The sequence below is a fragment of the Pinus tabuliformis genome, chromosome 8, assembly GCF_031772625.1.
Source record: "Pinus tabuliformis cultivar Carrire ecotype Pingquan chromosome 8, CPIR1, whole genome shotgun sequence".
In the NCBI taxonomy this organism is placed as follows: Eukaryota; Viridiplantae; Streptophyta; class Pinopsida; order Pinales; family Pinaceae; genus Pinus; species Pinus tabuliformis.
Window position 1 is genome coordinate 470,610,642 of NC_142294.1, and position 144,179 is coordinate 470,754,820.

Here is a 144,179-nt window from a genome sequence, read left to right on the forward strand (position 1 = left end):
CCACTTTACATTACATTGATTACAACAAGTATGGCCCATAGTAGTGATGTGGCCAAGGAAACTCATGACACAACTCGACATGACAGTGCTGACATGTACTGGCTGACTATGGTGTCTGTGTCAAGTTTTTGTGTTTCTAAGTGATGATATGATCTCGGTGTAACATTTCTTCACCTCCGCATGGAAAAGTGTGTGGGGTCTTCGATGGTCTTGGTATTTTCTAGATGGTTCATATGAATGTGTCCCCTTTGCTCACTTTCTAGATGTGCTTCATGTGTTTGTTCGACTACGGGCAAGTCTTCTAGCATGTGCCTCTTTTCCATCTCGTTCGTTGTCGTGCCATGTTTCATCAATGTACCTATTCCTGCAATCACTCAGGACAAGATGACATCAAATACAAAAAATCTCCTATTCTACCATGATGTATTGTTTTCCATTTCGGTGCAGGTGACTGGGAAAGGGACAAGGCACTGAGGTTGTGGGAGCACAGCATAGGCCGGGATGTAGGGTTCTGGAGCATTGTTGGGAAAAAATACACAGATGTCACTAGGAGGCATATTTTTGCAATCTGAGATAGTTGTGATAGCTGCGAGGAAAAACCCATCTAGGAGGCAGAACTGCGCATTTTCTGAGAGGAGGGTTAGGCGGGGCTACGGGGAGCTGCTGGGCCAATCTGTGCATTTTTTCAAGGGAGCACTAGGCAGGTCATCCAAGTGGGATATATGCAATTTCTTTGGGGAGGACAGTACGGGCAGCCAAAGGCACTGGCAGAAAAATCTACGCAAATTTCCAGAGGAGCACAAAGTCAAGTTGTGGGAGCTGCTAGTCAAATTTGTGCAATTAAGAGAGACAGTTTGGGCCCAGACAATTCTACGCAGTTTCTGAGCTAGTTGCAGAGCGAGGAAGAAGGGTTGGATAGGACAGCTCTGTGCAATTTCTGAGTTGGTTGTAGAGTGAGAAGGAAGGACAGGACATGATATCTCTGCGCAATTCCTGAGCTGGTTGCAGAGCGAGCAAGAAGGGCTAGCAGGGTAGGACAGCTCTGTGAAATTCCTGGGTTGGTTGTAGAGTGGGAAAGAAGGGCTGGTAGGACATCTCTATGCAATTTTTTATCTCAGTACATCCCACGGTCACAACTCAAGTTCTTTCTCCAGATGACCAATAGGAAGCTTGATGGGAGGTCTTGCGAGAAGCGAAGAGTGGATCGGCTTCTGGGACAACTTCTATGTAGTTCTGGGAGTCAGTGAGATGGATCATTTCCATAATTGCACAGAGCAGGTTGCCCAGAGGAGAGACTCAAGCTCTACGCAATTCTGAGCAGCAGTGCAATGTCACTGAGATTGAATATGATTGACAGAGGGTTGTCTGGTCGGTAGATTTTCAGGAAAATTGACCAAGTGTGGAATCAAGTGTACTTGTGTGGACAAGACAATGTGATCACACATTTAGCATGAATCGACGACAAGACACCTCAAACCAACAATGCAACATGTGCTTAGTGAGACTAACTTGAAGGTTGAGAGCGACAAGTGCGACAGTTGAAATATGTCTTCGAACGACCATGACGACACTTGTGTGATAGTGTTTACAAATTTGTGTGTGAGTGCGACCGATGTCGACAAAGCGAAAACAACTCATACACACAAATACAAACCTTCAAAATTTCCAGAACAAACTCGCAAACATGACATAGCTATCAACACTCCAAAATATGATTGGTGATCAATCAAGCGAAGAGGGTGTGAAAACTTCACAAGATCTCATGGGATGAGCTCAAGTGTCTGTGACCATCAAGGTAAAAACCAAGGAAGGCTTTGAAGTTTGGATACAAGCCAAAAATTTTAAGGGTGTTACAGCGACTACAATAATCATGTAACAAAATCCTTGAATTATGCCTCCCTTGTGTACTAGCCAACTACCATGGTCGAAAAAACTAACTAATCAAATATGCTACGCACTATCAATTCAACTGCTCAGTTGACTCTCCTAATCACTATCAATATTCCATTGACAACCCATAAAATATCCATGTATGTGATGGACATGCAATTACATCACTAAGAAGGAAGGTTATTTAAAAGTGTTAATATAGCATTGAATGCAAACCAATTGTGCATTAAAATAATCTGATGCACAGGGTTAAGGATTACCTTAAAATAGGGAATCTTGTGGATCTATCTCATTATTTACCAATGTTATCATTTAATTTGAAGAAGGTTTTTCCAAAGAAGCGAGAAGATATAAAGATATGTTGAACGTATATTATCATTGATGTCAACGATGGTGTTGTGATTGATGTCAAAGGAGGTTGTAATGATCGATTAGCATAGGGTTGAGCAAGGTGTTGGAATGAAATATTAGTGCTTCCACAACAAGCCCACATGGAACAAAATTTGGTGTTTTCATGGCATGTCTGCACAGGCACGAAATGATGAAGTTTACACAGTCAATGGTGGAGTAAGGTGTTGGAATGAAACTTGGTGTATTCATGGCATGCCCAAGAATGGAACATAATTTGAAATTTTCAAGATGTTTGATCTTGTTATAAATCAACAACCCTATTTGTAGCAAGGTCATACATGAACGGAGGTTATGGTGCATTTATGCACTTGATGGGTCTAACAGCCGAGAAAGCTTCAATCCAATGGTCCAAATTAATATTTTGTTCACATATGTGCAGTGGTTAAAATAGATATGTTCACTCAATGAATTTAATCCATGATTACATTATGTCTTAAACATTTTTTAAGCTAAGTTAAAGCATATCAAATGGAGATTAATAGGGCTTAAGCATACCAAGGTACCAGGCATCAAACATCATGTTGCCAAAATATTGAGACCGATATCCAATATGACATGTCAGTAGTATGATGTGGCAAGGAGGTGATGTGGCACTTCCACATGGATGACAAGTGGAAAATATGATGGCATGGTAGCAGTAGTGAGTGACATGTGGCAAGAAGAAATGGGTTTTTGGCTAGCCAACTGGAGAATTGGAATGTGACATGTGGCAGGTACATGTTAGCACTTAGACACATAGCAGGCACTAATTAGTTTCAGTAGATGACATGGCAGGTGAAGTGGCAGGTGATTTGGTAAATGAAATGGTAATGATGGCCCCCCATACCGAGACATTGGGCATCAAGTGTATAGCATAAAGGAAAGGGTAGTATCTGGTATGACTTGGCAAGTATGTTTTGGTCTAGATGACATGGAAAAAGTACCATATGGTAGATAGTGATTAGTCCATGATGGATTGATGTTGCAAACCAAGAGGTCTCAGGATTCACACCATGATTGTGCTTGGAAAGTTTTCATATGTATTTAGATTTGGCCAAAAAAGTTGAAAATCAAGGTTATGGGCCAAAAACCAAATATTCAAGGGGTCATTCCTTATGGGCCCTATACCAAAGTACTGAGATATCAAAATGGATCAACACTACAATAATTTGGTATGGATTTTCCTGGTGCAATAGGAAAATTGTTGGCAGTTGTTGAAACCATAGAAAGGTCTGATAATAGACAAAAAAAAGAGTATTGGAGTATTGAAGTGGAAAAAAAGCCAAATCAATCTATTATGGTTTGTTTTGGTGTGATGGGGATAATTTCGTCAATTATTTGAAAATTCCATTTGATAAAGTTCTACCTACTAGGATGCTTGCACTTGGAGCATACTAAAGCAATATGTTAGGACTAATATCACAACATGCAATCATGGGTGCTTAAAAATATAGCACTCAGAGCTAAAGGGTTCAAATGGTATTTTGTGTGGAGACAAGGTTCTAACAATCATAGTCCCAAGTGGAGGATAAGGTCACAACCCATAGTCTTGGGTGCTCAAGGGTGTAGCACTCAAAGCTAAAGGGTTCAAAGACTCTCCGGCATCTGGTATAAAAGCACTCAATCGCATTTTTGGGTTACGAGGTGCTAAGGTTTAGCAACAAAGGGATACGAGCATTTGGCATAAATCCAATATAGTGTGCTTTGGGTGTGATAAGCCCATGGTCACAAACATGGGCATATGCGGCATATGTGAAGGGTGAGAGTAGTATAGGGTTGAATGGAAGGGAGCTATCGAATCAACTTCTCCATAAAGGTAACGTCAAAGTGAGCTCAACCCCATGATTAAAGAAAGGAACATAGCATTTTATTGTGTAAGAGGAGTATCTTGACCATGTCAATTCACACTACCATGGGTCAATACCATGGATCGATACCCATGGTAAAGGAGGCCATAACCAATAAAAGCAGGATTAAACAATTGAAATTAGTTGTTGAAATTTTTCATATGTGAGAGTAAGTTGTTAAACCAATGATACTGAGAGAGTGCCAATGGACCAAGTGAAAGGCAGTAAACCAATTTTAGCAAAGAAAACCTGAAAAGATTAAATTGTAGATTAGAGTATGGTGATAGTGCAGATTGCACAGAGACATATACCAAAACAAATATGATTGTAGACACGAATTGTAGTATAATGTTAAGTAGAGTTACATCAAAAGTTGAGATTTGAAAAGAGACTAGATCATAAGTGAAATGTGCAAACCTGAACCATATTGAGTCTACTTGAAATTCACAATATAAAATAGTGAGGGAATTGATGTCTTCTTTGGGTGGGTTCCTATAAATTAGGGGATTGGTATCTCCTTCAGGTTGATGTCTATAAACCAAGGGATGGGTGTATCTTTCTGATTAGTTCTAGTTAATTAATGGAATATGGTTTTCCGTGTAAAATTTTGAGTCTCTTGATTTATGTGTGTGCATTGTTTATTTATGGTGTCTTTATATGGCTTATTATAAAGAGCTTAAAAAACAATTATGATTATTAAAAATTGTATAATATGGTTTCACCTCCCCCTGTCTTAGTGTTATTTTCTCTACAACATTTGGTATTAGAGATAGGTTTCCTTTAGAAACAGTCTAATAACTGGAATGAAGATCCTACAAAAAAATGGCCATCCAACAAGGTTCTTCTTCAAACAAGCCTTTATTATTCAATGGGAATAATTATACCTTCTGGAATATTTGGATGAGGAATTATCTAATGTGTCTTGGTACAAATGTTTGGAAAATTGTGGTAGAAGGTTACCAAGCTCCCTCAACACCCCCAACTAATGAAGCTAGCAAGAAGAATAGTTAGAATAATGCAAACGTTATGAATGATATTTTGTGTGGTCTTGAATAATCAAAATTTGGTAAGTTTATACAGTGTGAATCAAATAAAGCCATGTGGGACAAGCTTTTAAATAGATATGGAGGAGACATTAAGGTAAATGATGCAAAAATTCAAGATCACATAATACAATTTCAAGGTTTAAAAATGAAAGAAGATGAGAATATAGCAAGTTTCTTTCTTAGATTATATGAGATTGTAAATGTCATCAAAGTACTCGGTGACAAACTTAATAAACTACAACTATACAAAAGGTGTTTAGATCTCTTCCTTCTAGACTTGATGCAAAGGTCTCTACCATAAAATAACTATAGGACTTAGATAAACTAACTATGGATGGACTTCTTGGAATTTTAACTAATTTTGAGATGAGAACAAGGAAAGAAAAGCGTAATCTAAAGGAGGCAACAATTAAATCCACAAACAAGTCAAAACAACATAGAGATCATGAGTGTTCGAGTCATGAGTAAAACAAGAGGAAGCTAACTTCATAAGGATCAAGAAAACACAAAGGTAAGTTGTTGTTCAAATGTGTCAATTGTGGAAGAATATGTCACTTTGTTGATAAATGTCCATATGCCAAGAAATACAACAAAAATTATAAGAAAGGAGATGAAGGAATGAAGAAATATAAGAAAAATTATAAAGGAAAATATTTCAAAAGGAAGAACTTATATTGTAAGGAAGATAGCAGCTCCACAGAAGATGAAGAGGAGTGTGAATCTAATGCAAGTTTGGATGAAGATATTCTTATGGCCCTTGAATATTAGAAGTCTAATCAAGCGATATCTGATCCAAAAGATGAAGATAATAAAGAAGAATTCAATATTGAAGGATAACTCCTTAGTGCCTTAGATGAAATTTATAAACTAAGGAGAAAGAACCAAAAAATAAAAGTAAAATAAATATATACACACACACACACACAAGCATATGAGGAGAAAGGGCATACTACAAATGAATAATCATTCTTCTAAAGATAGAATTAGAAGAGGAAAAGAGGATAAAATACATTATTATGATCCAGATAAAAGAAAAGGAGAAGAATTATGAAAGGCTTGAAGTATAGGTAGTTTCACTAAGAAAATATCTAAAGAAATATAAAGCTCAAATGGATATGAACTTAAGATTTGTAAATGGACCTTAAACTCTTAATAGTATTCTCAGTAATCAAAGATCATTGGAAATCTGGTGACAATTCTGGGCTACAAAGAAAATCATGAAAAATTCAAAGGAGAATTGATTCTAATACAATAAGAACATAGGAACTCAACAAGTACACTAATGTGCTAAAATGGTCAAGCACACTAAACAAAGTAAGGAAAGATGCCATAAGTTATAAAAACAAAAAACAAAAAGTATCTTCACAAATAACAATATAGCAAGTAGCAGAAGCCTGAAATTTATCAAGCCAACAACCAAAACAAGTCACATGGAGAAATCCCATCAAGAAAAATATTCACACCTAGCCACCCATATATCTTATTTGGCTATTATTTTTCGTGTCCCAAATTTGGTCATAAGGTTACAAATTATAGAGAGTATAGGTATATCATAAATGAAAATGTTAGATTTGGTCAGTTTTTAATGCCTATATTCCATAAATCCCTATGTTCATAACGTTGGTAAGAACAATGTGTTTTCTCCTCTTTTGAATGAATTTGAATTCTATGTATGCAACAACTTTGGACATAATGCAAGTGAGTGTATAAGCAAGATGATATTAAGGTATTATAAGCTAGATAGGGAAGAATAACTCACCAAGGTATGCAAAAATAAGCCTACGTATGTAGAAGAGTGTGGATTTACACTCTATGCTCAAAATCAAGGAAACCAATGGCACATTGATAGAAGTTGTCCAAAGCACATGAAAAGAGACAAGACCATGTTTATTTATTTGAATAAAGACAAAAGAAGTAGTGTTACTTTTGGTAACAATGCACCAGCAAAGTTAATGGGAAAAGGAACAATGGTTTTAGAAAACGGAAATACCAAAGCTCGAAATGTATTATATGTAGATTGTCTTAAGAATAATATCTTAAATTTTAGTCATATGTGTGAGAAAGGACATGAATTTATATTTAGGTTGGATGTTTTTGAAGTAAAGAAGGCAGATTCAAGGTCTATGCTCAAAATCAAGGAAACCAATCGCACATTGATAGCAGTTGTCCAAAGCACATGACAAGAGACAAGACCATGTTTATTTATTTGAATAAAGACAAAAGAAATAGTGTTACTTTTGGTAACAATGCGCCAACAAAGATAATGGGAAAAGGAACAATGGTTTTAGAAAAGGGAAATACCAAAGCTCGAAATGTATTATATGTAGATTGTCTTAAGAATAATATCTTAAATTTTAGTCATATGTGTGAGAAAGGACATGAATTTATATTTAGGTTGGATGTTTTTGAAGTAAAGAAGGCAGATTCCAGGAAAACAATAATGAAGGCAATGAAGACTTCGAGCAATGTATATGTGCTAGAAGGTGGAAAAGAAAGTTTAGGACATATCAGTTTTAATCATCTAGTAAAGCTCAGAAAAAGGAGGTAATGAGAAATATGCCCAAAATCTCAAATCCACATGACATCATTTGTAAGTCATGTCAATTCGGAAAGTGAATAGAAGTGCAGTTCAAAGAAAAGGAGCATTTTAAATCAAGGCATAGTAACTCGTTCATATAGATATTTTTGGACCCACAAAAAAGTAGTATCCATGAGTTGAAAGGTATTTCACGCTCTTAATTGATGATCTCACAAGGACTTGGGTTGGTATTCTTAAAGAAAAATTTGAATCATTTGAGAAATTTAAAATATTCAAGGCCCAACTAGAAAATGAGATGGGTCTGAAGATCATTAAATGTTTCATATCATATCAAGGGGGGCGGGGGGGGATTTACCTCATATGAATTCAATAATTTCTGTGAGAAGTAAAGAATTAGGAGGAATTTCTTGATTGCAAGAACTCCACAACAAAATAGTGTTGTTGAGAGAATGAACAAAACAGTTTAAGGAATGGCAATGGCAATGCCTAATGAATCAAAGGTGACACATACCTTTTGGGGAGAACTTATCCAAACAACAACATTCTAAATAAGTTTCATCTAAGAGAAAAAAATAATAAGACTCCTTATGAGCTATGGTATGGCAGACCACCCTCAATAAAACATTTCAAGATCTTTGGGATAAAATGTTATATTAAAAGAAATGAAGATGAACTAAGAAAGTTTGATTCAAGAGTAGATGAATGAATATTATTTGGATATTCTTCTAGAAGCAAAGGCTATAGATTATACAACAAAAGGCCGAATAAGATTGTTAAATGCATCAATGTAAATATTGATGAGACATCAATACATAAAGAAAGACAACATACCCAAGATGATTCAACCATCCATCAACCTCAAGATGAAGAAGAAGATGGCAGCGAGTACATGAGGAACAAGTAGAAGAAGAAAACATTGTTGATCAATAAGATCTTAAAATTCCTTCAAGATATGTTCTAAAATATCATCCTGAAAGTCAAATTCCAGGAAATGAAGAGGTAGGTATCCAAACAAGAATAAAATTTATAGGTTGTCCTAGCAATGCCAATTTTGTTTTGGTTTCCACAATATAACCCAATAATTTTGATCAAGCTAGTCAATACGAATGTTAGGTTAAAGACATGGATAAAGAATTAGAACAAATTGACAAAAATAAAACTTGGGAGTTGGTTCCAAGACCAAAGGACAAAAATGTGATTGGAACCAAGTGGGTTTTCAAGAATAAATTGAATCAGGATGGTCAAGTTATCAGAGGCAAAGAAATATTAGTATAAAAAGGATATGCTCAAGTGGAATATGCGAACTTTCAAGATAATTTTTCTCTAGCTTCTATACTTGAGGAAATCATAAAGTTCCTGGCTCATTCATGCCATATAAAATAAGGTTTATCAAACGGATATCAAATCATCCTTTCTCAATGGAGATCTATAAGAAGAAGTATATGTTGAATAGCTTGAAGGTTTTTAATTGACTAATAAAACAAATCATGTATGCATGTTGAATAAGAAACTTTATGGGTTAAAACAAGCTCTCGGAGCATGGTATTAGAAACTTGAAAATACCTACATCAAACAAAAAGGGGAACAGTTGATAGTAACTTTTATATTAAATAGGACAATGATAACTTGCTACTTATTTTGGTGTATGTAGATGACATCATATTTGAGAGTAATGCTAATAAGTTAAGTCAACAATTTGAAACTAATAAATATGCAAAAGGAATTTGAAATTTCCATGCTTCGGGAACTGTCATTCTTCCTAGGGTTCTAGGTTCAGCAAACATAGAAAGGTATCTTTATTTCTCAAACCAAATATCTCAGAGAAATTTTGAGGAAATTTGGCATGGAGGAACGTAAACTATTAGTACACACATGGTAATAGGTTGTAAACTCATCCATTAGAGTAAATTTCAGCCTAAAAGTGGCCTCCTAAGGAAAAATTTTAAATTATAGTTAAAATAATAAAACAAGAGTTATGAATTTTGGAGGGAAAAGAAGAAAACTATTTTTTCATTTTATTTTTATCTTATCTCCTTATAAGTTTACTCAAATTTCAAGTGTAGACACTCGTTGGATAAGGAATTAAATTCTACATCCAACGAGTACCCATTATGTATACTTCTAAGAAGACCCACATTGATTAAAACTAAAAATACACTAAAAAGTGCATTGAACATTTTTTTTAATGTATCTTCAAATTTTATCAATGTGGGTCTTCTCAGAAGTATGCATAATGGGTACTTATTGGATGTAGAATTTAATTTTGCGTCCATTGAGTGTATTTACTTGAAATTTGAGTAAACTTATAGGGAGAGAATCCAAAAATACAATTAAAAAAAAATAGTTTTCTTCTTTTCCCTCCAAAATATTTACATGTATCTCTTTTTAAATTTAAATGATTTTGATTGATTTACATATCATGACATGAAAATTACATGAAAAATTCATGGGCACTTTTAGGCTAAAATTTCCTCTAATGATGAGCGATGAATCTCTAGAGGTAAACCAGCCCATGTATCATTCTACGATTGGCATCCTACTTTATCTCACAACTTCAAGACCAGACATAATGAAGATAGTAGGTTTGGTAGGACGACTCTAATCAAACCCAAAGGAAACACATATGTAGGAAGTGAAGAGAATAGTTAAATATTTAGAAGGAACATTGGATTTTGGTTTATGGTACCACAAAGATACATATTTCACACTGAAATCCAATATTGATGCTAATTGGGAAGGGAACGTTGAAGTAAAGCACCAATGGTGGAGTATTCTTCATAGCTAGTTGTCTTGTGTCCTATCTTAGCAATAAAGAAACGTCTATTTCATTATCTATTGTTGAAGCAGAGTATATTGCAACAACATCATGTTGTGCCTATATTCTATGGATGATACAAAATCTCAAGTATATTCAAGTATATTGTGCTCAACCAATACCTATTTTATGTGAAAACACTAGTACAATTAATATATCTCAAAATCTAGTTATGAACTCCAAAATAAAGCACATTCCTATCAAATATACTTTGTGTAATGGATCAGATTGTTAAATTGGAATATGTGTCTACTAAGGAGAAATTTATAGATATCTCTACCAAGCCTCTTCTTTAAAAAAGTTCTGAACATATTAGATAGAGGTTAGGAGTGATCTTAAAGGTATTTAATAAAAATAAAAGCTTAAAATATGAGAAACAGACATGGTGGAAAAGGCCTGTAGCCTTAATGTATTGTGTTAACAAAGAATGGTAATGATATTGATTTAAATAAATCAAAATTATATCTCAAGATAGTGCTTCTATCTTGGACACATAATCACTTTGGTTGAGTAAATATCTCAACCACATACCAATCTAGGAGCCTAACTAGTTGGAGAGAGTCTCTTAACCAACTAGACCTAAACAAACTCCCAAGTTTGAGGAACAATCTCATTCTAGAATAGACAAGTAGGAATTATTCCAAAATTAATAATTTAGTACTTTGGACTTATTGATTTTTTTATGAGAGTGTGAGTCTAACATTCCCCCCTCAATCATAAGTCCAAATTAAGAACCTGGTACCATCTCCAAGTCTTCATGCTGAAACTGCTGAGTTGATTCTCAATGAAGAACTGCCTGAAAAACCACCAAAATTGGATGCTTAAAAACTCCAATATGAAGAGAGCACACCAAAAGAAGTAAATCAGTTGCAAGTCTGATAAAACTCTGAAAATGTTTGGCAACTCAATCAAATTCCAAGCTGAAATGAAAAAGGATCCATTTGTCCTTTGCTTGGTCCAATGACCATCCAAGTGAACAAAAGAATGTCCATAAATGCTCTCAATTAACATCCCAATCCCTTTCCCACTGGAAAATGTCAATGCCCACTGGCATATTTGATGATGCCCACTAGGATACTTGATGATGCCCACTGGAAGATTTGATGAATACCACTAGCATATTTGATGACATCCATTGGAATATTTGTTGATGCCCACTGGCAGATTTGTTGAGTTTTTCGAAACTTTTAGTCTGACAACCATCTTCGATTCCATTATCATTTCCCCCTTTTGTCAAATGAAAGGAGAGAAAATCATCTGCATTTTACTTTTGAACTCCCCCCCTTAAGGTGTAGGAGAGTTTCTCTTTTTAATTCTTCAAGAAACTTTATCTTTACCTCTGTCTTAGGTAGATTATAGGACTTATGCAACTTCTTTAATTCTAGATTCCATTTCCAAGGGTTTATTCATCCATAATTAACTGTTATTTAGTCTTCTTATGCATTCGACATTTCTCTAATAGATTATTCATCTTCCCACAATGAAGACAAGGATGGAGGTTGAAACATTTACTCTCCATATGACCATTTCTCTTACAATGGTTACACATAATAAGATTTTGGGTATTTTCTAGAAAACCTGCACTTACAAATTGAACTGATTTTGATAAATTAGGAACATAAAAATTGTTTTCTTTGATGTACCCCAAACCATGTCGATCTTTGTTGAAAGAAATTTCTTCCCAAGGTCTAATCACCTTATTGGAAAGACTATTTTCTTGTTGTTCTTCACACTTTCTATTGTTTATGATATTTTGAGTTTGGTTCATTAAGTCATTTGTATCACAATCAGCATCAATAATTTCTATTAACAATTCATTTGTATCACATGTTGCATCAAACTTTTCAATTAGATCTTGAGTAATAGTTGCATCAATTTCATTTAGTAGCACAACTTTCTCGATGAGATCATTTGTGTCACAACTTTGATCAACCTGGTGGATTAGATCATTTGTGTCACAACTTTCATCGACATGTTGAATGAGGTCATTTGTTTCACAAATTGCATTTGTTGTTTAGATGAGGTGTTTTGTGTCACACATTGCATCTATCTTTTCTGTACATCTTGCATCAAGTAGATCTTTTTTTGCCTCAATTTATCTGGAGTGCATTAATGAGTTGTTCTTTCATAGCTAGCTCATTTTGAAGATCATTTGTTGCTTCTAATGTGGTAGTCATTTGATTAATTATGTCTTTATTTTGCTTTAACTTCCACTCAAGTACTTAGATTTTTTTGTGCAATTCTGTAGAAATTTTGAATAATATGACACATATTCACAGAGATTATCCTGATCATACAATTATAAGCGGAACATGTATAATACATAATCTCCTCTACGTTGATCATCAATTTACAGAAGCAGAAACATCCACAGGCACACATAGAAGCATCAATCAAAACTCATAAACACAGTATGTATCCCGGGGAAAGAATCTCGCTAAAAACCCCATACTATCTGTATATTATATTGATTGAATCATGTAACAATACAAAGCATAATACTTCTCACAAGTATCTCCACCTATTACACACAATACAGCTCAGATTTGATCTCCAAATCTCTCCCGCTGCTTGCCTGCCTCCACTTCTCAAACCTGCTCGAGAACTGATGAGAATAGCTTCCCAAACTCGATTTTACACTGCAAAATAGTCACCCACACTATGTTGGACGTGAGCAACAGCTATAATATCATGAAGATACGTGAGAAAACTCATTGGCATACTCAATCCTTTGATTGTGCAAATCATCATGCACAGTTATAGTCACAACTGATAGCAATCTGATCCTCTAACACCTGTCCCTGCTGAACTGAACATGCACTGACATGCAACTGAGTTAACTGATGTATTCTATAGTTGCATTATGAGTTAATAACTTGTGAATTAATTAATAACTAATTCACCCAACTCATCTTTAGTCTATTGATCAGTTAGACTAAATACAACCAGTTTAACAAAGCTAAACTGAACACAACTCCATCAACTGTACCTCCAGTCCACTAAACTCAACTCACTTGAGTTCTAACTGAAGTCATGCATGCAACAACTCAACTGACTCATAAGAAAAACGAATTTCCTTCTGACAGCTGCATGTGCCACTTCCGTAGCTCAAACTGAAGTGCTCCAAGAGAATAAGATTAAGTTTATAGTCCAAATATTATTGTGAGATAATAATATTTGACTTTTCTATTTTTGACTTTGATCACTCACACTGTGATCACTCACACTGTAATCACTCACACTGTGATCACTCACACTTTCATCAAAAATAGAAGTCCATCTATTTTTCCCAACTTGATCAATCATCCATAGACATGATCCATATGTCTAAAAATAGACATAGTCTAAAAATAGACTTGCGCCAAAAATAGCCTGCGGGCCCACTTAGTGAAGGCGACTCTTTTCACTAAGCTCCATCATCTTGTTTCACTCTCAACAAGCATTTCTTGTTGCACACTTTTCAACACTCCCTCTCAACAAGAAAGGCTTCCTCTCAAACCCGATCCTGTAACTCTGGAATGTTCTCCATGCAACACATTTGGCCGGTCCACTTGCTCTGTCATCAAAGTCTCTGACTGCTATTGCCTCTGTCAACTGAAACTCTGCATCTCTATGCTCTTCAGTATCTGACTGCTCTAGCCTCTGTCACTTTGATCTCTGACTGCATCCGTGCTGCTGCTGGTTCTATCTCCCAGCATTGCATCCGCACTGCACCTCCCAACTGACCTCCCTGTTGGGATAGAAACATCCTCTGATGCTGAAGCTCTACCTGCTGCTGACAAGTGTTCCCTCTCTGACATCTGTGCTACTGCAACATCTCCATGCATCTCGCACCATTGCACACCTCTCTGTGCCACCTAACACTGTGCAAAACACTTGTGCCTCTCGCATTGCTACAGCCTGCTAGCTATGCGCTGTCCTGGGATTCCCTGCACTGTCACTCTCTCTGCCGCTCCATCCGCATCTGTCTCTACCCAATCAGTCAGTTCCTGCTACTACACATCGGGGCTCCCGTAGCAAGGTCTCATCCAAGAGGTTGGGTACCTCAAGGATCTTGCCCCTCCTCCTTGGGACAATCAATCCACATCACCCCACCTCCTACCTGGAGGTATGGATGCATGCGATCCCTCAGCCCACCTGGCTTGAAGTTTCCCCCTACTGGAGGTCTCTGGATGAGTAGATGTCTCTACTCGATCTCCTCTCAGCTTCCCTTGTTGTGGCTGCTCCACAACCTCCTGAAGCTGCTGCACCAATCGTGGCTCCTCCACAATCGTCTGAGACTTCTTCTGGCTCTGCATGTTGAGAGGTAATATACGCTCCCTCTCAACCACCAAGTCTCCATCAGTTGCCTTGCTGCTCAAGGCTTTGCATGCATCTTGAACCTCAAGAGCATACAGGTTCTTGACCCGTGAACCAATCTGCTTCACCTGTCTAGTGATGATGTGTCTAAGGAAAACCTTTCCCTTAGTAAAGACCACATCATATCCTCTGTCTTCCAACATCGCGATCGACACCAAGTTTCTCTTCAGTCCTAGTACATACTTGACATCGGTCAAGGTAAGGCGAGCTCCATGCTCCCTCTGAAAAATAACCGTGCCTACACCTGAGACACTATACTTCTCATCATTACCCATCCCTATGAGTATCTGGAAATCTTTCTCCTCCAAAGTACTGAACAAACTTTTGTCACCGGTCATGTGGAAAGAAGCTCCACTGTCAAGAAACCAACCACTTCCCATCATGGATGAAACCATGCATGCGAAGAGTGTGAAGTCCAACTCAAACTGTGAAGCAAGTGAGGCTGCCTCACCTTCAGATCCTTCCCCGGATCCCTTCTTGGACTTCTTCTTTGGGCAATTAGTAGCATAATGACCCAACTCATGACAACAAAAGCATCTCACCTTCACCTTGTCAACCTTCTTCCGATCATTGGAAGAACTGGATTCGGAAAGAGAAACCTTCCCCTTCCCCTTCTTCGCCTTACTCGCTAAGGCACAGTTCTCCTCATCCTGCATGGATGAAGAACCGTCTCTGGTGCTCCGTCTAATCTCCTCCTGCATCAAATCCAACCATGGTCGTTCCCAATTTGGCAGTTTCTCCCTTCCATTCACCGAGTCCTGGTAGCTATGCCAACTCTTAGGAAGGTCAAGGAGTCCTACACTCACCATCCTCATCATCAACAGTAACCCCCACACTTCCCAGCTCATCTCGACACTGAGTGAACCTCGTGAGATACTGGGGCATACTATCTCCATTCTTGAACTGAATGTTTCTGAGTTTTATCTCTTGCTTTGGAATTAAATTCGAATTCCACCAGCACAAAACTCAACTGCTTCTGATCTAGAATTCGTGAGAACAAAATATTTCTCGTACAGAGATTGACTGTATGGGCTTTTACCGGATATTTCACCTTCCAAAGGAAGGATGAATCCAGAGGCTACCTGGCCCGATTACAGACTCTGCCTGAAGAAATAGAATGTAAACACTTCCTGAATAGTAGATCTGATGATCAATCCTCGCTTGATATCCTGTAAAAATCTCTTCTACAAATCAAGCAGCTCTGATACCATGTAGAAACCTTTTCTACAATTAACCTGGCCCTGATACCATGTAGAAATTTTGAATAATATGACACATATTCACAGAGATTATCCTGATCATACAATTATAAGCGGAACATGTATAATACATAATCTCCTCTACGTTGATCATCAATTTACAGAAGCAGAAACATCCACAGGCACACATAGAAGCATCAATCAAAACTCATAAACACAGTATGTATCCCGGGGAAAGCATCTCGCTAAAAACCCCACACTATCTGTATATTATATTGATTGAATCATGTAACAATACAAAGCATAATACTTCTCACAAGTATCTCCACCTGTTACACACAATACAGCTCAGATTTGATCTCCAAATCTCTCCCGCTGCTTGCCTGCCTCCACTGCTCAAACCTGCTCGAGAACTGATGAGAATAGCTTCCCAAACTCGATTTTACACTGCAAAATAGTCACCCACACTATGTTGGACGTGAGAAACAGCTATAATATCATGAAGATACGTGAGCAAACTCATTGGCATACTCAATCCTTTGATTGTGCAAATCATCATGCACAGCTATAGTCACAACTGATAGCAATCTGATCCTCTAACACCTGTCCCTGCTGAACTGAACATGCACTGACATGAAACTGAGTTAACTGATGTATTCTATAGTTGCATTATGATTTAATAACTTGTGAATTAATTAATAACTAATTCACCCAACTCATCTTTAGTCTATTGATCAGTTAGACTAAATACAACCAGTTTAACAAAGCTAAACTGAACACAACTCCATCAACTGTACCTCCAGTCCACTAAACTCAACTCACTTGAGTTCTAACTGAAGTCATGCATGCAACAACTCAACTGACTCATAAGAAAAACGAATTTCCTTCTGACAGCTGCATGTGCCACTTCCGTAGCTCAAACTGAAGTGCTCCAAGAGAATAAGATTAAGTTTATAGTCCAAATATTATTGTGAGATAATAATATTTGACTTTTCTATTTTTGACTTTGATCACTCACACTGTGATCACTCACACTTTAATCACTCACACTGTGATCACTCACACTTTCATCAAAAATAGAAGTCCATCTATTTTTCCCAACTTGATCAATCATCCATAGACATGATCCATATGTCTAAAAATAGACTTGCGCCAAAAATAGCCTGCGGGCCCACTTAGTGAAGGCGACTCTTTTCACTAAGCTCCATCATCTTGTTGCACTCTCAACAAGCATTTCTTGTTGCACACTTTTCAACAAATTCATGATTACACTCTTTCAAATTTTTAATTTCTATTTATGCCTTTAACACGCTCGCTTGTACTCACTCACTTGTTTATGTTACATTAGGGTGTCGAGTACCACCGATAATGCACCCCAAATTTTGATTACAATCTTGAATTTAATGATTCAACTCACCCTCTCTCAAAGTAAAATATTACTTTGGATTATAACAATGAGATTCCCTTAAAAGAAAATTCGCTTATCACTCAATATTACAAATCACTCCAAAATTACAAAAAAAAATACACTTATCTCTCCCAGAACAATTTAATAAAACACTTTATGCACCATTCAATTTTGAGAGGTCAAACCTTGAATTTGGCGTTGATAAAGGGTTTCCACTGTATTCTTTGAACCCACTAGCGCGAAAAATGTTGATCCATCGTTCCTTATACATTCGATGTTGGCTCCCCATGTTAGTCTTTCCATATGCTAGTATTCCCACGTTGAAGGCTTCTTAACAAAACCTTACTTTTTTATGTACATAAATTTAAAATAAATTATGTAATGGAAAGCCTCAATCCCAATGACTAACCATAACACAACCTATTTATAATGAAAAAGTGAAGCACCATCCCGAATTACTAAGCCAGCAAATTTACCATCAAAGAAGTGACCTAATCGCGCAAAGACCATCTCAGGCTTGCACGGCAAAATGAATAGATGTCTTTTAATGCATAGGAAAATGATCTCACATGCAGACGCACCAAATGTTACAGTTGTTGGTGCACCAAATAATAAGACACACACCTACCTGTATCCACACACTCAAAGCAAAACACAAGTAGTTTTTTTTTTAGCCTTTTGCCAACTTTCCTATATCTATATATATATATATTTGCCGCAAAAATACCAAACCAGAAATGAACTCTACTTGTTCGTTGCATGCCCAATTTTGTGGATCCAGTTACAATTTCAGTTATTCGTTATGTGAATTTGTCCGAGTCCAGAGTTGGCCACCTGTACATCTGGTTCGTTGTTCTTATTTCTGTTATTGTTGTCGTTTCTATTTAAGCCTTTTTTTTGGTTGACCTCTTAGGGTTGAGGTTGGGATCAGGTTTGGGTTGGTGTTGAGATCAACAATGACCACGTTGATATTATCGTTCCTTCGAATTGTTGTGAGACAACTCCTATCTCAGGCCACTCGCTAATCTATTCAAAATTGATGTCTTGCAGTCACTTCAAATGGGAAACACAAAGAAGCCAGCAGCCCGAGAAGACAACTTACTTCGGATCTGATACTAAAAAATCACTCAAACTCATGTGTTGAAGAAGATTCGATCGGGACAAGATCTCATTTGAAGTGTTATCGGCATGCAGGCTGAAATCAAGGGCCTTCGATCAAACGTAAGCTGCCACAATGATTCAACACCACCTCCTGAGAGAGACAACTCAAGAGATTCAGATTTGAATAACAAAATGAACTTGTATGAAAACGGAAACAGCGGTAGCCCTACTCCTCACGAAGCTCCAATCATCGCCTACCCTTATGTAAACGTGAGCAAGGTTAACAATCAAATGTTTCCTGTCAGAATTTGCTCACTGCTTTGGACATCCATATTGCAAGAATTGAGGGTTTAGGTTGCTTCAAATTGAGAATTGGAGCCTCTTGTTCATATGTTTATCGTGCCAAGACCTATGACATATTTGGTAGCGGTCCACCATAGTCTCGCGTGTTTGAAAGACGAAGAAGACAAAGCATGAATTCACACATAAAACACGAGTTGCTACTTTTCTATTGATCACACAAAACATGATTCTTACAATGAACCCAATGAAGGGTATTTAAGCTTTTCGAACTAGCTACTTGCCTAAAATATCTTGATATGCAACCACATGCAACTACACACTAAAAGTCATCTATCACTTAACTCGACTTGACTCAGCACTCAAACACTCAATCACTCAATTAACTGACTCTCTACGTTTAGCCAACTCCACATGTAGGAGTAATTACTATTTTTAACACTCCCCCTTAATTACGACTGTATGACTCAACATAACTCAACATGACTTAACTATCACACAAACATGCCTGCTAGTCTATGTCTCACCTAGGCTTACAATGACTCAAGAATTTTACAATTTTGCATTTTCTTTTTCTCTGCTTCCAGATTCTATATCCTCGAAATTACTACATTCTCAATTGACATTTCTTGTTGTAAGATTTATTCACTTGTTGTTGCTGCAATTTTTCTTTGACTTGTTTTGAACTTGTTCTGAAAAATAATTGGATCTTGTCTTCTACAGCTGCCTCTTCAAATATTCGTTCAATCATGAACTGCTGCCAAAATATTGCATCTTCAAACTGTCTTATTTTCTCTGCTTCTTGTGTTTCATATGCCTGACTTTATTTCTATCATATTCCTTGATATAAAAATCTTATCTCTTCTTGACTCCATTGCAAAAAATGGTTTCAATGCATTCATTTTTGTCTTCAAAAACATCCATATCATTATTTTCACTTTCATCATCAAGTACTGTTGTTTTTTTCCTGTAATTCTCTTCAGCAAGAGCTTCCTTCTCTACATATGCCTTCTTTTCAACTGCATGGAGGTTGTCTTCCACTGTTATGTTGTTAGTGGATATTCTCATCAAAAACTCTTCAATCACTTTATCCTATTCTTGATCATCAATTGTTGCTAGATGACATATTGCTTCATGAGCAGTTCCAACTGCTTCATATCTTGTTGCTACAATGGCAGCTTCACCGTCAATGTTTCATTAAACATTGTGCTTACCATATTTCCACAATCAATCCTTGTTTCAAAAAAAAACACACATATCATCAATATAATGTTCATCCACACTATGGTGGGATATCCGAGCATGCATGTGCTCATTGACAATTTCAACTTCACCAAATCCATCAGCTGCGGCTGGATTCACCAATTCACATATAACTTTGCAATCATCATCCACATGTGTCTCATCACAGTGGGATTCACCATCATCTGCATCATCCACGTTACAATGGATTCCTTGAGCATTTATATGCTCTTGCTCTACTTCACACACAGAGGCTAATGGTTCTCTCTCTGCAATCTTTGCTGCATCTTCTTCACTCATATGCATGCTTTCATAATGGGTTTCAATTTTATGGTTTTGACAACCATCATCTGCTTTTGAGTGGGATTCTCCAAGCTCTGTTTTCTTCTCAGAGTCTTGCTCATCTACTCTCAGATCTGCGGCTGACTTCTTTGCTTGTGACATAACCTGTTGTTGCATGTCACTCTCCTTTGTGCCAAACTCTACTTCCAAGCTCTTCCATGCTTCCTTGAAAGTTGTAGCTTTTTCTACCTTGCAAAAACACTTCTCATCCAATGCCTGTTTTATAAAATTCAATGCTAAAGATTCATACTCAACTAACTCTTTAGCTATAAGAAAAGTTAACATCTTGATAACTCAATGATCAAAATATTCACCTATAAACATAAGAGGTGGTCGCAGATCAAAGCTACACCAATCACCCTCGATTTCTTCTTTGTCTTCTGCTGGATTTCTTAGTTCCTCGTCTATGGCCTGAACCTCTCTAACCATGGCACTGATATTTTCTCCTCCTTTTCGATTTTTTTTCTTAATATGATTCAGTTGCACTTTGTGACCCATGACTGCGGGTATTCCTCTGTTTTATAATTGCTTTGTTGATTGCATGAGACTGTCTTCCATATCGCCCCCGAAAGAAAATATGATTTTCAATATGCGCCCCCGTAAGCCACAATCTTCACCAAAAAAAATTGTCATGCTTGACAAAAACCAAATAATTTTGTAGCCTAAGAGACTTTACGAAGCCCTAAACTCTCTTACCAAAAACCCTTTTATCAAATAATTTATGACTCCTTACCATTAAAAATAAATAAAAAAAATCTTATCAATAAAAAAACCAAATCCACAAAAACAATCTCTGCTCAAATAAAATGTGTGACACCCTTGTTTTTTTTAATAATATATAATTAAAAAAACTAAAAAAAAATTGTCTCCAAAATTACCACACACTTTAAGATATCAACACCATTTACCCAAAAATAAATTATGTTGCGCGCTTTGTTCCAACCATTTACCGTTTTGCACGGCCGAATAGTAATCAAAACTCTTTTCCAATAAACGCAAAGGGTTGCCATGTATTAAAAAAGAATTTTAATATAACTTCGAAAATCAATCCAACGTGACTCTTAAACCTTTGACTTCACTTTTGAAAACAATAGGCTGATTTTAATTACTTTTTTAAGCTAACATTGGTTTACGCGTCTTTCTCGTTCACGATGACGACTTTGCTAAAAAGAGTGTCGACTCGAGATTACGGCTCGGCGGTGGCGAAAAAATACTTTCGACTTCCTCACACTGCTCTGCACGTCTTGCTCATTCACGACGACGACATTTCTGAACAGAGTGCCGACTCAAGATTACGGATCAGGGACGGCGAAAAAATACTTTCGACTTCCTCACACTGCTCTGCAAGCTGCGACTGCAGGTTCTCTCACTCTTCTACCTCTATAACTTGGGGATGCGGCGATGGTTGTTGACTACAGCTATGCCGGTTCACAGATCTTCCAAATCATAAATTTTTCTCTTTAGTTATTTTTGGCTTTGATACCAATTTGTTGGAAAGGCGGAGGAAACAAAGCATGAATTCACACATAAAACATGAGTTGTTGCTCTTCTATTGATCACAAAAAACATGATTCTTACAATGAACCCGGTGAAGGGTATTTAAGCTTTTCCAACTAGCTACTTGCCTAAAATATCTTGACATGAAACCACATGCAACTACACACTAAAAGTCATCAATCACTCAGGTAACTGACTCTCTATGTTTAGCCAACTCATGTAGGAGTAATTACTATTTCTAACATCGCATAGCTTAACACGTCTGCATCTCCATGGAAATTGTCCAATCTGATCCAATCTAGCTCAGATCTCAATGTCATTCTACAAAAATTGTCAAAAATGGATGCACATATCTGGTAAATAACTATGTCCAGGTTGACTACAGGCCACACATTCTCCATATGCATTAGAATTACCAATTTCTATGACAAATTTAATTCACTTTCCGAGCCACAAGCCAGATCCATGCAAATCAACACAACAGATCCAGGTGAATCGGAACTCCACACAGTTGATTCCAATTGGCACTCCTCTGATATCTAATTGAATTGATCCTCCAGTTGCGCAACCTTATTAACAGTGACCACAAAAGGACTACGCTCCATGCGCTCATGCAGTGACTCCAACTCGTTGCCTCCTTCTATAGGTTTGTATGAAGAACCATCTGGCTAGCGAGAATTAAACACGTTCTCTTCACCAACAGCAGAAAACTCCCACTCTTATACCAATTAAAGGGATTTAATAAAAATAAAATTGAAAATATGAGAAAGAGACATGGCGGAAAAGGCATGTAGCCTTAATGTATTGTGTTAACAAAGAATGATAATGATACATTTAAATACATCAAGATTATGTCTCAAGATAGTGCATTTATCTTGGACACACAATCACTTTAGTTGAGTAAATATCTCAACCACATACAAATCTAGGAGCATAACTAATTGGAGAGAATCTCTCAACCAACTAGACCTAAACGAACTCCCAAGTTTGAGGAACAATCTCATTCTAGAATAGACAAGTAGGAATAATTCCAAGTTTAATAATTTATTATTTTAGACATACTGATTGTTTTATGAGAGTGTGAGGCTAACATATTTCTCCTTCCCTTTCTCGGTAAAGGGAGAAATGCACAAGTACATTCCACCACATCATGCCTTTGTCACAAGGTGCACTGCAAAAGACAAAAAAAATATTCATATTCGTGAGCCCTGGTATTGCACCAAGAATGTTGCAATTCCCGAGGGCTCCTCAACTCAAAATATCAACCCAAGGTTCGTACAAACTTCGAGGTGACAATGCTATATGCACAACCCTCTGAAAATAACTTAGATGTAGCTTAAAATCCAGCTTATAATTATCAAAAAGTTCAGGTCTAATACATCACATAAAATTTTAAACTAACAATGTCAAGCTTGAAGCTCAAGAGCTACACCTCGCTGAAAAAAAAACTTGAGTCGTAATGATATATTCTTATTGTTTATTTATACAAAAGGCCAGTTGAATAATCTCCCTTGAAAGTAGGAGTGGTTCCCTCCTTAATCTCGAAATTGGTGGATCTTGTCCCTCTTGATCTTCACTTGGACTAGGAGTCACTCGGCTGCCAATGAACTCAAACTGGTGAGAGAGGATATTTTGATCCCAAGATGAGTTTAGGCAGTTAATGAGGTGGATAAACCCCCTATATTCTCTCCTAATTGTCTCCATCAAGCCCCTGCATAGCAATAGCCTCAAAAATGCTTTATTTTCTTGCAATTAATTCATATTAGACCACATACTATGACAAACACCTTTTAATCCTCTTACTAAGCATGATATAACAAAAAATGTGAACTAATGTAATATAAGGATAGTTTTAAGGTTGGAGGATGGCATATCGATATTCAAAATGTAGCTATTGATGGGACTCGTCATCACCCCCCGTTGAAGGTGTTTCTCATCCTCTGAGCAACTCAGTCATCCATGTGCAACTCATTCATGGCCCTCGTAGCCTCCCTGACATCCTAAGGCTCCTCAAATGGTGTGCCCTCTTGGGGGTAAAAACTTGCATTCCTCTCTATCTTTGTCCACTCCTTCTACTCTCCTGCTTCATCTCTTCCTTCTTGTAAGCCTAGTAGCAAGGGTGGACTGAGATTGAGTCCTATCCACCTGATTTTCATCCTCTACATGATCCTCTTGTATAATGGTGTTCTCTCCAAGGCATTCCTTAGCCTTTCAGGAGAGTGATATTCTTTTATCTGTAGACTGTGGGGTAAGGCATGCCATCTCCTCTGGAAAGCTTGCAGACTTTATGTTCCCAACATCCTGAATGTGTCTTCAAAGTGTAGAATGGATTGCTCCTGGGTAGCAATGTATTTGGGTGCTAAAGCAGCATCATTGGAGATGAGGCCATGATTTCTAATGACAGCCTTTGGGCTCACTAGCTCTGCCCTGATATACAATGGTTCATTTTCCTCCTTTTCCATTACCCTTTTCACCTCCTCAGCTCTTGTCTCCTCATGAGTCATCCAGGATGCTAAAGCCATCAGTTTCATATCTCCCAATCTTGAATTGGGATCCCAAAAATTAATATTTGTTAAAGTGATTTTGTGCATGTAAAATTCAACCAATTTTTCTCTATCTTCCATGTTAGTTTGGTTGTAAACTTCAATGAACTTCCGGTAATGCTGAAAAGGCAGGGATCCATATTGTGCCAAAGTTTTGATTTGGAATTGCAACCACTGTTCTTTGAGAAAGATGCCATAAGGCTTTGATGGTTTTTTACATTGCAGTGCTTCCATGGAGAGACTTCCCATGGTGGCAAGTTGTGTTTCTTTCTCCTGCAGCCTCTCTCTCAACCTCATGTTTTCTTCCTGTAGTTGCTCCTTCATCATAGACTCTCTCATTCTTAAATCACTTAATATTTTCCCATTTCAATGACCTTTTCTTCCATGAGGCCTACATCCTCTACCTTCTTATAATTAGCAATTTCCATCCACCTATGGGTTCTACTTCTCTCTCTCCAACTCATAAAGGAGTGGGATTGAAAAATTTTCAAGGATAATCCTTCCTCCTTCAATGAATTTGTAGTAGAAGCTCAAGCTAGGTTGTGGGATAGGTTCTTGGAGCTCTTGTAGGTCTTTTCCAATAGTATTTGAGGTGGTGGCCTCCTCTTGTGAATCTTTCTTGTGCTCTTGTAGCTTCCCCTATCTTTCCTGTAGCAAACTCTGCCCCTCCTGTAACAAACCCTATCTCTCCTATAGAAAACCCTGATCCTCCTGTAGCTTCTCTTTTTCTTCTTCCTCAAAGGCAGATTGTGTCCTTGAATTCTTGAAGGTGATAGACCTAGTGGTAGGCCTACTCACAGGTGTTATGGGTGACTTGGTTTTGGTTTTAGATGGAGTGACCTCCTCAATTTTTCCTTCGTTTGGTCCTCTTTCTTCCTTTTTGCTTGGTGACTCATCAATAACTATAGGAACCCTTGTAGGAGTTTCTGGCTTGGTCTTGATTGCTTCCTCTTGGGCTTGATAGGAGTTCCCAATGTAGCTAAGGTTGTAACTACTTCTTTTTTAGTGTCTTCTTCTCCTTGGGGTGGATAAGTCTCCTCAGGGCTTATTCTTTCTTATCCTTTCTTCTCCTCCTCTTCTCCTTTCATCTCTACTTCTCCTTCCTATGTCTCTGCTGCATCTTTTTCCTTTGTTTTTCTTCTTTCTTCTAATGTTCTTTTTTACTCTTCCTCCTCTATATTTGCTCCTTCTTCTTCCTCTATTTTTCCTTCTCTTCCTCTAATACTAGAGGTTGGAGTCTCTCCTGGTGTGAGGGATTGTGTTTCTATGAAAGTCTCCCTATCCATGTCCACAAATTTGTTCCATATGATAGGGGTTCTCAAATGGTTCAGAACATCCACCACTATCAACTTAATGAGGCCATGGTGATCTAAATGTTGGTGTTTTCCTTCCCTTACCTTCTGACTCATCTCCATGATTGACTGCAGAAGGAAATGAGGGACACTAAGTCTTTGAGAAAGGGGTAATTTTGCCTTGAATCTCAACTCCTGGAGCAGCTTGAAGTGGTAGGAACAAACCACACTTAATATTCCTTCACAAGTTATATATTTAAATATATGGTAATCTACCTCATCCCAAGGGTAAGGCGGACTTTCTCTTCTCACTCCATTCTTGTCTTCTACATGATTCTCTTTTGAAAGGAAGAAGTTTTTCCTAGTTGTGACACTTACTTGTCTTCTTTGCTCCATGTAATTCCTAAAAGCAAGGTGGTCACTTTGACGATGGTTTCAGGACTGAGATAGATGACCAACCCTCTGAAAATAGTTGTGGAACTGTCTTCCTCTTGAGAGTGTAATTCCATGGCAAATTCATGGGCAATATCATCATCATACCCCTTTAGCAGCTCAAAGAAACCCAACCATTGGTGGTTTCTGAAGATGTCAACTACAGGAGGGTGTTGGTGAATTCTTTTGGTGTCTAAGGGTTCCCTTTTGTTAAATCCTCCCCCCATATCTTCTCTATTACTCCTTGATTCTTTGTAGGTGTGGAATTCAAAAAAAAATCAAAAAGTCTTAGTGGTGAAACAATGGCACAAAAAGTGGTGAAACAGTGGCACAGTGCTTGGTAATAGTGAGGAAGAAGGGTGCTCGAATTGATATCAACCAAACTATTTCCTCTTATATTAACCATGGAAAACTTCCAAAAGGACCCCTTACTAATCAATTGACTTCTATAGGCTCTTAATTTCAATAAGACTGCTCATGAAATTGGGTGTAGGAACAAAGAAGAAGGGTATCACTTACTTCTTATCAGAGAAATTATGGGTGTGCATGAAGGTTATGAGACAATGTCAAGCCATTATGACTCTTTTTTCTCCTCCCAACTCCTCATGTAGCTCCTCTCGGATCTCCCGTAGCAATTGTATGCCTACCTATAACTTTCTCCTGTAGCACTTTGCAACCAAGGTTTGAAACTCATCAGTGGCACTCTAGGCTACTCGATGCACTAGCTCATCCTTCCTCTAACTGTTTTTGGAGTGAGTGATGGTGAAAAATGAAGTCTATCCAACACATAATATCCTCTTTTGGTTAAAATATTAGATCACTCTAGTGACTTCGTATTAACACGAGTTTCCTCTGTTGGGTTGTGTTATATTCTTTCCACGACTAGCTCACGTAGTTAACCGCGGGGTTAGAAGGGGGGCGGAGCCCCCCTTCGTTGCGTTGATTGTGTAGCGGGGGAAGTGACAGGGGGTTTGAGGGGTGTAGGTAACCCCACTCTATGGGGTTTGGGGCAACGCCCCGAAAAATTTTGGTTTTGGACCCTATGTTAGGTTGGGCAGACCTACCTATGGTTTTGTGCATGATTTTCGCACATGGTTTTGGACGCAATGGTTTTCGTTCCATGGTTTTGGACGCGATGGTTTTCAATCCATGGTATTGGATGCTTCGGCATGTATAAATATGTATTGTAACATTAAAAAGAACATAATTAAAATTCAATCTGGTAGTCCAGGTTTTTGGATCTAGGGGAGTAATCTCTGTGTGTATGTGTTTTATGTGTTATTCTTCGCATTGTTTATTTTCTGTGTTTTAGAATTCGTATGCGGGTAATTTCTGTACGGGGTTAAAACCTACATTTGGTATCAGAGTTGTTTTGGCTTCAAGGGGACGCCTTTGTTGCTGAGGGGTTTCGCTCTGGCCTGTGGTAGACCCTATTCAGTGGGAGATCTGCGAGATCGATTCTGGTGGTGAAAGAAGATGGCGAGCAGTGGAAAGATAAAGATCGATAAATTTAATGGTCAGAGTTTTGAGTTGTGGAAACTCAAGATGGAGGATCTGTTGGTGGTTAAAGATCAATGAATCACGGTAGATCCGGGTACTAAACCAACAGGAATGTCCGATGAAGAATGGAAGAAGTTGGATCGGAAGGCAAAGAGCACAATATGATTGTGTCTCAAATTCAGTATTGTTGAATGTATCAGCGGAAGCTAAGGCTAAGTCTTTGTGGAACAAGTTAGGGACTTTGTACCAATCTAAGTCTTTGGTGAATAAATTGTTCCTATGGAAAAAGTCGTATAACCTGAGGATGAAAGATGGAGACTCGATGACAGAACATCTGAACACATTTAATATTGTGGTAAGACAGTTATTATCTGTTGATATTAAAATTCAGATGAAGATAAGTGCATTAGTTTGTTGTGTTCTCTACCAGATTCGTGGGATAGTATGGTTATTGCAATAGGTGGCAATGCAACTACCTTAGAGTTTGATGAAATAGTCTCATCCTTGCTGACGGAGGAGATGAGATGGAAAAATATGGCGAGCCAAAATGGTGATGCCTTTTTTGTACAAGGACGGTCCCAGAACAAAAACAAAAATAAGTCATCAAGTGGGAGATCTAAATCTCCAAGAAAACCTGTAAAGGTGGTGTGCTGGAAATGCGGAAAGGAAGGGCACTACAAAATGGACTGTAAATCTAAAGCTCCTGATAAAGGAAAGGGATCTGATTATGCTCCTTCTGCAGAGGCGAAAACCACCTCAGATGAAGGTGGGGATGTGTAGTTGGCTTCTTCAAGTACACATGTAGATCATGAGGCATGGTTGATTGACTCAGGTGCATCCTTTCACTTCACTCCCCATAGAGAGTGGTTCTGCGAGTATGAGAAATATGATGGTGGTGATGTCTTCTTGGGTGATGACAGGAAGGCTAGAATCGTTGGTCGCGGAAAAGTAAAGTTAAAGTTGCAAGGTGGAAGGGTTAGAACACTTCCAGGTGTTCTGCATATTCCTGCATTAGCCAGAAATCTTATTTCTGTAAGCAAGTTGGATGATGCAGGTGTAAAAACAGTGTTCGAGAAGGATACCTGCAAAATGGTTCAGGGAGCACTGGTATTGATGCGGGGAGTTCAGATTGGAACTCTGTACAAGTTGTAAGGTAGCACTGTTATTGATGGGTGCAACAATTCTGTGGTTCTTAAAAGTGGAGCAGAAAATCTAGCGGTCTCTGGAGGGAAGACCATGTTGTGGCATCAAAGGCTTGGACATACTGGAGAGAAGGGCCTTCGAATGCTTCATGGTAAAGGTATGGTAGAAGGTATGAGTAATAGCTCTCTGGACTTTGATTTCCGTGAAAATTGTGTATATGGGAAGCAGAATCGGGTGAGTTTCCCCTCAGGTGGTAAGAGGGCGAAACATATATTAGAGCTTGTGCACTGTGATGTGTTTGGACCTGTGAAAGTTCCATCACTGGGTAATTTTGTGTACTATGTATCATTTATAGATGACTTCTCAAGGAAAAAATGGATATATTTCCTTAAGAAGAAATCTGAAGTCTTTGACAAGTTTAAAGAATTTAAGGCTCTGGTGGAAAACCAGACAGAGAAGAAGATAAAGGTGCTGAGGACAGATAACGGTGGAGAGTTTTGCAGTAAGGAATTTGAAGAATTCTGTAAGAAGTGTGGTATAGCATGGCAGAAGACTACTCCATATACACCTCAGCAAAATGGAGTTGTAGAAAGAATGAACAAGACGTTGATGGAAAGGGCAAGAAGCATGCTCAGTGGTGTCGAGTTAGGATAGGAATTCTAGGTAGAGGCGGTGGAGACAGCGTGTTACCTGGTCAACAGATCACCTTCATCAACGTTGGAGGATAAGACTCCACAAGAGGTATGGACTGGTAAGAAACCCTCTCTTTCACATCTGAGGGTATTTGGATGTGATGCATATGTACATTTTCCAAAGGAGAAACGAACCAAGTTGGATAGTAAATCTGAAAAGTGCATCTTTATTGGGTATAAGGATGGTTTAAAGGGTTATAAGCTTTGGAACCTAGTAACAAGGAAGGTTGTGTACAGTCGAGATGTGGTGTTCAGAGAGGTGAAAGATGTTATTAAACATGAAGTCCAACCAAAGGAACCTGAGAAGATAGAGTTTGAGCTAAAGGAGGAAGAATCAGACTCTACAGTAGAGGAATCTGAAGATGAAGAGCCACAAACTCCGGGTGTGAGAAGATCAGTTCGAGAAAGAAGGCAGTCGGAAAGGTATAGTCCATTTGCTTTCTATTCAAATTTTGCTTTATCTGTTACTGATGATGATCCCAGAACTGTGAAGGAAGCAGTAGATTCAGAGGATGGAAAACTCTAGAAAGAGGCCATGGTTGATGAAATGGCATCTTTGCACAAAAATGAGGCTTGGGATCTGGTGGAGTTGCCAGCTGGAAAGAAACCCATTGGCAGCAAATGGGTGTTCAAAAAGAAGACAAATGCAGAAGGAAAGGTGGAGAAATACAAAGCTCGGTTGGTGGCAAAAGGTTATTCCCAGGTGCCGAGAATTGATTTTGGTGATATTTTTTCTCTTGTTGCCAAGGTAGTTTCTATTAGATTACTTTTATCTATTGTTGCTGATTTTGATTTTGAGGTAGAACAGATTGATGTGGAGACAACATTTCTTCACGGGGATCTGGAAGAGGAGATCTACATGAAGCAACCTAAAGGTTTTGCAGTGAAGGGTAAGAAAGAAATGGTATGCAAGTTAAAGAAGTCTCTATATGGGTTAAAGCAGTCACCAAGGATGTGGTATCAGAAATTTGATACATTTATACGGGGACTTGGCTTCACTAGAAGCAAAGCAGATCACTGTGTGCATTTTAAATTAATTGGTGACCGTGTTATTTATATGGTCCTGTATGTGGATGATATGTTGTTGGTTGGAAATGACAAAGAAATTATCTAGGATTTGAAGACCCATTTATCCTCCAAATTTGACATGAAAGATCTTGGTGCTGCAAACTATATTTTGGGCATGGAAATTAAAAGAGATTGGGCAAAGAAGAATCTCTGGTTAAACCAGAGGAAGTATGTCAAGACAATATTGCAAAGGTTTAATATGCGGGATAGTAAACTAGTGAAGGTTCTTATTCCTGTAGGTGTAAAGTTATCTGCTAAACAGTGTCCCAAGACACAAGAAGAGGAAGACATGTCCTGTGTTCCATATGCAAGTGCAGTCGGTAATCTGATGTATGCAATGGTCTGTCCTAGACCAAAAATTGCACATGCAGTGGTAGTATTGAGCAGGTTTATGTCAAAACTAGGGAAGGAGCACTGGACAGCACTGAAGCAGGTTTTTAGGTATTTGCGTGGCACTAGTGATTATGGTTTGTGCTACCAGGGAAGACCAGGATGGGACAGAGTGTTGGATATATGTGGCTTTGTTGATGCAGACTGGGTTGGAGATCTGGATCATAGAAGATCTACAAGTGGGTATTTGTTTAACCTATTTGGAGGTGCAGTCATTGGGATGAGTAAGAAATAATCTGTAGTGGCACTATCAACTACAAAGGCAAAATACATGGCAGCTACTCATGCAAGCAAGGAAGCAGTTTGGTTGCAGAGATTGTATTCAAGTATGGGGTTAGTACAGGAAGCTATAAGGATAGACTATGATAGCCAAAGTGCAATTTTCTTGGCAAAGAACCCTGCATATCATTCAAAGACAAAGCACATTGATGTTTAGTATCACTTTGTGAGGGATATGATAGAAGACAAAAAGGTGTTGTTGGTAAAGGTGGAAACTTTGAAGAATACTGCAGATGCATTGACAAAATTTGTGAGCTCTGATAAGTTCTTTTGGTGTAGAGAAACAATGGGTGTTGCAGGGCTGGATAAATGACTAAGATCTCTTGTGGCCCTCTATGGAAAGAAAACAACAAGTGGGAGAATGTTGGGTTGTGTTATATTCTTTCTACGACTAGCCCACGCAGTTAACCAGGGGGTTAGAAGGGGGGCGGAGCCCCCCCTTCATTGCGCTGATTGCATAGCGGGGGAAGCCACGGGGGGTTTGAGGGGTGTAAGTAACCCCACTCTATGGGGTCTGGGGCAGCACCCCGAAAAATTTTGGTTTTGAACCCTATGTTAGGTTGGGCAGACCTACCTATGGTTTTGTGCATGATTTTCACACATGGTTTTGGACGCAATGGTTTTCGGTCCATGGTTTTGGACACGATGGTTTTCAGTCCATGGTATTGGATGCTTCGACATGTATAAATATGTATTATAACATTGAAAGGAACATAATGAAAAATAAATCTAGTAGTCCCGGTTTTGGGATCCAGGGGAAAGTCTCTGTGTATATGTGTTTTATGTGTTATTCTATCACATTGTTTATTTCTGTGTTTTAGAATTTGTATGCAGGTAATTTATGTATGGGATTAAAACCTACATCCTCTTTTGGACCGTTGTCCCCACTAATTGTAATCATTTCTCCCTCCTCGTGATTATCACCCAACTCTTCGAGGACACCACTTCATTTTGAGTTTGAATTTCCATGTTGCATGTGTGACTTAACTCACACTTGAGTTTACTATTCGAGGGTGGACAAGTTCACTGGCCACCTCCAACCTATTAAAACACCTTTTCTTGCTTAAAACACATTTTTTTCACTTTTATGTAGAGGGATGAGGTTAGGGTTGCAATACCTTAGCCTACATGTGGATTGAACTGTTGCAGAGGTTTGCATGCTAGAATTGGACCATATATCATTATGATCAAGGGATTTGACCTATTTAACTTATTTCATGTGCATGTCTTCATTCTTGATGATACCTTAACTTATGGTTTTGTTATGTGTTTGTAGGTGCCTCTTCTAATATCCAAGTTGTTGCTACTGGTGGAAATCCTCCCTGAGAATGAGGTGTCTCTTCATAGTTGCAAACAAATCTTCATCATCCCTTCTAGTAGTGGAAAAAAAATCCAATGATTGTTGTTTGGTTGCATATGCTACTACAATAGGAGCTTATTCCTGTATAAATATTTTGTTCTCCCCTTGAAGTCTTCAGTTTGGATGAGGGAGATGAGCGAGATGATGATAATCTATGAGGATAGGTTTAGAGTGATGGAGGAGTAGTGTAAACACTGTAGAGATAGAAAATAGTAGCTTCTATGTTTTTTTCTTAAGGTGGGACATTTTGTAGAATTTGAGCAATTTTTTGTGAAATGAGTGATGGGTGATATATGGATGATGGAAAAGTCATAGGAGGTCCTTATTTATCATTTCTCATAGTTATGATGGTATTTTATATTTTTTTCCTCCTTGGATATCCCTCCTGTAGCTCCATAGGCTCCTCCTGTAACAATACAAGTCCTTCCTCTAGCATCACAGAGAGAAGGTGAAATTTGGATTTCTTGATGATGAGATGGTGGAGAGAGATAGTAATATGAATGGAGAGGATGGATATGAGGTGTATGGATGGAGGAATGGATGATAGCTTGTAGGTCTTGTCCTGTATCCATGAAATCTACCATTGTGTACAATTCCGCAAAACAAAAGAAAGGTTAGCAAATATGATATAAGCTTCTTCCTTGTTATCTTTTTCTTTTCTCTTTTTTTTATCTTTTTCTTGAGACACACAGGCTGCCTTAGAGGAGGTTTTCAGCCTGCATGTCTAACCTAGGTGCCTCAATGGAGGTTTTCACCTAGGGATCTCTATTATTTTTTTCCTCCTTTTTTTTTTGCTCCTGTCTACCTCAGAGAGGTTTTCCACCCTGGAGTTGGCCTTAGATGCCTCATACGGGTTTTCATCCAGGCCTTTTATTTTTATTTTTTATTTTTCAAATTTATAAGAATGTTGTGGACTGGAAGCTATGAAACTTCCAATCACATTTAATTCTTTGCTGACTAAACAGATAAATTCCTCCTTGGAAAAAGGTCTTCTATATAACTTCAACCTATAATCATTTACAAGCAAGGGAATGCCTTCCTCATCAATGGTTTTGATCTGGACAGATCCATTTTTATGACACTTTTCCACTACGTATGGACCCAACCATATTTTCATTAGCTTCCCTTTGAAATATTTGAACCTAGAATCATATAATAGGGCCCAATCCCCTTCTTGAAAAGTATTTTCCTTGATATGTTTGTCATGTCAGACCTTCCTTTGCAACTGTATGACTTCAGTGTGTAAGAGATATTTCATTTTGAACTCATGTAATTCATTCTATTGGAGCATCCTTTCTTGTTGTGATGTGGTGACATCTAAGTCCAACTGAGTTTCCATTCTCAAAGTGTTATATTCAAACTCAATAGAAAGCATAGATTTCTTCCCATAAACCAAATCATATGGAGTGAATCCAGTGGTGGTTTTCCAAGTGGTATTGTAGGCCCAAGTGGCCTCTACTAGTCTCTCTTCCCAAATTTCCTGTTGTTGCTAACAACCTTGGTGAGGATGCTCTCCAATGCTCTGTTTGTGACCTATGCTTGGCCATTTTCTTGAGGATGATAGGTAGTGGATGTCTTGTGCTTGATATGGTTCTGCCTCGTGATATCTTTAATCAAATTGGATGTGAATTTTTCTCCTTGATTAGTGACTACCTCCCTTGCATATCCAAACTTGTAGAATATTTTTTCTCTTAAAAATTTTGCCACTTTTTTCTCAGTTGATGCTTTGAATACCTTTGTCTCAGCCCACTTTGTAAAGTAACCAGTGCACACAATGATGTACTTTTTTTGTCCTAATGGTGGATCAATTGGCCCAATGAAATCCACGTCCCACTTGTCAAATGGCCCTAAGGCCACTTGAGGTTGTAGGGTCATTTCATCCCTTGGTGTGGGTTTACCCATCCTTTGTCACTGATCACATCTAGTGGTATATTTCCTTGCATCTTGATGTAAAGTGGGCCAATAGTAACCAGCCTGTAAAACTTTAAATGTTTTCCTTTTTGCAACAAAATGACCTCCACAAGGACCATCATGAAATGTTGAGAGGATGTCAAAGACCTCCTCTTGTATTACACATCTCCTCAAGATTTGATCTGGTCCCAATCTTAAAAGGTTGCCCCCAATCCAAGTGAAATGATATTTTTTCCTTACAATCTCATTTTTCTCCGTGGATGATATATTAGGAGGGAACCTCCCAACGACCAAGTAGTTTTCTATGTCATCAAACCAAGGAGAAAGCACCAAGATGGAAACGAGGTGCTTATCTGGAAGTTGATCATCCACCATCTCTTCATTTCCTACAGGCAAGGTTAACTTGGACAAAAAATATGCAACCACGTTTTCTTTCCGTGGTTTGTCAATAATAGTCGAATAAAATTTTTGTAGTAATAACAACCATCTAATTATCCTAGCATTAACATGAGGCTTGTTCATCAAATATTTAATGGTTGCATGATCAGTATGAACAAAAGTTTGGTACCCAATGATATAGTGCCTAAATTTTTTTAAATAATGTATTATAGCTAAGATCTATTTTTCAATGACAATGTAATTTAGCTCAAATTTAGACAAATTCCTACTAGTGAAGTAAACATCATAAGGAAAATTATCCTCTAATTGTCCCAAGGCTCCCCCCATGGCTTTATCTGACGAATCAGTATGGCTATGGAAAGGAAATGCCGAATTGGGACCTCTTAGGATGGGTGTAGTGCTCAACTTTTCTTTCAACACATCAAGGACCTCTTGACAACTGCTAGTCCAATAGAAATATGAATCTTTGGCTAGTAAACCAAACAAAGGTGAAGCCACTTTACTAATGTCTTGGCTGAATCTCCTATAATACCCAACTAGTCCCAAGAATCTCCTTTCATCTCTTTTATTCCGAGGGGTAGGGACTCTTTTGATGATGGAAATTTTGTTTGGGTCTACATGTATCCCTTCCTTGGATATGGAATGGCCAATGGCAATCCCCTCATTCATCAAGAACTCGCATTTCTCAGGGATTAGAGAGAGATTCATTTCAATTCATTTATTCAAAACCTTGCATATATTGGAGAGAGCTTCATGGAAGTCACATCCATAAGGAGTGAAATCATCCATGCATATTTCAATAGAGTCATGAATCAATTCAGAAAAATTACTCAAAACTACCCTTTGGAAAGTAGCGGAGGCATTGCACAAACCAATTGGAAGAACTCTATAATAAAAGGTACCCCAAGGACATGTGAATGTGGTACTATCTTGGTCTCGACGATGATCTGGATTTGATTGTATCCACTAAATCCATCCAGGAAGGAGAATAATTTCTTCCTTGCAAAGCCATCTAGGACTTAGTCAATGAAGGGCAAGGGAAAATGGTCCTTCTTTGTAGCCTTGTTGAGTTCATGGTAATCCACATAGATTATCCACTTCCCATTCTTCTTAGGAACTAACACAAGAGGTGACACCCACTCACTATCTGAAATGGGGTATATGAACCCTACATCCAGTGCTTTTTGCAAATTTTCTTTCACAGTGTCCTTAAGATATGGGTTCATCCTCCTCTGTGGTTGGCACACAAGTTTGCATCCCTCCTTAATGTAAATATGGTGAGTATGAATATATGGATGCATACCTTTCATTTCATTATAGTCCCAAGAAAAAGCGTCCAAGTGTTGCATCATAACTTTGCACAATTGTTCATCATGTTTGGCCAAGAGAGAAGGGTTGATCTTCAAGGTTCTGGATGGGCCAAACTCTAGAATCTTGACATGGTTTGAACTTGAGTAAATAGGGAATAAGTTAGCCCAAGTATTTCTCCCGGATTATTTCATCAATTGGTATGGGAGTGGGAGGTTGATTTTGAAGGATATGGTCAATGAAATCATCTTCATCAGGTTGCCCCCCTCCTACAATAATGTCTAGAGTGCAGATTGGGTGGGGGTGGTGTGATACATTTCATATTCTTGCTCCTATTATAACCACAAGGGTAAGTCATGCTCAATAGAAGGCTGAGCCGAAGGATACAGTACCAAATGTTTAGACAAATGTCCATTCTTAATGGTCATGTTCCCAATCCTACAATTAATGTAAACATCAGCAGTGGCTAACCATGGCCTTCCCAAGATGAGAGGATAGCCATTAAACTTGGTTTTTGGATGGAGAACCAGAAAATCAGTAGGGTACTCCCAAGATTTAATGGAGACCATAACATCTTCAACAACTCCCTCAAGAGCTATTGTGGATCTATCTGCAAGTTGCAGCATTGTGGTGGTCTTTCTCAAAACCCTTAGAGGTTTAGATTTAGCATGGTTTCCTTAGTCAGCACATTGATTATAGCCCTGAGATCAATCAGCGTGTTAGGGACTATAAGGCCATCAATGTGCACTTCTACTATAGATCTTTCAGGGTCTAGATATTTCGAGAAGATCACCCTCCCAAGCATCAAATCAGATAATTTCCCAATAACATTTATGGTCGAGGTGCCTCTTTTTCTTCTCCTAAGATTTTTGAAACATTTCTCCTTGATGAGCTTATTATAGATGGAAAAATATTTAATAGCTTGGAGAAGAGGTATTTTAACACACAAATTTTTCAATTCTCCCAGAATTTCAACCTCTTCTAGGGTGTGTTGGCTAGGGTGGATCAACTTCTAAGGAAATGGAGGTTGATTCACTTGAGGAACACTTTCTTCCTTATCTTCTTCAATCTCTTAAGGTGGAGAAGGTGGGTGGTTATCCGGAAGCACTCTCCCATACCGAAGGTTGATCTTCTGGATTTCCACAGCATAAGCAGGATAAGATGTCTCTCCACTGTAGACCTATTGTGCTTGCTTTTTGTTCAGGTTCGGAGTTTGTTGAGTAGGAATTTGAGGTTGCTTAGGTGGATTACGATGAATGATTTTTGGTTGAGGTTGGGGTGGAGGTATTAAAGCAGGAGGTTGATTAACTTGAGGCCTCCACCCTTGTGATGGGTTGGCCCATTGAGAAGATGGGGGTGGATATGGTTGAAAAGGATGGTTGATAGGTTGAGGAGGATATGGAATAGCAAAAGGCCAAGAAGGACATGCGGACCAAGATGGATGAGTGGAAGAGTACCAAGTTTGCAAGGGTGCATTCTGATTTGGATTATAATAAGAGTAGTGTGCACCTTGCATGCCTTGTTGATATGGTCGAGGTCCTTGAGGCCTTCTTTGATTGATGAAACAAAGTTTCTCTAACCCTCCCTCTACCTCTTGATATACAGCTTTTAGTCTTAGAAAAGAAGGGCATTTGTATGTTGCATGATTTTCTTCACATACTAGGAAGACCTCTATGGCATTCAATGGGCACTCATTCCTAGGATGTATTTTGGTGCATCTATGGCAGAAAATATCTAGTGACCTTTATGCTTCCTCCTGCTTTCTTTTGATTTGCATGGTATCCATTTGTAGTGCAAAGTTATGCAGCATTTCACTCTTGAAATCCTCCAACATGTTATGTAAATCATTCTTAATGGATGTTGTGGAGGGACGGGAACTGAACAAGCCTTGATTAGCCCTTCCCTTCTTCCTGGCATGCCTAGATTGATTCTTGAACAAAATTTTAATTTCATCATAAGATAACTAATAGGTATCTCCTCCAGACTGCATGCTGAGATTTTCCAACATATCTTCCCTAATCCCTCAGAGAAGAACTAGTTTGAGTGATTCAGGATCAAGGGTGCAGTTGGCCCTCCTATAACTAAGTTGAAATCTCTCCTCATAGTCTTCTAGGGATTCATTAGGTCCAAGAGTCATCCTAAATATTTATTCCTTGGTTTCTTTGGACCTACAGTAGTCCTTGTACTTGCTATTGAAGGCTTGTTGCATTTGGGCCCAGGTAGTGATGCTACCCCCAAGCAAACCCATAAACCAGCGCAAGGTTGCATCTTTAAGGGTAGAGGGGAATAACTTCAGCTTCTGCTCATCAGAGGCATAGTCATAGGTCCTACAAACAACAGCAAATTCAAACATGAAGGTATCAAGATCCTTAGAGGTTAATCCATGGAAGTGTGGAAGGGAAGTAGGGCTTATGTTCTTCATTCTAGCCTCTCCATTGGTCTCTCTGATAGGGAAAACCTCATTGTCCCTGTTTTTAGCCATAGTTTGGGTAGGTGAAGTGGGTTCTTCTTCTTCCCCAATAGGTTCTTCAAAAATTTTAGGTTGCTCACCTAGAGGGTCTTCTAACTCCCCTATAGTCAAAGAGGGAAGCTCACAGTCACCGAAGAAGAGTGAAGGTTGATTGTTTGAGGGTGTGGGGGTTTTTGGTAAGAATTTTCCCTGATTATCCCTACTCCTACGAGGCATGAAAGATTTTTTTTTTTTTTTCAAAAATTGTATGTAAAACAAAAAAACAATGCTTAAGCAAAAACAACATCTACTTAGACACCTCCCCGACAACGGCACCAAAAATTGGTGAGCCCTGGTATTGCACCAAGAATGTTGCAACTCCCAAGGGCTCCTCAACTCAAATTATCAACCCAGGGGTTCGTACAAACTTCGAGGTGATAGTGTTATATGCACAACAGATATGATTCCACTCATGCCACCCTCAGTTATGACATTAGATCAAAAGTGCTCAGAGACCCTTCCTCCTACTAAATTAGAATGAAATCTTGTTGATAAAGGTACAATTGGAAATTTCTTCTAGCTATGAAAATAGAAATTCCATTGACTCAACTTGTAAATTCTAACTAATCAATTCATGAAAGGACAAAGGCTAATCTACTTGTAGAAAGAAATCTATGTTATCTTGCAGAATTCATCAAATTACCACATCTACTTGTAGAAAGGAAGTTAATTTATCTTGCATAATTCATCAAACTACCAATCAGAATTGCATGTACCATCTACCTAGTTCACACTTTCTTATAAATCAGTAACCTACTTGCATGATAAAGAAACTAACTCTACTATGTTTTTGCAATGAAGAAAAGGAAGGGTTGGAGTGGCCTAGGAGCTTTCCCTGATCATAAAATCACAGTTGGGGTCATTATGCATCTATACTAAGTCAAAGTTGCAGTGGGGATAAAAACTGATGAAGGAAAATGCTGCTATAGGTTTGCTACAGGCTATTGCTATAGGAGGCCTATAATGTTACAGGAAGGCATGTAATGCTACAGGAGGGCATACGAGTGATTTTTGAAGGTGAAAATGTTGTCTTGAGGACATGGAGAGGTGGATGGAAGTTGAAGCAAATGGAGGGAGGTTTGTTTGAGCCCCTAGCCAAGCTCAGGACCTCTCGGAGGCATGCCTTGCACTAGGAAGTGTGCTCTCAGTGTATTAGGCATAATGGCTTATAAAACAGGGTTTTGGGACATAACTTAGGAGTGGAAGGAGAAGATGAAGGAACTTAAGATGGAAGTGGTGAAGGTGACCTTCCTTCAAAATCAACCATACCTACAATCAATCAAATACATGCACCCATTTATCATTGAAAAACTGAAATATGATACAAAAGATGAGTTGAATTTAAATAACATATAATTTATGAAATACCATTGATCTAATCACTAAACTGCCTTCTAAGCTACAGAAAGAAAATGTAAAATAGGACAACTAACACTAATATATTTCGAAGAAATCATAAACAAAATCTTTTTGGACTGTGATTGTGAATCCTTCCACTGATTCTCACACAGGAGAGGTGATGTAGAGGGTGCAACCACGGGATTTTATGGATTAATATCTACTCAAATGCAAGAAACTATGAACTTCTTGGAATCAAGAAGAAACATAAGTACAATAAGAGGGACCAAAGCCTCTCGTTTGGGCCCAAACCCAAGGGTCTCAGCCCTCTAAAACTAAATCAGATGCAACTTAAAATTCAACTTCTCATTATCAAAAAGTGCAGTTCTAATACATTACATAGTAGTTTAAGTTTAACAATGTCAATCTTGAAGCTCAATAGCTACACCTAGCTAAACAAAAACTTTGAATCCTAATGAGCTCTTCTTCTAGTTTATTTATACAAAAGGGTAGTTGAAGCATCTCCCTTGAAAGTAGGAGTGGTTCCCTCCTTAATCTCGAAAATGGTGGATCTTGTCCCTCTTGATCTTCACTTGGACTAGGATTCACTCGGCTGCCAATGAACTCGAACTGGTGAGAGAGGATATTGTGATCCCAAGCCGAGTTTAGGGAGTTAAGGAGGTGGAAAAACCCCCTAGATTCTCTCCTAGTTGTCTCCATCAAGCCCCTACATAGTAATAGCCTCAAAAATGCTTCATTTTCCTATAATTAAACCACATTAGGCCACATACTATGACAAACACCTTTTACTCCTCTTACTAAGCATAATATAACAAAAAAATGTGAATAATGTAAGATAAGGATAGTTTTAAGGTTGGAGGATGGCATATTGATATTCAAAATGTACCTATTAATGGGACTCATCACATATACAACATGATAATATGGGGAGTTTTCCATTAGTGGAAACAGTATATCGACAAAGATTTTGCTACCATAGAGAGTTATGTTGTCACCAGGAGAGGTAAAAGAACTAATATCAACATAGGGGGAGTATCATGGATTCATCGGAGAAATCATGCACATAGAGAGAGTGGCCAGTTGATGTTACAAAATCATAAGTCTAGGGGAAACAATCCCAAAAAGAAGTAGCCAGTTGCAACCAGAATTCATCCTTTTCCATTGATGTCAAAGGGGGAGAAAGAAGCAGACATAATGTGAATCTTTGTCAATAAGAAGCCTTAAGGGAGAAATAAAAGCCATCCAGTTGTTAGGGGGGTTCTCAACAAAAGTACATTAATATTGGATTATTTCTAGTGATGTTGCCATCAATGTCGAAGGGGGAGACCATTGCACATATTTTGTCATTGATGTCCAAGGATATTCTGATGATCGAGAAGTAGAGGGATAAGTAGGTTGTTGAAATGAAATCTTGGTGCTTCCATGCCTGGATTGAACGCAATTTGGTGTTTACATGGCATGTCCGCACAAGCACAGAACAATGAAGTTTGTGTAGTTAGAGATTGAACTAAGTATTGGAACGAAACTTGGTGTTTTCATGGCATGCTTGGGCATGGAATGAAATTTAGTGTTTTCATTGTGTTTTATCTTGTGATAAATCATTGGCCCTTATTTATACCTAGCTCACACATGTGCAAAGGTTATGGTGCATTTTTGCACCTGATGGATCTAACTGTTGAGAAAGCTTCAATAAAATGGTCCAAATCGATATCATTTTCACACATGCGTGGGAATTTCAGTAGAGGTGTGCACTTGATGAAGCTAATATATAATTATATTGTGTCTTAAACCTTTTTTACATTAAGTTAAAGGATACCAGATGGATATTAGCATAGCTTAAGCATATTGGGGTACCAAGCACCAAACATCATGTTGTCCAAACATCGAGACCGATATCTGGTATGACATGGAAGAAATATAATGTTGCAAGGAGGTGACGTGGCACTTCCACATGGATGACAGATGGTATATCGAATGATGTGGTAGTAGCAGAAAGTGACACATGATAGGAAAAATGGAGATTTTGGCTAGTCAATTGGAGGATGGGAGGGTGACATGTGGAAACTATATGTCATCACTCAAACATGTGGAAATCACTAATTGGTTGTAGTAGATGACATGGCAGGTGAAATGGTAGCTAACTTGGCAGATAAAGTGGCAATGGTGAGCCCCCATATTAGGGTATCAAGCACCAAGCGTGTAGCTTAAAGGAAAGGCCAATATTCAGTATGACATGGTAGAGATGTCATTGTACATATGACATGGAAAAAGGACCACATGGTAGATAGTGATTGGTCCATAGTGGATTGATGTGGAAAACCCACGGGTCTGAGGATTCGCACCAGGATCATGTTTGGTAAGGTTTTCCTATGTATTTAGATTTGGATAAGAAATTTGAAAATCAAGGTTATGAACCAAAATCCAAAGAGCCAAGGGCTCAATCCATTTGTTCCCTATACCAAAGTACTAGGATATCGAAATGGATCAACGCTATAGAATTCTGGTTTGGATTGTCCCGATGCGACGAGAAGATTGTTGGCAGTTGCAGAAACCATGGAAAGTTCCAACAGTCAACAGAAAAAGGAGTATCAAGGTATCGAGGTATCGAAGTGGACAACAAACCAAATCATTATGGTATGGTGCGTTCAAGTGTGATGGAAAAAATGTTGTCAATTTTTTAAAAATTCCATTTGATAACGTTCTTTCTACTAGGACATTGGCAATTGGAGTATACCAAAGTGGTATTTTAGGACCAAAAGCACAACATGTGGTCATGGGTGCTTAATGGTCTAGCACTTAGAGATAAAGATTTCAAACGGTATTTGGTATGGAGACAAGTTTTTAGCATTCATAGTTACAAGTAGAGGACAATGTCACATATCATTTCCTTAGGTGCTCAATGGTCTAGAACTTAGAGCTAAAGGGTTGAAAGAGTCTCCAGTATCTTATATATAAGCACTCAGTCACAACATTGGGTTATGAGGTGCTCATGTTTAGTACCCAAGGGTTATGAGCCTTTGGCACAGCTCTAGTATAATGTGTTCTCGATGTGATAGGATCATAGCCACGGACATGGGCATATGTGAAGGGCGTGAGCAGTACAGGGTTAGATAGAAGGGAGATATAGAATCAACTACTCCATACATGTAACATAAAAGTAAGCTTGCGCCATGAAAAAAGAAAGGAACAAAGCAGATTGGTGTGCAAGAGGAGCAGGTTTACCCATTCAATTCCAATTACCATTTGTCAATACCATAGATCAATACCCATGGTAAAGGAGGCTATAATCTATAAATGCATGGTTAAACAATTTAAATTAGCTACTAAAATTAGTCATATGTGAGAGTGAGTTGCTAAACCAACAAAACTTAAAAAGCGACAATGGACGAGTGGAAGGGAGTAAACAAATTTGAGCAAAGAGAGCCTGTACATATTAAATTGTATAGTGATAGTGTATATTGTGCAGAGATGGAAACCAGAACACATTTGATTACATATATGAGTTGCAATATAATGTTAAGCATAATTACATCAAAAGTTAAGAGATGAAAAGAAACCAGATCATAAGTGAAATGTGCAGAGTTGAAGCATATTGAGTGTACTTTAATTTCAAATTATAAAAATAGTGAGGGGATTGGTGCCTCCTTCAAGTGGGTGCTTGTAAACCAAGGGGACTGGTGTCTCCTTTAGGTTGGTTCCTGTAGATCAAGGGATGGGTGTCTCCTTATGGTTGGAGCCAGTAAAGTAATGTAAACATAGGTTTGTGCCTACATTCATATATAAAGAAGAAGTTGTTATGTGGTTTTCTCCCATATGGGTTTCCACATAAAGCTCTGAGTCTCCTAATCTATGTGTTTGCATTTTTTATTTATGGTGTCTTTGTATGGCTTATTAGAAATAGCTTAAATATTGTTAAAAAATGTATAATATTGATTCAACCCACACCCCTCTTAGTATTATTTTGTCTTCAGCAAGAAATCCTTGACCTATATTATAAGGCAACTAGGACAAAAGTAAATGTTTATAAGTCCTTAAACATTTTCAATGGGATTGAAGAAGGCTTGGAAAGAGAATGTGCTCCAATTATTTCATTTCCTAATCAATTCTTTGATAATGACCTCAAATGTTTAGGTATTCTTCTTAAACCTAATCAACATTATAGAGTAAAGGGATGGATTTGGCTATTTGAGAAAACTTAGGGGAGAGTGACAACTTGGTGCTACAAATGGTTATCCAAAGGGGGACGATTGACTTAGGTAAACTCAATGTTAGGAGGGATTCCAATGCATTGGCATTCTCTAGCATTACAAAAGGAATGTTGGAGAAAAACAAAAGGAAATGTTAGTAGTTGTCCAAAGAAAAAAGGAAAGGATAGCATTGGTAAGATGGGCAAAAATGTGTTTCACTTAACGAGGATGGAGGATAATGTTTAAAGAAGAAAAAATATACATGTGTGGTCAAGCATTAGAAACAAATGATTTATGGAGAGTGATGAAAAAAGTTCTTTGGGGAAAAGTGATTATAGAGAATAGTATATCCCATAGAACAATAGAGGATTGGATTAGAAGAAAAGAATCTTGTTGATCTGGAACATAAGAGTTAGGATTGGATTAGAAGAAAAGAAGCTCGTTGGTCTAGAACATAAGAGTTAGGATTGGAAAAGATCATCCAATGATGTGCACTAATAACTACAAATTATTTAAATATTTAAAGCCTAAATTATTAAGAAATTAATTTCTTAACCTAGTAGATGCAACAAATAAAGAAACAAGTTTGTTTTCGAACCAAGGATGGAAATCAGAGACTCAACTGGATTTGCAGGGTCAGATAGCAGAGCAGTGGTAGCAATATATTACTAATGTAAAGAGAAATTCAATCATAGTTAGTGTAGTGGAAAATGAGATCGTTTAGTCTAAAAATAAATCTTGAAGAGTATACACAATGAAACTAAGATATGGAGCCACAACGATGAATTCAAAAAAACAATGGTAGAAATTTGTGTGGAAGATAAAATTTCCACCACAAACTAGAATTTTATTTTGGTTGGAACTATCCAATAAAGTTTTGATGTGGAAAAAGTATGAGAAGAGGACATGACATGGCAGAAAATAGTGCACACTATATAAAAAAGGTGAATCAATAAATCATTTGCTAATGTGTTGTCCTTGTGGTTCCCTCATATGTGAAACTAGTAGCATATCCACCCTTTTCCTGGTGTGGTTTTCCAATTTTATTAAGTATCCATGCCCATATATTTTAGGGACATGATTCATGTCTATCTTTATTCTCCTTTGATTACATGATGGTCTCACCTTCACATTAGTTATGGATTATTATATGGTTATGACCTATTTGGACCACACATGCAATGGAACACCTCATTTCTAGTGCCACATGTGCCATTGTTTGTTGGAGTGCCTCATTACTTGTGCCACACATGCTATTTAGTTTCCATTCTCTTGTAGAGCACACTCACCTCATTGACTAGTATTCTCACATTATGGAATTAGTTGAGGTGGTTTGCATACATTTGGGAGGGTGCACTTGTTCGTGAGCCTTTCTTGACATGTGTGACCTATTCCAGGTGGTCACGACATTTTACGGAGGGCCCACCCCTAAACCATTTCACTCACTTATAGTGGTTTTAGACCATGGTTTTGGAAGTCTCCCACATTATGAGTAGTTGTATTGTATAGCATACATTTTTTATTGTATTTTTCTCTAAAGTTTTTTTTCGAGAGTTTCTATTACTAGGCTAGAATCTTAGAGATTTAATATTTTTTAATTCATGAGGTTGTTAGGCTCTATTCCTATATAAATATCCCCTCATTCACTAGTAATATTTGTGAAGAATAATACAAAAAAACTCGTCTCGTGTTTTTTCAAGTTATGTGCATTTGAAATTTCTTTTGAGGGTTGTTTTATTACCTAGGGTGACTAGGAGTGTTTGTTTGTAACGGGTTTCTTGGATGAAAAAGCTAGAAAAGGGCCACAAAAATAGCATATTGCTACAACTAGGGGAACTTTCAAGGTAACTTTTCATTCATACCTTAGTCTTTAGTTGACTATTTTGTAGATTTAGGACATTGTATCTAGAAAATTCATTAATTTCTAATTCTTGTTCTAGAATAGGAGTAGAGACTATCTTGTTGCCACTTAGAAGACGTTTTATTTTAGAACCATTCTCTCCTATAGGAACTTGAAGCATCCAAGTATCTCCATTTGAGGAATTACATGGCATACCTCAAGGTTGTTTGTAACTCTAAATTTGATATGACGACAAAACCTCATGCAAAGCCAATTGTGACTTCATAGCACAAGTGGAAATCAGACATTGGTTTTCTCCATCATTTCCCAACCATAAAAAATCATTTGAAAATATATTTTTCCTTTTGCATCGTTTAAGCAACCTAGGGTTTGGTTAAAGAAAATTATTTTGATATAGATTGCAATTTTTCAAATTAATTAGGTAAAGAAACTTCTAAATCTAATTGTTCAATTGAATTTTCTTTGCAAATATTTTTCCTTGATCAAATCTTAAAGATATATGCTAAAAAATATCTTTAAGTTTAAAAAAAAAACATTATTAAGGAGAAATTTGACTAAATCTAGTGAATTTTAATCACATGATTTACTAAATCTAGGTGGTTTACACCTGGTCCAGGGTGGTGCGCATTATGTAAGGAAAATGCCAAATCAACAGGACATGTGTTTATCCAATGCCCTTTCTTTAAACAAGTCTGGGAAGTGTGGATATCTGCCATAGGCCTAAATTGCAATTGGGAGGGTTCATGCCTAGAGGAATTTTGGAGCGTGGCACTCCAACCCGACCACTCGTTTGTTCAAATTTCTTTCGTTGCTCATAATATGGGGGGTTTGGTTGGCTCAAAAAAGAGCCATATTTCAAGAAAAACAATCTGCTCCAGGGCAGGTGGCGGTTGAATCACTAGTAGCACACTTCTCACATGACAAAGAGGCAGCCCCACCTAGAATAATTGTAGAAGAAAATCTTGATCACTCAAGATCATGGGCCTTATTTGATAGGGCTTCCAGAGACAATGACGGAGGAGTGGGGGAGGCTTTGTTCTCTACACTTTTTCCAAGCACAATTAGGCTTTGGCCCACGATCAAATAACCAAGCAGAACTTTGTGCAAAAGGAAAAGGTTGCAACCATCTACAATTTTTTGGGGACTCAATTTTAGTAATTCACTGGTTAAACAAAACACAAGCATGTAGGAACTTAATGCTTGCTCCCATTTTGGAAGAAATTTTTTGGCTCAAAGACTCTTTTAATGGTTTCTCATGTTCTAACATATACATGAAGAGGAACCGGCTACCCTATCAACTATCAAAAGTCGGTTTGGAGATGGCCCAATGCTTATGGTGGATAGAGGAATAAAGGGAAGGTAGCACTTATGTTTTTTTTATCACGGACCCTATAAAGATCAAAATTTCCAAGAAGAAAATCATTAATTTTCAGCTAAAGAGTTTTCTTTTAATAGTTTGCTTTCTAAGATACTAGTCTACTAGACACTGTAACACAACAGAGTCAAAACAACTATTTTTTTCACCAATTTTTTTATGTAACCTTTAAATATTTATGTATATAGCTCTTACTGAGAAAATGCTGGAAAATAGGAAACTATTAAAGCACACTGATCTGAAATCACCCGTAAATGACCTCAGAGAAATAATGAAGGTATTACAGACTCAAGTGCTGGGGTGTGCCTATGTTATTTTATGCAACAAATCAATAAGATTGTGAAATACACAGACACTAAAATAGTAAGCAAACACATAAACACAACAAATTTAATAAGGAGTTCACCCAATCCTCCTAGGCTACGTCTCCTGGTCCAGCCTTCAGTGGTGGCCTTTCTATTGTGTCTTAAAGCAGAGTTTTTACAATAAGGAGCTCAATTTGAGTCTCACTTTAACAGATGATGATCAGTAGGATTGTACTTGGATTCCCCAAGTCTCTAGAGTACACAGACTCCCCTTACTGAATCTCGACCTCAACTGGTCTCAGTGGTATGAGTCCAATTTGGTACTCAATACCTGACAGGTATACACAGAGGAGTTGCTTGAACCTCTCAAGCCTTCTCTAGAGTTCACAGACTCTCGAACTCTCTCTGTCTCTGTCTGCTCGATGCTACCTTTGCTCTGCAGGTCAGCTCGGCTTCTCTGTTCTCTGCAATTCACTTCTTTCTTGCCTTTCGGCTTTCTGCTTCTCTTTCTCTGCTCTCTTTACTCTTTGTTTGTTCGTGGCTTAAAGCCAATCTGCTCCCTGATTGTTCGTTTCCGCTTCCCGGCTCTCTGGATCTCCTGCCTCTGTCCGCTTGAATTCCATGCTCTACATCATCATCATTGTGTAACGCTTCATAGAGAGGTGGCCACTTGTTTTCTCACGAACTGAGTGTCAGTTCTCTTTGAACGGTCGTTATTTCCGTTGCTCCAAGATTGCCCACGAAACTGATTCCTCTACCAACTCATCAGTCATGCCAGACCTCAAATCTTATATGACTCAGCCTATTTCCCCGTCAAATCCAGTCATCCATCGGATCATTTCTCCACTGTTGATCTGGAGCCTCCAGATCCTACGGTCTCCATCCATATCGCGTGGGTAAGTAGCATGACCTTTACCCATGCAATGTGAGCGGTTTTCTCTCTCATCCACTAGACGCGTGTCACCCAATGTATGGCATCGGGCGAGACTTGGTCGAACCCGCTTACCGCTTGAAGCCCTTCCGATATCCTACCGGTTTTAGCGCGGGACCCGCCTTCTGACGGAATCGGAGATTTCCGTACGGTTTTATGCTTTTCCTCATGACGGGGGACGCCCTGCAATACGTGATTAGCGCTAATCACGTATCAGAAACTGCCTCAGTTTTTTTATTTGACCTCATGTTTTTCAATTTGTGCCAGTGCGCGAGCACCATGGGCCAACGGTCTGCGCGCTTTGGCCGAGGGTCCTTGTTGTTCCGTGCTGACCACAAATTGCCATTGTTCAGAGGTAATTTCTGATAAGTTTTGACATCCATAATACTTTGAAACTTCGGTATGAGTTTTACAGAGTTCAGGGAACTTTAAGAGTGTCTAAGGATCCAATTCAGATCATGACCTTCCCACTGAAAAAGCTTTTGGACCACCAAAAGTTGGTTTTCAAGCATAGACTAAGTGAGGGTATAGATGTCTCACTTGTCCAATCTCCATCCATTTTGCATTGCTTGGCTTTGAACCCTTGAGTCCAATCCTGAGGTACTCAACATCTCCCCTGCGCGTCGTCCTCACCTTCCTGTCCAGAACTGTGTCTTCCTGCAATTCATTGAGATATTCAGGTAACAAATCATCAATAGAAGGCAATTGACTCTGCTCTTCGGGATCTTCAATTAATGAAGGTTCAAATAGTCTCAAGATGTCTGCATTAACGACTGAGTAAATGTGCATGTAAGCTGGTTAATCAAGGAGAAAAGCATTCTCACCAATTTTCTCAAGTATCTTGAAAGGTCCATACCTTATTGGCTTTAGCTTTTTACCTTCACCTTGCATTCTGTCTTTGCTGATATACAGCCATACTTGATCACCAACTTGGAAACTATGCTCCATCCAATGCTTGTCATGCCTTGCCTTGTATTTGGCTTGGCTCTTTTCTAGTTGTTCCTATACTGCCTGGTGAATCTCTTAGATTTGTTCAATGAACTTGGTTGCCTTGTCCACATCACTGTGTCCATCAACTGTTATGTCTTTACCAAAGAAAAATCCAAGGGAGACCTTGGTGTGAAACCAAAACAGGTCTCAAAAGGAGATCTTTGTGTAGAAGAATGTTTTGCTCAGTTGTAAGCATGCTGCACATAACACAAATGTTCATCCCAAAGTTTGGGATGTTTGTTGCAATAGCCTCTGAGCAATTGGATCACTGTCATGTTGACCACTTCTATCTGGCCATCTGTTTGTGGATGAAAGGCTATGCTTTCCTTCAGTTTGGTGTCCATCAGTTCCCACAAACTCGACCAAAACTTCCCAACAAATCGGGTGTCTCGATCAGACATAATGGAAGTGGGTAATCCAAAATGAACCCATACATGCTGAAAGAAAAACTTTGCAGTTTGTTCAGCTGTAATTTGTTTGTTACAAGGTATCAAAACACACATTTTGTTGAACATATCCACAACAACATATAAATAGTCATGACCTTTCCTAGATTTAGGTAGTCCTCCAACAAAGTCCATGGAAATACTTTCCCAAGGATGAGAAGGAACTGGTAGTGGAGTGTACAAGCCTAGTTTTCTATTGTTGGGCTTGCTTTTAGCAAACATGGTACACCCTCTTACATATCTAGAAATTGTCTCATTCGTTTTTGGCCAATAACAAAACCTTTGTAGTTGTGCAACCGTTTTACTTACCCCAAAGTGACCTGATATTAGAGAAGTGTGTGCTTCTCAAATTATCTTTACTCTTTCAGTTTGTGGAATGCATAGCTTCCCACAATGATACAAGAGTCGGTCCTTAATGTGATAATCCAATTATTCTACTCGTTTGCTTTGACTTAAAGTTGCATATACATCTTTAAAATCTATATCTTGAGCATATTGTTCAATGTAGCTCTTATGCAATACTGAGTTATGCTTAAGTATAGTAGATGCATTTATAATTGGTCTGGATAACATATCTGCAACTTTATTGTGTATGCCCTTTTTATATCTGATGACTAAATGAAACTGTTGTAGAAAACCCATCCATCTATAGTGTCTTGATTGCTCCAACTTAGTTTGGGAGTGTAGATATTGAAGTGGTTGATGATCAGTATGTATAATTGTCTCTTTGCCCATTAAGTAATGTTTCCACTTTTTCACACTTTGTACTAATGCATACAATTCTTTATCATATGTGAGATAGTTAACTACTGCAGAATTAAATGTCTCATAATGATAACATATGGGTTTACCGTGTTGTATCAACACTGCTCCCATGGCATAGTCACTGGCATTCTTTGGATCTCAAATGGTCTTTGAAGATCGGGCAGTGCTAGTACTGGTGTTGTACTAATCTTTTCTTTCAAGGTGTCGAAGGCTTTCTGCTGTTTGCCTCCCCACTGAAACACCTTGTTCAATTCTGTTAAACCATGTAAGGGAGTTGCAATTAAGGAAAAGTTAGAAATGAACTTTCTCCAATATTGTGTTGCTCCTAAGAAGCTTCTAACTTCTGTAGCAGATTTGGGTTTAGGCCAATTTACAATGACTGCCACCTTAGAGGGATCTATCTTCAATTCACCACCCCCTACTATATGTCCCAAATAATTCAAAGATGTTTTGCCAAATTCACATTTTGAGAGTTTAACATAAAGTTTTTCTCTTTTCAAAACATCTAGTATCTGCTTAACATGCTTTAAATGTTCTTCCCACATTTTTCTAAATATAAGAATGTCATTCAGATATACAATAACAAAATCATCAAGAAAATGTCTGAGTACATCATTCATTATTCTCATGAAAGTAGCAGGAGCATTAGTTCAACCAAAAGGCATAACCAGCCACTCATATAATCCCTGTTTTGTTTTGAAAGTAGTCTTCCATGCATCTTGTTCTGCAACTCTAACCTGATGATATCCATTATGCAAGTCTAACTTGGAAAAATAAGCAGCTTCCTTTAACTAATCTAATAGATCATCTATGCGAGGAAGGGGATAATGATTTTTTATTGTTATCTTATTCAGTGCTCGGTAATCAATGCACATTCTCCATGAGCCATCTTTCTTTTTCACCAAAACGATTGGAGACCCACATGGTGATGTGCTAGGTCTGATGAACCCCTTCTCGAGCAACTCCTGCACCTGCTTCTTGATTTTTGCATTCTCTATTAAAACAGGCAACCTTTTATACCTATGGCTGCAATGGTTGTTTCATATCCTGAGTCTGACCCCAAATCTTTCTGAATAGCTGCAGCAGTCTTCTTCTTCATACCCTCAAACTTCTTAGGTCTCAGCTCTGGATGTAGAATCCAGCAGTGCTCATCATCATGGCCATCCTTCTTACAGTGAGTGCATGAAGGCTTGCTTTTCTGTGCAGTGTTGGCCTTCCTCTCTTTCCATTTTTGTTTTCTTTTCTCCTTATTCTTGCTTGCAATGGGCTTCGATGATCCTCCAACTTCTGGGTTCCCATTGTTTCCTCTAGCTTCTAGATGCGTAGCTTGAACAGATACCTCATCTATACTAATGGGATTAAACATGAGGATAGTGTGCCTCATGTAGGTGTGTAGACCACCTATGTACTTCAACAAAGTCTCAGGTGAGTCTAATGAAATTCCTAGAATCAAAGCTCTTTTCCTAAATTCTTGGGTGTAACCTTGTACACTTTGCCATTTCAATTAGCGAAGAGTTTGCCAGCTCATCATTGCTTGATGCATGTAAGCTAGTCGATAGAACTGCTTTTTTATTGCAGAAGCAAATTCACTCCAGACAGAAAGAATCTTACCATGTTTCTTCATGTCAGCTTGTGTCCTGCCTTCCCACCATACCAAGGCAGTGCCTCCGAGGCGTAGGCTGGCCAGCTGAATCTTACTCTTGTCTGAGTCGATACTCTGCACTCTGCAATAAACATCAATTTGTCTAATCCAATTATCCAGTTTTTCTACATTCAACTCTCCATCATATATTGGTAAATCAAATTTAACATCTAATTTAATCAAAGATGTCTTCTTTTTATGTTCAGGGCTATTAGGAGGTGTGAGAAAATTTTCTTATTTCCCTTTGCCTTTTGAGTGGTCATGGAGGAGAGACTCTTCTTCTCCCTTATCTTGTTTGGAGCCTGATGAATCTTCATCTTTATGTTTCCTATAGTCCCTATACATTTCCTCTACCATGGCCCTAATGGCCAGGAAACTATCTATAAATTGGGGGTCTGGGCCCAAGGCACTGTCTTCTGACATTTTCTTCTAAGTATACTCTTTCAATTTCCGGGTTAGTTTCGACCAACTCTCCTTCTCCTAATTTAAGCTTTGATCTACTTAGCATTCAACAACAAAATCCAGCACAAGTTTGTCTAACCTTAACAACGTAGAGCTCTGATACCACTTGATCTGAAATCACCCGTAAATGACCTCAGAGAAATAATGAAGGTATTACAGACTCAAGTGCTGGCGTGTGTCTATGTTATTTTATGCAACGGATCGATAAGATTGCAAAATACACAGACACTAAAACAATAAGAGAACACAGTAAGCAAACACATAAACACAACAAATTTAATAAGGAGTTCACCCAATCCTTCTGAGCTACGTCTCTTGGTCCAGCGTTCAGTGGTGACCTTTCTATTGTGTCTTAAAGCAGAGTTTTTACAATAAGGAGCTCAATTTGAGTCTCACTTTAACAGATGATGATCAGTAGGATTGTACTTGGATTCTCCAAGTCTCTAGAGTACACAGTCTCCCCTTACTGAATCTCGACCTCAACTGGTCTCAGTGGTATGAGTCCAATTTGGTACTCAATACCTGACAAGTATACACAGAGAAGTTGCTTGAACCTCTCAAGCCTTCTCTGGAGTTCACCGACTCTCGGACTCTCTTTGTCTCTGTCTGCTCGATGGTGCCTTTGCTCTGCAGGTCAGCTCGGCTTCTCTATTCTCTGCAATTCATTTCTTTCTTGCTTTTCGACTTTCTGCTTCTCTTTCTCTTCTCTCTTTACTCTTTGTCTGTTCGTGGCTTAAAGCCAATCTGCTCCCTGACTGTTCGTTTCCGCTTCCCGGCTCTTTGGATCTCCTGCCTCTGTCCACTTGAATTCCCCTGCTCTGCGTCATCATCACTGTGTAACGCTTCACAGAGAGGTGGCCACTTGTTTTCTCACGAACTGAGTGTCATTTCTCTTTGAACGGTCATTATTTCCGTTGCTCCAAGATTGCCTACGAAATTGATTCCTCTGCCAACTCATCGGTCATGCCGGACCTCAAATCTTATATGACTCAGCCTATTTCCCCATCGAATCTGGTCATCCATCGGATCATTTCTCTGTCGTTGATCTGGAGCCTCCAGATCCTACGGTCTCCGTCCATATCGCACAGGTAAGTAGCATGACCTTTACCCGTGCGATGTGAGCGGTTTTCTCTCTCATCCGCTGGACGCGTGTCACCCAGTGTATGGCATCGGGCGGGACTCGGTCGAACCCGCTTACCGCTTGAAGCCCTTCCGATATCCTGTCGGTTTTAGCGCAGGACCCGCCTTCTGATGGAATTGGTGATTTCCGTACGGTTTTATGCTTTTCCTCGTGACCGAGCGCTTGGGGGCTTTCCTTCACTGAGGGGGACACCCTGTGATACGCGATTAGCACTAATCGCGTATCAGAAACTGCCTTTGTTTTTGGATTTGACTTCTCGTCTGTCAATTTGTGCCAATACGCGAGCACCATGGGCCAACAGTGTACGCGCTTTGACCGAGGGTCTTCGTTGTTCCACACTGATCACAAATTGCCATTGTTCAGAGATAATTTTTGATAAGCTTCGACATCCATAATACTTTGAAACTTTGGTATGAGTTTTACAGAGTTCAAGAAACTTTAAAAGTGTCTAAGGATCCAATTCGGATCACACACCAAAAACACATCTAGAACAATATGAAATACGCGCAATGTGTGTTATACTAAATGTAATTTTGAATCATTTTGAAATAAAAATTATGGTGGAAAATAAAAATTAAAAATTTACTAAATCTAGTATTTATATTTCACAAAAAATCAATTCGATGCAAGATCTTGCCAAACAATTTAATGGTTTGGTCTTATGCTCTAAACACACTAATGAATTGCATCGATGCAAACAGATATTGAATGATCTCGTCTTTAGGTCTAATGTTGAGTTCTCTTTTGTGTTGGAATATTTCTGGGTTTTAAACAGATCTAACACATTTAAACAGTTTATGCCAATTCAGATCTGCCTTTCGGGTGTATTTGAAATCTATGCTTTTCACACTCTAAATATCTGATAAGCTATACACATGCTTGATGAGAGTTTGACACTAGATTTAAAAAACTTCTTCTGATGTTTGGATTTATGTAGTGATGATTTAAATCTGCTCATGAATATACTATCTTTGAGAAATCTAACCATACTTGCGAAGTTTTCTAAGCATAATATCTTAAGCACTAATCACACTTTGAAATGGATCTCAATTAAATGCATTGATCTTAAAGCAATTTGAATATCACTGTGGTTTTAATCACTTGAAGACCAATTTATAAATTCTCAGCATAACAGCCTGACATGACATAATTGTTTTAAGGAATTTACCCACATAATGTTCATGCAATAAACACAGCTACTTATATTTTCTAAGGGGCAGAGTTTAAGATTTGTGATAAGTCACACTATACTTACAAACACTGCAATCTGGCACCACACACGTGTTTATTCAAAAATTAATTTGTATGGTAGGTGGTTTATAAGCAACTTTCAATGTAGGCATGTGGATAACTTTTATTTTATCTGCTACATGATTAATGCATTTTGCTTAAATTGGGTCATACATTATTTGAATCACATTCCGGAGACTACTTCAAATCACAAGTATGTGAATACCACTAACCTATTAAGAAATTCTTCATAATTCTGTAATACAATCTGAAATATTTTCTTCGCAGTTAGATGGATATGTCTCCATAAATTATAGCCATATTAACTAGCAAAGGGCAACCATAACTTCAATGGATCTCTTTTGTGATTTGAATGGTTAAAATGCTTCCACTATTTGACTATTTCGATCAATATAACTCCAGCATGCATTGCGTCAAATTTTGGTCAAGTCTGGAGGAAGGTTACACTTATTTTGATGTGATAATTCATGATGTAAAGGCTGATAACAACATTTGGTTTTATCATGCACTTAAGGTTCCTTCGGATTAATTTACTAAATCTGCCAACATTTTCTCCACTTTCCAGCAAAACTTGTGAACCATTTATCATTTGCGATCATTTATTTATCATGGTTAATTGCTGGTAGCATTTCTTGAAATTGTGGGACACCGTAATTTTGCTGACTTTGGAATTGACTCAAGTAATTAATTTGCACTATTTGCATTCATATCATTTTCATGTTCAATTAGGGTAAATCAGTTGGTTAATTACATAATCTAATCGGCCTAAGCTAAACATAACTCACAATGCAACACATACATTTGGTTAAGGTTGATTTTAGGGACACCCCCAAAGTCTAGGAAATCTCATCCACTTGATATGAAGTGAGAGGCAAGCCCACTGAGGTCACAGTAGGTGGATTGCCTAATAATTGCCTCTAGGCTCTCACAGGCTCTCACATTAGGTTAGGATTTCTCCTTTTAGGGAAGTGTTAACAGTAATACCTTGCACAGTAGGTGGATTGCCTAATAATTGCCTCTAGGCTCTCACAGGCTCTCACATTAGGTTAGGATTTCTCCTTTTAGGGAAGTGTTAACAGTAATACCTTGCACTAAAGAAATGTGGAGAGAAGTTCAAAAATTAACGAGGAAATGACCAATGGGAAGTGGACTCTAGGTTATAATGTTTTGCAAGATTGCATAAAAATATCTTCGATAAGTTAGTAATCATAATGTTTTGCAAGATTGCATAGGGATAAGTTAGTAATCATAATGTTTTGCCTTTTACAGTGAAATAGGCAGTATAGTTGGCTAAAAATGAGATGGTATTCCAAAGGAAATATAATCGATACAAGTCAAGGGGTAGAAATATGAGGTCACCAGGGATTGATGAATTACACACATGGGACTATTTCAATGGAGTCAAGGATCATGTGGAGCAAAAAGCATTTTATGTTTTCAAGGACAATCATGTTGTTTCTTTCAAGGCTACAGTAGGTACTGGAACAAAGAACAAGCCAGAAATGTATACCCTATGGTTGATGTTAAAATGTGCAAAGGGAAAAGATATAAGTGATCTTAATATTACATTATTCTAAGCTCATTGTGGAAGGGACCAATGGAAACTATGCACTAGAAAATCTTCACCTGACACCTAGAATGGACAGTTAAAGAGACAACGGCTCACTCTGAAACTCTCTTGTTCCACCATGTATCCAGGGAACTCAACATAAAAGCAAATTGTTTATCAAATGAAGTCTTAAATCTACAGGAGGGAATGATGAAAATAAGAAAAGCGGAGGGGCATGCTCTCCAGGATATATCACCTTCCATTTTCTCCTAAAATCCAGATCTCATGATAGCACTGCGTTGGAAGGTTCAGGTTCACTGCCAGTTTTTCCTATTTTTGCCGAATGTTGATGTTGGATTAGGTCTCAGACTTGCTTGAAAAACAGTAAAATGTTGTTTCAATGTAAGGAATAGGCGTTTGTGAGTGTTATGATGAAGAGTTTGCTTTCTTGAGTTTGTTGGACAGACGCAACAATACATATATTTAATTTTTAGTTGAAATATTAATATATGTTTTTGTTCCATTAAAAACAAAACGAATTGAAAAATGAAATTAAACTCTTTGTGAAATGTACAGACCCAAAATCAGGAATAATAAAAGCTATTGTGATTAAAATATATTTTAATTGATTAAATTGTTAAAAAAAAAACAACAACAACCATATAATGCCCAAAGGGGTTGGATCCAATGGTGGAAAGCAAGTTTTTCACCAATGAGCAAGGTTCAATTTCCACAAGGGCTTAACCTGAAGCTATAGGGGCACCTTGAAGAAGTGATCGAACAAAAGTTGCACCCAAAGAGACCATATTAAATCGTTTCATGAGCAGTGCACACAAAGTGGATCAAAGTGCACCCCTATGTCCTTTTTCTTTCTTGTCAATTGCAATTATCTCGGGTGGTTGAGTGGAATGGCGTTATCCGATCCACCCAAGGTTCATATCCCCACTAGTGACATGTTCAGCTTTGATGACTTGATGAATATTGTTGTAATGGCTTCAAGCCTGAGAAAAGCACTCTTAAGTTAGTATAACTGTGGGCTGGCCTGGTACCTGCAACCTCACTCTTGCCTTCAGGGTGAGAGGGAGGCCACCAATTTCTCTCTTTGAGGAAAAAAACTATTTAACATTTAAATTTGTATAGAGATTTATGTGCATTTAGTTTTAACGAATATATATATTCAAATTTATTCGCAAATCACTATATTGTAGTGGTGTATTGCCCTATGGTGCTTGGTTAACTCCTTGTATAATCCCATCTTAAATCAATTTGACGATCCAAAAAAACATTTTTCAGTGCTGCAAGGTATTGTATCTAAATCTATAGAAAGCATTACACATGATATTAAGCCAAACTTGAACTGCAACATCCAATACATTTGTAGATTCTAGAATAGAAAGTTCAACGAAATCTCATATGATAGAGCTCAACAATATTTCTGAGAATGCCACTTTCACTTTCCACCAGGTTTCCCTTCCTCGAGAAGGAAATTAGAGAGAGTGGAAAATTGGGGCAAAGTGGTGAGAAAGTGGATTAAGTTGCTTCCACCACAAACCTATGGTTTCCCTCTGAACAGCAAGAAAAATAGAAAGCCCAAACAATTTCGAATCTGTAAATTACACAGGTGAGCAACTTGCAGTTATCACAGCTTCATTAGATTGAACATCGTCCATGAAATGCATTGACAGCAATTGCAGCAAGGCAGAAAGAGCAGCGACCTCTTCCTCTAGTGGGTATCTTATCCCCATTCTTATGCTCCCACAAATAGTGCCTACAAGGCAGAAGTGCGCAGTGGGCAATAGAGTAGCATTTTCCCTCTGCTAGTTTACAAAGATGCAGAGAGAAGTGGAAACAGAATAACATCTAAAGCAGATAATCATCAAGAATGAGGCAAGAACTTCTCCCTAGAGAAAAGAACTTGTCTCAATTTCTCCGTTCCCTTGGACTGTACCAAATATGGAACTTGGGTGCCTTCATCGGTAGGCTTTATGCAAATTATCCACGCAGCATTGTAGGAGAACAATCGGAAATAAAAACTGGTCCAAAAAATAGTTTATCAAGTTCTGTGCCCGAGGATTCTATTTTGTTTTGCTTAAAAGACCCCAAAAACATATCCCCATTATGTCCATAAACACACCACAGTGTGCAACTCCCAAACTTCTAGGAAAGTATTTTGAGAAAATTGGTAATGTTACCTGCTATTATATTGAATCATATAGCAGAAATAGTTAAGTGTGTATGCACAAATATGGATCTTAGAAGAGGCTTGCCAGAATTATTCTTGATCTTGATGGATCCCAACGAGTTCAAACAGTACATTATGAAAAAACCACCCTCATATGCAGAATGTGTCCACGCAAAAGGTATTTCATGGAAAACAGCCCAAAGACACAGCCTCAATCCAGATGCCAGCCATGAAGGAAATATCCTCATGTCAATATGGGAATGAATTTCGAAAGGTAGAAAAAGGAAGAAAGAAAATTATCTAGCTAGGTAGTCCCACAAAGTAAAAAGAATGGCACAGCAACAGAAAAGAGTCTCTCCCAGGACAGCATGACAAAATATGAAACAGGGATCTCACATGCAGTGCCCCAATAAGATCCCGAAAAGACTTGTGCAGAAAAAATACCTATAATTGAAACTCTCATACCAAGTCCTCAGAACTCACTAGAAAATATTTAGTTCCAAGTTTTATATGTGAAGGGAAACCAGAGACAACAGTTGATCCTTCAGCATCGTTCCATTTTCTTGTGTGCCTCCTCATAAAATGCTCGAGAAGTCGAGTAATGGTAACAGAATTCATTGATTCTCACTCAGCATCCCCTTCATTGATTGTGATTGTAAATCATCTCTATGAATATGTTTTCCTTTTTTTCCTACCCAAAAAAAAAAAGCTTAAAACTACAGCATCTTTCCAAGTTCCAAGTATGATAACATGTAAACATGCAACTTTTACAACCCTTCGATTTAACTCTACACATGATTGTTGCTTCATTCATTGGCAGTATGATTTTAAATATGAGCAAGTAATAAACACCTGATTAGTCCCTACACATGTTGTTTGGTAAGTCCTATATTTAGTTCTAAACATGCTCGTTTTTTCATTCAATGGCATATATGTTTTTATATGACCTGGTAATAGACACCTCATTTTTTGCTAATAAAGCTTCTGTCATGGCCTGGATGTCTACTTGATGCATGTAGATCTGTCCTACCTATGAAATCATTTTACAGTTAAGAAAGAAGCACAAAATCCACACCATTTTGTGAACATCCAATCCATTAATCATTTGAGCAATTCGTTCAAGATTTGATGTTAGTAGAAGAAAGAAATTCGTTGATATCCATGAAAATCCGAATTTAAAACTCTCATTATGTTATATTAATTAATAAATAAACAGGGTTCAAAACCTAATTGTTAAAAATGAATATGCCCAAAAGGAAGAAAAACTCAATGTCCGATTGCCTATTTCCTGAGAACTCGATGTTCAATTGCCTATTTCCTGAGGCAAATCTCTCAAAGAATCAGAAAAGGCATCTGTTTTTCTCACAAAAAAGTCCAACAATATGCAAATTGTTGGGCCTACTGCTCATAAAATAGAAATAGCAGCAGACATATACTTTGCCAGCAGAATTTTCTTTATGGGTTCCAACTTCAACAATATCCCTAACCTTAGTTTTGCAATTAATAACTTGAAATGGGATACAAGCATGGCACATTGGCAACCTCAAAAGGTACCAAGGTATTTAGTGTACTTTCAAGATTCACTAATGGAAGTCTTGCTCTTATCCTTCTTCTTCTTCTTCTTTGGTGTTTCCTCGGTTAACATTGCTGCATCTTCCTCTTGGACCTCATCTCCTTTCTGATCACGGTTCTTCTTCTTCTTCTTCTTCTTCTTCGTAGATTCTCCTGCTTCCTCTTGTTTCTGGAGTGCTGGACTCAGTTGTACCTCTTTGCTCTCATCTTCCTCTCTATCTTCCTTCTTCTTTTTCTTCTTCTTCTTCTCAGATTCTTTTAATGCCTCCTGTTTTTGGAATGTTTGACTTATTTCTTCCTCTTGACCCTCATCTTCAGTGCTCTGTTTCCTTTTCTTTTTCTTCTTCTTCTCAGAATCTCCTATTGCATCCTGTTTCTGGAATGTTGAATTTAAATCTTCTTGTCCCTTGTCTGCTTTTCTCTCTTCCTTTTTATCCTTCTTTTTCTTTTTCTTTTCAGGCTCTTCTACTCCTGCTTCTGTGTGCAATGCTTCAACTTGTTTTGAGTCCTCATGCTTTCGCTTCTTAGCAGACTTCTGCTCTTTGCCATCTTGATCAAAGGTTAAATCTGTTGCTGCCAGCTTCTCCTCCAATTTTAGTTTCTTCTCTGGTATTTTTCCTTGACCAATAGTTGAATCTGCTATTGGATTATACACCTGCATTTAAAAAGCATCAAAATTGTAAATAATTCCCTTAATTAATTCAAAATGAGAATAGCTTAATATGAAGTGCACACATCCACTAGAAAAACTGGCATTACCTAGTTGATAAATAATACTTGACTTTATTGTATAGACTCCAGAGTTTATTTCGATTGATAGTCCTCTGTATTGAAATAAATTCAATAATTGTACAAACAGATGGCATGCAGGATTTCAAGTCATAAAAGAAGGCTCCCATTTTTTAATTAGAAAAAAGGCAAAAGATTGTTTACCACAGACAAATGCCAAGCCTAATCTAAAATGCTAATGACAGGCAACCAACTTTGAAAGTTTAAATCACCATTCAGAGTGAAATTAAGTACCCTTGCAGTTGTCAAAAGGCCATGTGCATCCCTCTTTCGGTCTTTATCGTAAGACTCTATCTTTGGCTTGCCCTTTGCAGACCCACCAAGTCGTCCTAAAACTCTCCCTTCAAGCTGCCTTAATCTGGCCTCAATCTAATGAAGATTCACAAACAATTATTTTCACTTTCATCACATATGCCAGAACAACCACATGAATAAATAGAGTGATGCCGCTGCAAGGCTGTACAATGATGTCTAACTTATTGCAAGTGTTCTGGAGTGACAATTAGTTATTACAAAGAGTCTCAAGTCTTACAGTATGTGACCCACCTTGGCTCGGCTTTCAATACCCACAGAGGCATCCTGGCTCTCTCCTAGAGCATCGATACGAATTGAAAGGGCAGATTTTGCTGCTAAAGATCTTGAAATTTTTCCTTTCAACTTTGGCGCAGCTTGTCCTATTAATGAAGCATGGAATATAAGTCCATATTTTGGTGTCTCGTGTTTTGTTTTTAAAGCTCTGAATAAAGCCTGTGGATAAAACAAGCTCACACAACATTAATTCAGTGTCGTTTTAAAGAACTTCTTTTTGATCCATTAAAAGACATTCCAGGCCAACCATAAAACACATGGCAAGCCACACCAGAAATACAATCCCAAATAAAGGTAGAAATAAAATAGGTTGTATCTGGAAAGAAGTACTAGATAATTTTTTGGTACAAAAGAGACAGAGACCAGTGAAACCAAATCTACTTATCAACACAATCACGGAGGAATAACAACAGCCAGCACCTTTTCAGCCCCAAGGATTTGAACTGTGCTTGCAGGTTGTTTTGCAAGATTCAACAAGCTCCCTGCATGGGCAATAAGGCGAGCACCAACAAGTTCCCCCACAAGAACAGTAAGATTAGGAGCAATAGCATTCATTCGGCTCCGTAAATAATCAAAGAGTTGTGCTCTATACTCTGAAAGAGATATCACTTGGGTACAAAGAGCTTTAATGTTAAGCATGTCATGATCACTGACTTCAGTTCCCATGGATATCACTGCTGCCTCTTTTAACTCTGATTCAACTTCCTCCGGAAGTATCTGCAGAAAATCGCAGAATAGCAAAGACGTTCAGTAAATAAATTTGTGGAAGTAAATATTATATGCTTTACATGAAGTTACAAGTAAAATCATATCCCATTAATTATAAATAAAGATACCTCTGAGAAATCTAGATCAGCAGCATTTGTTCGGCTACCCATAAGCTTTACTACTTTAGCATACTGTATATTATCCTGGACAATTTTTGACAGTTCTGGAAAATGCCATCCATACCACTCACGTACCCTCATTGCATATGTATTAAGCTCTTTGTCAAGATCATCAAGTAAACCAATTGCTTGAATAATCATTGTGTCCACCTGGATGGAGGTATAATACAATAATTTAAAGTGACTATTATCACTAACAGATCAACAGTTGAGTATACACAGATCTCATGCTACAGCATCATTCAACTACAAGAGCTTCATTAAAACAAGGATACATGGAAAATGTTAGGCGTCTTACGAATAAAAGAGAGGTCACATATGGTAAATGATTCCACTTGTTAGTGCCATTGAGAAATCTATATGGAATCAAGCTTATTATATATTAAAACAAAACAAAACAAAGAGAACTGGATCATATATATCAAATAGTTAAAACTGAGGATATGTATTTCAAAAGGATCAAAGAAATCACACAAAAGTAGATATATCTCCATGGCAATTCAGAACTGAACAGAACAAGACTTACCTTATCAGGACTAAACTTCAGCTTAAACCTTGAAAGGCTGTGGGAGAGACCCAAACTCATAGGAGCTAAATCTTGAGCTCCAAGACCAGTTATAAGTTCACTTAACTGAGTTCGCAAACCTCGCATTAACTCCATAACAGCACTATTGTGTACACATTCAATTTTCTACAACCATGTAGAGAGGTCATTTAAGGATCATCCAGGAATATGAGAACAAACGTTATATAAATATTATTGTACAGATATGCTAAAAGTTGGAATTTTTGGCCAAAAAGTATCATACCAATTTCTCCTTTATTGCGTTTCCAAGCTTTGAATCTGCTACTGCTAATGTTTCCCCCTCACATTGTTCACGAAGAAACTTGCGTAACCCCTTGCTGGGTTTGCTGTCAACAATCAATGTAGCAGCACTCAAAGCTTCTGCCGTATTCTCAAATTTGTTAAAAGCTTTCAGCTTGACAACCTGGACAAATTGACAATTTCATGGGTCTAAGCACATTAATTTGCATCATAGTCAAAACTTATAAATTGAATTTTCAGTTGTCCAGATATTATAAAACATAAACCAAGTCATTTAATAGATTTTGACTTGTGTACATTCCAGCTAAAAATAGAAAGAGTATTGCTTTGCTCAGTGGGATCATAAGTAGCTTATCCTATACAAATTTTACCTTAACTTGTAGCTATTCATGCTAGCAGTATTCACCTTAATGTTGAGGTTTTGTTTGTATGTTTTGTATAACTGCAAAAACAATTTTGGAGGATAATGTTGAAATTTGTTATCCAGTCAATGATGAGGAGGGGTTGAGGTGTGACTGGCATCCAAGGGATTACAATGTCTCCTGAATGGATCATAACAGAGATTGAAGGATTTGGTGGTTCAAGAGTACCTAAGTTGTACAAGTTTCCATCACAGAGGAATGAGGGACCTCAGGGACAGCTTGAGCACACCCCCAAGTTTTCTGAAGACAGTGGACTAGAAGCAGCAAAACATATTTTAAAAAATAAAAATTCTAAAAAAAACCAAAAGATATTCAAAATTCCCAAAAAAATCTTCATAGGAATTTTAAAATTAAACATAAATGATGAATAGAAACATAAATTTGCATCTCTCTGCCTCCAACAATAAATTTGCAAGTCACTCGAATAATTAATGTGTGCTCTCTGCTTCCAAACAGCCCTGTCTCAACTCCAGCAAGATGTGAAAAAGCAAACAGCAAATTCGACTCCAGAATACAAATGGTGGGAGGGCTTCCAAACAACAAATTCAGCTCCAAAGTGGCAAAATCCAAACCAATGTTATCAGAACCAGACTGGTTCTGGCAAAACTGGGCAGTCTGACCAGTTCCAATTCCATACCAGTCTGGTTGAAGGGCTCAAAACGACAAAATGGTAATGGCCAGTTCCGTATCAACAGGACATAAATGCCAAAACCGGCCAGCCCTGTATGTAACCATACAGCCAATGATGCGGACAACTTAAAGTCAAATTTAAAAATTAGAGACAAAAATTTAGAATTATAAAATAAAGAAAAAAGAAAATGAATAAAATAAAAAAGGTGAAACACTAAACCTAACCCTAGGTCCCCATTAATGCTATTTAAAGTGGTCCCCACCCTCCATTTCACTCACACAATTGATTTGAGCAATTTGGAATTTTTGAGCTGAGTTTCTTGGGCTGATTTGGAGAGGTGATTGAAGGGCTGATTTGAAGAATTCGGAGGGCTAATTGAAGGCTTTTTTGGAGAGTTTTTGAGCTGTGTTTCTTGGGCTGATTTGGAGCTAATTCAGAGGTTTATTTTAGAATTTCTTGGGTTGATACCATTCTAGAAATTATTCAGAGCCTTATTTTCAGAATTTCTTGGGTTGATTCCATTCTAGAAATTATTCAGAGCCTCTTTATTGGTGTATTTTAGTTCAGATGTAGATTACACAGTGCTATCTTGGTTATAAGCAATGTTCCACCAAGACTCCGGGACAAGGAGACGCGGGTGAGGGGAGACGCACAAGGGGGAGGTGTGGGAGTACCCTCAAATTTTAGGGAAATTTAGGGGGGACGTCGGGGTATATAATTTTTTTTCTTATATATATATATATATTTCACATTCATATTCAATAATGAAAGCATAAATACAATGATACATACATAATTGAATTAAATAATGAAATACATTGATCCATATTCATCATCCTTACTAATATATACATGATTCATCCATAGACTGCGAGATTCAATAATGAAATACTCTAATCCATATTCATCATTCATTACTCACCATTCTAGAATCCACATTGATTTAAAAATTAAATTCATCGTTCATCATTCATCATTCTAGATTCTAAATTGATTTAAAATTAAAATTCATCATTCATCATTCTAGAGTGTAATTAGTACTAGGAAAAATGGACTATAATAGATACGGAAATCTGAAAACTCGAATAGTAAATTGATATAACTAAAACTCAAAAACAGTGGACTTGGAGTAATGAGTCTAAAAGTCACTCTAAAGTACACAAAGGGCTTGGTGCTCTTGATTAAATACTAATTCCATACCCTTGTACATGACAAAATGCAATGGAAACATTGCTTCCATCGAATCCTGAATTCCTGAAAAACTGTTAAGTCTGCTGGATTTTGAGTGAAATCTAAAATTCTACTTTCTCCATATGAAATCCAATGAGGACAGAACCACTCTCAAACACCCTAAGTCATTTCATGGTAATGTTAAAAATTTAAGTAAAAGGATGACGAATGTCATCCTTTTACTTTAAGAATTTAACATTGCCATGAATTGCAGGCATTAGTAGGGAAATATGGTCAAATATTAGGTTTCCCCTATCATAAATCATTGTTTACAAGCAAATTTAAGGGAGGACACATTGGGGAGTCGCGTCCCCCACATTGGGCAAACGCCCCCCCATGCGTCTCCACACGTCTCCCGAAAAGGGGGACGTGGGGAAATGTTTCCCCAGACTTCCCCCGTCCCGGGTGCATGGGGTGTGCACACCCGACCCTGGGGGACGCATCCCCATGGAACACTGGTTATAAGCATCCTTCCTTGCAATACACAGGAGAAACTTTGCATATTCATGTATAATGGTTTGGATTCTCATGGATGCACACAAATATATACATATTTTTCAATATTTTATGTATTTTTTGGTCAACAGGTTTTGTGGTCCAGTTTTGTTTCCATTTTGTCTGGTTCCACCGTTCCAGTTTCTGGTGTCGACCAGTTCAATGACCAGTCTGGTTCTGGTAACATTAGTCCAAACACCACAGCAAACTCATATCCAAAACAGAAATCCTCCACAGTGGTGAAATCCAAACAGTGAACAACAAACTTGCTCCAAGCACGAATTTTCACATCCAAACAACAACAGCTAAGCTCCAAATGGAAAACACATGCCACAGCCACTGCTTTTATGAAACTTTGGAGGCTTAGGGATTTCCTTTTTCTTGGATTTCTTTTCATTAAAAATGACATTATTGGCTAAGATGGGCCACAATGGACTCATACTTGGCCAACTAGGCACCAAAACTAGCCTGTTTTGGTACCCTTTTTGGGCTGGCATATGCAGGGACAACCAGATGTACCCAATTTTAGTAAGAGACCTCTTGGACATGCCTGGACCATTCCCGATCTCAAAGAATGGGCAACCCAGGGGCAAGGGAGATGTCTCAATGCATCTCAAAGTCCATTCAAATGAACTAACTTAAGCAACAGACCCTCAAGGGGTGGGGACAAGCCCCTGTGTAACTATAAAAGGTACCCAACAATGATATTGCAAGGTAATACCAAAATGGAGACAATAAAATCATTTCCACTGCAATTGTTATCCCCAATCCTGTAACATTGAAGACTATGGAGTCTTCAAATGCATAATATAGGCAATGGAACCATGTAAGGAAGTCTAGTGCTCCAAATAGAACAAGAATAGAGAGTGCAACAGAATACAATCAAAATAACAGAAAATTCACAAATTATTGAACAAATAACCAAAACAATTAAAGAATGTGAAATACTATGAATTGTATGTGAAAATGGAAAGGCTGGGAAAGACCACTGCCTCCAAGTGATGAGCTACATATTGCATGCCTCGACAAGATACAAAATACACAGGGGCACTCTGCCACCCAAACAGGGGGACAAAACTTTCCATAACAAATATTATGAATACAAGAGAGATAATTCTCCAATGATGATCTGTTTTGGGAGAGAAGCCTATATTTATAGCAATAAATTGACAAAACCCTAAACCATGGCCAACTGGCCAACATACGAACATATTAACAAAGTCATTAGAAAGACTTGTGAATGCTTAACAAATGACCAACCACATGAAATGAAATTAAAAAGTCACTAATATTCAGTGTTCCACCAAGCTTTTGGAACATGGGAACATGGGAATAAAGCCAGGGAACATGTGGAGACACCCCTCAAATTTTAGGGAATGTCACAAGGGACATCAGAGTCAGGATTCCTTGCCAAAATACTGAAAATTTTAAAATTTAAATATATGAAAAAACATAAATAGTACATAATTATTAAACCATGAAATTTGAATCAATAACAAATCTGAAATAAGCATTGCCTCTAATAACATCTATCACCATGTAACTAAATTATAATAGCAGAAAATAAATCACAATCGTATTTCTCATTATATTTATAAATTACAAAATATATTGATCAGTAAAACATCAAATGACAAAATGAAACATGGCACTATTAATACATCAAAAGAATGACAAAATGAAATATAATACTATTAATACGTCAAAACACAAAGTGGTAAACTAAATAGTGAACATTACACTTAAGAGTTAAAGACTTGAGCATTAATATCTAACGAGTCAAGTCTATCATAGCAAAAAGTATCAAAAATTGATTAAACAATCATCAATGCTCAAATCAACAGCCCACTAGTCCTATGTATCCATCTCTTGCATAAAGGAATCAACATCATCCATGGGAATGTCACTGTCTGAATCGAATTAATTTGCATTCACTTTCTTCTTACTTTCCACGAAATTCACACTCTTCTATGATTGTTCTTCAGAGTTTACAACCACGTTTTAAATTTTCAGTTGAGTCTTCATTCACCAATAGTGAAAAAAGTGTCTACCCTAAAGCATCTACCCCTAAAACCTAATTCTCTTATTTTTTGTGTATTTCCTACGATCTTATGTGTGTAAATCTGACATGGTATCAGAGCCATGATGAGGAGAAGCCAAGAAGAAAGAAGGTGAAGGGCCTGGGGCATGGGTTGATCAAATACAGACCGAGAGACTGCTCACACACAGTAGGACAATAATTCAAAGATGAATATTTTTTTATGACCCAAGGTAGTTAACCAAATGATTTTTAGATCTGAGGCTGACCATAATATATATTCAAATATTTTTGAGAAATTAATATTTATAGAGTTCAAACTATATGAAATTTTTAAACAGGGTGAATTGAATCGATGAGAGAGGATTTGAGCACATGAGATAGTAAAAAACTGTTATGGAGATAGGGCATGTTATGGAGGTAGGGCCAAATTTTATAGATGTGAGAGTCACACACAAGGCGATATAGATAAATGCTTTTGTTGCAAGCGCCAATGGTGCGTTATGGGTTGTCACAATGCTGCATCTAAAACTCACGAAAGTCTAGGACATAAAACAGTGTGATAGAGTCTATACATGACTTGTAGTGTAGGGTGTGACAGTCTGCACATAAGTTCCAAGTTAAAAACACATGGAATCACAAAGTTATACAAATCAAGGCACAATGAGTTGACTTGAGGCAAAAATTTTGAGAACCAATATAGAGGACCTGCAAACTAACATAAAGGCTAACATAATTTCAATAGAACTTACCACATTATCGAAGAGGAGTTTTCATGCAAGCTACAAAGGCCATAGAGGAAGGAGACCAATATAATGGTAGAGGATCTGACCTCAAACCAACATGTAAGAAGAAGCACAACTCTCATTTCCGAATTAATAATTTAGTAAAAGCTTTGGTAGAGAATTTGTTGTGTATCTTTGAGCTGTCCATTGGGTTGTGCCTTATGTTGGGGAATCATGATTGCCGTTAGACCAAAACCCACAAGTGTTGGTCAACAATCACATCACCTGAGATAAGGATCCACGAGAGGCGGTTAGTCCATGTTGCGAAACACATGGGGAGCGTTGGTTTATCCAATGTCCAACAATCTCCCCCCAACGCGAGCCGGGTGTGTATCGAACTCGTGACCTACACTCTGATACCACTTGTTGGGAATCACGATTGTCGTTAGACCAAAACCCACAGGTGTTAGTCAACAATCGCATCACCAGAGATAAGGATCCATGAGACGCAATTAGTCCATATCACGAAACACACAAGTAACGTTGGTTTATCCAATGTCCAACACCTTAGTGGTCGGGACAAGGTTTCACCATGAAAACAGCCCATGTTCAAACCCCAACGGTGTAGAGCTCTTGTGTGTGTGTATGAGGTAAGTTGTTTGACCTCCTTGATTTGGTTTTGCTACACCAACAAAAATGCTCAACACATGTCCAACAAGCCAACTTGGTTTAAATTTAAATCGATATTTTACCCTTTATATATTTGTTTGGGTGTAAAAAGTTTTTTAGAACATAGAAGGGAAAAAAATATGAAATTTATTGAGATTGGCGAAATTATTTCAATATAAAAGCAGATTTGTGATTGTGGAGGATTTTGATTTTCTAAATGAAGACATTTTAAAAACACTTTAACCTGTGAGTGTGTTGGAACCATTACAACAATAGACTCTAGAGTTTTCAGTGACTTCATAGGTGTGACAAGACAACATTAGTGTTGTCAAACACTAATCTATAAAAGTGTCAGAGATGAAAGTTGTTCTATACCAACGATAGTGAGGTCACCTCTATTCAGACTTGCATAGTGTGTTTAACATTTTAAAAAGGTCAATCCATCCCATATCATGTTGGAACTTGGAAGGCAATCAAAGATTTAATGGTCAAAATTTAACAAATGGAACACAAGATGCTTGCAGTTTTTAATACAGGTGCTTGGGCAATATTGTAATGGGAAAGAAGGTGTAAAGTGCAATAACTGAGGCCAGTCACGCTGAGTATGATGTAAGAAATCAGGATGTTGTGATACTGATCAAGTTCTTGGTAATTAATAAGATGCTGCACGATGGTGATAATGCTTCAATGATTTGGGAGACTCTGAAGAACATGTATCTTCTTAAAAAAATTGTTGTTTTCAATAAAGATAAAGGAATCTAATTTGCAGGAATGGTTATGACACAAAAAACACAACCAAACACCTTCCAAATATCAATCTCGAAAGATCAAGCCAATGTAAGTGAACATAAAGAGGAAGATGAATTTTTAAGTTTTGATGGCTAGTGATAACTGATAAGGGATTTATCAGGAACAAAAATAGACTAGATCATCGATTGAGGTGTGCCAAAGCATTTTACTAAACAAAAAGATTGGTAATACTAATTTACTAAAGGGAAAACCCAACTTTGATTCTGTTGTCTTGTGTGCTGATGATGAATACAGAGTTGAAAGCAAGGGAAGCTTGCAGGTTCAAATGAGAGGTAAGAAATTATTTAGGGATGTCCATTGTCTACTGAGTCCTTGGTTTGCAGAAAAATCCCATTACTATTAGTTGGACTATGAAGTAGCGCAAACCTAGATGTTCTCTTCAATGATAATAGTTGTTTTATTATGGGTGTAGAAGAATAGGGGTTGTTTCAACTTTCAACTGGTGGACGGTGAAGAGATATTGATGGTTGTAGGGGAGACCCTAGAAACACAAGAAGGTAAGCAACATTTTCCTTATGTCCTATAAGTTGGTTCATGAAGAGAAGAAAACTCTCCAGGAGGGCATAGTCAAAGCAGTGAGGTGGGATGATGCTTCCTGCAAATAGAAAACTTTGATATGTTGAGTCATCAAGATGTGGAGTAGGTGAATTCAATGAACAAGCCAAGTTCTATGTCAATGGTGGAAAGCTTGACTACCCAACCAACATTGGCTCCCGACCAGTTGGTGAGTCAATGGTCAAACAAAAGGCTGGTGACATGACTAGTTCTTCATCAACCTTGTTAGATAGAATTCACTTCCAAATGCCAATTGAAGACTTCACTCTGAAGTGCACTGCAAACATCTTGCATATTCCAAAGATTTTGTTTTTGTTTTGGAACAAACGAATCTATGTGATATAACCAATATGGGAGGGTACTAGATATAAAGGTCATAATTAGGATTTACGCGTATTGTTGTCATGTATTAAAGTCAATCAATGATAAAAGTAGAATCATTTTAATAAAGTGATTAATCATAACCTCAATTATTATCTAGTGATGTATTCATGAGTTACATAGCATACTCCTTCCCTTACTATGCATTAAGAAATTTCCCCTTTGAAATAATCAAGCTATTATTCTCTCTCTTACTTGTAAGTGTATTTCTTGTCTAAGATCCTCTATGTGTAAATTTGACAATTCCCATAGGCATTCTTGTGTCCCTAGGAACACGGGGAGTGTGCTCCCTACCCTAGGGGCCATACTCTCGAGGAACATTGCTAATTTTCATCTATATGGCTAAACTAACCCATAAGGACCTATAGATCCTAATGAAGTAATTTCCCATGTTATGCATGCTTTGTGTTCTACTAGAAGCACAACTTGCCCTCCTTCCTCAGGAGTTTCAATCTTCAAGCATTAGGGAAGTTCCAAGAATATCATTCTCTTTGGATTCGTGCTCAAGTATTACCATGCTTGGTGATCCATCCATCCATATCTAATCAATATTTGATGTTAATCCTTAATAGTCTATTGTGGCATAATTATTTTAATTGCTTTTCTTCTATACTTTCTAGCTATTATATTATGTTTTGATGTTGGACTTTTGGTGGTGTCCCCACTCATAACCAATGTTTTAAAACTCCGACTCCAACTCCGACTCGACCGAGGGTCGACTCCAACTCCGACTCGGTATCGACTCGACTGGCTCGATTTCAATGACTCGGTCGTTGTAAAAAATACATTAATTTTTTTTTAATAGAAAAACATAATTTTAAAGATTTTCATTCATGTATTAGCTTTGCTCAACTTGTAAACCCTAGCATCTTGTTATCAATGCTCAAATATTGCTATCAACAATTCTGTTATTTTGCCTCATCATCTCAACCTGTAGAACAAACCCTACTCAAACCCTAGTTGTAGCATAACACACCTTCACTGTCATATCCTTCAATGCAAACTTCAAGACAATCTTAGTATCCAACCATTGTTGATGTATACCTAGATGTACAATCAGCTACCAAGTTGCTATAGTCAAAAAATTTCAAGAGTCTAATTAGATACACCAAGGTGATTGTCATATAACAAGGTGACCATCATATATGGGGTTACTGTTATCACTATCAAGTCAAAGGGACAATCCATTCATTGTTGTCATATCATTTCAAGATTACATAGAGATGATTGTCATATACTAGGTCACTGCTATATGTCTAGGCCCTAGGGCACTGTCATATATCAAGGTGACTGCCATTACATTTCATTGTCAAGTCTAATCACACAATATTGTCATACTTGTCATTACATATCATACAAATTACTGCCAAGATTACTGTCATATCACAAGGTTGCTACTATATCACAAGATTTCTGTTACATACAAGATTACTGCCCTATGTATCACTGTCAGGCCAAGTCATGGATGACTGACCTACTACTAAGTTTCAAGGACACTCAATCATGTGTCAAGGTCATTGCTATGTCAATAAGGTCAATGCCATATCAATTTGTATGATGTATCATATGGTATACCTCAAAAGAGAAACATGATTATCATACCTCAACCTTTGCATTATAGTCACTGCCCAAGCATCACTTCCATGGATCACTGACCATACATCATAACCATGCATCACTTTTATATTGTTGTCAAGCCATATTGTCATAAACATATGTCATAAATATCACTTTTATACTGTTGTTTCCAACCCGGCCGAGTAGGCTCGAACTCGGTTGAGTCGGCTGGGTTATTACCGAGCCGGCCAAGTTGTTAGACAACTCGGTCGACTCGATAATAACCTGGCCGGCCGAACCGGTTCACAGGCCGAATCGACCCGGTGAGGCCTTGACTCAAACCAACTCGGTCGAGTCGGTTCCGAGCCAGCCGAATCTTAAAACAGTGCTCATAACTATCCTTTTGATTCAATGTATATGCGTGGTTTGATCAATTGCTCGTTCTTCATCAACCTTGTTGGATAGAATTCACTTATAATTGTTGATTGAAGACTTCACTCTAAAGTGCACTACAAACATCTTGCATATTCCAAAAATTTTGTTCTTTTTTTTGGAACAAGAAAATTTATGCAATATGACCAATATGGGAGGGTACTAGATATAAAGGTCATAATTAGGACTTAGGCATACTTTTGTCACATATTAAAGTCATAATCATTGAGAAAAGTAGAATCCTTTTAGCATAAAGATGTAAACAAAACTTAAGTTATTAGCTAGTAATGTATTCATGAGTTACATAGCATACTCCTTCCCTTACTATGTATCAAGACATTGCCCCACTGGAGTAATCAAGCTATTAATCACTGTCTTAGTCATATGTGTATTTATTGTCTAAAATCCTTTATCTATAAATCTGACAGTTCCCATAGGCGCTCTTGTATCCTAGGAACATGGGGAGCATGCTCCCTGCCCTACAAAGCATTCTCTAGAGAAACATTGTTGATTTTCACTTATATGGCTAAACTAACCCCTAAGGACCTATAGATCCTAATAAGTAGTCATTTTTCATGTTACACATGCTCTATGTTCTACTAGAAGCACAACTTACCCTCCTCCCTTAGGAGTTTCAATCTTCAAGCATTAGAGAAGTTCCAAGAATATCATTTTATTTGGGTTTGTGCTCAATTATTACCATGCTTGGTGATCCATCCATCTATATCTAATCAATATTGGTGTCAATCTTTGATAGTCTATTGTTGCATAATTTTTTTAATTGTTTTTCTTCTATATGTTCTAGCTATTTCATTTTCTTTTGATGTTGGACTTCTAGTGGTGTCCCCACTCATAACTATCCTTTTGATTCATGTATATTTGTGATTTTATCACTCGCATTTTTTAAATCTGTTTGTCAATATTTGTCCTATTGTCTTGAGTGAATACTCCTGCTAATACAAATGTAAATATGAGTCAAACTTTATCAACTTTATCTCTTCTCTTCCATCTTCGCACTTATCTTCCAACTTATTTTTTATCTTCCTTTAAAAGGCTTATTAATTATTTTGTTTCTTTAAATGTTTCCTTGTTTCCAAATTTGGCAAGAATCCCTTCCAAGATCTTTTTTGGTCTTTTATTTCAAATATAATTCCAATATTTTACTTTATGTCCTTCAATATTTTCTAGTATTTCATACTTTCCTCCCTACAATTTTGTGAATCTAGAGCTTCCTCAAATTTCTTACAAATCACTTCTCCATTTATCCTCATTGTTCTTTGTCGATAATCTTTAATCATTTCATCATGATACCCTTTACTTTCTTCTCCTAAGCTCTTCACTTATTTAAATATGATTTGATCAAGGTCTTCAACTTAGATCTAATAGCATTTTTTCTTACAAGTTTTTTCTACAATTCATCTTCTTTTAGATCATCTTTGATTTGTTTCACTATTTCCTCATATTTTGTATGACATGAAATCATTTCCCTAATTCTTTTTCCTTTGTTCTCTTCTTTTCCAAAATATTTGTCAACTTTTATTTCTTTTAACCATCGATTTCATAATATGTTAAAAAAATTCGTCTGATATTCCTTCTCAGGGCAAAATTTATCTTTACTCCACCAATCACATAGACTCACTCCATCTTCATCTAGCAAATTTTTTGCATTTCTATTTGTTATTCAAAAATAGGTATTTGAATCTATAATCTAAATCAAAAATTATAGTGTTTTAATTATAACACCTTCACAAATGATGAGATTATACATTATATTATAGAAGGTCAACTTTATCTTTTTACTGGGTTGCTTCAAGGTATTCTCCTCCTACAACAACAGGTTCAACAAACATTCCAGCCTCAATCCTTGTCCAGATATTTTGCAATTGAAGAGGGAAGCACACTAGAGAGAGTCTAATGAATGATCATGTTGTCGTTGCTAAAACACCCTCCAAATTTTGCTACATTTGAATTTTGGAGCCTACCTAATTGTTGTATCAAGTGTCGCTTTGGTCGTCAAATGTCGTTGCATGTCATTTTACATTTTTCAAGTGTTCTTGTTCTTTCTTAAGTGTCGTCGCATTGTTCAGAACATCTATGGTGCACTCCATGGTCATCATACACTTACTAGTTATAAAATGACACTTTGATCGCATGGCACATACTTTGTCTGTTGTACTTGGAGAGTGCTTGTAAACTGGCGTTTTGATGCATATTTCTCAGTATTCAACCTTGTCTAAGTTTTACTGATGAATTGGTATGTATCACACTTGATTTTACTCCTAACCCATTGTATTTTCCCCTTGTCTTATCTTCCAGACTTAGACAAAGTTTGGTTTGCACAAGCTAACCCCACTAAGGCTAAGAGAGCGCATAGTGCACACTTAAGGCTCAGTCGGGACCCCTTTTCTTGTTCGAACTGCGTCCTGCGGCCTCCCAAGCAACAAGCTCTCCTTGTCTTTCCGAACTGCGCCCTCCAGCAAGCCCCTCTCTCAATTGAGTGCACGCATCAATAGTGCTTAGTTGGTCTTCCTTGACTCTCCCTATTGGCATGATATGCTTAAGGCCATCAATGAAGCCCCAAAAGGATACAAGAGCCCCAACTATGAGAAAGCTAGAACAACGTTATTAGAAAGAGAAAAAAAAAAGTTCAAAGAGCATTGACACGTTTTACAAATGAGTGGGTGGATTGTGGGGTATCTATTGTATCAGACAGGTGAACAAATGTTAGAAACCAACATTTGATAAAATGTTCTTGGTGTTTCTGCTAGTGGTGCAGTGTTTATTGCATGTCATGACTCCTCCATCAGTGCAACTTCCCAAAACATTACAGATCTCCTATTGCAATTAATCAAAGATGTTGGTCCTAATAATGTGGTTCAAGTGATCACTGATAATGCATCAAACTGTAAGGCAGCATGAAAAATTATTGAGCATACTCATCCACACATCTTTTGGTCTAGGTGCTTAGTGCACACATTGAACCTTTTGATGCATGATATTGTGAAGCATAAAGAATGTGGATGGATTAATGAGCTTTACAAGAGAGGGAAGCAATTCATTAAATTTATCACATGGCATACAAGGGTAAACTACCTTTATGTCACTTACTGCAAGTTGCAATTGCTTAAACTTGCAAAAACCAAATTTGCAATTTATTACCTCACCTTTAGGCAGCTAGTGAAGGTGAGGCAAGCTTTTGTTGATTTGGGGTAGCATCGGATGTGCTCTAGCCACGAAATTTGGTGGAGAGGTTGGAGCACATGAGATCTTCAATACCCAGAAACGGTTTGGGCAGATTCTAAACAAATCAGGAGATATTAAAATAATTAATATTTTTAATGGAGTCCCTAAGTCTAAACTTCGGGAAAATAAAATATTAATGTGTATTAATATGAATCTGTGTTAGAATGGTCCAAAAGACATGGATCAAGCTAGATCTAATCTTAGCCATTGATTAGAGACTTAATCTCGGCCGTTGATATGTCAACAGGAAAAGTATAAGAGGAGGCTTGAGGGTCACTTGGAAAATACACCAGAGTGATCAGTCATTATATTCTCTAGAGTGGGGTTTGCTAAGAGAGATAGAATTAGTGATCAGGAAATGCAGCTGAGGGGCATTTGAGTACAGAGAGACAGAGAGGCAGAGATAGTGTCGGAAGAACAGCGCAGTAGCCAAGGACAATGACACAGAGCCAACCTGGGCTCACGCAGAGGCAGTCGGGAGCTGCGCAGAGCCTCAGAGAGGCCAGCGTGACTGATGCAGAGGGCCAGAGGGCTCACGCAGGGCCTCCCAGGGCTGACGCAGACCCATCCGAGGTGACGCAGGGCCAGCATGAGGCAGAGAGGGGCTGACACAGTCCAGAGAGAAGCTGACGCTGGGGTTTCTAGGGCATATTGGTGCTGAGTAGCTGCCAGAAGGGTTATCCGGGGTTTCAGCCAGGAGATTTGTCAAAAACTGAGAGGTATTACTGCCAAGGAAATTATCTGTTGGGTAGGCCAGTTTCGGCACCCAGATTGTACTATGATATTGCTTAATACGAAAACCCTCAGATCGCTGCACTAGTTTTCCCACATTGGGTTTTTCCGGGGACATAGGTCCAAAAATAATGGTGTCATATGGTGTGTTTGTTTCTGTTTCTTTTAGTTGTTGATCTGTAATATGTTGAGCATGCACTAGTATTTATTTTCAGTATTTACATTGTAAATAACTTGTTAAGGAAAATAACAAGTAGGTAGGAATAAATCAGATAAAGTGCATGGAGGGTTTCTAACTAAGTAAATTTAGAAACTTCAAAATGGTATCAGAGCGTGACTGCAAATCACAGGAGGACTAAAGGACATCAGCCGAGCGGAGCAATAGTAGCAGAAAACAGTTGTCCCGAGGTGACAAAAGTTGTTTCTAGCAGAGCAGCAACAAGGAAGGGTGACGCAATGCCTACGTCATCAAGGGTGAGTCAGGAAGAGGCAGCGCAGAGGCTAAGGAAGGCAAAAGAAGCCTCACGCAAAGCCACGCAATAGCTGGGAGGGCTGACGCAGTTGGCTGAGGATGCCGGGTTACTAGTGTCCGGATTGCGCAGAGCCTAGGAGCTCTCACCTTCAAGTTGTTGGGGTTTAGAAGGATGCGGGAATATTGCAGAGTGGAGCTGGTGAGGTACCGTAATCGGAACAGTACCTGACAAAGCAAGGCCAGAGGAGTTGCTACCAAGGGTTTCTAGCCGAGGAACCTGAATCAGTGGTGCGTTACACAAGACGTTCAGAGTAGGGGGCATCTCGACAGTGGCAGAAGGATTTCCAGGAGGGAAATCATGACTCAGAGGGAGTCCACAAGAGAACTTCCAGACAAAAAGTGGAGACTCAGAGGAGTCGAACAAAGAACTTCCAGTAGGGAAGTAGAAGAGCATCATGGCACTACACGGAGTAAGAGACCAAGATAGACTGGACGGAGCATCGAACTTCGCAATCTGGAAGGCTAGAATCTTATCCGTACTTGACAGGAATCATGTCAAGAACTTCGCCTTGAAGGTAATAGCTATCCCAGTCGACCCCAATGATAATGACAGGTACGAGGAGGCGATGGCGAGGGCCAAGAGCATTATCCTTGACGGGGTCAAGGATCATGTAGTACCACACATAGCCGAGAAGGAAACGGCATTTGAGATGTGGGAGACTCAAGAAGTTGTACCAGCAAACTTCTGTGTAGAGACGAATGTTGCTTGAGAATCAGTTGAGGTCGTATCAAATGAAGAAGGGAGAACCGATTGACACCATCCTCGGAGGACTGAATGAGATCCAAGATCAGCTGACTGCTATAGGGGCGACACCGGATCAGGAGCTAATGGTGAGGACAGACCTGAATGTTGTCTCAGAACACTGGGAGGTATTTGTCCAGAGTATACTGGGCAGAGGGACTCTCCCACCTTGGGACGAGATGCGAGCAGCTCTTCGCCAGGAAGAGATCAAAAGGCAGTCGAAGATGAGTAGCAGCAGCAAGGGGATCAAAGTCAAGAAGGAGAAGGAAGATGTGGTCCTAGCATCTGAGGGAAAGCAGGAGAAGCAGAAGAAGAAAGATCTCTCCAATATCAAGTGCTTCCATTGTGGGGAGCTGGGTCATTATGCGACCCAGTATCCAAGGAAGAAGAGTAAGGGAGAGTCTTCTGAGACTAAGGCAGCGCCAGCAAGGGCAGAGAAGGAAGTTTTGACAGATGATGAGGAGACATCAAGCTGTAGTCAGGCAGGCTACAGATGATGAGGAGCAGGATCCTCGAGGTACCCAGCCTCTTGGATTAGACCTTGCTACAGGAGCCCCGACAAGGAGTAGCAAGACTGGCTGATGTGGGTAGAGACGGATGCAGATGGAGCGACGGAGAGATCTACAGTGCAGGAGTCCCGAGACAGCGCGAGGCTAGCAGGCTGCGGCAGTGCGAGAGGCACAGGAGTGTTGCACCAGTGCAGGATGGCACAAAGAGGTGTGCAACGGTGCGAGATGCAAGGAGTTGTTGTAGCAGCACAGAGGTCAAAGAGGGAGCAATTGTCAACAGCAAAGGGAGCTTCAGCATCAGTGGGTGTCTCTAGCCCAACAGGGAGGTCAGATTGGGAGATCAATTACTTACTTCTCAGTAACTGAGTTGCAGTGCAGTAGTGGGCAGCACGATGCAGCATAATGAGAGGAGGTGTAGTGCAGATGCAGTGCTGGGAGAAAGGACCAACAGCAGCACGGATGCAGAGGGAGTTGTCGTACAGATGCAGCAGTGGCAGTGGCAAAACCATGGGCAGCAGTATAGGATGCAGCAGTGCAGAGGATGTTGGGCAGGAAGGCCTAGCATCAGCACAGGTACCAATGTTGAATGATCAGAGTAATACTCAGTGAGGAGTATTGCTAGAGCACAGTCCTCGCTAAGAGGGAGTGTTGATTTGGGGTAGCATCGGATGATCTCTAGCCACGAAATTTGGTGGAGAGGTTGGGGCAGATCTCCAATACCTAGAAAGGGTTTGGGCAGATTCTAAACAGATTAGGAGATATTAAAATAATTAATATTTTTAATGGAGTCCCTAAGTCTAAACTTAGGGAAAATAAAATATTAATGTGTATTATATGAATCTGTGTTAGAATGGTCCAAAAGACATGGATCAAGCCAGATCTAATCTTAGCAGTTGATTAGGGACTCAATCTCGGTCGTTGATATGTCAACAAGAAAAGTATAAGAGGAGGCTTGAGGATCACTTCGAGAATACACCAGAGTGATCAGCCATTCTATTCTCTAGAGTGGGGTTTGCTAAGAGAGATAGAAATAGTGATCGGGAGATGTAGCTGAGGGGCATTTGAGTACAGAGAGACATAGAGGTAGAGATAGTGTCAGGAGAGCAGCGCAGTAGCCAAGGGCAGTGACACAGAGCCAGCCAGGGCTCACGCAAGGCCACGCAGAGGCAGTCGAGAGCAGCGCAGAGCCTCAGAGAGGCCAACGTGACTGACGTAGAGCCAGCCAGGGCTCACGCAAGGCCACGCAAAGGCAGTCGAGAGCAGCGCAGAGCCTCAGAGAGGCCAACATGACTGACGTAGATGGCCAAAGGGCTCAAGCAAGGCCTCCCAGGGCTGACGCAAACCCATCCGAGGTGATGCAGGGCCAGCGTGAGGCAGAGAGGGGCTGACGCAGTCCAGAGAGAGGCTGACGCTGGGGTTTCTGGGGCAGATTGGTGCTGAGTAGTTGCCAGAAGGATTATCCGAGGTTTCAGCCAGGAGATTTGTCAGAAACTGAGAGGTATTACTGCCAAGGAAATTCTCTATTAGGTAGGCCAGTTTCGGCACCCAGATTGTACTCTGATATTGCTTAATAAGAAAACCCTCAGATAGCTGCACCAATTTTCCCACATTGGATTTTTTCGGGGACATTAGTCCAAAAATAATGGTTTCATATGGTGTGTTTGTTTTTGTTTCTTTTAGTTGTTGATCTGTAATATGTTGATCATGCACCAATATTTATTTTCAGTACTTACATTGTAAATAACTTGTTAAGAAAAATAACAAGTAGGTAGGAATAAATCAGATAAACTGCATGGAGGGTTTCTAACTAAGTAAATTTAGAAACTTCAACAACTTTAACTAATATGGTGACCTCTGAATCATGGGATGACATTAACATTTATAGAGATGGTGCTAATGTAGCCAAGGACACTATTCTTGACAAATACTTTTGGTCATAGATTAAATATGTTTTGCAATTCACCAAACCAATTTATTACATGATCAAGTTTGCATATTTAAATCGGCCAATAAATGGGGAGGTGTATGAGCAAATGGATAGCATGTTGGGGCAGATTAAAGACATTATTGAGCCTAGAGATATCACCTTGTACAATTATATTCGTGCAGAGGTGGAAAAACGATGGGATAGGCTAAACATTCCATTGCATGCTTTAGCATATGTTCTGACACCTAAACACTATCATCCATTGTGGCTTTCAACACCAACACCTAGGGGGTGGAGCAGGAGAAAACCACACCTAGATCTAGAGGTTCTATCTGGTTATATGAAGGCATTGGATGAATTAGTCCCTGATGAGGAATCTGCCATGCTACAGAAACATTTGAGCAACTATACGCTTAGCACCCGTCCATTTGGTAACATGCATGCAATTAGAGATCGAGAGAATTTATCTTCTCTTGAGTGGTGAAACATGCATGGGGTGCTACTCCACTTCTACAAACATTGGCATTGCGGGTGCTATCACAAGTAGTAAACACTTCTTCTGTAGAGAGGTGTTGGAGCTCTTATTCTTTCATCCACAGTGTTAAAAGGAACAGGTTAAATTTAAACCTAGCAGAGAGCTTGGTTTATGTTCACTACAACCTGCGATTGTTGTCCCATTACTGTGATGATGCAAAGACTAATAAAGACCTTAAGGTTTGGGAAAAATATCCAAATGAGCCTAATTTGGAGGATGGAGTGTTGTGATTAGAGCAATCGGAGGATGCTCTTATCCAGGATGATGATGATCGAGTTGAGATGCCACCCCCATTCAATCCCTTGGTTCTCAGGTTCCATGCTTCAACACCAACAATGGCAGGGGCTTCAACTTCATCAATTCCACTGCCACGACTTCCAGAGCCACCATCTTCACCATCTTCTTCATTGCCACCATGTGGAGGCTCACGTATTGTAAGTGGTGGAAGGAGGAGAGATTAGTAGATATATTCATAGTTTACTACTTTTGTCATAGATTAGACTTGTAGTCTTGTTGTGAATTTGAACTTTCATGTCTTACTCTTCTTAGTTCAGTGTGTACTTGAGTCTTGGTGGATGTTCACTACAACCTGTGATTGTTGTCCCATTACTATGATGATGCAAAGACTAATAAAGACCTTAAGGTTTGGGACAAATATCCAAATGAGCCCAATTTGGAGGATGGAGTGTTGCGATTAGAGCAATTGGAGGATGCTCTTATCCAGGATGATGATGATCGAGTTGAGATGCCACCCCCATCCGGTCCCTTGGTTCTCAAGTTCCATGCTTCAACACCAACGGCAGGAGCTTCAGCTTCATCAATTCCACTGTGACAACTTCCAGAGCCACCATCTTCACCATCTTCTTCCTTGCCACCACCTGGAGGCTCACATACTGTTCGTGGTGGAAGGAGGAGAGATTAGTAGATATATTCATAGTTTACTATTTTGTCATAGATTAGACTTATAATCTTGTTGTGAATTTAAACTTTCATGTCTTACTCTTCCTAGTTCAGTGTGTACTTGAGTCTTGGTGGTGGCCAAGTGGCCTATTTTGTAAACATTATTATTTGAATTTTGCACATGACTCATGTCAACAGTTGCTCACTTGCTAGATAAGTTACTTGAATGTTTGATGATATTATCTTCTAAATGTTTTATGTTTTATGATATGCTTAAAAATTTGATGTATGTTTGTAATTGCTAGAATCTAGATGGTTGATGCTCAAATAATTAATCATTGATGTACAATGGAATCATGGATGCCATATCTATCTTGATTTATGTAAACATGTGCATGTTTTCATGTCTTCTACGACTAATTTGGTATTTTGGATGTTTTATTTGAATATAAATGAAAAAAAATATAATATATATATAGTAGACGATTCGCTTCCTAATTTTTTGGGAAATGATGCTTTTGCGTCCTCGATTCCGAAAAACGTTCCCACTCCATGCAACATTGCCTTGACAGTGCACCCTGTGCCCTCAGCTGAGCGCATGGCACATCAACAGTGAACATCAAGTCCTCTTGAGCCTTCACATTGTGCCCTAACCCCCTCTTGTGACTTACGCTTAGGCTTTCCCAGTTGAGCACATGGCGCATCAACAAGCATCATTAGGTCTCCTTCACACTGCGCCCTGTGCCTCCCATCAAGCTTTCCCTTCCCAATAGAGTGCACAACGCATCCTCAAGCCTCAGCACTCAGCCCTTGTCCCTTAACAGTGCGCTCTGCACCCAGAAGTTTCCTCTTTTCTTCCCGAGCGCACTGATGAACCATGATCAGAAAGTTTGCATGAAACATGTTAGAATAGGAGATTTTGGGTTGATGTTTGCTTGCCATGAGTGATCTTAGTTGCAGGTGTTCTAGAACAGCATGGCAAGGATGCATGAAGAGATTTGTCAAAGGGAGTAGCTTAAGGAAGCATTCAAGAACAAAGAACACATGAAGTGACAAGATGAAAAACATTGGAATCCTAATGATCAAAGCAATCCATAAAGACTCCATATGATATGAGACCCTTTGGAGGGTAAAGGCAACAACATGAAAGTTGCACATAAGATTGAGACACAAGTGGCAAACATTGTCACCTCTCAAGAAAGTCCATGTCATTAGTCACTATGGGTCCAAGTCACCAATATTAGTGACTTGTCATGTTGTCACCCCATGATGTAATTGTGTAATTATTGTAGATACAAAGATGTGGAAGTCTAAGAGTCATATATGGACAAAAGAGCCACATGGAGAAGTACAAAAGACATGTAATTCCAAAAGTCATAAAGAAGTTCAAAGGTCATCTAGAAGTCCAAGAGTTGTATAGAAGTGTAAAGGTCATTAGGAGTTGAAAAATCATATGAGAAATTCAAGAGTCATGGAGATATGAAAAGCCACGTCTCTAGTTATAAAAGAAGCCTCATTACTCAAGCAAGAGACTTTTCACCTTGGCTTCTCCCACAAGGCATTAGAGAGCAAGTAGTGGCTCTAACACTCCACTATTGGAGTTAGCGGTCTTCATTGTACTTATGTATCTTGGAACTTTTGCTTAATACTTTAATCCATTTGGCCAGCACATTTTCATGCATAGATTGTGGATGTTTCAAGACTATTCTTCAAATGTTTACGGTTTATGTTGGAATCCATATGTACTAAATAAATTGAACTATTTCGGTGGATTTAGTGCTTAACATGTTGGAAATGTGTTATGACTATTATAGAAATCGTTACATGTATGTGAACTATTTTGCTTGATGACTAACAATTCTTCCATGTTATGTGTGTGTGTACTAGATTAGTATTATTACTTTTCTTTTAGAGACTCACTTTTGTTCCTTGTAGTGAAAGAACCTTGATACATTTACAATAGAACATTTCACAAGGCATGCTCTCTTGCTCATTCAAAAGCACATGCGTGCTACTCTCGTATGCCAATTGTTCAAGCCAAGGCAAATCTTTAAGTAAATGGCAGTCGAGCCATATTTCCGGATGGGACTCCTATACCAAACGAAACGAGATCTAATTGGGACTTTATATCAGGGAAATCCCCTGTATGTTGATGGGTTCCAACAATGTCAACAGGTCAATAGTCAGGTGGGTGAGTAAGGTGCATGCATGTGCCCAAGGTTGTTGGGAGCAAGTAGTGGGAGTAGGGAGTAAGAGCAGGAGCAAGGAGCACAATTTTCAAAAAGCTTCCAAGAGCTAAGTATACCAAGAGTGCCTTTTATATAATGCATATTTTAATGCATATATATTAGAAAAAGACATGCAAAATGCCAAATTAGCTACAAAGAACATGAAAACACAGATTGAAATATTGGATTAATGTGAAAGAATAAATCATGCTTATGATATGATCAAATTATTAATAATGAAAGTAGACTTATTCTAGAAGTCTAGTATGATCAAAAACAAGGAAAATGAATTTAGGGATGGAGATCGCATAAAATCAGCTAAAAGATTTGTGGAGATATTTATGGAGATATTGTGGAAATTGTTATGGAGATGGTTGAACAAATTAGCCATATTGGAAATATTGTTATAGGCACCTCAATGATATATTACAAGGCCTCATGTTGTATTGGTGTAAGTGAAGGTGCGTGTATTATTATTGTAAATTTAATACAATGTGATATTTTGTGAATATTATTGTTCTCATGTGTGTAAATGTTTGTTTCTATTGTTCGTAATACCAACAATTGGTATCATAACTTAAATATTCTTATTTTAAATCCTTTTCATAACATCCATGAAATGAATAAGAATTAAAGCATTAGAAAATATTTTTTTTAGTATAATAATAAGAATTATTACCAAAAGAAAATGTGATGTTACCACATGAAAATGAAGTGAAACAAATAAATCAAGAGAAAGCAGAGTGTGATGCAGTTGTGATACTAGTGACCTCATTCAAAAGACTGATAATTCTACTGACACTTATCATTTGATCGATGATAACAATGTTGATCTACAAATGTCTCTCTCTTGTTCTAAGGTTCTAAACAATGGTCCTGAACCCTGATAAAGTTGAAGATGATGAACTTGGCTACTTTGAGAAGCGCACAAAAGGAATTGGTGCCAAACTTTTAAATAAAATGGGTTATGATGGAAATGGTTTAGATAAAAGAGGTCAAGGTATTCAAAAGCCTATACAAATTTGTGTAAGACCAAAGAATGAAGGCCTAGGTTATGAAGGTAAAACAAGCAATGTTGCTAACAAATTTGTGAAAGGAGAAACATTGACAATAGATGAGCCATCTACAAGTAGCAATACAACAAATCAAATGCAGGAGCATGAACAACTTTGCAATAATTGTGGAAGAAAAGAACATGTATGAGATAAATGTTGGAACCTACATCCCCATAGTGTTTGTGGTCTTAAAATTCACGATTGTCATAAGTGTTAGAATAAATAGATATCAAATCCCCACATACAAGTACAATGTGATTGGATATGTGAATGGATGGTAGAAAGTCAATTTTATGTTGAAAATATTTTACGTGGTCAATTCTTCAAATGTACAACAATATTCCCCATACAAAGTTCATGAGTCAATTGGTCCCCCAAAGGTTAGTTGTCATTAAAGAAAGAGTCACCAAGTCATTTCTTTGAGTGAATGGATGGCAGAAAATCAGTTTTATGTTGAAAATATTTTACAAGGTCAAGTCTTCAAATGTACAACGATATCTCCCATACAAAGTTCATGAGTAAATTACTCCCCCAAAGGTTAGTTTTCATTAAGGTAAGAGTTTAGATATCATTTTTGGGATTCAACTGCGTTAAGTAAGTCATTCAAAGTATGACCATTTCCATGAGAGGTAGTCGTAAAGTGACTAATTTCTCATGATTTTTGAATAGTTCACTTAGCACTCATTGCATCGGGTGATGCTCACAGGGGTGAAGAAGTGGGATTGAAACTAGTGAAATGTGGAGAACGAATCACATAGCATCAATCATCACTTCCGGGGCTTGCACCCGGTAACCAGGACTTCCCAGGAGGTCACCCATCCCAGAACTCCTCTGGCTCAAGCGCGCTTAACTGTGGAGTTTTTCCCCACAATCAAGCCCACTTAGCTTGCTACCCCATTTGCAAAACCTTAGCAAGTATTGTGCCTCATGAACCATTCAGGTAGAGATCCCTTGACTCTTTTTGAATTTAAGTATGGGGGATTTACGCAGTGCATTATATTAGATATCATTTTTGGGATTCAACTGCGTTAAGTAAGTCATTCAAAGTATGACCATTTCCATGAGAGGTAGTCGTAAAGTGACTAATTTCTCATGATTTTTGAATAGTTCACTTAGCACTCATTGCATCGGGTGATGCTCACAGGGGTGAAGAAGTGGGATTGAAACTAGTGAAATGTGGAGAACGAATCACATAGCATCAATCATCACTTCCGGGGCTTGCACCCGGTAACCAGGACTTCCCAGGAGGTCACCCATCCCAGAACTCCTCTGGCTCAAGCGCGCTTAACTGTGGAGTTTTTCCCCACAATCAAGCCCACTTAGCTTGCTACCCCATTTGCAAAACCTTAGCAAGTATTGTGCCTCATGAACCATTCAGGTAGAGATCCCTTGACTCTTTTTGAATTTAAGAGTTTTCAAGTCATTTCTTGAGTCAAATGTAGCATGAGTATTTTTTGTACTAGTTCGTCGTAAACTAAAAACCAGTTTGTAATGAGAGATGGAGGTTTGTGGTGAGTTGAAACCACTTGATATAATGAATGATTCATGGTAAGTCGAACCACTTTCAGGGTAAGTTACAAAAACCCTGGGTATGATGTAATGGTTAAAGGGTAATCCATAGAAAACCCATGGGAAGGTCCAGGTAAGCTAAAGAAATCCTTGATTTGAAAATAATGTAGTTCATATGACTGACTCAAGATTCAGAATGTTGCAGCACAAGAAGACAACTGAAGATAAAGAAGACTAACGATGATGCGAGTGCAGAAAACTAAAGATGAAGACAACTTAAGACATCCAGATTGAATCACAAGTATTCATAAAGAGTAAGAAGGAATAATTCATACTTATGATATGGTGAAATTAATAATAATGAAAGTAGACTTATTCTAGATGTCTATGTATGATCAAAGATGAGGAGAATGAAGTTAGGGATGGAGAACACATAAAATCAACTGAGATATGTGGAGATATTGTGGAGATTACTATGGAGGTGGTTGAACAAATTAGCCATATTAGAAATATTGTAGGCACCTCTCTGATATATTACGAGACCTCATGTTGTATTGGTGTAAGTGAGGATGTGTATTATTACTATAAATGTTGAAAAATGTAGCGAAAAAGGTCTTCTTCTTGACTTCTGCCTTAGTCAAGAAAGATCACATGCAGTCTTCCTTTTAACATGCACGAGTTCCTAGGAAATAGGATGAGTCATGTAGTTAACTCATGCACTTGAGTTAGAGGCTCAATTTTGTTTGTCTCCAAGTGCGACTTTATTTTTGGAAAAGGACAAGTTAGTGAGCTTCAGTTTCTAATTGGTGCAAAACGAGTTAGAAGAGTCAGTTTGACTTAGTTAACAAATCAATCACAAGTCTGAGTTCTAAAAATACACTTGCCAGATTTAGCATGATCGAATTGCATAAAAGGAGGACGAAGGCACAAAATTCAATCAATTGTTTTGTGTGCACAAGGTTGTGAGACAAGACAATAGCTCACGAGTTTGTGAGAGATAGCACCAGGTTGTGTGTGAGGAGAGCTTGTTGTGGAACAATGTATCTAGGAGCAACCTATACGCAGTCTTGAGGCAAAGAATTTCCTTGTGGAAGTGCGCTAGGAATTAGGAGAAATTCCTAAATAATAGGGGCTTGCTCAACGCTAGGAAATAGGAGATTTCCAACGAGATAAGAGCAGAGGCTACACAAGGAAATAGAGGAGCTAGGTCGAGTTCTTGCAGGGAGGTTTTCAGCTAAGTACTAGTAGAGAGAACAACTGTGTTTTCTATGGAAACAATTTGCCTTGTAAAGAGATCAATTGCTCTATTTTCTGCCAATAAAATTCTACAGCAAAGAAGAGGGTTTTCCTAGTTGGGTTCCCTAGAACATTATTGTCTCTTATGTAATTGTGTCTTTATCTCTATGTTTAATTTCGTTGCTTCTATTGTTGAGAAATTATGTGTCTTGGTGAAAAGAAAAGTAGTTTCAGATTGTTCATTCAAGCACCTAGCAAAATTTCAAGGAAATTCAACAGTAAATTGAGCACAATGTGATATTTTGTGAATATTATTGTTCTCATGTGTGTAAATGTTTGTTTTTGCTACTCATTAAAGCATTAGCCAATTATTCCCAGGGGTGCAGCGCAATTGGTGATTGAAGTGATGTGAAATCGTGAAAACTAAGAGATCTAAGGTTCAATCACCTGGTCGTGACCCAATCTACAGAGAGGAGGACAAGTCGTAGGCCTCCAAAGGTATAGTGGTAGCGGCCAAAATTAACCTTGTGTCATGCGAGTACGAGACTGGCCAGTTGCCAATTCCTATGAGTTACTATTTAAAAAAAACATCAACCATTTAATACCAATATAACACCAATCATCTAGCAATTATAACTTATGACATTGTCATCAAATGATCAATCATCAAACACAATATCGACCTTCAAGGTTCAACATATAACTTTTGTCATAAATAAACCATAATAGATAACATCAACCAAGAAATTATACAAGCATCATATTCATTACCAACAAGTTGTAACACGTAATCATTGATCAACATTTCAAAGGTAAGTTCAAAGTTCAAACTTAAACTCTCATACAATGTCTGCAAGACAGACCATAATAAAGACAAAGAACAAGTTTGAGTGACTACTTCTAAATAGGAAAAAGACAAATAGATCTAGTATCTACTAAGCTTTCATCTTGCCACCAAAAGCTTCTAGTTCCTTTTCTCATGATTTATGAACAAGAGGAGTAGGAGTAGGTGGAAGTGTTCATGGAACACTACCAATGGCTACATGGCCCTCATGCAACACTAGACATTATGAAGTTATAAGGCAAAGCTCTTTCATCTAGATATGTGTTGGTGGAGAGGGTTGGCATCTCTCCTGCATGAATATCATCAACATCATGATCACCCAAGAGTTCAACCTCCAAGCACTCTAAAACTATGGCTCCATTCTCCACTTTTCCTCCTCTAGATTGTTGTCCCAAGTCACATATGTTCTATCATTGTTCCTAGCCTCATAATAATGGGACAACCTCAAGTTGTAGTGCACATAAACCAAGTTTTTTGCCCCATGTACATTCAAATTGTTTCTCTTCACACTATACATGAAGTTGCACGTGCTCCAACACTTCTCTACAGAAGAAGTGTTAACAACCAATGAAAGCAACCTCACCACCAATTTATGTAAGATGTATGATAGAGGAGCCATACATGTTCCACTATTCGATAGGATTCAACCTATCTCAATCCTTAGTTGCATGTAAGCTAGCAAAGACTTTATGTTCAACAATATACTTGCTCAATTCTCTTTGTACTTGAGCACACTCATCTTCATCAATGACCAACTTTCTAATGCAAACATATGCCCAATGTCCATCCTATAACTCTAGATCTCTATGTGGTTTTCTCCTAACCCTACCCCTAGGTGGTAGTTAGGCCAATCAAGTTAGAGAATAATATTTTGGTGTAAGGACACATGTGATGGCATATAGTGGACCATATTACACCTTTAGGCCACATGTTTATGAATATGACCATATGTGATCACATCTTTTGGCTCAACAATGTCTTTGATTCAACCAAGCATGATGTCCATTTACTCATACACCTCCCCATATCATCGACTAATATATATATCTACAAACTAAATCATAGTGTAAATGGGCTTGCTGAATTGTAGAACATACCTAACTAGTGCCCAAAACTGGTCATCAAGAACAATGTCATCCACCTGCTAAAATTCATGTCTATCAGATGCAGATATAACCTTGTCTTTCAAACCCTACCATGAATCACATGAGACCATACTAGCCAATGCCTCTCTTACCTTCAAAAGGTGCCTAAATGTCGGGCAATAGCTAGCAAATCTAGTCTTTGCAAGCTTAAGTAACTCCAACTTAGAGTGATTGCAGAAAAAGTGGTGGGCCATGCTACTATTGGTAATAAATTATCATTTTCTTCTCTCCCTTGTAGAATGCACCAATCCATTTGTAATCATGGTCTCTTCATATTAATAATATCATGCATCAAGAGGTTCAATGTGTGAACCAAAAAACCATGACCAAAATATGTCAGGGTACATATCCTCAATGATTGCTCTTGCTGCCTTACAATTAGCAGGATTATCAATGATTACTTGAACAAAATTGTACAGCCCAATATCTTGAATCGTTTTAATTAAGGGTTATGTACTACTAATACTAGTCTTATAATGATCCGAGTAGTCATTGGTTGAAAGCAAGACCACACCACTGGCAGACACACCAAGAATATATTTATCAATTGCCTTCTTTTAACATTTTGCCAACCATCAGATATAATGTATAGCCCATAGTTGATCCGATCATTTTCAAATTGTTTCAGAGCACAGTGGGTTTTGGCTCTTTCCCTATCATGTTCCATGGTTTTGGCTTTGTCATACATGGGGCTCTTGTATCCTTTTGGGACACCATCTATGGCTTTTACCATTCCATGCCAATAGGGTGAGGCTGTGAGCAGAGAACACTAGATGGTATACCACCGTATATAGAGAAACATGAAAATTTTGCATGCACATAATCCCTACAACCTCAGTTAAGAAAATTAAATTTTGCTCTACGGCCCAAATGTATAGGTGAGAATCCACTAGCAAGGCAGATGGGGATCAACCACCTAACATTTTGTGTGAGCCTGAGGTCTCAAATTCAATGACAACCCTTGATTCTTTGGATTTGTTTTCTGTGGCCTCCTCTTCTTTCTTGTATTTACTTCTACGATCTATCTTTCACTAGCAGTTGGTCACAGGTTTTGACTCCTCGTATCCTATACTCTTACCTTCATTCCATGGCATAATCCCACAGAAATGTTTTCTCACGGGAGTATATAAACCTGTGTAAAACAACCATTCATTAATGAGTTGGAGAAGAAACTGAAAAACGCTGCCGGAGAACGACAAGGAGCTCTGCACGCCTCGGCCCTCGAGATCCGCCTTTACGGGCTCTGATCCTGCGCCCTCCCAGCCTTCTGAGGCTTCTCCGATCAGATCAACAGACAATCGACCCTCTGGCTTGGGCGTGGCTGCTGCTGTGTTGCCCTTGTGGCGGCCGGCACAGGGTCTGATCAGATGGAAACCCAGGGACAAGATCCGCCCTCTGGTCCTGCAGCTGAAGCCTTTCATCGGCTCCTGGCAGGCCTGCCTCCGAAGAAAAGAAGTGACGTCTCAAAATTCGTAAAGAAACTAGATGAAATCCCTGAGATCTCTTTGCCTCCGGAGACCCCCATGCAAGTAGCTTTGTCGCTGGCGGATCGTGGACTTATTGGCCAATTTACGGGACTTTGGCCCTCTCCAAAAACCACAGAGCAATGGGTTAATAGGAATTGGGCGCCTCTGATCAGCCAAGTGTAACCTCTTATTTTCTAGGGCGAGGGTATTTTCTCTTCGAATTTACCTCCAAAGAAGACAAAGATCTGATCTTTCAAAATGGGTCGTATTTCATGGGTCCTCAGGGCCTCTACCTGAATAAATGGACCCCGGATTTTGACCCGGCGGTCAACATCCCCAAGGTTGTTCTAGTTTGGATTCGGCTCCCAAATCTGCCAGTTCACTGTTGGAACTGAGACTCCATGAAGCACATCGGCAACTCCCTCGGGAAATTCATAGATCGGGCAAGCAACAAGGATCAATACGATTGTGCCAGGATCTGTGTGGAGGTGGATCTAGAGGTGGGTCTACCAGAGGCAATCAAAATCAAAGTCGGCAGTTGGTCACATGTGCAGATCTTGGATTATGAACAGTTACCATTCAAATGCAGGAAATGCCACGTGTATGGGCACTTCACTAGAAACTGCTCGACCAATGCAGAGACAGAGAAAGGGAATGAAGAGGGCTAGAACCAAGTCAGGCGAGCAAGAGCCAATCATAAGGGGCAGAAACAGGGCAGCCCCTCCAGCAAAGGCAATCCCCAGGCAAATGTCCAAAGGCCCCCTCCCAAAAAGGCGCAAGAAAACAAATTTGACCCTCTAAGCCAGCCATCAAAAGGCACTCCAGAGGTAGAAATTCAAGATCCAGACTCTTCAAGTAAAAGCACACCCCCAGCTTCCCCCAAAGAAGTGGAAAACCCCAAAGGCATGGCCCTTGAGGACGAGGAAGAAAGGCAAGAAATCAATGAGTCAGAAGAAGAAGGAGAAATAGGTGAGTCCCAAAGCTCGGTAAGAAGATCTGCAAGAGGCCGCAAAACAGACAAAGAAAAAAGGGAGCAGCAGACCTATAAAGATAAGCTACAGGGCAGTCAACCAACTCTGGAAAAACTGCTAGCCTAAAAGCCCAAAATGATCAAAAATCAGCCTCAAGGCTCCAAGGGAGCCCACCAGAAGCATAAATAATGGTCATCTCCTGGAATTGCAGAGGTTTGGGGAGCAAAGTTAAGGAAGAAACCATAAAGAACCTAATAAGAATAGAAACCCCAGATATACTTCTCGTCCAGGAGACCAAACTGGAAGACAAAATCTTCCTGCAGGCAAGCAAAAATTTGTGGCCCAAAAGCGAAGCAAGAGCAATCTCAGCCAGGGGTGCCTCGAGAGGGATTGGTACATTATGGAACCCCAATAAATATGCTCTCATCTTTGAAGCGAGCAACACTCATTGGTTGCTGCTAAAAATGCAGAATCTCGATACAAAGGAAATATTCAGTCTCTTCAATGTATACTCCCCAGTTAATATCTGGGAGACAAAGGACTGCTGGGACACTATAAGACAACAGGCAGATCAGACAAATTTGGAAAATACAATCATTGTTGGAGATCTCAATCTCACACTTCACTCGACTGAAAAAAGGGGAGGAAGCGCAGTCCGAGATCCGGCAAGAGAATGGGCGGAGGATCTCTTGCAAGATTGGGATTTGCTGGACATCAAACCCACTTCAGGTAAGTTCTCTTGGTCAAACAAAAGAGTAGGCCCTAGACATATTGCTGCCAGGCTAGATAGATTCTTCATCCAAAGTTCTTTTCTGTTATTTGGTCTAGAACCTAGAATGCACATTCTTGCTAGCAGTGTCTCGGATCATAAACCTGTAAAGCTAGAGCTCCTTGCCCACCTAGATCTGGGCCCCATCCCTTTTCGATTTAGTCCTCTCTGGGTAAAGGAGCCCCTTTTCATGCAAACAGTCAAAGATTGTTGGAGTCAGCCTATCAAAGGTTCTCCCTTCTTCATCTGGGAGGAAAAGCTCAGAAGGGTTAAAGGAGTCTTGAAACTGTGGGCCAAAACCCTCTCCAATCCAACATCAGAAAGGAAAGCCATCAAAGTCTCTCTTGCCACTCATCAAACCCACATGGAGAGCGCCCCAATCACAGAGGAGATGCTTGATCAAGAAAACAAGCTGCAACAGAGCTATCACAAGGCCTACTTAGCCGAAGAAGAATATTGGAGATTAAAATCTCGAAACCTGTGGCTCAAAGCAGGTGATAGAAACACGAGCTTCTTTCATAAGCAAGCCCAGGCCAGGAAATGTTTTAACACTATCTCTGAGATCAAGGAAGACAATGGCACGCACAAGGAGTTCGCAGACATCAAGAAGGCAGCCTTCTCCCATTTTCAAAACTTGTACAGTGATGATCAGGAATCGCCCCAACACCAAGAGCTGCTAGATATCATCCCTCAAGCAATATCCCCCCGCATGAACAGGAGTCTAGAGGCCAAAATCACTAAAGAGGAAGTGAAAAAGGCCCTCTTTGACATGGACCCGGACAAGGCCCCGGGGCCAGATGGATTCTCCGCCAGATTTCTTCAAGTCTGTTGGCTGATTGTTGAAAAGGACCTTTTCAAAATGATACAAAAGTCTCAAAATTCCCAGAAAATAGGAGGCAGCACAAACTCAGCTTTCTTAGCCCTCATTCCAAAGGAAAAAGGCGCCAATAACTTTAGCAGATTTCGCCCGATCTCACTTTGCAACACTGGGTACAAATTAATTACCAAGGTCATTGCTAATAGACTGAAGCCCATCCTGCCAAGAATCATTCCGGAAAATCAAGGAGGCTTTATCCAGGGAAGGCAAATCGTGGACAACTTCACGCTAGTTCAAGAGGCAATACATTCAAGTCTTCTTCGAAAGGAACAAGGTATGGTGATCAAACTCGACTTAGCAAATGCCTTTGATCGAGTTAATCATAGTTTTCTTTTAAAAGTCATGTGTAAATTTGGGTTCGAAACAAATTTCATAAATTGTGTCCGAGCATGCATCTCAGAGCCTTGGATTGCCCCGCTTGTAAATGGTAGGGCCACTGAATTTTTCAAAGCTTCGAGAGGTCTTAGGCAGGGATGCCCTCTCTCTCCTCTGCTCTTTGTCATCCAAGCCTCTGTCTTTAGCTTTCTGTTAGAAAAAAAGATGCAAGATCAAGAAATCAATGGCCTAAGTATAGCTAGAGGGGTCAAAAGCATAAACCATGCCTTATTTGCAGATGACACCCTGTTGTTAGGCAGCGCCACCCTCTCCTCCACTCTTAAGTTTAAAGATGCCCTGGATGTCTTCAGAAAGGTCTCAGGCAGCGTCTTTAACATAAACAAATGCCACATATACAGCTGGAATACCTCGCCCAGGATTCTTTCTGCCATTTCTAACTGTCTGGGTTTTGCAGCCTCAGCCTCCTAGACCTCATTTAAATATTTGGGCCTCCCTGTTTTTCACAAGAGACTTTCAATCAAAGACTGGCAACCTCAGCTTGAAAAATTCAAATCCAGGATCCAATCCTGGGGCTGTCGATGGCTCAACGCTGCTGGCAAGTCAGTGCTTATAAAGTATGTGCTCTCCAGCCTCCCTTTATTCCAATTTGCAAGACTTCTCGCCCCGGCAACTATACTAAATAAAATGGAAGAATTTATTCACAGGTTTTTCTGGAAGGGAGGAAAGCTGAATGAAAAGAAAATTCCACTCATCAGCTGGGAAACAATCACCAAGCCATTGTGGGAAGGTGGACTGAATTTCAAAAAGATATGCCAACAGAATGTGGCCATGGCAACGAAGACAGTTTGGAGAATAATTGCTCCCAAACCTGGATGGGCCCAACTGGCTCTATGGAAAAAATATTTCAGAGGATCGCGGTTAAGATGCCTAGAAAATGAAATCCAATTGAAGAACTCGCCATTCCTCAAGTTGTACGCAAAGGCAGGGCATTTAATCAAAACGCATTCGTTTTGGATCACTGGAAATGGCAGAAAAATTAGTATATGGTCTGATAAAATAATGAACGCGGAGCCTATTGAAAACAGGTCATCCAACAAAGATTTGTGAATCTGGATGGAAAGAAATGGAATGCGCACTCTCTGGGACATATCTCTCTGGCGAGACTCGACCTGGACAGGATGGAAAATTGTTGAAGTCCCGGACCACCTGCGCAGCGATTGGAACACGCTATTAGAGCACCTCCATGGCCTGGCTCCCACGCATCTATGGAAAAAGGATCGGATTGGTTGGGGTGCGACAAACAGAGGATACACGGTGGCTATGGGATACAAGAAAATTAATGAAAGACCACACGTAGCTCCTGATCCATCGCCCTGGCAAGGAGTTTAGCGCACTCCCTCATGGCCAAAGATTGATTTTTTTGCCTGGCAACTCTGCCACGGAAGAATCCTTACGTCTAACAATCTGCAAAGAAAAGGGTTCCACGGACCATCTATATGTGCGTTGTGCAATAACAATTCTGAATCAGTCACACACTTAATATTCGAATGCAACTTCTCCAAACAACTCTGGCGCTCCTTCACGCAGAATCTGAACTCCAATTTTGTGATGCCTTGTTCCACTGTGGAGCTGTTCTCCAATTGGATAGCCAGATACCCAGGTCCGCCGCCTAAAAACCAGGTAATTAAAGCAGCATGGGCCAATCTTCCAAAGATCAGTTGCTGGCAGATTTGGCTAGAACGAAATAGAAGAATTTTCAGAAGCACAAAACAGAACAGCAAGGCTCTAGAAATCAAAATTAAATGCCAAATCAAGGGAATGCCTTGTTGATATTAAAGACGATACCAACCTCAGCCAACAAGATATTATTTGGGGTTGCATACTTGACTTACAATTCCAGCCAGCAAGCAGAATCAATCTCCCCATCAAAAACTGGCAAATTAGAAAATCTGAAGATGACTTTCAAGATTGGCTCAAGTCGCTCTCGAGGCATTCTCTTTTCTTTGATGGGGCAGCAAAGGGAAACCCGGGCAAAGCATGTGCAGGAGGTGTCATCGTGAATCCATATGGGGAAAAAATCCATTCCTTCGCGTGGGGGCTTGGACATACAACAAGTATTCAAGCTGAGGCCCTGGCTCTTTATCAAGGTCTCAAGGTCCTCAAAGACATAAACATTGAAGAAGCTAATGTAATTGGTGACTCACAAATTATTATAAATGCTATGATATCTAACTCCCCAGTGCTGGACCTCAAGCTAACAAGACTGATATCTAGAATCAAGGGCCTGGGAAAAGGCTTCCAGAAGATAAACTACTTCCATGTGCTGAGAGTCCTCAATAAAGAGGCGGACAAAGAGGCCAATAAAGCTGCACTCCTTCCAACAGGGATCAAGCAGAAAGACAAAGAAGAATCATGAGATCCCATCCCTTAATCTGAATGTTGCCATGTTCTACTGTTTACTTCTAAAGCAATTCGTCTGCATTTCCAAGTGGGGGAATATTTCAGAAATCAAAAATATAGACGCCATATCAAGAAAGAAGTCTACAAGTTTTAGAGGCATGCTCACTCAAAGAAGTGAATCGCACCAGGACACAGAAGTCCTCTATGTAATCAGTATTTTTAGCATTTAGCCCAAGAGGAATACAATCATACCATACCCGTTTCTGTCAAAAAAAAAAAAAAAAAAACCTGTGTAAACAATAAACACTGTCAACCCTTGTAAACATGTTGCTTTATTTCACACTCCTCTGCACAGCTCAGATCAACGGCCTAGCCAGATTCACTTCACAGGATTCCTTTCCTAGTCTCAACTGTTAGAAAAAGGTCTGTTCCTGTTTCACAGGTGCTTCCCAAGATCGTCCAGCCAAGTCCTCCAGGCCAAGACATTCTCCAGATGACATCATTAAACAGTGCATCAGATCCCTTTCTGTGCTTGACTCCACTGCAGACACCTGCTCCTCACCAATTTCATTATCATTCAATCTTACAGAATTCAGGATATACTCTTGTACTCTCTCTTGTTTCATCCTCTTGAATGTGATATTTAGCTCACGTTAAATTTGCTTCATGCTTTCAGGGGTACATTAGGGCACCCCTACAGATTGATAGCACTGATTGTTCCTTCTAGTCCAATTGACCTTTCTCTTGTATTTTGTTGGGCATTCATAAGATTATCTGTTCTGTTCTCATCTTATCTTATACAACTGTATTTGATATCTTAATCAGTAGCAAGAATAAACACGAGCAAATCAGAAAAAATCTAAAACCTTAAACAGTAAAAGAAACTAACCTTCCTAGCAGAATCCGACGTCTGAAATTCCTTCCACAAGTCCTGGATCATCCAAAAAAGGCAATTAAATTACGCAGCTAATATGGATCGTGTTCCTCAAAATAGAAAAGATAAGACAAAAGCCAGTAGGACTTGTGAAATCAAAAACTCCACGTTTTAAATGCCCTCAATTAATTCAAACAACGGTATATAAGCATTAAAAACGAATCTGCAACAGCTGAATTTCTAGCTGTCTCCGTCATCGTATCCATGGCATATTCACAGCATTATAGACCATGAACTGGGAAATGAAACTACCAATAAGGACATACCTCCACTTTATCGAGCTTTCCTTCATCAAGTACTTTGAATAGTGCAAACCCAGCAGGAGTTTCAAATAAGACCAACATCTTGATACTCTCTCTGAATTGCAACCAGTCTTCTTTACAAGCTAAAAATCATCATCTAAGTTTCCTGCTTCTGAAATCTTTGCGCACCTAAATTGTTGCAGGGTTAAAAGAGTTACAAACAATATAAATAGTGAGATGGGACTGCTGAAGCCACAGAGAATGAGGCAAAAAACTTTTAATGAAACGTGACAGAGACGAGGCAACTAACACTGCACAAAACCAGAGCTGACGAGGAACATAGTTACACTATCAAAAATCTATGTGGGAAAAAAAGTTGGTTTGACCCAACTTGGGCCAAAACCAAAACGAAAATATCCAGTGACTTCAACCTAAGGCGCAACATTAACACGGCATAGTGTAGATGAGCAAACATATATATGTGCAATTCTTACTCCTTATCTTTGACAATGATCGCAGGTCAGAGCATTTATCAGCAACTCCAAATCACAGAACCGCATTAGAATGTGAACCAAGAACACGACAGCAAATACAAATGAAATTGTGAAAGGTTAATGACTTCAGGGTTTAGGGTTTAAGAGTAGTAGGAATTCTGGCTAGGGTTTGGGTTATTTCTCGGAATCTTTACCCATACCCCGACATCCGGAACTTGGGAATCGTTTAGGTCAAGGACTATTTATTACAACTCACCCGTACTTCAATCCATGCCTTTGTTTTCTAATCCTATTAGATGGCCTCTAAAAGCCTTTGTTTTCTAATCCTATTAGATTGCCTCTAAAAGTGCAACGCTAGATGGAAGGAATATAAGATTGGGGAAGATATATATATGGTTTTCACATTAGTATGTAGTTATGTATGTGTTGGTATTGCTAAATGTATCAGTGAAATGCTTATTACTATATGTAGATATATCATATTACTAAATATATAATCCTTATATATGTACATATAAGGAAAGCATGAGGATAAAGGCCTCTTCTCCCCTCACTATATTATATTATGTATATTGTATGTATATTGTTTTTTTACAGTGTAAAATGTTTTATGGATATCTTTGATGTATAGATTGTGTGACTTTTAATGCAATTGTGCAATTAAATGTATGATTGCACATATTTTTGATAGTGAAACTTGGTCACAACATGTATATATATGTATCTTTTCAAAGCTTCTATTCATTTGGTGTATCTTTATACTTCTAGGAGCAACTGTGAGTTAATAATATTAATAAGTTTCTTTAAAATTATTTTCAATTTTTATTTATTTTTTTTGGAAATATATTGATTATTAAATGTATAATAAAGATAAATATTTTATTGTAAAATTTAATTTATTTCCAATTTTAATAATATTTAAATCTATATAATTTCAAAACAATTTATGAAGGATTGACCATTGCCATAGCCACAAGTTTAGGGAGGCCTTTGAAATCGAAAAAAAGTCTAATAAACTAAGTGGAAAATAAGTAGTTGTTGGATCTGGTCTCTCTTCTCTTAGATATGTTCCTTCTCCTTCTCCTTTCTCTCTTAGTTCTGTTCTCCCCTCTTGTTTTTTTCTTTTCTTATCTTTTTTCTTCTTTTAGCATTTGACATTTCCCATTACTTAGATATTGGTAATTAATAATATTATTATTTTCATATATATGGGGTTTTATTTCATTTATTTATTCTTTAATTTTGTTTTTACTTTTATTTTTTTCTCATTTTTAATTTATTTCATTAATTTAATCTATTATATTCTATTTATTTATTTGTTATTGTTATTGTTATTTTTTATTTTATTTGTCTCTTATATTTTATTTATTTAATCTTTATTTTGTTTTCCCTATCTTTGTGTTTGTTTTTTTTTGAATTTATTTATTTATTGTTTTTTTAAATAATCATTTAATAATTTACATTGTAAAAATAAGAATTAAAATAATAATTATATATTATTCTTTAATATTATTATTATTAATAATAAAATTAAATTGATTATTAATAGGTTAGGGAAACCACAGTGTTATATATGATTGTAGTTGAAAATAAAATAACAATAATAATCTAATATTATTAATAATATTTTATTAAATTTAAAGTTCAATTTTAATATTTTATTACTTTCTCTTTAACATTCATTTTTTAATTAATCATTTTTCTCTAGTCGTTTTGCATCTCTATAGTATATGTTAACATGCCTTGATCAGATCATTCATCTAAATCTTGATGATGAACCACACTCAGTGGTTCGAAATGCGTCGATTTGAAACACTAAGATGTGATTTACCGGAGGAATTAACTAGAAAAATCAATAAACCAATATACTTATGAAAAAAATTGAAAGAAATTGTGAAACTTATAACTCTTTTAATCTCCTCATATCTCCTTACCATCACTCACTCCCAACTTGTCATCTTAGAAAAAAAAAAAAGTAACTACTATTTTTTTTAATTATAATAATTTAAACTCTTCCGACATAAATTAAATACAATTTTGGAAATTAAAATTTACATCAATCAATTCATTGTAAATTTCCAAACTTTTATTAAATTTTAAAAATATTAAAATTAAATTAAATTTAAGCTCTTGGGAATTCTAAGGGAAAAAATGAAGTTATAAAGCATTATAAATGTTGGAAGGAATAAAATTTTGGCATCATTATAATATGGGCTCGTTTTGTCATTGTTGAAAAAAACTGCTTGCCGCCGCTCTGCAACTGATCTCCTCTGCGATTGAGGTCGTTGCCTCGGCCCTGTGGCCGCTTCGGAGGGCTTTGCTCTTCTCCTGTGGGTTGGGTTTTCCAATACCTGAGCTGTTCCTGCGCGGCGCCTAGACTGGGAGTCGCGGCGCATTGGGTCAGCGCGACGCTTTGAGTCAGCCGTCCAGTGTTTCATTTGACTGTGCGCAGTGCTTTGAACCTGCGCGGCGCTCTGGCCATTCTGCGCGGCGCATCGGCCCTCTGCTCTTTTCTTGGCTTTACAGGGGCTCTATCACTTCTGTGTTGGCTAGAAGGACCATGTTTTGATCGCTGGGATTTGTGTGTGCTCGTTTCGATCGAGCTAAGGCGTCGCTGCATCAATGGAGCCACCCCCGCCACCTCCCCTTTCTGATGTTGATGCCTTTCTCAAACTTTTGGATTCTCTTCCAAAGAAGAAAGCGACCGAGGCTGCGAAGTTTGTGAAATGTTTGGATGACATCCCTGAGATTTTGCTCCCTCCTGAGGGTCTGATTCAAGTCGCCCTTTCTTTGGTTGAGCGTGCTTTGGTTGTACAGTTCACTAGACTCTGGCCCTCCCCCAAAACCACAGAGAGCTGGGTCACAAGGAACTGGGCGTCGCTGATTAAAAGCAGAGTCACTTCGTATTTTCTAGGGAAGGGATTCTTTCTGTTTGAATTATCTGAAAAGGATGATAAGGATCTGATATTCCGTAACGGTCCCTATTTCATGGGCCCTCAGGGGTTGTATCTCAATAAGTGGACGCCCGATTTTGACCCAGCAGTTGACGTCCCCACAGCCGTCCCTGTGTGGGTTAGGCTGCCCAACCTGCCAGTGCATTGTTGGAATTGGGAGTCTCTTAAGCACATCGGAAACACCTTGGGCAAATTCATTGATCGAGAAAACAGTAAAGACCAATATGACTGTGCTAGAATCTGTGTTGAAGTTGACCTTGAGGTCGGTTTGCTCGAGGCAATAAAGATCAGGGTTGGAAGTTGGACTCATGTTCAAAAGCTGGACTATGAGCAGCTTCCGTTCAAGTGCCGGAAATGCCATGTCTATGGCCATTTTGCTAGAGGCTGTCCAAAGAATAGTGAAGTGGAGAAAGGCAAGGAGGAAGGATGGACTCAGGTCAAAAGGACCAAAACTGCCCACAAAGCCCCTAGAACTGGTAATATAAATGGCAAAGGCCCCCAGGCAGGCTTTGGGATACAAACACCTTTCATGGAAGAACAAGGAAACAAATTTACACAGTTAAGCTCAGCAATAGAAGACACCCAAGAAATAGAGATGCAGAAAGAAGGATCGCCCCACAAAGAGCCCCCCTCGGGACCAAAGCAAGTTGAAAGTAATGCAGACAGATCGAAAGAGATACCCACAGAAGAGGCTGAGGAAGTGCAAGGTTTGGAGGACTTAGAAGAAGAAGGTGAAATAGGGGATTCGTAAACCTCGGCTAGAAGATCATTGAGAGGCCGAAAATCTGCCCGTGAAAAAAGAGAGCAGGAGACTTATAAAGACAAACTCCAAGGAAGCCAACCAACCCTCGAGAAACTCTTGGCAAAAACACCGAAGACGACCAGAAATCAGTCCCAGAGCTCTAAAGGAGCTCTCCATTCAAAAAGCAAGTGATGAAGATTGTCTCTTGGAATTGTAGGGGTATGGGGAGCATAATAAAAGAAGAAGCCATCAAAAGCCTGATAAGATCCAAATCTCCTAATATACTCCTCATCCAGGAGACTAAAATGGAGGACAAGGCCTTCCTCCATATCGGCAAAAAATTGTGGAAGAGAAGTGAAGGGCAAGCTATTTCAGCTCGTGGTGCCTCAGGAGGCCTGGGCACCCTTTGGAACGCAAACAAATTCTCAAGGATCAAAGAGGTCGCCAACACCCATTGGTTGTTCTCTAAGCTGCAACACGTTGATTCAGAAGAGACCCTCTGTCTCTTCAACGTGTATGTTCCAGTCAGCGTAGGAGAGAAAAAGATCTGTTGGGATTCCATTAGAAGTTTGGCAGATTCTGAAGATTTAGCGAACATCATCATTGCAGGGGACCTAAATCTCACCTTATCTTTGGCTGAAAAGCGTGGAGGAAGCATTGTAAGGGATCCGGCGCGAGAATGGGTTGAGGATCTGCTTCAGGATTGGGACATGATCGACATTAAACCTTCGTCGGGCAAGTACACTTGGTCCAATAAAAGACTCGGTCCGGGACATATTGCTGCAAGGTTAGACAGATTTCTTGTTCAAAGTGCTTTTCTTCTTCTTGGTTTAGAGTCTAGAATGCATATTCTCCCTTGTAGTGTCTCCGATCACAGACCCATCAAACTTGATCTTCTGGCCCATATGGATCAAGGTCCTATCCCTTTTAAATTCAGTCCCCTTTGGGTCAAGGAATAGTCCTTTATGCAACTAGTAAAAGATAGTTGGAAGCAACCAGTCAACGGCTCTGCCTTCTTTGTTTGGGAGGAAAAACTCAGGAGAGTGAAAGCTGCAATGAAAACTTGGGTAAAATCCCTTCCTAACCCAGCAGTGGAAAGGAAAAAGATCCAAGAATGTCTCAAGATTCATCATCTGAAATCGGAAAATGAAGAGATCACAAAAGAAATTCTAGACAAGGAGGCTGAACTTCAGCAAAAGCTACTCAAGGCAAGCTTGGCCGAGGAAGAGTACTAGAGGATTAAATCCCATAGGCTTTGGCTTAAGGCAGGAGATAGGAACTCATCCTTCTTTCACAAGCAAGCCCAAGCTCGGAAAAGTTTCAATTCCATCTCAAAAATCAAGGAAGAGAACATCAAACACAGAGATATACAAAGCATAAAAAACGCTGCTTTCCTTCACTTCAAAAATTTGTTCAGCGAAGAAGAGGGACTGGGGCATATTTCAACTTTAATGAATGAGGTGCCCTCTCTGACTTCTGCCAGAAAGAATCAGTTTTTGGAAGCAGAAGTCACTAATAATGAAATAAAAACCGCCCACTTTACAATGGAGCTAGATAAGGCCCCGGGCCTAGATGGCTTTACTGCCAAATTCTTGCAGAATTGTTGGCAGATTGTGGAAAAAGATTTATGCAGAATGGTCTGGAAATCAAAAACTTGTCAGAAAATTGGGGGAAGCACCAATTCGGCTTTCCTGGCCCTTATTCCTAAGGAAAAAGGCGCCAATTCCTTCACCAGATTTCGTCCTATCTCCCTTTGCAATATAGGCTACAAGTTGATAATAAAAGTGATTGCAAACAAACTGAAAACCATTCTTCCAGACATTATTCCTGAGAATCAGGGAGGTTTTATTCAGGGAAGACAGATTGTGGACAATTTTATCCTGGTCCAAGAGGCGATCCATTCAAGCTTGACCCGGAAAGAGAAAGGAATGGTTATCAAGTTAGATCTTGAAAGCGCCTTTGATAGGGTGAGACATAGATTTCTGTTGGATGTCCTGCACAAATTTGGTTTTGGCCTCAAATTTATCAATTGGATCAAGGCTTGTATTAGTGAGCCCTGGATTGCCCCTTTGGTGAATGGGAGGGCTACTGATTTCTTCAAAGCCTCTAGAGGGCTGAGGCAAGGGTGTCCTCTCTCCCCCTTGCTCTTTGTCCTCCAAGCTTCTGTTCTCAGCTTCCTTTTGAATAAAAAGCAGACTGATCAAGAAATAATGGGATTGAACATCGCAAGAGGTGTCAAAAACATAAACCATGTGCTATTCACGGATGACTCTCTCTTGTTGGGTGCAGCCTCCTTGCCCTCGGCTAAAAGATTTAAAGATGTGGTGGATGTCTATTGTGAAGACTCAGGAAGCAGCCTCAATAAAGGCAAATGTCATATCTACTGCTGGAACTCTACTACCAGATCGCTCCAAGCCATCTCCAGCTGTTTCGGTTTCGTAGTCTCCTCTTCATGGTCATCTTTCAAGTATTTGGGGCTCCCTGTTTTCCAAAAAAGTGCTCTCAGCAGAGACTGGCTGCCTCTGTTAGAAAAATTTAAGTCCAAAATCCACTCCTGGGGCTTCAATTGGCTCAATCTGGCTGGCAAGACAATGCTTATAAAAGTTGTCTTGAATAGCCTTCCCATTTATCAGTCTGCAGTTATGATGGCTCCTATTGGCATCATGAGGAAAATGAAGGATTACATAAGGAATTTCTTTTGGAAAGGCGGCAAAGCAAATGAGAAGAAAATCCCTCTATTAAGCTGGGATATAATCTCCTTGCCCAGAATGGAAGGTGGTTTGAACTTCAAGAATATTAGTAAGCAAAATATCGCATTGGGTGCAAAACTGTTATGGAGGATAATTACCCCAAATCCGGGTTGGGCTCAGCTAGCGTTGTGGAAAAAACATTCTCGTGGGCAAAGAACACGCTGTCTGGACAATCCCATTACAACCTCTGGAACGATGATCCACAAACTGTGCGCAAAAGCTTCCTCCTTAATTAATCTCCATGCGCACTGGATCCCTGGAAATGGCAAGTGCATTAAAATCTGGGATGACCGTATTATGGGTTGTGATCCCCTAGCTGATGATCGCTCCCTGGTTTTGTTGAAAGATTGGATGGACAGAGCTGGTTTTAAAACTCTGTGGGACATATCTCATTGGGAGAATGGTGATTGGCAGAGTTGGGAAAAGTTAGAGGTGCCTAAGAACCTTTCCAAAGATTACGCAATCTTTCTATCCCTCTTAAAAGGCAAAGCCCCTTTGAACAGCAGAAAATCAGACACTCGGGGATGGGGTCCGATCCCTGGGCGTTACACAGTTTCGCAGGGTTATAGGCAGATCACTTTGCATCCTCATGTACCTCCTGACCCGAAGCCCTGGCAGGGGATCTGGTCTCAGACATCGATCCCTAAAATCGACTCATTCTGCTGGCTTCTATGCCATCAGAGAATTTTGACCGACGATAGGCTTCGAAAAAGAGGCTATATGGGGCCCTCTCGTTGCTCGCTATGTGGGGAAGACGAAGAAAATGCCTCCCATCTGATGCTCTACTGTAATTTTGTTGCAGAACTTTGGAAAGAGGCCTTAGGCCCATGGAGCATCGTCTTCGCCCCCCCAATCACTGCTCAAACCTGTTCTCAATCTGGAAGCTAACGTACCCTGGTGGCACTCCTCAGAATGCTCACATCAAAGAAGCCTGGCTCGCCCTTCCCAAATTAATCTGCTGGCAAATATGGCTGGAAAGAAATCAAAGGATATTCAGAGACAAGAAGAGCGATCCCAAGATAGTCTGGGTAAAAATTAAAAGCTAGCTAAAAGACTGATTGGGAGATCAGCTTGATGGGGCAGATCTTAGTGAACAAGACGCTGAATGGAGCACTACTCTTAATCTCCACTTCATTGATATAGTCAGGCATCCCTCTCCTCTAAAACATTGGCAAATTTGCCTTAAGGCTGCAGAATTCTTTGAGTTTTGCACCAAGAAGGCAAGAAATGCTCTCTTTTTTGACGGGGCAGCAAAAGGCAATCCTGGTATTTCCGGAGCAAGTGGAGTTGTCAAAAGTGCAGAGGGCAGAACTAAATTTAGATATGCCTGGGGAGTGGGCTTCAATACCAGCATTCAAGCTGAAGCTCTGGCTCTTCTCCAGGGGCTCAAGCAGCTCATTTTTTTGGGTATCAAAGATGCAATAGTATTTGGTGATTCCCAGTCTATTATAAAGGCCATTGTGGACAATTCTTCACCTTCAGATTTAAGGTTATCAAGATTGATGAGCAGAATTAGATCCCTGTTAAAATCCTTTCAGAGTTTGGAATTCCTTCATGTAAAGAGAGATAACAACAAAGAAGTTGATGTTGAAGCCAATAAAGCGGTTCTCCTCCCCCTCGGAGTCCTTCTAAGAGACGGAGACGAAGGCTGGGATCCCATCCCATAACTGTCTGATTAAAATGTTTTACTGTCTTTTATTGGAGCAGTTTGTTTGTATCTACAAATTAGGGAAGATAGAGAAGATTGCTCGTATTATAGTTTGCAAAATTCGCAGGCTCATTAGTGGGGAAGCCATTTGGTTCCTGGCCGAGGAGAAATCCGAGCACTGCCTATCTATTTGTAACCTGAATTGAGGCATTTCTGCCAAGATTTAATATATCATACTAACTGTTTCCGTCAAAAATAAAATATGGGCTCGTTCTGTGGTGACACCTTCAAGCATCGATAAGCAACCAATAATTAGTCTCAATGACATCAAGGTTAATGGTATGCATGGAAGCAAAGTGTTGTGCTATTAATTCACATGCAAAGCAGATGTGGGCAAACTAGGGTGGGACGTTTGAGTTTAACCTCTTTCATGAATCCCAAAACCATATTTGATTCCACATTTTGCTTTAGTGAATATGTGAATGCTTTCAATGCGTGTAGCTACATCTACTCCAGGCTGGTTCGAACCTAGGAGGATTGTACACCAGGCAAAATGCCTTCCACTTTTACTTGAAGCATAAAAGTCATGAATCCCAAAACCATATTCCATTCCACTCTTTGCATGAGTGAATATGTGATGCTTTCAAAGTTGGTATTTACCTCTCAATGCCATGGCTCCAGGCTAGTTTGAACCTAGGAGGTTTGGACACCAGGTAAAATATCTTCCACTTTTATTTGAAGAATAAATTTCATGAATCTTGTTGTTGCTCATATTGTACAGGGACTGTGACAACCACTTAAGGCGGGGGTTGTCACTCTGATCCCCACCCACTATGTTCTAGTTGTCTCTCAACAACAGGCTGTGGGGTGTAGTCCCTATGGAAGTGAGATGATAGAAAGACTTGCCCAGGAGACACAGTTGAGTGCCCTAACTACTTGGTTTAATTTAACAATACTTAAGGATTTGATTAGATTTAGAAATGAAAGCAGTGCCTTATGGAATCAAAATTCTTGCTTATTACAAATCAAGACCAGTTAACTGAATGGACAACTACTGTTTGAAATCATCAACTAACCTATATGAGATGCAAGTCCTAAAATCTAAGCGTGATGCAAGGATCTTCATTACTTTTAAATTGCATGTCTAGTTTAAGATGGAACCTTCCTCTTAACTATTTTGAGAACAATCTTAAAAGTAGGTTGTGGGATGGAAGCCAACGGGGAAGCAAGCAGAGGCTTGATTAACAATACCTCCCCCTATGTTCCAACCACCCAGTGTCTCTGACGCTGCAGAGACTGTGGCTCTGACAACTGCAAGGTCATTATGTTAACCATTAAAAAGGGTTGAATCCTTCAAGCTAAATGAGAAAGGGTTGTCCTGAGAGTCTATTAACCAAGCTTATGCAGGTAAGTTATCAGGTACAAGACTAAGACTATAATGCTTTATGCAATGATGATGAGTGAAATTCTTAGTTTGAGATTAGTTTAATGTTCAAGTACTTTAAGTTATGATAAATCCTTAATAACAAGAGTACTTATCAATGAGCTATATGCAATCTCACAACTAAGGAAGTGCCAGTTAATTTAGTGCCAACAATAAATCAATCCACAAGATACTTAATCAATTATAATAATTGAAGGAACTTACGGCAATCATCCACTTATTAATTAATCAATGATTATCAACACAAGATGTCAATCACAATTACTCAATATATTCAAATAATGATCTTATGACAATGCCACAAAGCCAATTAGATTTCAAATTCCCAAAATAATATAAAATCATTAACAAGATTAGAAGATTAGAGCTTAGATGTGTGAGTGCCTTAGTGCAAAGTTTTAACAATTCTTATAGCTAACACAATACAAGTAAACACTAAATTCCAATGTCTAAGCAACAAATCTTCTCCAAAATGAATTACTTAGAGCATCAAACAACAAAACCACCTATGAGGAATTATTTGATGCTATATCAGATCTGAAAGTACTTATGACGGTAGAGAAATTAATGATCTATTAATGTGAGGGTGTGTGCCAAGTTGTGCCCAACAATTGCTAAGTGTTAGAACAAGCTAGCCAATATGAAATTATGAGTTCTCAACATTCTTAAGATGTTATGTCTAACATATCTCAGATCTGAAATGACATGTTACAACAGTAAGTAAAATGGACAATCAGTGAGCTATTGATGTTACAACAAGTGCCAAATTATGCCCAAAACTTAAAATAAGCTTGTCAAACTGAATATATATATATATATATATATATATATTTAGGGCTTTTAAGATGTGATATTTAGAAAATATCATGTATGATTTCACAGTTATGCAGAGATATTCCTGCAAGCTAAGAAATAGATCTAGGCTAGATATGCAATGCCTAAGTGGCAAAAAAATTAGGAAAATTTTACCATATAATTTTTGAAGTACTTTGACCAATTAGATGTGTTTTTAGGGCCTTTAATTCATTGTTAAAAGTTAGATATTATAGTTGTAAAAAAATCGTGAGGAAAAGAGGGTTTAGAGAGCAAACCCTAGGCTCAAGAACTTGTAGATCACTTTGCCCAAATTTGCCAAAATTTCGCAATCATGTTGCCACATGAAAACACAAGCTTTTGAGACAATATTTTGTAAAACCCACAAGTATTCAGTCCAAAAAAATTCAGAAATGGATAGAGGTCAAGTTAGCGCCAAAAGAGGGCAATCTTAGGCATGGTACAACTAGCGTTGGGCAAGGGAAGGCTTAGGAAGTCGAGGAAGAGGCAAAGGAGGTGGAAGAAGGCCAAGAAGGCTTAACACTGGAGGGGAAAATCCCTCTAAAGGCTAGCAGCTAGGGTTTAGGGTTGAATGAGGGCTAGAATAAGGGTGAAAAGGGCTAAAAGGGAGAGTGAAAGGCATAAACGGAGAACACAGAGGAGAACGGAGGAGGAAGAAGTGGGAAGAGGGATTGAAAAGCCCACAACTAACCCTAAAGGGAGTCGTCCAAGGTCAAGGAGGGGGCTCGAAAGTCCTAGGGCCCACGACTAAGCCTTAGAAGGCCTAAAACCCTCCGTGCAAGGCCGAAAAGAGGAGGCTAAGGCCTCAAAAGGTTGGTGATGGCCTTTGGGAGGCCTAAAAAGATGACGCGAGAGGCTAAATGGCTGACGCATAGGCTGAGGAGGGAAACATTAGCCCTAGAGGGGTTGGATTGGGGCCCGAGAGGGCTGAAACTCGAAACCCCAGCTACAAAAAAATGTACTTTGCTTTAGATTTGAAATTTACTGCAATTCCTTCAATCATTGCCCCTGCAAAAAAATTGGAGACTAGATCTTACCCTCAAGGGCCTAGATCTAGCTCTATTTCAACTTTGTCCACTTGATCTCGCCTACAAAAAATAAATTCACAAATACCCAAAATCCCAATATATACAAAAACCTTAAAACCTCAAAACCCCAATTAGAAAAAATAATTTACAAATTTATTATACAAATCTATTTACAAAATTTACAAATATACAAAGGTTTTGAAATAAATTTTGAGAAATAAATTTTATTCTTTGATAAATGGCTAATAAAACTTTTGAAATTAGATGCAAGCCACACATAAAAATAATAATTACATATCATTCTTTAATACTATTATTATTATTATTAAAATTAAATTGATTATTAATACGTTAGTGGAAAAGCATTGTTTTATATTATTGTAGTTGAAATTAAAATAACAATAATAATCTAATATTATTATTAATAACATTTTATAAAATTTAACATTCAATTTTAATATTTTATGACTTTCTCTTTAATGTTCATTTTTAAAAAATATTTTTTTCTCTAGCCGTTTTTCATCTCTATAGTATAGGTTAACATGCATTGATCAGATCATTCATCTAAGACTTTATGATGAACCACACTCAGTGGTTCGAAACACATCGATTTGAAAAAATAAGATGTGATTTACAAGAAGAATTAACTAGAAAAAATAATAAACGAAATTACTTAAGAAAAAATTGAAAGAAATTGTGAAACTTATAATTCCTTTAATCTTAGCCCCACGGGGGTAGGCGAGTTGGTAATCACAATGCAGTGAAGTTCATTAGAAAGGCGGGCTCCATACTGAAGGTCACGAGTTCAAATCTCCCGAACTAGCCCGAAAGCTGTGGAGAGGGGCGGGCGCAGTTTCCTAGGGGTTATAGTGCTAGCGGTCAGAATCGACCTCGTGTAACGCGAGTTGCGAGGCTACTTCAGTTGTCGATTCCTCTATAAAAATAAATAAATAAATAAATAATAATAATAATAATAATATTAAAATTCCTTTTAATCTCCCTATATCTTCTTACCATCACTCACTCCCAACGTGTCATCTTAAAAAAAAAAATAACTACTACTTTTTCTAATTATAATAATTTAAACTCTTCAAAAATAAATTAAATGAAAGTTTGGAAATGAAAATTTACATCAATTAATTCATTGTAAATTTCCAAACTTTTATTAAATTTAAAAAATATTAAAATTAAATTAAATTAAAGCTCTCGGGAATACTAAGGGAAAAAATGAAGTTATAGAACATTATAAATGTTGGAAGGAATAAATGTTTGGCATCATTATAATATGGGCTCGTTCTGTGGCAACACCTCCTCGCGTTGATAAGCAACCAATAATTAGTCTCAACGACATCAAGGTTAATGGTACGCATGGAAGAAAAGTGTCGTGCTATTAGTTCACATGTAAAGCAGATGTGGGCAAACTAGGGTAGGATGTTTGAGTTTAACCTCTTCCATGAATCCCAAAACCACATTTGATTCCACATTTTGCATCAGTGAATATGTGAATGCTTTTAATGCTTGTATCTACATTTGCTCCATGCTGGTTCGAACCTAGGAGGATTCTACACCAGGTAAAATGCCTTCCACTTGTACTTGAAGCATAAAAGTCATGAATCCCAAAACAATATTTCATTCCACTCTTTGCATCAGCGAATATGTGAATGCTTTCGATGTTGGTATTTACCTCTCAATGCCATGGCTCCAGGCTAGTTTGAACCTAGGAGGATTGAACACTAGGTAAAATATCTTCCACTTTTATTTGAAGAATAAATTTCATGAATCCTATTGTCACTCATATTGTACATGCACTACGAAAACCGCTCAAGGTGGGGGTTGTCACTCTTATCCCCACCCACTCTATTCTAGTTGTCTCCCAACAGCGGGCTATGGGGGCTAGTCCCTATGGAAGTGAGATGATATAAAGCAAGTTGGGAACCAACTTGCCCAGGAGACACAATTGAGTGGCCTAGCTACTTGGTTTAATTTAGCAAAACTTAAGGATTTGAGTAGATTTAGATATGAGACCAGTGCCTTATGGAGTCAAAATTATTGCTTATTACAAATAAAGACCAAGTAACTGGATGGATAACCACTGCTTGAAATGATCAACTAACCTATATGAGATGCAAGTACTAAAATCTAATTGTGATGCAAGGATCTTGGTTACTTTTAAATTATATGCCTAGTCTAAGATGGAACCTTCCTCTTAAAAGTTTTGAGATCAGTCTTAAAAGTAGGTAGTGGGATGGAAGCCAACGGGAAGCAAGCAAAGGCTTGATTAACGATACCTCCCCTTATGTTCCAACCACCCACTGCCCCCAGCACTATAGAGATTGTGGCTTTGACGACTGCAAGGTCACTATGTTAGCCATTAAAAAGGGTTGAATCCCTCAAGCTAAACAAGGAAGGGTTGTCTTAAGAGTTTATCAACCAAGCTTATGCTTTGAGGTAAGTTATTAGGTGCAAGAATAAGACTATAACTCTTTATGCAATGATGATGAGTGAAATTCTTAGTTTGAGATTAGCTTAATGTTCAAGTACTTTAAGTTATGATGAATCCTTAATAACAAGAGTACTTCTCAATGAGCTATATGCAATCTCACAACTAAGGAAGTGCCAATCATTTTAGTGTCAACAATAAATCAATTCAAAAGATACTTAATCAATTATAATAATTGAAGGAACTTGGGCAATCATCCACTTATTAATTAATCAATGATTATCAACACAAGATGTCAATCACGATTACTCAATATATTCAAATAATGATCTTATGTTAATGTCACAAAGCTAATTAGATTTCAAATTCCCAAAATAATTTAAAATCATCAACAAGAATAGAAGATTAGAGCTTAGATGTGTGAGTGTCTTGGTGCAAAGTTTTAACAATTTGTATAGCTAACACAATACAAGTAAACACTAGATTCCAATGTTTAAGCAACAAATCTTCTCCAAATGAACTACTTAGAGCATCACATAATTAAAACCACTTATGAGGAATTATTTGATGCTATATCAGATCTGAAAGTATTTATGATAGCAGAGAAATTAATGATCTATTAATGTGAAGGTGTGTGCCAAGTTGTGCCCAACAATTGCTAAGTGTTAGAACAATCTAGCCAATATGAAATTATGGGTTCTCAACCTCCTCAAGATGTTATGTTTAGCATATATCAGATCTGAAATGACTTGTTACAACAGTAAGTAAAATGGACAATCAGTGAGATATTGATGCTACAACAAGTGCCAGCCCCATGGGGGTAGGCGAGTTGGTAATCACAATGTGGTGAAGTTCGTTAGAAAGGCGGGCTCCATACTGAAGGTCACGAGTTCAAATCTGTCGGAGTTACCCTGGAGCTGTATAGAAGGGCGGGCGCAGCTCCCAGTGGTTATAGAGGTAGCGGTCAGAATCGACCCCGTGTAACGCGAGTCGCGAAGCTGCTCCTATTGTTGATTCCACTGTAAAAAAAAAAAAAAAAAAACAAAAAAAAAACAAAAAAAACAAAAAAAAAAACAAAAAACAAAAAACAAAAACAAAAACAAACAAACAAACAAACAAAAACAAAACAAAAACAAAAAAGAAGAAGATGCTACAAGAAGTGCCAAATTATGCCCAAAACTTAAAATAAGCTTACAAAAAAAAATTTAAAAAAAAAGGGCTTTTAAGATGTGATATTCAAAAAATATCATATCTCATTTCACAGTTATGCAGAGATATTCCTGCAAGCTAAGAAATAGATCTAGGCTAGATATGCAATGCCCAAGTGGCCAAAAATTTAGGAAAATTTTACCACATAATTTTTGAAGTACTCTCACCAATTAGATGTGTTTTTAGGGCCTTTAATTCAATGTTAAAAGTTAGATATTATAGCTGTAACAAAACAATGAAGAAAAGAGGGTTTAGAGATCAAAGCCCAGACCCAAGGCCTTGTAGATCAATTTTCCCTTGCAATGATGTTGCCACCTGAAAACACAAGCTTTTGAGCCATTTTTTTTGCAAAACCCACCAAGTATTCAGTCCCAAAAAATTCAAAAATGGATAGTGGTCAAGTTAGGGCCAAAAAAGGGCAACGCTAGGCCCTGTAGGGCTAGAGTTGGGCAAGGGAAGGCTTAGGAGGCCGAGGAAGAGACAAAGGAGGTGGAATAAGGCTAAGAAGGCTTGACGATGGAGGGAAAAAAAACCCTCTAAATGCTAGCGGCTAGGGTTTAGGGTTGAATGAGGGTTAGAAGAAGGGAAAAAAGGGCCAACAGGGAGAGTGAAAGGCAGAAACAGAGGACACAGAGGAGGATAGAGGAGGAAGAAGCGGGAAAAGGGATTGAAAAGCCCACCACTAACCCTAAAGTGAGTCATGCAAGGTCAAGGCAGGGAGCTGAAAGGCCTAGGGCCCACGGCTAGGCCTTAAAAGGCCTAAAACCCTCAGTGCGAGGCCGAAAAGAGGAGGTCGAGGCCTTAGAAGGCCGATGATGGCCTTTGGGAGGCCTAAAAAGATGATGCAAGAGGTTAAATGACTGAGGAGGGAAACGTTGGCTTTGGAGGAGTTGGATCTGGGCCCGGGAGGGCTGAAACTCAAAACCCCAGCTACAAAAAAAATAATTTGCTTCATATTTGAAATTTACTACAACTCCTTCAATCGTTTTCCCTGCAAAAAAAAATTGGAGACTAGATCTTACCCTCAAGGGCCTAGATCTAGCTCTATTTCAACTTTCTCCACTTGATCTCACCTGCAAAAAATAAATTCACAAATACCCAAAATCCCAATATATACAAAAATCTTAAAACCCCAAAACCCCAATTAGAAAAAATAATTTACAAATTTATTAGACAAATATATTTACAAAATTTACAAATATACAAGGGTGTTGAAATAAATTTTGATACAATTTTTTGGAGTTTTTCTTTGATAAATGGCTAATAAAACTTTTGAAACTAGATGCCAGCCGCAAACCTTAACGAAATTAGATAAATCACAACAAATATTTGAAGTCCAAACAAGGTCAGTTCATGCCCACAGTTTGTGAACTTGGAGCCCAAGGACTGGGGAACCTGCAAACACTATATATTTTTCTCAAGAAAGCTTGTTAGACATATGGCGAATCAAATCACCTAAAATAGACCCAAAATCTATTAATAGAATGTTCTTATCCCCATCTAATGAAAAACAAACTTTTAAAATAAATTAAGCACAATATAGGAAAGTTCGTACCCAACACATACCACAAATCAATGAACACTGAACACCATGAACTGCACCCCAAAGTCTTTATTATGATTCAAAAAACATTCATAGCAGGACAATAGCATTACATCAACTTTTCTGCAGAATTTTCTTAGCCAAAAATCAGATGGCTTGAGACTCAAATGACTCTCTAATTTATAGATAAATCCTCCAAGTGGAAAAATAACAGCTAGTTGGCTTGATCCTCATCAAAATAATCTCGGTCGTCGAAAAATATTTAATCATATTTTAATCTCCACCATTGAAATAATTATTTTTAAAGAATTTTCGAATTTCTCATTTAATCCATTTTTTATTATTTTGACCTAATTTCCTCAAAAAATTGACTTTGACTTAACCACCAAGGTCCAAGATTCCAAATTTTCTTGAAATTTCCAATATTCCCTTGGTGGGGGACCTCCAAAAATTGATTCCTTTCAAACCCACAAATTTTTCCACTTGAAGAATATGTTTTTTCTAAGACTTTTAATTTTGACTCTAATTAATTAATTTTCTAGGTTAAGCCTAATTTTGTTCTTGCCATAAAAATTAATTAATTGACACTTGAGGGGATTGATATTTTTTCCACTTTCTAATATTTTAGCCATGGTGTCTAAGTATGAGGGACCATGCACTAAAATATTTTTTAGATAATTTTTTACAAATTCAACCCTCACATGGGGAATACTTGTTCGACTTAGACCCTCAAATTACATACTCAGTTATGTGACACAATATGATCTAGTAGACCAAGTGATTTATAATAAAATAATTTAGTCAACTAGCTTAAATTATTCCCAAATCATTTTTACATAAGGCTTGAATAAAACACTAAGACTTACCTAAAACTTTGACAAAGAATTCCACCCTAGCTTTGGGGTGAGGTTGGAGGGAAAAACTCTACCGATCATCCGTGTTTAGAAAGACAAATGAATCAGTGAGACAAAAAACCTCCTAGGATGAAACTCTCGTCGAAATAATAGACTTACCTAAGCTATTACATACACACGTCTTACTAGCATCATTTACATTATAAATCTGCATAATTGGTTTACAATGCTCAATAAACAGTTGATTGATGATCCGATCCTTTGAAAATTTCGACAATTTTTCTTCTTTGGAAATTTGATAAAAAAATATGCAACAAATCCAAAAAAACATATTTCATTACACTTTGCATCAGTGAATATGTGAATGCTTTCAATGCATGTATCTACCTTTTAACTCCATGGCTCCAGGCTGGTTTGAACCTAGGAGGATATTTGAAGAATAAATTTCATGAATCCCAAAACCATATTGCATTCCACACTTTGCATCAGTGAATATGTGAATGTTTTCAATGCTTGTATCTAACTCTTAACTCCATGGCTCCATGCTCGGCTTCAAGTTATTTGACATTAGGCTCGAAGGTAGTTATAAGAGAGGGAAAGGAGTAATCAAATTTTATCTAAATTTTGAAAGAAAAGAACTTCTTTGTTTTTTAAAATTGCTTCCAACATTGTTTTTACTTTTGCAAGCTAGGACATGCTTGTTAAAAAATGTTAAAAATTCCAGTTCGTTGTGCTTTAAACTGAGAAGATTCCAAGGAGTGCTGTAAATTTCAATAATCTGGTCTTTGAACCGAAATTATTCATTGCAATACTATTTCACTTTCATGTGTTGTAAATCAAGAGATTGGATGCACTTATGTAAATATAAGTTTTCATATCGGCTATGTCCTGTCGTCTTTTATTACTGAAATTATAGCCTCTAAACTACATGTTAAAGTTCGATTCATCGTAAAAAAAAAGGGCTTTATTTCACATATTTAATTTCTGAACCTATTTGTTTGACCGCTCTACTTCTCAAACAAAATTATGGTTTGAAAGTATACAAGGATAGGGTCGAGGAAATATGTCTTGCTGAGCATCATAACGCCTTCTTTGAAGCTCATAAGGCTTTTTGTCGCAAGTTTGTTGATGTTAGTGTTTAAGACAATGACAATAATGGTGAGGCATCTAGGATTCACGCCAAAGCTGATGTTGCCTAAGGTGATCATACAAACATTTTGCAGGTCTGAGGGCATCCCTGATCAAGCAGCGACGTGTTTAAGAATAAGAAGAGGCAGGTGTGCACAAGCTCCTTCAGTGATTACTCTATGTGGTTCCAGAAGCCAAGGCAGTGGAGCTCGGTGTTGGTGGTCTTCTCTGTGGTTCTAGAATCGTCACTGGCGTTGAATATTTTGTTGCCACATGGTATAAATTGATTTGCTAGAGGAGGACGAAAATGGAGTACGGATATTGGCTGGGGTGAGCAATGTTTGCCCATGAAACTCCATAGAGAGAACTGTTGGATTTAGAGACATCTAATTACAATAATTAAGTTGGACATACGTGCGTTATGATTATGATATCAAATACTGTCAGCAAGATTACATTTATGTAATGATTAAAATATGCCAAAATAATGTGATTAATTAAGTCATGGCATTATACGTATTTAAATAAGGATTTGGATACAAATACATATAGAATAATGTTAAACAATTATAATTGTTAATGGACCGATTATAGTTGATTAAAATAATTGCAGTAATAAATTTGAGCTGAATAAGGAAATCAGAATCTATTCTGATTGATTTCAGTTTTTTCTGGAAAGTTCCCGATTTCAAAATCTGATGAAATCCGAAATTTCAGATTTCTTGACAGACTTGTTTCAGCTAAATTTCGGCTGCCCTAGGATTGGGGTTTTGCACTGCTATAAAGGGGCTGAGTCTCCAAGGCTTGCAATCAACTCAGAAAAATTGTCTGCTCCATTGAAGACTAGATACTCTGTCATTTAGGATAGCCAGAGAAAAGGATTGCAAGTTCTTGGAAGGATTCAAGAGCCAATAACTCAAGTCAAGACCAGGAGCCTTTGAAGATGGAAAGTAAGTTCCGATGTGCATTAATTTTAATTTCTTACAAAGGAGTAGATCTTGGTTAGGGTTTAAAGTAATTAGGAAAACCCACAAAGTAAAACCAACAACTCGTATCGGAACACCCTTATGTAAGAACTGTCTCTCCCGTCATATTTTTCGATCCTTAAAATTTCTCTTTTTTCCTCAATTCGAGATCTGACCCGGTCTGATGGACCTAAGGGCGAGGTAGTCTCTATTGTTTTTTGGAGAAAGTTTGTACTACTCGGCTTTGAGGCTGAGCATGTCGATGATCCGAATTCACAATCGGTTGATCGTCAGGTTTAAATTTCTCTATTTTTTAGTTAATGAACATAAAGTACTGTAATAAGTAATTATATGGCGCTGTAATTGTGAGATCTTCCATTAACCTGAATATACAAGAAGTTATAGTCATCGTTAAAAAAAAAAAAAAAAAAAAATCGGCATAAGTTGTTATCTATTTTTCAATCCACTGGAATAGTCTGATAGTTTGACTACGCATTTTTCAATTACTGAAAACAAAACGTTGTATATTTAGGCTAATTATTAGGATTTAGATATTATTTAAAATTGGTATTAACACCAATTAAAGGGTATAATACTGAATTCTAAATTAATCGCAATAATGCTAATTATGGCATAAAAATTTGTATTAACGTTAATTACTGATATAATACCAAATTCGGATTTTATCACAATAATGCTAATTATGACATAAAATTTGTATTAACGTTAATTATTGATATAATACTAAATTCGGATTTTATCACAATGATGCTAATCATGGCAACCATAAAATTATTTAGTATTCTCTAAATAAATTATTTAGTATTCTCTAAATAAATTATTGAAGCATTTCTAAAAGGTAATCATTGTAGAAATTGCTAAAGTTTTACTAAAACCTAATAATTATTTTGATGAATATAGTTGACATATTAAATTTAAAAGTGTTATAAGATATTGTATTCTATATAGGACGAGTAGATTCTATAGGTACGTCCTAGATTAGGTTTTAGACATAATTTTGGAATCTAACTAAAGACGTTTTTTTAGTATACATGTGTTGTTTTCGCATGAGTCAAGCATTGATGTTCGCAAACGAACCGCTCTCTGTAAGACGATTGCAAGGATGACTCATGACAAGTTGAAATAACGTGCTGGCAATGGACATGGGTGTTAGCTTTCCCAAAGGAGGGTTGGCGCCTGCTAAGTTGTTTGGTGCATAAGGGTAGTGTATAAAAATAAGTTGCAACACACATGGACTAGCGATGTCTAGAAAAGCATCGGGAGCTTGGAACATAAGCGATCCGTATGTGATCCTCCTCCCCCCGTTGACTGGCCTGGTCGTTAGTTCATGGATATGTTAGTCTGACCCAAAGGTAGATTGACATGTTTGTACTTTATTCACTACACCAAAGTGCCTGAAGGTAATGATTGCACCCAAAGGTGTTTCATTACTGAATGGTGTTTTGGCTAAAGTTTTAATTGAGCAAATAGTTTTACACATGCCTTTAGATAGATTTTAGAATTATGATTAAGGATCAAATCCTGACGCATCGTATCTAAATTATTTCCTTCTTGAATTTTTCAGATCCAAACATAATGTCAAGTCTAAGTCAGATTAAGCCCCTCATGGGGAACAATTTCAAACAGTGGGAGGAAAAGCTGAAATTAGTCTTAGGGATCATGCAATTGGACACAGCACTGAGATTTGATCGCCCCAAGCCTAATAAAGAGAGTGAGGTAACTCCTCAAGAGAAGGCTGATATTGCTAGATGGGAGCATTCAGATCGCATGTGCATAATGGTGATGAAGCAAACGATCCATGAGACTTTTCGAGGCATCATACCTGATACAGAGACAGGCGCTATTGAATACCTTAAGGCCCTTGAAGAAAAATTCACAAAGAGTAAAAACACTGATGTTAGTACACTCTTTGTGAAGTTGGCAACAATAAAATACAAGGGAAAAGAAGGGGTTAGAGGGCATGTTATTGAGATGACAAGACTGCAACGTGCCTTGAAAGGGCATAATTATGACATCTCTGATGAGGTTCTCATTGAGTTCATTTTTCTGTCTCTCCCGTCTAACTTTAGTCAATTCAAGATGACTTATAATTGTCAAAAAGAGACGTGGACACTACCTGAGTTTGAGGCTCAGTTGGTGCAGGAGGAAGAGAGACAGAAAATGACTAAGGGAGAAAGTGCTCATGTAGTAACATCTAATCCTAAGGGTAAAGGCAAGAAGCGCAAGTTTACTGCCAAGGAAAAGGGACCTACCAAGGTAGCTGCAAACAACGCCGCACAAAAAAGCAAGAAGGAAGATACTTCTGCGAAAGCAGAAGAAAAGAACTATTTTTTCTGCAAAGCGCCAGGACATACAAAGAAATTCTGCACCAACTATCATGCATGGTTGGCAAAGAAAGGTATGTCTCTTGCTTTAGTTTGTTCTGAAGTTAATTTAAGTTCTGTATCTAGATATACTTGGTGGATAGATTCAGGTGCAACGACTAACATCAGTATGTCGATGCAGGGTTGCCTAAGCCATCGCAAGCCAAGTGAGGCAGAGCGCTACATTTACGTAGGAAATGGAAACAAAGTAGAAGTGGAAAGCATAGGAAAATTTAGATTATTATGTAAGACAGGATTTTATTTAAGTTTTGATGCTTTAGTGGTTCCATCTTTCAGAAGGAACCTAATTTCTGTATCTTATTTGGACAAAAATGGTTATGTATGTTCATTTGGTAATGGAAATTTCAGTTTGTGTCAAGATTCTAAGCTTCTTGCTTCTGGTATCCTGTCTTCTTATGATAATCTTTATTTTCTAGATATAGACACTTCACATTCAGAGGCACTGCATATAGATAATAGAAAACGTAAATTAACTTGCGAGAAATCTGCAACATTATGGCACAAGCGATTAGGACATATCTCTATGAAAAGGATAGAACGTCTTGTGTCTAATGATATTCTCCAACCTTTAGATTTTACAAACTTAAGTGATTGTGTAAATTGTATAAAGGGAAAACAAACTAATAAACGTAAGTATGATGCAAAAAGGTGTAATGATGTCTTAGAATTGATTCATACGGATATCTGTGGTCCTTTTCCAAAGGCTACAAGAAATGGTGACCGTTACTTTATCACATTCATAGATGATTATTCAAGATATGGTCATATTTACTTAATAAAAGAAAAGGCGGAAGCATTAGACGTGTTCATAAAGTTCAAAACGGAAGTTGAGTTACAACTTAACAAACGTATAAAGTCCATTCGTTCTGATCGTGGTGGTGAATACTACGGTCGTTATGATGGATCAGGGGAATAGCGTCAAGGTCCCTTTGCAAAATACTTAGAGGAATGCGGAATTGTGCCTCAGTATACATTGCCAGGTTCGCCTGCAATGAATGGTGTTGCTGAGCGACGAAATCGCACCCTTAAAGACATGGTGAGAAGTATGATTGCTCGTACAACTCTACCTGAGAATTTGTGGGGAGAAGCCTTAAAGACTGCAGCATACATACTTAATAGAGTGCCTACTAAAGCAGCTAACAAGACCCCTTACGAGTTATGGGTTGGGCGCAAGCCTAGCTTGAATCATTTGAGAGTTTGGGGATGTCCATGTGAAGCTAGGCCTTATAAGCCAAGCAAAAAGAAACTGGACGAAAGAACCGTTAGTTGTTACTTTATAGGCTATTCTGAACGATCTAGGGGGTTCAAATTCTATAATCCAACAGAACATACAGTTTTCGAGTCAGGAAGTGCAAATTTTTTTGAGGATAATGAGTTTGTGGGGGGAGATATGACAAAAGATAGTATTTTTGAAGAAGAAGAGACGAATGCGAATGAGACTATGGACCAAAGTCCTAGTTTTGTTCAAATTCCGATTGCGTTTAGAAATACATCTTTTGACAATGTGCAAACTTCATCATCCCAAACAACTGAGTTAGAAACTCAACATGGAATAGAGAACACAAATGGACCTGAACCCAACCCAAACCCTCACATTGACATGACAAATGTTGATGGCCTAGGGCCTGTGGGAGAGTCAGAAGTTGGTAATGATGTTCTTCCTCCTGTTGAAGATCAAGTTGTAAATGAACCTCAAGAAAATCTAGAGCCTGTGCCAATTAGGAGATCTACTAGAGAGAAAAGATCTACACAATCAAAGGATTATGCATATCTTCAAGAACATGAGTTTGACATTGGCATGTTTGAAAATGATCCTGTTAATATCAAACAAGCTGTGGAAAGCTCTAACTCTCAAATGTGGATTAATGCCATGAATGAAGAGATGAAATCTATGTATGACAATGACGTTTGGGATATCGTTCCGTTGCCTAAAGACAAGAAACCCGTTGGTTGCAAATGGATATTTAAGACTAAGTGGGATTCTAAAGGCAATGTTGAAAAATACAAGGCACGTCTTGTTGCGAAAGGTTTCACACAGAAAGAAGGCATTGATTATAAAGAGACTTTCTCTCCAGTTTCATCGAAAGACTCTTTAAGGATTATATTGGTGCTTGTAGCACATTATGATTTAGAACTTCATCAGATGGATGTAAAGACGACGTTTCTCAATGGTGACATTGATGAAACGATCTATATGAAGCAGCCAGAAAACTTTGTATCAGGTGATGCAGGGTCTATGGTTTGCAGACTTAAGAAATCTATCTATGGGCTAAAACAAGCATCTCGACAATGGTATTATAAGTTTCACCAAGTTATTAGCTCATTTGGTTTTGAGTCTAACATAGTAGATGAATGTATATACCTTAAGCTCTGTGGGAGTAAATTTATTTTCTTGGTTTTATATGTAGATGACATATTGCTTGCCAGTAACGATAAGGACATGTTGCATCAAACTAAGAATTTTTTATTTAAGAACTTTGAAATGAAAGATCTTGGTGATGCATCATTTGTTCTAGGGATTGAAATACTTAGAGATAGATCTCAAGGTATTCTGAGGTTATCCCAGAGGAACTATATCGATAAGATTCTAACAAGATTTGGCATGCAAAACAGCAAACCAGGAGATACCCCTATATCAAAAGGAGATAAGTTTAGTCTGAAACAATGTCCCCAAACTGACTTAGATAAAAACCTCATGAAAGATATTCCCTATGCCTTAGCCGTGGGTAGCATCATGTATGCACAAGTATGCACGCGTCCGGATATTGCGTTCATTACCGGAATGCTAGGGAGATATTTGAGTAACCCAGGTATGGAACACTGGAAGGCAGCCAAGCGAGTGTTGAGATACCTAAAGAGAACAAGGGACTATATGCTCATGTATCGGAGATCGGAACAGCTCGAGGTCATTGGATATACCGATTCTGATTTTGGAGGATGTGTCGACAACATGAAGTCAACATCAGGATACATCTTTATGATGGCAGGTGGTGTTGTGTCATGGAAGAGCGCTAAACAGTCATTGGTAGCCTCCTCCACTATGGCAGCTGAATTTGTTGCATGTTTTGAAGCATCTAATCATGGCGTATGGCTGAAGAACTTCGTCACAAGTCTGAAAATTGTGGATTCTATTCAGAAACCACTCAAATTATTATGTGACAACAATTCAACAGTGTTATACGCAACGAACAACCGAAGTTCGTCAAAGTCGAAGTACATTGACATTAAGTTTTTGGTTGTAAAAGAGAGAGTGCAGAATAATGAATTATGTATAAAACACATAGGTACAGACTCCATGATTGCGGATCCTCTTACTAAAGGATTACCACCCAAGAAGTTTCACCAACATGTTGCTTGTATGGGTGTAATATCTGTTTAGGAAAATTAGAAAATGTGGGAGTCTGAATATGTTTTAAGTTCTGTTTTTGATGTTCTATGTAATGCAATTTTAAACAATTTTGATGATATATACAAGTTGCATTCAGTTTCAGTTTCATTATTTCTTTCTTTAAAGTTTAAATTTTTGGCCTCATACAGTAAAGTAAAGGTGACTCAATTAGAAATAGGCACGTCTAATCACACTTGCGTGTAATTTCTAAACTATATGTCCAAATCAGATTCATGTCATTTAGTTATGTTGGCAGCGTGATTTATGTCAGTTTAGTTGCGAATAAATGTGACAAATGCCGCTTAAGTCCTTTGTTAGCATAATTGATGGACGGAATTGTTTAAGAAATACGATAAGTAAAGACAGAAAAGTTGCATGCAATAAAGTTAAGGATATATAATCAAAAGGTTGCACTTGTCCATGTGGGAGATTGTTGGATTTAGAAACGTCTAATTACAATAATTAAGTTGGACATACGTGCATTATGATTATGATATCAAATACTGTCAGCAAGATTACATTTATGTAATGATTAAAATATGCCAAAATAATGTGATTAATTAAGTCATGGCATTATACGTATTTAAATAAGGATTTGGATACAAATACATATAGAATAATGTTAAACAATTATAATTGTTAATGGACCGATTATAGTTGATTAAAATAATTGCAGTAATAAATTTGAGCTGAATAAGGAAATCAGAATATATTCTGATTGATTTCAGTTTTTTCTGGAAAGTTCCCGATTTCAAAATCTGATGAAATCTGAAATTTCAGATTTCTTGACAGACTTGTTTCAGCTAAATTTCGGCTGCCCTAGGATTGGGGTTTTGCACTGCTATAAAGGGGCTGAGTCTCCAAGGCTTGCAATCAACTCAGAAAAATTGTCTGCTCCATTGAAGACTAGATACTCTGTCATTTAGGATAGCCAGAGAAAAGGATTGCAAGTTCTTGGAAGGATTCAAGAGCCAATAACTCAAGTCAAGACCAGGAGCCTTTGAAGATGGAAAGTAAGTTCCGCTGTGCATTAATTTTAATTTCTTACAAAGGAGTAGATCTTGGTTAGGGTTTAAAGTAATTAGGAAAACCCACAAAGTAAAACCAACAGGAACATCTTCAGCGTAATTAGTGGTAGTTTTGTAAAATGCTTGATTTATACACTTTAATCTTAGATTTATTACATGCAAAAGGATTAAAATGTTTATTTTGGTGGAATGTTTAATTTATATTTATATTAATTTTATATATTGAATATGTTAAAAGATTAAAAAATATGAGTTAATTAGATTTAATTTTGGTGAGTATAAATAATAATAGTTAGGGGTGGTAGGAAGGGGAGAGGTGTTCTATGGTCTCGAAGAAGTCAAAGTTGTAGAGTATTCATGGGGCTTAGGATGTATGTCAAACAATGAAGCTGAAGCTTATGCTCTCTAACAGGGATTCTATTAGCCAAAAAAATTAGACAACTTCTCTCACTATTTTGGGAGACTTCCTCCTTACTACTAAGCATTTGGTGAAGGGCTCCTCTCCTAGGAATAAAACATTAGAAAGTATTATGAAAAGAATCACAAGAAAGGGTTCTCTTCAATAACACATTTCTATGTTCTCCAGTGGTCTCAATAAAGATGCAGACTTATGTGCTAATGAAGAGGGTAAATTAAAATTGGGGGATCTAAAAATAAACAATAAAATCATGCTCTCTCTTATTCTTTAGAGCTAGATGGATAGGCATTGCATGCATTAACTATCAGTGATGGTATGACATGTAAATTTTGTTTTTAAGTGGATGAATTTTGTAAGGTATATACCTGCAAAAACCTCATTTTTTGTTGTCCAGTTTGGAGTCCTTGAAAAATTTATAAATTTTGTTGGATAATAGGGTTTATGAATAAATTTTGAAGATAAAACTATGTACTACCTAATGTTGCAATCGAGACATTGACTTGCATATAAATACAAATACAAAATTCTCATTCTAGTTTTAAAAAAATAAAAATAAAAAGTAATAATAGTTATCTTTTCCTAATACAGAATTTCCACAAATAACATATTGAATTATTTACACCTATATTGTTATAATGGTTGTTATTTTTATAATTGCCGAAGGCAGAGTATATTGTAATGAGTTTGGATCAAAATGCTTTGATTCTTAATTAATCTGCAAATATTTTAGAAACTATTTCCAAAGTTTATAAAAGTTTTTGTAAAATTAAATATTAAACTTTTTTTTTAATTGAAATTTATTTTTTGAATTTTTAAAATTTGAATTTCTAATTTTGAATTGGTGGATGACTAATTTTATGTGGTTTAAAATCAAAATTTCAGAATTAAAAATTGTTAAAAAAAAACCTCTAATTGCCAAGTGTCCTCATAAATTATTTATTAATTTATTTTTTTGGAATTAATAGATTTTTCCATAATTAATATTTTTTTTCCCAAAACATTAGTTGCCATTGCGTTTCAAGCTTTTACTAACCATGGAAACTAGCTGATTTAAAAAACAAAAACAAATTTTTTCCATTTTTTATTTTCTTCATATTTCTCACTTGTTGATTTTTATTATTGAATGGACTTGGTTCAAATGATTAAAATTTGGTGGATATTTGTGAAAAAAATCAATCAATCCTACATAATAAATAGCAAGGATACATCAGGGTCCATAGTTAGCCGTTATGAATTAGTTATTAAATTAATTAAAATAATATTTAGTTATAAACTAATTGTTAGGAATTAATCGTTATTTATATATATGTATATTATAATTAAAATAAAATCGTTTTATAATAATATTATAAGAAATAAATAAATAAAATCAATATTATTATTATAAGGGAAAGTATTATTTTAATATTCTTTTAAATATTAAAATAAATTAACTCATTAAGTTTTTTTTTTTTAATTATATTAAGAACTTAAGAATTTAGAATAAGAAAATTTATTAAAATAAGATTAGTACTTTTATTAAAATTTAATTAAAATAAAAATAAAATAATTAATTAAGAATTTAAAATTATATTAAGAATTTATGAATTTTTAAGTAATAATAAAATAGAATAAAAGAACAAAAAAAAGTGGAGGGGGCATAGGGAGGTGAAATCAAGAAGAGAGGGTTGAAATCCATCCCCTACTTAATTTCCAACCATTATCCTTGTTGAGATTGATTGCATGGTTCTCAATCTCAATAGTCTCTCATAGGTTCCTATGGTGGAAGTGATTAACCCTAGCGATGACTCTGCAATCCTCAATGCAGACATGGTGCTTGGATTTCTCTACATGTTTAGCTAGAGTTTATGAGTGGGAACGATTGTGGCTAATGTTTGTTGCATTCTCTTGGATTCTATGGTTAATGGAGTGACCAGTTTCTCCAATGTAGGGGATCCCACAAGGACAAGGGGTCGAGTAGACTCCTTTCATGTCTTTAGGGTCTACAAGGTCCTTAACAAATTTAAGAGATTTTTTAATGGTGTTTAGGGGTTTGAACGAAGCAAAAACTCTATTCTTTTTAAGAATATGGGCAATCTTGGCAGTGGTCCCTTGGATAAACGGAACTTGCACCTTATAGATATGATCATCACTTGCAGGCTTAACCCTTGATTCTTTACAGGCTCTTTGAAAAGCCTTGAGGCCTTCAGTTCTTCTATAGACATTATTAAAAAAAAAAAAAAGATGAGATTTTTCCGCCTCTAGGTGATTCTCATCCAAAATTCTCAGAGCACAGGTGGCAAGAGTGTTAAGGACCCCGAAGTTTTGCGCCAGAAAATGATAAGACTTGGCATGAAGATATTGTTCCGTGTGAATTTTTTTGCGAAAAACGTGGTGAGAAACAGAACCACCATTCATTCTAGAGAGGAGGATGTCAAGGAAAGGAAGGCACTTGTTACCTTAACCTCCATTGTGAATATGATGGAGTCTGATTGGGAATAAATATGGTTAAAAAACAAATCTAATTTATCGCAACCATGGGGCCAAATGACGCAATTATCATCAACAAACCTTTTCCATATTTTAGGGTGGAATTGAGCAGAGGCTAAAGCTTTAGTCTCAAAATCTTCCATGAATAAGTTAGCAACTATAGGGGAAAGAGGAGAACCCATCGATACCCCATAAGTTTGCTCATAGAACTCGCCTCAGAAACTAAAGAAAGTAGAGGTGAGGCAAAGGCCAACCAATTTGGTAGTGTCATTGTTAGTGATTCGATTTATGACAACGATGGCCTCTTGAATAGGGATTTCGGTATAGACAATGACACTGCCAAATTGGTTGGCCTCTGCCTCATGTCTACTTTATTCAGTTTCCAAGGCGATTTCTATGAACAAACTACTGGGGTAGAGATGGGTTCTCGTCTTTCCCCTATAGTTGCTAACTCATTCATGGAATATTTTGGGACTAAGGCTTTAGCCTCTGCTGAATTTCACCCTAAAATATGGAAGAGGTTTGTTGATGATACTTGCGTCATTTAGCCTCATGGTCGTGAGAAATTAGATTTGTTTCTTAACCATTTTAATTCCCAATCAGACTCCATCAAATTCATGATGGAGGTTGAGGTAAATGAGTGCCTTCCTTTCCTTGACATCCTCCTCTCTAGAATGAATGATGGTTCTGTTTCTCACCAATTTTTTTCGGAAAAAAACTCACACGGAACAATATATTCATGTGAGTTCTCATCATTTTCCAGCACAAAAAATTCGTGGTCCTTACCACTCTTGCCACCCGTGCTCTGAGAATTTTGGATGAGAATCACATGGAGGAGGAAAAATATCATCTTCTAAAAGTTTTTGAAAATAATGGCTATAACAGAACTCAAGGCCTCAAGGCTTTTCAAAGAGCCTGTAAAGAATCAAGGGTTAAGCCTGCTTGTGATGATCATATCTCTAAGGTGCAACTTTCATTTATCCAAGGGACCACTGACAGGATTGCCCACATTCTTAAAAAAATAGAGTTCCTGTTTTTTTCAAACCCCTTAATTCCATTAGAAATTTTCTTAAATTTGTTAAGGACCTTGTAGACCTTAAAGACATGAAAAGAGTCTACTAGATCCCTTTTTTTTGTGGGATCTCCTACATTGGAGAAACTGGTCTCTCCATTAACCAGAGAATCCAAGAGCATGCAACAAATATTAGGCACAATTGTTCCCGCTCATCAACTCTAGTTGAACATGTGGAGAAATCCAAGCACCATGTATGTATCGAGGATTCCAGAGTCATTATTAGGGCTGATCACTTCCACCATAGGAAGCTAAGAGAGACTATTGAGATTGAGAAGCATGTAATCAATCTCAATAGGGATGATGGTTGGAAATTAAGTAGGGGTTAGATTTCGGGCATCTCTTCTTGATTTCACCTCCCTGTTCTCCCTCCTCTTTTTATTTATTTATTTATTATTAATTAAAAATTCGTATATTCTTAATATAATTTCAAATTTTAATCAATTATTTTATTTTATTTTAATTAAATTTTAATAATAATAATAATAATAATATTTTAATAATAAAAATATTATAAATTCTTAATATAATTAAACAAAAAAATTAATGAATTAATTTATGTTAATATTTAAAAGGATATTAAACTTATTTCCTATTTTTAATACTTCCCCTTATAATATTATTGATTTTATTTATTTAATTCTTATAATATCGTTATAAATTGATTTTATTTAATTATTTTTTTCCCCTTGGAAAAATCGTAATTTTCATTATGTGGAAGAAAATTACATGTTGTATATGCATAATGCATATGCTGTAAGAGAGGCAGAGTGCCTGTCAAAAATAAAGATTAACCAGTGTAGCAAAAATGGTGCCTTATATCCATGCAGGGAGGCACAGATCTCTGATGAAGTTCAACAAATTTTAGAAACAAAAGTACTCTAGTGTATAGAGTGTATGACAGTTATATATACATCTGTTAATTTAAAAGCATGTGAATATTTACAAATGGTAGCAAAAAATTTCATGAAGTGAGGCTCCCTCTGAGCCTTCTAGTCTGCTATATCCATGTACGGCCGATGGTAAAACTGATAATGAGAGTTGTCCCTTTGATCCTGAATCATTTAAGTGCCAAGAGGCCTGACCGCAGCTTCTTTGTATAATAGATCGACAGCTAAATTTCGTTCCCTGAAGTTAACGCGGCCCCAATAGCTGCCCTTGCCCTGGTGAGTGGAGGAGAGGGAGGCCGATGAGGTGTTTTGTCGCGCTTCTTCGGGACCTCCTTTGCGGGTGTCTCTTGGCTGCTTCAGGGTCAGTATGGATCTTAGTATCTGCCGAGGGGGGATGCTCCTCTTGCATTTGATTTTTCCTTGTCGGAATTGCCTTGCCAGACTCCCCAGCTCTTGCCTTATTGTCAAGTGGGCAGTCCCGAAATAGATGGCCAACCTTATGGCATCTCCTGCATCTGAAGGGCACCCCTTCATAATCCAATATCTGCAACCTTGAAAATTTTGTCCATTGGGCTCCTGTAGACCCTCCCTAGTATCTAGATGTACCAGAATCCTTGCGTAAGCCATCATGCCGATCGACAGGAAGGATTTGTCATGTTCCAAGTATGTACCTAGGTTATTCCCAATGCGCCTAAATATGTCTTCAGACTAGAACTGTAGGGGTAGTCCTGGCAGGCGAACCCAAAGGGGGCCAGCCCCAAGTTGCTCTCTCTCTGGATTAGGAGGATGGGAGCTTGTTCAATATGCCAGACTGATGATAGGACCCAGTTTGTATGCTCGACCCTCGCAAATATTAATGCAAACCATCCCCTGACGAAGGTTTGTACAAAGGGAAGATCGGCCAAATGATGTCCCCATACTTCGGTTGTCCATTGCTTCAGCCTGGCCGCAGTGTAATTTCGTCCCCGTACTCTTCCAACTAGAACTCTATCTGCTATATCCATGGTGTCTCCCCACTGGATGTCCTCGCCCAAACTGAGAATTACGTCTTGAGCTTTAGATCTTACACACCTCTGCTTCTTGCTTGGCATGTGCCCTGCATCAGAATGGGCCTGCGATGGGCCTCTCGAAAGAGGGTTTGTATTAGGGTTAGGAGGATCTGTAGGAGGCCCAGAGGGGAAAGCTCTGGAGATGGGCGGGATCTCGGTGAAACTGCCAGATGGAGGGGCCAAAGAGTTCAATGTCGAATGAAACCCTATAGTAGTGACCAAGGGTTCACCGGATAACCCAACAGAAGGAATGTGGGAGCCTGCGGATGGTGGGAAGGATGTGAGGCCTGAGGAGGTGTCGGCTAGATTAGGGCCTATAGAGTGGGCCACAAAATTTAGGGTGGACGGCGACGGAGGAGGAGTTGAATAAGCCGGCTAGGAGGGGGTGACCTCTGGGAGGGTAACAACTGAACACGAGGGTCCTGAGATTGAAGGCAGTGTCGCTATAGTGTCAGATAGCTCGCAATTGTAGTGGAACAAGCCTGTCGGGTTTGCATGCGGTGTTGTCCAGATGGGGGCGCCCTCTAATGGGTCCTCCGAATAATCCACTAGGTCATCCATAACCACCCCAAAAGTCCCGCGCCAACTACCGCCGTAAAGAAAAATGTGCCCGTCGTTGTTGAGACCGGGAGCAGGTGGAGGAAAGTCGAGGAGAGGTCGGTGAAAAACGGAGGGGTAATAAACCTGACCGCAACGGGGAATGGCGGTGGTGAAACAACATCTGTCGTACAGTAAACAGAGTGGCCAGAAACGGTATAGGTGTAGGCTCAGGGGGACAAAGCTTCAGTCTTCAGAAACTCCGGCCTAAACCCTAACCCTTGTCGGATCTCCTCTTCCGTCTCTTCCTTGCCCATTCCATCATCGCCCGTCCCTCATGTCCTCACTCATTGATTTTATTTAATTATAATATACATATATAAATAATGGCTAATTTATAAGAGTCAGTTTATAACTAAATATCATTTTAATTTAATTTAGTAACTAATTTCTAACAGCTAACTATGGACCTTGATGCATCCTTGCTATTTATTATGTAGGATTAATTGATTTTTTCCACCTTTGTCCTGAGGATGAACCACTTTAATTGATTCGAAACATCGACCAAATCCTAATGATGTGATTAATCTAAAAGACATTCTCATTTGCAATATGGATCACAAAAGTCTAAGATCATACTTGGTTCAATCATTTTCCTCAATAAACCTTACCTATATTACATATTTTCACAATTCAATTTTAAATCATGATGAAATATAAAACATAAAATTTAAGCGAACACTACAATAAATAAAATTTTATCATTTGTCTTCACAATTTTAATCATAATTTAAAGATATAAATAAAAACAAGTGCTACATAGTAGCGAATCCCACTGCTTAGTTTAAATATAGTTAAATTAAAGTAAAAATATTGGCTCGAAAGCAATTGCATTATATAAAAATTGTAATTTAATGTTGCATTGAATATAATTATATTTGCATTTACATTTGAAGTATATTAGTTGGTGGACCTGAAAATATGGATTCCATGCAAATTGGAATAACATATTCTCACATTGTCTTTAAACACTATGGTTAATCATATTAATAAAATAATGGTGGAACTAAATAGAACAACATTAAAAAAATGATATAATTTTTTTAAATATGGAAGCTAATCATAATAATAAAATAACTAATCGATATGCTTTTGGGTTAGTTGATGAATATATGAGTTTGGCATTAGCTCTCGATTTTGTAAGACATATGATGGATCTCTTATTTTTCAACTCTAAATCATTCCATGGGACTTGAACTTGTGATCGATTGGTTAGTTAATGAATGGATGAGTTTGGCATTAGCTCTGGATTTTGTAAGACATTTGATGGATCTCGTATCTTTCACCTTTAAATCATTCCATGGGACTTGACCTCGTGACCAATTGTAGGGAAACATGGTTCGATAGTCATTGGATCTAACTATTATTTGTTGTTTGTAAGTTAGTATTACGTGATTATGTCTCTGATAAATTTATTCGTGTTAATTGATTTGTTGAATGCGGTAGGTAACATATGTATGTATTTGCATGGATGCTAATAAATTTGTGGTGAGTTTGCGATGTTGATGATGTCAGGATCTAAGAGACCAACACCATTTAATGACGTGACATGATAATAGGAATATTCATAGGTTAAATGTTGAAGAATGGTGCATATAGGATGCATCTGTCTGCATCATTAAATGTTGCGTCATTATTAATAAATTGTACAACATGCAATCTGAGAAGAGAACTGTTATGACAACAATGACAACTCGATACACAAACTAAGCTATGACAACTTAGTTTAATTCTTGAACTTTGAAAGGTATGAACCAACTGCCACATTTGAACAAGGGCTACATTTTAGATATTCTCACTTAGTTTAAATATAGTTAAATTAGAGTAAAAAATGATACTTTCATTGGGTGTGATTGAGAGAGATGTAATCATAATAATGGAAAGTATAAGCCTTAGTTCTAAATTTTATGTGCATAAAGCGTTGAATTTGATTGTATTAACCTTGAATTAATCATATTTTATAAGTTTATTGTTTCATAGCTAATATTCTTTTGATCAAATCATTTTACAAAGTTACAAAGTTTTCAAAGTAGGACAATCATAATGTAAAATTATGTTGTTGTTAAATTGAAACATTTTATACTTGTATTTAATGGTAAAACCAAGTGCCTTGCATAATCACAAAAATGTCTAAGTTGGAACATCCAAATGTTAGTTATAATGTACGAATACACTCCTCATATTATTTTTAAACGTTATTATTAATATTATATGTAGTGAAAGGGATAGTCACTTATGTTAGGGCCTTATTCAATACGTAGAAAATGATACTACAGACTATTACGAGGATTTGTTAAAACCTTCAAATGTCTTTGTTTTGAACATGACATTTTATGATTTATTTAAATGTAAAAAAATGTAATACATAAAAATATTTTTTGAAAAAATTATTTGGTGATGAGAATTAGGAAATAAAAATAATGTGATTTTTTTTGTGGAAATTTTAAAGTTTATATTTATTTTAAAGCGTAGGAATATTAGTGAATTTTACTAATTAAAAAAAATAATTATAATATGTTTAACAATATATTTGTAAAAATATTTAATTTCATAAAGATTTAATATAATTTCAATTTTTTATTTTTTTAAATAAAATATATAAATTGTATTTTTTAGAAATAGAAATTAACAAATCTTTATTTTTATTTTTATTTATTAAAAATGAAGAATAACTTTTATAAAAATAAAAATAAATTAAAAATAAAAATAAAAAATAAAATAAAAAATTAGTTCCTAAGATTTTGGTCAACATAATATAAACTTCAAAACCCTTCAAGCTTATAATTGCAATAAAAGATCCCAACCCGCATCTTAAGATTGATTATTCAACATCAATCACAATTATAAATCAAGAGTAAAATCCCTTATAACTAATATTTGTGTTGAATGGTTATAAAGCTAGAATCAAATATTTCATTAAACAAATCAAAATAGTTTATTGTTAAGCTATGCATTAATCACAAATTAATTGATATTAAAAATAAAAACAATTTATTAATTAAACTTTGCATTAACCACCAATCCTATTTTAACCAATTAATTGATATTAAAAATCAAAACGATATAATCATGAATAACACTTAATAAGAAACTTAAAAGTATATTAATCTATATATATATATAATTGCCCACGTCATTACTTGCCTCGAGATATTCCCATTATCACGGGATTTCTTCACTGTTCATGGGTAAATATATTTATAGCATCATAGATCACCAAACATATATGTTTTTTTGTGAAATTTAGTTGGAATTTGGCGAAACATTGCACGGATAGATTTATTGAATTCATGTGTCTTTAATTTTTGAGAATGTAAGGTTTCTTGAATTATGTGTATTTAATTTTTGAGAATGTAAAATTATAGGAAGGGAAAATATGTAACTTTTTCTTTTCTTTTTTTTTTGGGAATGTATTTAAATTTTGTGAAAACTTTTGATCATATTTGACTATGAAAATTTTGATTTAGAATTTTGTTTTCGGTGTTAAATTATTTTAAAATGGTGTAAATCGGGAACATTTGGAAAATAATTAGAGGAAAAAAAATAGATAAAACAATTTGATTACTTATGAGCTAAACCCCAAATTTCAAACTCAGATTTCTAATATGAAAAAAAATTTACATCCAAAAAAATACTTGTGTTGGGTCATTCATGGTTTTACTCATTTTAATAGAAAGACTCGTCGGAAACCGAATGGTTTGTGTGTCTCATCCCTCACACAACGCATACTTTCAGATGGAAGGAAAATGATGGCATTAATTAATTTTGGAGTACACGTCTTTCTTTATTATAGAAAGGGGTTGATTGTCCCATGTATCAGATGGTATGGTTATAAAGTTTGGTTCAGTGAAGGAGGATAAAGCATTGCCCAAAATCTGCAAGGAAAGATCTCTTGAGTGAAGGTTCCATGTGGCATGAGTTCTATAGAATACGCAAAGATGTCCTTATCGGCTTCCAGCTACAAAATGCGCAAGACTGGCACTTGTGTCAGTACTGATAGCACGATCTGGTATGGCAAATGCACCTATCAGCAGTGCAAACTCATGACATAATAAGACACAACCACAAAAAACCAATAAAAACTAGAAAAAATGAATTAAAATATTTTTAAAAATATATATTATTTTTGGTTTGTAATGTAGACTTTGCATGTAGTGATTTAATTTTATGTCAAACCTAAAACTGATTCTAAGTCAACAAGATATCGAATACAATATCTCTGCCTGCGGCAGGATAATAATAATTTTAGCATAGATATTTCCACAGTCAACAAATTGTTATTGATGAGGACTTGTGGAGAAGTGTGCGTTATGATGATTATTATGCCCAACGTTTCGGGTGAACCCTTCAAAATATTTTTTTAGGAATATTCTGCACTCGTACTTAAGTCTTTGTGTAACTAATTTTTTTGTTTTGTTTTTAATATATTAGACATCGCAATTTTTTATATTAGATATTTTATTACATATGAATTCTTTGCCACGTGATTATGACGACAAGTGATACTTCATATCAATTTGATTTTTTTCGACACAAAAATTCTACCGCAGATTATTTATTTGTTGTTGAATTAGGATGAGTATAAATTTAAAGTTAAATAAATAATTTGTTACAATAATTAGCCTATTAAAAAAATATTTATTTTATATTATATATATACATTATTAATATAAAGATAATAGACCCCCCGATCGGGGTGTGAGGGGCAATGGAGGGCAAAGGGAAGAGAGGTCGAACAGATGGCACGACGAGCAGAGGGAAGCGAGGTTGGACAGATGGCATTGGAGTTGGCAAGTGGACACCAAAATTACCACCCAGTTTTGGTAGGTAATCTCAATGCCAAAAATGCATTTTACCTACCAAAACTGGGTGACCCCATGTTGTCAGAAGATTTTGGACACCAAAATCGACACCCATGCCCAAATCACTAAGGAGAAGCATGAGGTCGACCTCAATCTCTTTCTCCACAGAGTTTCTTCCCTTCAGGAGTAGTTCAATGACCTCTCAAACAGATGTAGCCATGTCCAAGAGTCCATCGACATTCTGAAGTTCATCATGGAAAAAAGTAATGCCCCCAGCACCAGCTCTTCAAATCTAAGGAACGCAGAAGCTGAAGGCAATCCTGAAGAATCTACAGCCCACCAAATCAGTCATATAAACATAGACTAAGCATGTCTTGCAAATTCTGTTTCTTACTGTTTCAGTTTATTAGAATCTATACTTGTTCAGGTTTTCCAAAAGTCAAGAATGATAGAAGCAAAGAGGAATTTTGTCTTCCCTGTAATATTTCCTTACTTTGCTTCCTGGGCATAATGCCTTGTAACGCAGGAGCTTAGCCTTCTCAATCTTCCTTTTTGGAATACAAACAACTACCGATTATGTAAAAAAACAAAATTGAAAAATAACTTTTATAATAAAAAAAAATAAAAATTAGTTCCTAAGATTTTGATCAACATAATATAAACTTCAAAGCCCCTCGAGCTTATAATTACAATAAAAAAAATCCCAACCCACACTGAAGATTGATTATTCAACGTTAATCACAATTATAAATCAAGAGTCGAATCCCTTATAACTAATATTTGTGTTGAATGGTTATAAAACTAGAATCAAATACTTCATTAAACTAATCAAAATAATTTATTGATTAAGCTTTGCATTAACCACAAATTATTTGATATTAAAAATAAAAACAATTTTTAATTAAACTTTGCATTAACCACCAATCCTATTTTAACCAATTAATTGATATTAAAAATAAAAACGATATAATCATGAATAACACTTAATAAGAAACTTAAAAGTATATTAATATATATATATATATAATTGCCCACGTCATTACTTGCCTCGAGATATTCCCATTATCACGGGATTTCTTCACTGTTCATGGGTGTAAATATATTTACGACATCATAGATGACCAAACATATATGTTTTTTTGTGAAATTTAGTTGGAATTTGGCGAAACATTGCACGGATATATTTATTGAATTCATGTGTCTTTAATTTTTGAGAATGTAAGGTTTCTTGACTTACGTGTATTTAATTTTTGAGAATGTAAAATTAGAGGAAGGTAAAATATGTAATTTTTTTTTGGGAATGTATTTAAATTTTGTGAAAACTTTTGATCATATTTGACCAGGAAAATTTTGATCTAAAATTTTGTTGTCGGAGTGTTAAATTATTTTAAAATAGTGTAAATCCGGAACATTTGGAAAATAATTAGAGGGAAAAAAAATAAAACAATTTGAACATTTATGAGCTAAACACCAAATCTCAAACTCAGATTTCTAATATGAAAAAAACTTATATTTAAAAAAATACTTATATTGAGTTATTCATGGTTTTACTTATTTTAATACAAAGACTTGTCGGAAACAGAATGGTTTGTGTGTCTCATCCCTCACACAACGAATACTTTTAGATGGAAGGAAAATGATGGCATTAATTAATTTTGGAGTACACGTCTTTCTTTATTATAGAAAGAGGTTGATTGTCCCACATATCAGATGGTATGGTTATAAAGTTTGGTTCAGTGAAGGAAGACAAAGCGTTGTCCAAAATCCGCAAGGAAAGATCCCCTAAGTGAAGTTTCCATGTGGCATGAGTTCTATAAAATACACAAATATGTCCTTATCGGCTTCCAGCTACAAAATGCGCAAGACTGGCACTTGTGTCAGTATTGATAGCACGATCTGGTATGGCAAATGCACCTATCGGCAGCGCAAACATCATGACATAATAAGACACAATCACAAAAAACCAATAAAAACTAGAAAAAATGAATTAAATTATTTTTAAAAATATATATTATTTTTGGTTTGTAATGTAGACTTTGCATGTAGTGATTTAATATTATGTCACACCTAAAACTGATTTAAAGTCAACAAGATATCGAATACGATATCTCTGCCTGCGACAGGATAATAATAATTTTAACATAGATATTTCCACAGTCAACAAATTGTTATTGATGAGGACTTCTGGAGAAGTGTGCGTTACGATGATTATTATGCCCAACGTTTCGGGTGAACCCTTCAAAATAATTTTTTAGGAATATTTTGCACTCACACTTAAGTCTTTGTGTAACTAATTTTTTTGTTTTGTTTTTAATATTAGACATTGCAATTTTTTATATTAGATATTTTATTACATATGAATTCTTTGTCACGTGATTATGACGACACGGGATACTTCATATCAATTTGATTTTTTTCGACATAAAAATTCTACCACAGATTATTTATTTGTCGTTGAATTAGGATGAGTATAAATTTAAAGTTAAATAAATAATTTGCTACAATAATTAGCCTTTAAAAAAAATATTATATATATATATATATATATATATATATATATATATATATATATATATATAGACCCCCCGATCGGGGTGTGAGGGGCAATGGAGGGCAAAGGGAAGAGAGGTCAAACAAATGGCACGATGGGTAGAGGGAAGTGAGGTTGGACAGATGGCATTAGAGTTGGCAAGTGCCAGGAGTTGGGGGCGTCGACCAACATTCGACCTTCGCCTGTAAAACCTGGTATGTGCTTCCAGCCCTCCCCTGCATTGGTAAGGAAATTATGAATTGGAATTTGAGGCAAATTTCAACTGTAAGAGGAACAATAATGAGTCCTAGTTAATTATTATGGTTTCCCCAGTCGAATATAGAAATGAAGCTTTCTGGTTCCCTTGGGTTATTGGCCTATCAACCTGGGGTGGGATAGACCTGATAGCTATCCGGGGAGGGGGGGAAGGGATATCTGAACCTCATCTTAGGGTAGCTAGGTCCTGGGGTAGAAGGAGACTGCTGGGCCAAATTGATTCCAACAATAGCGTCATTCTGAGCGATTTTTACTACATTTGTAGGAAGAACTTCTTATGGCAGTTAAGGAAGGGTATCTAGATTGGGGGGAAGGAAATAAAAAGAATTGTGAGAGGTCTGGAGTGAAATCCGACCTTGGTGCAACCTCCGGCCCGCTGGCCTGGATGCACCCCCTTAGTACAGGGTCAAAACAAGACTTGGAACGCGATGGTAGAAGAGGGAGCAGTATCTGGCCCCACGACTGGGGCGGGGAGAAAGTCCAAATCTGGCTTTGACTAAGTTTCATCGGGGGATTACCTGGTGAACAATAGGATTCTTGTACCCTGGTGATAGAATTGTCAACTAGTGGGAAAGGTTAAAGCAATTTCTTGCTCTCTGGGGTGGAGAAAACCAGGAGAGAAAGACTTCTGGGAGTCTCGTTGGCAGGGTTGGTAGCATAGGATGTTGGAGGCTTAGGGTGGTCTTGAGGGATTCGGGAAGGGGGCAATTCGAGTGCTCAAGGGCAACAACCTGGGAGATGGAGTTTCCTCTATCTTGCAAACCTTTGAGGGAAGAGAGAGACACTAGGGAGTCACCCAAGGAAAGAGCAACAAAGAGGGCACAAAGTGGATGAAAGAGATTGCACCTGAGCAGTCTCAACCTGAAATGGGGAAGAATGCTGGGAATTCAGGAAGGAACAAGGCCAATTCTCAGGCCATGAATCAAAGCAAGAATATAAGGAATTATGACAAAACCAAGACCAAAACCCAGATCATAAATTACTATGTGTTCACTATGGATAATTTCATTCCGGTTTATAATGTCTTAATTCTGGTTTCTATTATAGGTAGCATAAATGCCAGTGTTCCGAAGACTCTAACGACACGACACTTGAACCATGACAGTGCTTACTGGGCCCTGGTCTAGGCATGCCATTCGAACTGGAAAGAAAGGAGCAATGAGAAGATACAGATGGTGAAGGAAGGAAACCAACAGGGAAGGAAAGGGAACAGAAGACTGGGAAAGACAGAGAAAAAGAAAGGCCTGGAGCCATCCGCAAGCAAATATCCAAGGAAAAGAGGAAGGAAAATAGGAAAGGAAAGTATGCAGAATCTCATCAATGCCTACTATGTAGGAACCCCAGCCGAGGTGAAAGCAGTTATTTCTGAATGGGAAAGAGAGCTAGATGCTAACATCGAGAATGAAGAGATTCACACGAAAGAATGAAGACAATAATCAAGGATCTAGGAAATACCTGAGGTCGCCTAACACTGTTTCGGCAGACCATCCAACAGTATTGGGTTATGAAAAACATCCTGGCTAAAGTAATGACCACCTACAAGGAAAGAGAAGCACTGGACGAGGACAGACCAATAGAACCAAGTCTAAAGGATCTTCAGAAGGAGATACAGTCTGTCCAAATGCAACTGTATCATAACAATCTCTGCCTGAATAGAGTCGAACAACACCTCCAAACTATGATGCAAAGCGAAGTACCGGGGTCAAGTGCAAAAGCCCCGGCCCCAGTTGATTCTTCAGATGAATGAAGCAGTCCAGTTAGTTAAATTTATTTATTATTTATTTTTATGACGGTTAGCATTTACTTTTCTAGTATGAAGCACATAGAAGATAAAGTAGCCAATGTAACATGGATGATTAGAATAACTTTGTTTAAATTTTGGACAGTGTTTGATGCAAATAGGTGGCCAACAAACTTGGTTTCCCGCGGGCAGGTTGAGGCCACCAACAATGTTTTGAAACCAAAGACAATATGTTTATGAAATATTAATAGAAAAGGAGATCTACCAAGCTCACACAAAAAAATATATATAAAGTTAATAGACATAGTAATTTCTCCTATTTATTTGGTCTCATAAGCTAAAAATGAAATAAAATCAATGTCACGTGGTTCGAGTACGAGTTCAGGTTTGGTAATGATTAGGATCGGTTCGAGTTTGAATTTTTTGATGAGGTTCACCATTAGGTTCATCTATCTATATATCTAATGAATTATCGGATAAAATAGTATGAAATCAACATCAATAAACATAAAAAATGCTATCATGAACATGGAAACTACAAGGATAAATTACAAGCTTGAGTTATGACACGAAGTTATGAGTTTTGATCTTTGGACTTGGTCAATGGCTATGAGGTTCGATGAGGTTTGCCGAACCTCAATTTTTTTAAGGTTCGCCAAAATTCGAACATCAAGGTTGAAGTTTGACGAACCTTATGACATAGAATAAAATGTGCATAAGCACATTCAATAAACTCTTAACGTTTGTAACAAACGATGATGTTAGGGCTAATGTTTCATCCAAAATTATCTATGCACCCATCTCTATTTTTCTCCAAGGTTATGTTGTCCATTAATTACTTATGTTACTTCCCTTCATCATATTCAAATGTGTTTCATTATTAGATTATGAATTTGTTCATGCATTCAATCATTTCTATCGATTACTTTTTGCATGAAAGGCATGTACAAGCAACAACGCTGCATATTACACTTGTTTATTATTATGATTTATAATTCTACTTTAACATTATAGTGTTGTTATTTCTTAGTATAAGATCATAAACATTATAAATTTATTAAAACTCATGAATTTCTCATTTTTTAATATAAAGTCATAAATATGATAAATTCAATAAATCTAATTAATTTCATGGGAAATATTAATTTGACAGGAAAAAAAAAAAAAAAAACTGAATTATTAGAAATAACAATAATTTTATTTAAGTCCACAAACATCAAATTAACATGTAATGTTCTCTTCTTTATAGGACAATATACCCCCTTCCCTTAGAGTTTTTAATGCTTAGTATATGAAGGTGTACATACCACACCCTTTTCAAATTCAAATCTATATCCTCTAACAATCAATGAATTTTTTTATATCTTTCTATTAAAAAATAAGAAGGTTACATGCATATGTTGAACGTAGAGCTTCAATTTTTTAATATCTTTCTATTAAAAAGAAGAAGGTTACATGCATAAACTTTATGTTGAACGTAGAGCTTCAAAAATTGGTCTATACATACAAAAAAACCAGGAATACTTCCAATAATCATATACAAGAAATTCAGTGCCTATAAAAATGATGCTGAGGAAATATAATAATATTGAATGTAAAAATGCTAAAAACTTAGAAAAAAGTGTTGTGTAATGTTGTAAAAACTTCAAACAATCCCAACCAAAAAAACAGAGAAGAAATTGTCACTAAATCAATTCCTTCCAACAAATTGAGATAAGTATTTCCCAAGACAAGTGTATGCATGATGTTGGACATGTTTACATATAGAAAGACATTGCTTAGATCATTGAACTCTCTGAGACAAAAACCTATAAACCTATGAAAACATAATTTTTCCTCTTCTTTTTATGATTGTACCCCACCATTCTTCAAATAATATGTACCCTTCTTCTGCTGAGAGAGTCATCTTCAATAAGGTATCCACATGTGTGTTTCATTCCTTATGTATGTGCTGAAAAGAGAGATGATGAAAAAAAAATCATGTTTGTTATCTTGTCCTTCCAGTAAGTCAAATTTGATACCTGCGAGTTTTTGTACCCTAATAACCAATCAATTATGCATTTAGAGTCACCACAAACTTGTAGAATAACATACTTTTTGTAGGAAGCAAAAACTAAAGAGAGTCCAACAAGCAATGATTCCAACCTTTGTGTTTGTTCCAATTCCAATGTTTAGCCAGATACGAAAAGAGAAAAGATCAAGGGTCTTGATATAGGCACCACCTCCACATTTTCCTACCTATGATGTACCATCAAAAAAGCCAACAGTGCAAACCTAAGATAGCCTTTAAAAAATAAATTATTTTATATTTTATATATATACATTGTTAATATAAAGATAATAGACCCCCCGATTGGGGTGTGAGGGGCAATGGAGGGCAAAGGGAAGAGAGGTCGAACAGATGGCATGACAGGTAGAGGGAAGCGAGGTTGGACAGATGGCATTGGAGTTGGCAAGTGGATGCGGAGAACTGGGCAACTTAGGACGGCAGGAGC

At 37.7% G+C, this 144,179-nt stretch overlaps 1 protein-coding gene across 2 annotated transcripts; it reads right to left on the minus strand.

The window, feature by feature from the left end:
• Positions 1 to 60,421: 60,421 nt before the first annotated feature.
• Positions 60,422 to 99,679, minus strand: LOC149236101 (putative nucleolar protein 5-2). Of its 2 annotated transcripts, XM_089372311.1 has the most exons (10): positions 99,481 to 99,679; positions 99,011 to 99,175; positions 98,700 to 98,741; positions 63,893 to 64,072; positions 63,610 to 63,774; positions 63,033 to 63,233; positions 62,617 to 62,913; positions 62,155 to 62,355; positions 61,843 to 61,977; positions 60,422 to 61,474 (listed from the first exon to the last, which is right to left on the minus strand). In XM_089372311.1, exons 2-10 carry the CDS (start codon positions 99,086 to 99,088, stop codon positions 60,821 to 60,823), a joined length of 1,953 nt encoding a protein of 650 aa, XP_089228437.1. In that variant the 5' UTR covers positions 99,089 to 99,175; positions 99,481 to 99,679; the 3' UTR covers positions 60,422 to 60,820. The 2 variants fall into 2 exon arrangements, with proteins under 2 accessions (XP_089228437.1, XP_089228438.1); XM_089372312.1 differs by lacking the exon at positions 99,481 to 99,679 and having other exon boundaries at positions 99,011 to 99,474.
• Between the last annotated feature and the right edge of the window lie 44,500 nt (positions 99,680 to 144,179).

What these genes read in the sequence shown, in the direction of transcription:
- LOC149236101 (XM_089372311.1), bottom strand. Translation starts at nt 99,088, where the DNA reads ATGTTGGTCTTATTTGAAACTCCTGCTGGGTTTGCACTATTCAAAGTA. An exon ending in GTATTGAAAGCCGAGCCAAG is followed by an intron (nt 61,978 to 62,154) that starts GTGGGTCACATA and finishes AATCTTCATTAG; the next exon opens with ATTGAGGCCAGATTAAGGCA. An exon ending in GCCTTTTGACAACTGCAAGG is followed by an intron (nt 61,475 to 61,842) that starts GTACTTAATTTC and finishes TTTTAAATGCAG; the next exon opens with GTGTATAATCCAATAGCAGA.